Below are 141313 nucleotides of genomic sequence, written 5' to 3' on the forward strand. Positions count from 1 at the left end.
CCCCCCCCCCCCCACCCCCCCCCCCCCCCACCCCCCCCCCCCCCCACCCCCCCCCCCCCCCACCCCCCCCCCCCCCCACCCCCCCCCCCCCCCACCCCCCCCCCCCCCCACCCCCCCCCCCCCCCACCCCCCCCCCCCCCCACCCCCCCCCCCCCCCACCCCCCCCCCCCCCCACCCCCCCCCCCCCCCACCCCCCCCCCCCCCCACCCCCCCCCCCCCCCACCCCCCCCCCCCCCCACCCCCCCCCCCCCCCACCCCCCCCCCCCCCCACCCCCCCCCCCCCCCACCCCCCCCCCCCCCCACCCCCCCCCCCCCCCACCCCCCCCCCCCCCCACCCCCCCCCCCCCCCACCCCCCCCCCCCCCCACCCCCCCCCCCCCCCACCCCCCCCCCCCCCCACCCCCCCCCCCCCCCACCCCCCCCCCCCCCCACCCCCCCCCCCCCCCACCCCCCCCCCCCCCCACCCCCCCCCCCCCCCACCCCCCCCCCCCCCCACCCCCCCCCCCCCCCACCCCCCCCCCCCCCCACCCCCCCCCCCCCCCACCCCCCCCCCCCCCCACCCCCCCCCCCCCCCACCCCCCCCCCCCCCCACCCCCCCCCCCCCCCACCCCCCCCCCCCCCCACCCCCCCCCCCCCCCACCCCCCCCCCCCCCCACCCCCCCCCCCCCCCACCCCCCCCCCCCCCCACCCCCCCCCCCCCCCACCCCCCCCCCCCCCCACCCCCCCCCCCCCCCACCCCCCCCCCCCCCCACCCCCCCCCCCCCCCACCCCCCCCCCCCCCCACCCCCCCCCCCCCCCACCCCCCCCCCCCCCCACCCCCCCCCCCCCCCACCCCCCCCCCCCCCCACCCCCCCCCCCCCCCACCCCCCCCCCCCCCCACCCCCCCCCCCCCCCACCCCCCCCCCCCCCCACCCCCCCCCCCCCCCACCCCCCCCCCCCCCCACCCCCCCCCCCCCCCACCCCCCCCCCCCCCCACCCCCCCCCCCCCCCACCCCCCCCCCCCCCCACCCCCCCCCCCCCCCACCCCCCCCCCCCCCCACCCCCCCCCCCCCCCACCCCCCCCCCCCCCCACCCCCCCCCCCCCCCACCCCCCCCCCCCCCCACCCCCCCCCCCCCCCACCCCCCCCCCCCCCCACCCCCCCCCCCCCCCACCCCCCCCCCCCCCCACCCCCCCCCCCCCCCACCCCCCCCCCCCCCCACCCCCCCCCCCCCCCACCCCCCCCCCCCCCCACCCCCCCCCCCCCCCACCCCCCCCCCCCCCCACCCCCCCCCCCCCCCACCCCCCCCCCCCCCCACCCCCCCCCCCCCCCACCCCCCCCCCCCCCCACCCCCCCCCCCCCCCACCCCCCCCCCCCCCCACCCCCCCCCCCCCCCACCCCCCCCCCCCCCCACCCCCCCCCCCCCCCACCCCCCCCCCCCCCCACCCCCCCCCCCCCCCACCCCCCCCCCCCCCCACCCCCCCCCCCCCCCACCCCCCCCCCCCCCCACCCCCCCCCCCCCCCACCCCCCCCCCCCCCCACCCCCCCCCCCCCCCACCCCCCCCCCCCCCCACCCCCCCCCCCCCCCACCCCCCCCCCCCCCCACCCCCCCCCCCCCCCACCCCCCCCCCCCCCCACCCCCCCCCCCCCCCACCCCCCCCCCCCCCCACCCCCCCCCCCCCCCACCCCCCCCCCCCCCCACCCCCCCCCCCCCCCACCCCCCCCCCCCCCCACCCCCCCCCCCCCCCACCCCCCCCCCCCCCCACCCCCCCCCCCCCCCACCCCCCCCCCCCCCCACCCCCCCCCCCCCCCACCCCCCCCCCCCCCCACCCCCCCCCCCCCCCACCCCCCCCCCCCCCCACCCCCCCCCCCCCCCACCCCCCCCCCCCCCCACCCCCCCCCCCCCCCACCCCCCCCCCCCCCCACCCCCCCCCCCCCCCACCCCCCCCCCCCCCCACCCCCCCCCCCCCCCACCCCCCCCCCCCCCCACCCCCCCCCCCCCCCACCCCCCCCCCCCCCCACCCCCCCCCCCCCCCACCCCCCCCCCCCCCCACCCCCCCCCCCCCCCACCCCCCCCCCCCCCCACCCCCCCCCCCCCCCACCCCCCCCCCCCCCCACCCCCCCCCCCCCCCACCCCCCCCCCCCCCCACCCCCCCCCCCCCCCACCCCCCCCCCCCCCCACCCCCCCCCCCCCCCACCCCCCCCCCCCCCCACCCCCCCCCCCCCCCACCCCCCCCCCCCCCCACCCCCCCCCCCCCCCACCCCCCCCCCCCCCCACCCCCCCCCCCCCCCACCCCCCCCCCCCCCCACCCCCCCCCCCCCCCACCCCCCCCCCCCCCCACCCCCCCCCCCCCCCACCCCCCCCCCCCCCCACCCCCCCCCCCCCCCACCCCCCCCCCCCCCCACCCCCCCCCCCCCCCACCCCCCCCCCCCCCCACCCCCCCCCCCCCCCACCCCCCCCCCCCCCCACCCCCCCCCCCCCCCACCCCCCCCCCCCCCCACCCCCCCCCCCCCCCACCCCCCCCCCCCCCCACCCCCCCCCCCCCCCACCCCCCCCCCCCCCCACCCCCCCCCCCCCCCACCCCCCCCCCCCCCCACCCCCCCCCCCCCCCACCCCCCCCCCCCCCCACCCCCCCCCCCCCCCACCCCCCCCCCCCCCCACCCCCCCCCCCCCCCACCCCCCCCCCCCCCCACCCCCCCCCCCCCCCACCCCCCCCCCCCCCCACCCCCCCCCCCCCCCACCCCCCCCCCCCCCCACCCCCCCCCCCCCCCACCCCCCCCCCCCCCCACCCCCCCCCCCCCCCACCCCCCCCCCCCCCCACCCCCCCCCCCCCCCACCCCCCCCCCCCCCCACCCCCCCCCCCCCCCACCCCCCCCCCCCCCCACCCCCCCCCCCCCCCACCCCCCCCCCCCCCCACCCCCCCCCCCCCCCACCCCCCCCCCCCCCCACCCCCCCCCCCCCCCACCCCCCCCCCCCCCCACCCCCCCCCCCCCCCACCCCCCCCCCCCCCCACCCCCCCCCCCCCCCACCCCCCCCCCCCCCCACCCCCCCCCCCCCCCACCCCCCCCCCCCCCCACCCCCCCCCCCCCCCACCCCCCCCCCCCCCCACCCCCCCCCCCCCCCACCCCCCCCCCCCCCCACCCCCCCCCCCCCCCACCCCCCCCCCCCCCCACCCCCCCCCCCCCCCACCCCCCCCCCCCCCCACCCCCCCCCCCCCCCACCCCCCCCCCCCCCCACCCCCCCCCCCCCCCACCCCCCCCCCCCCCCACCCCCCCCCCCCCCCACCCCCCCCCCCCCCCACCCCCCCCCCCCCCCACCCCCCCCCCCCCCCACCCCCCCCCCCCCCCACCCCCCCCCCCCCCCACCCCCCCCCCCCCCCACCCCCCCCCCCCCCCACCCCCCCCCCCCCCCACCCCCCCCCCCCCCCACCCCCCCCCCCCCCCACCCCCCCCCCCCCCCACCCCCCCCCCCCCCCACCCCCCCCCCCCCCCACCCCCCCCCCCCCCCACCCCCCCCCCCCCCCACCCCCCCCCCCCCCCACCCCCCCCCCCCCCCACCCCCCCCCCCCCCCACCCCCCCCCCCCCCCACCCCCCCCCCCCCCCACCCCCCCCCCCCCCCACCCCCCCCCCCCCCCACCCCCCCCCCCCCCCACCCCCCCCCCCCCCCACCCCCCCCCCCCCCCACCCCCCCCCCCCCCCACCCCCCCCCCCCCCCACCCCCCCCCCCCCCCACCCCCCCCCCCCCCCACCCCCCCCCCCCCCCACCCCCCCCCCCCCCCACCCCCCCCCCCCCCCACCCCCCCCCCCCCCCACCCCCCCCCCCCCCCACCCCCCCCCCCCCCCACCCCCCCCCCCCCCCACCCCCCCCCCCCCCCACCCCCCCCCCCCCCCACCCCCCCCCCCCCCCACCCCCCCCCCCCCCCACCCCCCCCCCCCCCCACCCCCCCCCCCCCCCACCCCCCCCCCCCCCCACCCCCCCCCCCCCCCACCCCCCCCCCCCCCCACCCCCCCCCCCCCCCACCCCCCCCCCCCCCCACCCCCCCCCCCCCCCACCCCCCCCCCCCCCCACCCCCCCCCCCCCCCACCCCCCCCCCCCCCCACCCCCCCCCCCCCCCACCCCCCCCCCCCCCCACCCCCCCCCCCCCCCACCCCCCCCCCCCCCCACCCCCCCCCCCCCCCACCCCCCCCCCCCCCCACCCCCCCCCCCCCCCACCCCCCCCCCCCCCCACCCCCCCCCCCCCCCACCCCCCCCCCCCCCCACCCCCCCCCCCCCCCACCCCCCCCCCCCCCCACCCCCCCCCCCCCCCACCCCCCCCCCCCCCCACCCCCCCCCCCCCCCACCCCCCCCCCCCCCCACCCCCCCCCCCCCCCACCCCCCCCCCCCCCCACCCCCCCCCCCCCCCACCCCCCCCCCCCCCCACCCCCCCCCCCCCCCAGCTGCTTCTCGAGGGTGGTGGAGTCTCTCCCTACTTTGGAGGGTTTTAGAAACAGAGGCCTGGAAGTGTAACCATCTGTCAGAAGTGCTCTGATTGTGTGTTCCTGCATGGCAGGGGGTTGGACTGGATGGCCCTTGGGGCTTCTTCCAACTCTATTATTGAATTTCCACATCAACATTGGGCGGGTTACTCAGTGCCTTAAATGCACATCAGATTCCTAACTCAAGAAAAGCAGAATTCTGAAACTCTTGTCTCTGAAGTTTGTGTCCATGATTCTTCGGTTCCTGGGCATAGAAAGGGCCAGAGAGGTATTGAGAACACTGCGGTCTCTTACCTCTGGGAATCTTGTTCAGTAGTTCTTGCATTCCTGCTTCTGAAGTGTCGCCAGGAACAATGCACAGATTTTCATCGGTGGAGCCTTTTGAACAGGAGAGCGGAGCTTTTCCTTTCTGTTTTAGATTGAAAACCGAGATTGGCGGCATTCTGGACTCCATTCCTGAGATAAGTTCATCACTTGCATAATGTGAGCTTGTGGAGGGCAGGCCGCTCGGCTGGGGGCCCAAGCAGGTTGACATGCTGGGTAGAAAACAGCGGTTCACAGAAGATGATAACCCTCTTTCTGTCCCTTGAGACTCCTTCCAGGAGCAGCAGTGGCGTAGGAGGTTAAGAGCTCATGTATCTAATCTGGAGAACCAGGTTTGATTCCCAGCTCTACCGCCTGAGCTGTGGAGGCTTATCTGGGGAATTCAGATTAGCCAGTGCACTCCCACACACGCCAACTGGGTGACCTTGGGCTAGTCACAGCTTCTCGGAGCTCTCTCAGTCCCACCTACCTCACAGGGTGTTTGTTGTGAGGGGGGAAGGGCAAGGAGATTGTAAGCCGCTTTGAGTCTCCTGCAGGAGAGAAAGGGGGGATATAAATCCAAACTCCTCCTCCTCCTCCTCCATTGAATGTTTGTTGTCGTGGTTTGCGAAGAAGAAGAAGAGTTGGATTTATATCCCCCCTTTCTCCTGTAAGGAGACTCAAAAGGGCTTACAAGCAGTGATGGGATCCAAAAATTTTAGTGATAGGTTCCCATGGTGGTGGGATTCAAACTGTGGCGTAGCGCCACTGGGGCTGGGCGGGGCACGATGGGGGCGTGGCCGGGCATTCCGGGGGTGGGGCATTCCTGGGCGGGGCTATGGCAAGGACGCAGCCGCTGCGCCGGTCCTTGGGCGTGAAACGAATGCACGCAGGCGCAGGCTGCCACGCACGCCCGTGCACCTCCTGCTAGTTCTGCGCGCTACTGCTGAGAGGAGGGGCGTAACTAAGGCCAAAATCACCCATTAGTAACCCCCTCTCGGCACACACAAATAATTAGTAACCTACTCTCGGGAACCTGTAAGAACCTTCTGGATCCCACCTCTGCTTACAAGCTCCTTTCCCCGTCCTCCCCCACAACAAACGCCCTGTGAGGTGGGTGGGGCTGAGACATTTCTGAAGAACTGTGACTAGCTCAAGGTCACCCAGCTGGCATGTGTTGGTGTGCACAAGCCAATCTAGTTCACTAGATAAGCCTCGACAGCTCAAGTGGCAGAGCAGGGAATCAAACCCAGTTCTCCAGATTAGAGTGCACCTGCTCTTAACCACCACGCCACGCTGGCAGTCCCAGAAATAGGCTCTGAGCCCCTTCTGGTGCAGAGTTTTTAGTTTTTCTGCAGTCTTATGCCAATTGCCTTTCTCTGCCTAGTGAGAAAGCAGCAGTTCGCAAACGGTGACTGTATACTGTGGGGCACCAGTATTCTTGTGCCACAGGAGAATGGCTAGTATGCTGTGAAGAAGGGGAAACCCTGCTAATGAAGGCACTGAATTAATTCCAGCCCCTTCCCACTGAGCGGTCTGGATCTCTGCATGGAGCCTATTCTTCGGCCCTAATTTCCCTCCTTTCAGCAGTCGGCGGGCAGGGGGAGGCTAATTTTGCAGTATCCTCTGCATTCCCTGGGATAAGAGACCTTCTGTGACTCCTGATGCAGAGATACAACAGAAGAACTCCACCCTTGGAGGAGAGGGGAGGTATGTTTCAGTGGCAGAATATCTGCTTGGCGTGCAGAAAATCCCAAGTTTGATTCTCTGGTGTCTCGAGTCAAAAGGATCAGGAAGTAGTAGGTGATGCAAAAGACCACAAAGATCAGTTCCATTGGAGAAAATGGCTGCTCTGGGGCATAGACTCTATGGCCGTGGTGGCGAACCTTTGGCACTCCAGGTTATGGACTACAATTCCCATCAGCCTCTGCCAGCATGGCCAATTGGCCATACTGGCAGGGGCTGATGGGAATTGTAGTCCGTAACATCTGGAGTGCCAAAGGTTCGCCACCACGGCTCTATGGTATTGTGCCCTCCTGAGGTCCTTCTCCTTCCCAGATGCCTCCCTCTTCTGGCTCTGCCCCCAAATGTCCAAGAAATTCCCCATTTTGGAGGGGGCAACCTTATCTAGCATCTTGCTTCTTCCAGTGGCCAGCCTGAACATCCCTGAGTACTCCTAAGCAAGGCATGTAGGCCTGGTTTCTTGTTTGTTTAAGCTCCGGTTTGTGCCTCTGAGCACAGAGATCCCAATTTGACTCCATGGACTCTCCCCTGAGACCTTTCCCTTTCCCCCCTTTCTCCTTCTAGGTGGCCATGGTGGAAGTCCAGTTGGATGCTGACCACGACTACCCTCAAGGGCTCCTGATCGCATTCAGCGCCTGCACGACGGTGCTGGTGGCCGTCCACCTCTTTGCCCTCATGGTCAGCACCTGCATCCTCCCCAACATCGAGGCCGTCAGCAACGTGCACAACCTGAACTCGGTCAAGGAGTCCCCCCACGAGCGCATGCACCGGCACATCGAGCTGGCCTGGGCCTTCTCCACGGTCATCGGGACTCTGCTGTTCCTGGCTGAGGTGGTTCTCCTCTGCTGGGTCAAGTTCCTCCCGCTGAAGAAGAAGTCCACAGGGGAAGCCAACAACAATTCGAGCATCACCCCCGGAGAGGCAGCTGCTATCGCTTCCACCTCCATCATGGTGCCCTTCGGGCTGATCTTCATCGTGTTTGCGGTCCACTTCTACAGGTCCCTGGTGAGCCACAAGACAGACCGGCAGTTCCAAGAACTGAACGAACTGGCCGAATTTGCCCGGCTTCAAGATCAGCTGGACCACAGAGGCGACGCCCTCCCGCCCGGCAGCCATTTCGCATAAAATGGCCGCTCGTTTTTTTTTTAAAGCAAATATTTGTATCTTATTCTCTTGACTCGCCCATGCATGAACTTGGCTAGACTTTGATGATTTGTTTGGAACGAGAGTGTAGAAGTACTGTCTTTTTAACCCTTTAGTGTCTGTTTTTTACTTATAACATCAGGAGGGCTAAATCCTAGGGGGCACAGATGTTAGCCAGGGCATCTGACCGAAATGATCTGGGGGGGCTCAGCACCTGCCCTATGAGGATCGGCTGAAACTCTGTTTAGCTTAGAAAAAAGTGGGTAAATGGAGACATGATAGAGGTCTCCAAAATTTTGCATGGGGTGGAGAGGATAGCTTTTCTCCCTCTCCTATAATACTAGAAACCAGGTCCATCCACTGAAGCTGAAGAGTGGGAGGCAAGAGGAGGTATTTCTTCACACAGTCCTTTGTTAAACTGTGGAACTCACTGCCACCGGATGTGGTGATGGTTGCCGGCCTGGAAGGCATGGACAAATTCATGGCGGATGGGGCTCTGAGTGGCTACTAGCCACAGTGGATATCTTTACTCTTTTTCTGTCTTGTGCCACTTGTGGGGCCTGGAAAATTGTGCAGCCAGGCCAGTGGTTGTGTTTAGTTGGGGTTGGGGAGGACTGCCCAGGTACCCAGCATTAAACAATAACATTTGGAAGCTTCTTCCTTTCAATAGCCACATTCAGGCCTTGTTGGTTGATCAGGTCAGTGTGATGTCACTTCCTGGCCGTCTGCGCTACAACGAACCACTGCAGAGCCAAAAGGGTCTGCCATTTTGTGAGTATGTTAAAAAGATAGATCCTGGCAAGAACTAGGATTTTTAAATGCTGTATTGGTTGGGAAGCTTTGGATTTTTTTAAACTGTAAGAAATTGACTTTCTTTTTAAAAAAATATCCAAATTCCCCTTGTCATTGGATGCATCAGATAGCTATTAGCTGTGGAACTGAGGTTCTGTTTTGGAAAAATTCTCATATTATGTCAGAGCGACCTTATGAGATAGAACGGGGACTCTGTTCTCATAAGAGCCCCTTTGTTACATGCACAAGTTCCCAGGTTCTGTTCCCAACAGGGGTGTCCAACTCTGGCCCTCCAGATGTTCATGGACTGCAATTCCCATCAGCCCCAGGGGCCTCAGCCGGCTCATGGCCTGATAAGCCTTCTCAAGATGCACACCCCATCCCACTGCGGGCTCGCCAGTCCAGGCGCCCCCCCAAAGCCATTCTGGGACAAGCCAAGGTTGCCATCCTCGGGCCCAGCCCTGGCCCAACCAAGTCCCGTTTATGTCACTTCTGGCCCTCGTAACAAATGAGTTTGACACTCCTGCCCTAGAGCAGTGGTGGCGAACCTTTGGCACTCCAGATGTTATGGACTACAATTCCCATCAGCCCCTTCCAGCATGGCCAATTGTTCATGCTGGCAGGGGCTGATGGGAATTGTAGTCCATAACATCTGGAGTGCCAAAGGTTCGCCACCACTGCCCTAGAGAATCAGGATTGCTGCAGGGTGTTCCATGGGCCGCCTTCGGTTGCCAGATGTCAGAGCTCTGTGCTCTTGGCATGCTATGTTTGTAGTGGAGAGACAGACAGATTGGTGAGTTTGGTTTACCCCTGATTTAATTGCTGGAATTACTACTGGATGTTGCCAGAGTGATGAGGGAGCTAAGCCAGGGGCACACACCCTGCGCCCACAACAAGCACCCCACCCCAGGCAGCCTCACCCCACAACTGTGCCTGCTGCCGAAGCGTCATGCTCCCCTTGTTAGCGCTACACCACTTTGGATGTTGCCCTCCTATCCAGGTCCTGAAGCTTGTTTGTTTGCACTTTGAAGCAGTAGTTTGGTAATTACATTATTGCTGGAGTAGCGTACTGCTGTTATGTCCAGGATACTTGAACGAAACGGTGTAGGTGGCGTAGAATAATTATGTCTTCCAGGTCATCCCTTCAAATGGTAGCAAGCGCTGTTTCTTTTGGGGTCTGAAAAGGTTGTCGCTTTTCCCCATACTGTGCTCAGAAGCAGGAATGGAATTGTCTTTCTGTAATAAAATAATTGAATTTGTCTCTTCTTTTAATACCGAACCATCTGATTGGTTTCACCCTTGCTGAGTTTCTGCACAACTCTAATGTCAGGGCCTGCTAAGCTGACATTTTAAGTTTTCTAGGACACCGAAACAAAACAGTGTAAGAGGACACCATTCCAACACAGATTAAATTGAAAAGAAGTGGGGGAATGAAATAACAACGGAGATCATAGCATATTATTTTGGAAAGCCTTGAAAACTAAGTTCTTTCCTGGGTTTTAAACACTGATAATTTTTTTGTACATTTAAGTACCATTTTAGTTTCGTTGTTCTTTCTCTATTTGTATTTTATTTGTAAGCCTGCCTTGAGCCCTGTTTTGAAAGTGGAAAGGCAGCGTAGAAATTGCCTAAATATGAATAGCCAGTAACATCCAAATAAAATAACATGTTTAAAAGATTCCCTTGAACTCTGCACCAGCCTCTTAAAGTTGGTTTGAAAACCTTGTGTGTTAGAAAAGAACTCTTGAATGAAAAGAACTAATCCTTCCTGCCAAAGAAACTATTATTTAATACAGTGTATACTTTTTATAGCTCGTAAACTGTGTGGTTGTATGAATGTCACGAATAATTCAGATGAGTTGGGGTTGGGTTCAAATTCTGATGCAAATAGCTGTGCTCTTTTCTCTAACAAGATCCCTTTTGTGCTTTCTCATAAGTTATACTCAAGACTTGTAAAGGAAATTATTTTGGGGACATTAGAAGAATGCCACTCAGCATGAAAGTGGTCCAGCAACTCATGTGTGGAGTTCCAATTTGGGCAGGAGTATGAAACAGAACAGTGGAGAAAACCCAGGCAGGCTTTCAATGGAGCCAGTGTGATGCAGTGGTTAAGAGCAGGTGCACTCTAATCTGGAGCACTGGGGTTGATTCCCCTCTCTGCCATTTGAGCTGTGGAGGCTTGTCAGGTGAACCAGATTAGCTTACGCACTCCAACACATGCCAGCTGGGTGACCTTGGGCTAGTCACAGTTCTTCGGATCTCTCTCAGCCTCCCCTACCTCACAGGATGTTTGTTGTGGGGGGGAAGGGAAAGGAGATTGTAGGCCCCTTTGAAGAAGAGTTTGGATTTATATCCCCCCTTTCTCTCCTGCAGGAGGCTCAAAGGGGCTTACAATCTCCTTGCCCTTCCCCCCTCACAACAAACACCCTGGGAGGTAGGTGGGGCTGAGAGAGCTCCGAGAAGCTGTGACTAGCCCAAGGTCACCCAGCTGGCGTGTGTGGGAGTGTACAGGCTAATCTGAATTCCCCAGATAAGCCTCCACAGCTCGGGCGGCAGAGCTGGGAATCAAACCCAGTTCCTCCAGATTAGATACACGAGCTCTTAACCTCCTACGCCACTGCTGCTCCAGTCTCCTTACAGGAGAGAAAGGCGGGATATAAATCCAACTCTTCTTTTATACGAGATCTTTGGAGTGCCCCACTGCGTGCCTATGCCGTGCTCTGTCTGGAAGTTATTTTGAATCTTCTAGAAACCAGAGCATGGCTTATTACTTTTAAATTCTGGCTTAGATTGTGTTTCAACTCTGATGTGAATAGCCTCACATATCTGGCTTTGCCAGAATTATTTGAATGGTGGTTGCTCATAAAATCTAAAATACAGTCACTGGGTTTCTCCCTCGATGCTCTTTATATGTTAACACCTAATGAGATCTTCCGCTCCTTAAAAAGAAGGCTTGTGGATCAGGAATACCAGTTGCTTTTGAGTCTGGTAAAAAAGTCTTTGCTCTCCTCTCCTTCATAACATGTCGCCTGTCCGTGGCCAGATGGCCAAATATCTTGACCTTCTGACCAAGCCCAGGCAGAGACGGGTCTTGTTGATAGCAAGATGTAATGTCTTTCCATCCGCTGTATCTCAGGGACTTTATATATCGATTCCTCTTCAAGACAGAAATTGTCCATATTGTCAAATGCAGGTTGAGACAATCAACCATATTTTTTGTATGCCCAAAATATGCAAATCATAGAGGTTATTTTTTTTGCAATTGGTTTCCACTAATTCCTATGATGGCCCAGATAATTTGAAAGCTACATTTCTTTTGAACGACGATGATGTCGAAGTACTCAAAAAGACTGCAAGTTTTCTTTTAAGAGTACTCGATTCCTGTGCTAACGCTACTTAGATACTTGCCGTGCATCCTTTTGTTCTCTGCCAATAATTGTACTTTTGCTTTTATATGCCTAATAAAGGTGTTCATTCATTCGAATGCCACTCGGCACATTTGAAGTCTTTTGGGTAGAAATATTTATTAATAGAAGTTTTAAATGGGTGAAGGTGTTTTTTGGGGGGGGAGAGGGGTTTCGCGTCATAATAGTAAAAAACAGTTTCTTCATTTCTGAGCTTGGCTACTGAAGTGTTAAGACTGTTTTGCATTCAGACCTGTTGTTGTGGGAGTCACTTTTGGAAGCTGAAAGATTCTGGGATGTAATTGGAGGGTGTTTCAAAGTTAGTCTCTGTGTGTATGTGTGCGTGTTGTAACAAGGAATTGTGCTTTGGAGGACGTTCTGGTTTCAACCCAGAACGAAAAAAGATGGTTTAGACCTCGCAGCCTTAAACTACTGTGTATTTGTACTGTGGAAGGTTTTCATGGCTAGAATCAACTGTCTGCTGCGGGTTTCCTGTGCTGTGTGGCTATGGTCTGGTAGTTTTTGCTCCTAACGTTTCACCTGCATCTACGGCTGGCATCTTCACTATCAGACCAAGGCCGCACGGTCTAGAAAGCCCGCAACAGCCAGTACTTGGCATTTGTTAGAATCCTCAAAATTTCAGGAAGTCTGTAATACCAAGCATCTGTATAGCCCAGTGGTGGCGAACCTATGGCACGGGTGCCAGAGGTGACACTCAGAGCCCACTCTGTGGGCACGCGTGCACAGAGTTCATCTTGTGATAATAGTATAATTATTTCAGGGAGATTATTAGCATCATACCTAAGACCGAGTTTTGGGGAAGCAGTGTAGGTAAACCCTGTTAAGCTCTGTTAAACCCCACTGATTTTCATGGGAAGAACTAAAGCGTGATCCTTTACCTGGGAGTAAGCTTGGTTGCTTCAAAGCAAAGCCATCAACTACCACCAAGCTTACTCCTGAGTAGCGCACGCCTTGGAGCCAACTGTTTTTTTCTCATACACTAAAACCTTCAAGTATTCAAGGTTAGAATTGCCATGTTGGTACTCATGCCTCAGAATAAATAAGTGGGTTTTGGGTTGCAGTTTGGGCGCTCGGTCTTGAAAAGGTTCACCATCACTGGTATAGCCCTTCCAGTATTCCAAGATCTTCATATGAATGACTTTGATCAGTTCCTCACAACAGTCCTATAAGGTAGGCCAGTATTATCGCGCCCCCCCCCCCCCCATATTGCAAATTGGGGTGAGGATTGAGGCAGAGAGAGGCTTCCTTAACTCATGGTAAGTTCATGGCAGAGATGAGAATTTAACTGAGAATCTTCTAGATCACATCTCATTCTCTGACCCACTATGTCTCAGCAGCTCCTGCCCTCATAATAATATGCACATTTTCCCATAAGCCCTGTTGTCACATACACACCTTTGAATAGGCAGTAACTGCGTCTTTTAAAATGTTGCCACAAGAGATGAAGAAGAGGCCCAAATGACATCGATGCTCTGCTGGCATTCAGGGCTGACAAAATACTTGAATTTGCTCAGTGTTGGAATCAAAAGGCTTGTTCAACGTTGTTGTTTTCCATTTTGGGGACAGCTTTTTTTGAAGAGGAATATTGAATTGCAAAGTGTTCAGGATCTGCTGTGTGGAAGGATGCTTTTTCAGGATACAGCTACAGAAGCAAGAGCATCGTCCAGCAAGGGTTTGCTGTAGACCCGGCTGCTCACAGGCGGAGTGATGCTAAGGCTGTTCCTAGAAAGCCATCCAGGTCCCCTTTGCAGAGAAGCATAAGCAGTTAAATAATAAGGCAGCCCTAGACTCTATGAGCGCACAGGATAAATTTCAGGGTGGTTGGTAAGAGGGAGGGGAAACACACACAAGTGCAGTCTTTTAATTAACTTTTTTTTAAATCTCATATCGGGGTGTGAATCGGCTGCCCTTTTTAATGCTTCCAGAGGCACTGCTGTTGCCAAACGATAAATACGTCTGAAATAATCCGGGCGCATTAAAAGGTAAATCAGATTCGACTTTTTATGATGGAATTATTTTATTGATGACTTTATAAAAATGACTGTTTGGCACAAGGCATGACTAACCTGCGGTGGGAGGTGAATTGTTTATCTATGCTGATTTTGACACAGCCAGAAGAGGGTTTTTCCCTCTCTTTTTTTAACAAGTGCAATGGGATCTTGTCAGTATCACGCCCCCCCCCCCAAAGAAAATATTTATTTCTGCTGTATCTTGGGAAGGATGAACTGTTGAAAACTGTGGTAAATAAACAGATGTGGTTCTTTAAGCAGGTTGGGTTGGGGTGGTTGTTGTTTTTTAATCACACTCCTTTGAAGAATTTGTATCTTCTCTTGTTTGAAAATAATTGCTGAGATGACTAAAATGAAACTAGAAAATTAAAATTATTTTTCCAGTTTACTTGGGGTGCATTTTGTCTGTTTTTCCTCTCATTCTGCCAAAGAGGGGCCCTGCGCCTCTCTCTAGGAGCAGCAGTGGCGTAGGAGGTTAAGAGCTCGTGTATCTAATCTGGAGGAACTGGGTTTGATTCCCAGCTCTGCCGCCTGAGCTGTGGAGGCTTATCTGGGGAATTCAGATTAGCCTGGGCACTCCCACACACGCCAGCTGGGTGACCTTGGGCTAGTCACAGCTTTCTGGAGCTCTCTCAGCCCCACTCACCTCACAGGGTGTTTGTTGTGAGGGGGGAAGGGCAAGGAGATTGTAAACCCCTTTGAGTCTCCTGCAGGAGAGAAAGGGGGGATATAAATCCAAACTCTTCTTCTTCTCCTGTCCCACTACCTGTTGGCAGTTGGTCACGCCTGCTTTAAGTGGACATTTGTTGGGAGACCCCCATGATACCGTTTCATTTCAGGATAGAATTCTGGATGAGTTTCAGTAACCCGGCCCTGTCAGAAGGATAAAGAGGTTAAGCGTGCAGCACTGGTGCAGATATACACATGGGCAACAATGGCACCTACATGTGGTGTGCGTTTGTGTGTGTGAAAACACAGTGGAAGCCAGCAGGTACACATCCACCACAAAGATGCACATGCAGGTCAGTGGTGGGATCCAAAAATTTTAGTAACAGGTTCCCTCGCCAGCCCCCCCTCAGCAAAGGGGGCAGAGGCTGCACCTAGCGGCCAGAGCCACAGAGCCCTGGGCAGGAAAAACCTGAGTTGGATGCCCCCCCACCCCCCCCCGCCCCCCCCGCCCCCCCCCCACCACCCCCCCACCCCACCCCCCCCCGCCCCCACCCCCACCCCCCCCCCCCCCCCCCCCCCCACCCCCCCCCCCCCCCCCCCCCCCCCCCCGCCCCCCCCCCCCCCCCCTCCCCACCCCCCCCCCCCCCCACCCCCCCCCCCCCCCACCCCCCCCCCCCCCCACCCCCCCCCCCCCCCACCCCCCCCCCCCCCCCCCCCCCCCCCCCCCCACCCCCCCCCCCCCCCACCCCCCCCCCCCCCCACCCCCCCCCCCCCCCACCCCCCCCCCCCCCCACCCCCCCCCCCCCCCACCCCCCCCCCCCCCCACCCCCCCCCCCCCCCACCCCCCCCCCCCCCCACCCCCCCCCCCCCCCACCCCCCCCCCCCCCCACCCCCCCCCCCCCCCACCCCCCCCCCCCCCCACCCCCCCCCCCCCCCACCCCCCCCCCCCCCCACCCCCCCCCCCCCCCACCCCCCCCCCCCCCCACCCCCCCCCCCCCCCACCCCCCCCCCCCCCCACCCCCCCCCCCCCCCACCCCCCCCCCCCCCCACCCCCCCCCCCCCCCACCCCCCCCCCCCCCCACCCCCCCCCCCCCCCACCCCCCCCCCCCCCCACCCCCCCCCCCCCCCACCCCCCCCCCCCCCCACCCCCCCCCCCCCCCACCCCCCCCCCCCCCCACCCCCCCCCCCCCCCACCCCCCCCCCCCCCCACCCCCCCCCCCCCCCACCCCCCCCCCCCCCCACCCCCCCCCCCCCCCACCCCCCCCCCCCCCCACCCCCCCCCCCCCCCACCCCCCCCCCCCCCCACCCCCCCCCCCCCCCACCCCCCCCCCCCCCCACCCCCCCCCCCCCCCACCCCCCCCCCCCCCCACCCCCCCCCCCCCCCACCCCCCCCCCCCCCCACCCCCCCCCCCCCCCACCCCCCCCCCCCCCCACCCCCCCCCCCCCCCACCCCCCCCCCCCCCCACCCCCCCCCCCCCCCACCCCCCCCCCCCCCCACCCCCCCCCCCCCCCACCCCCCCCCCCCCCCACCCCCCCCCCCCCCCACCCCCCCCCCCCCCCACCCCCCCCCCCCCCCACCCCCCCCCCCCCCCACCCCCCCCCCCCCCCACCCCCCCCCCCCCCCACCCCCCCCCCCCCCCACCCCCCCCCCCCCCCACCCCCCCCCCCCCCCACCCCCCCCCCCCCCCACCCCCCCCCCCCCCCACCCCCCCCCCCCCCCACCCCCCCCCCCCCCCACCCCCCCCCCCCCCCACCCCCCCCCCCCCCCACCCCCCCCCCCCCCCACCCCCCCCCCCCCCCACCCCCCCCCCCCCCCACCCCCCCCCCCCCCCACCCCCCCCCCCCCCCACCCCCCCCCCCCCCCACCCCCCCCCCCCCCCACCCCCCCCCCCCCCCACCCCCCCCCCCCCCCACCCCCCCCCCCCCCCACCCCCCCCCCCCCCCACCCCCCCCCCCCCCCACCCCCCCCCCCCCCCACCCCCCCCCCCCCCCACCCCCCCCCCCCCCCACCCCCCCCCCCCCCCACCCCCCCCCCCCCCCACCCCCCCCCCCCCCCACCCCCCCCCCCCCCCACCCCCCCCCCCCCCCACCCCCCCCCCCCCCCACCCCCCCCCCCCCCCACCCCCCCCCCCCCCCACCCCCCCCCCCCCCCACCCCCCCCCCCCCCCACCCCCCCCCCCCCCCACCCCCCCCCCCCCCCACCCCCCCCCCCCCCCACCCCCCCCCCCCCCCACCCCCCCCCCCCCCCACCCCCCCCCCCCCCCACCCCCCCCCCCCCCCACCCCCCCCCCCCCCCACCCCCCCCCCCCCCCACCCCCCCCCCCCCCCACCCCCCCCCCCCCCCACCCCCCCCCCCCCCCACCCCCCCCCCCCCCCACCCCCCCCCCCCCCCACCCCCCCCCCCCCCCACCCCCCCCCCCCCCCACCCCCCCCCCCCCCCACCCCCCCCCCCCCCCACCCCCCCCCCCCCCCACCCCCCCCCCCCCCCACCCCCCCCCCCCCCCACCCCCCCCCCCCCCCACCCCCCCCCCCCCCCACCCCCCCCCCCCCCCACCCCCCCCCCCCCCCACCCCCCCCCCCCCCCACCCCCCCCCCCCCCCACCCCCCCCCCCCCCCACCCCCCCCCCCCCCCACCCCCCCCCCCCCCCACCCCCCCCCCCCCCCACCCCCCCCCCCCCCCACCCCCCCCCCCCCCCACCCCCCCCCCCCCCCACCCCCCCCCCCCCCCACCCCCCCCCCCCCCCACCCCCCCCCCCCCCCACCCCCCCCCCCCCCCACCCCCCCCCCCCCCCACCCCCCCCCCCCCCCACCCCCCCCCCCCCCCACCCCCCCCCCCCCCCACCCCCCCCCCCCCCCACCCCCCCCCCCCCCCACCCCCCCCCCCCCCCACCCCCCCCCCCCCCCACCCCCCCCCCCCCCCACCCCCCCCCCCCCCCACCCCCCCCCCCCCCCACCCCCCCCCCCCCCCACCCCCCCCCCCCCCCACCCCCCCCCCCCCCCACCCCCCCCCCCCCCCACCCCCCCCCCCCCCCACCCCCCCCCCCCCCCACCCCCCCCCCCCCCCACCCCCCCCCCCCCCCACCCCCCCCCCCCCCCACCCCCCCCCCCCCCCACCCCCCCCCCCCCCCACCCCCCCCCCCCCCCACCCCCCCCCCCCCCCACCCCCCCCCCCCCCCACCCCCCCCCCCCCCCACCCCCCCCCCCCCCCACCCCCCCCCCCCCCCACCCCCCCCCCCCCCCACCCCCCCCCCCCCCCACCCCCCCCCCCCCCCACCCCCCCCCCCCCCCACCCCCCCCCCCCCCCACCCCCCCCCCCCCCCACCCCCCCCCCCCCCCACCCCCCCCCCCCCCCACCCCCCCCCCCCCCCACCCCCCCCCCCCCCCACCCCCCCCCCCCCCCACCCCCCCCCCCCCCCACCCCCCCCCCCCCCCACCCCCCCCCCCCCCCACCCCCCCCCCCCCCCACCCCCCCCCCCCCCCACCCCCCCCCCCCCCCACCCCCCCCCCCCCCCACCCCCCCCCCCCCCCACCCCCCCCCCCCCCCACCCCCCCCCCCCCCCACCCCCCCCCCCCCCCACCCCCCCCCCCCCCCACCCCCCCCCCCCCCCACCCCCCCCCCCCCCCACCCCCCCCCCCCCCCACCCCCCCCCCCCCCCACCCCCCCCCCCCCCCACCCCCCCCCCCCCCCACCCCCCCCCCCCCCCACCCCCCCCCCCCCCCACCCCCCCCCCCCCCCACCCCCCCCCCCCCCCACCCCCCCCCCCCCCCACCCCCCCCCCCCCCCACCCCCCCCCCCCCCCACCCCCCCCCCCCCCCACCCCCCCCCCCCCCCACCCCCCCCCCCCCCCACCCCCCCCCCCCCCCACCCCCCCCCCCCCCCACCCCCCCCCCCCCCCACCCCCCCCCCCCCCCACCCCCCCCCCCCCCCACCCCCCCCCCCCCCCACCCCCCCCCCCCCCCACCCCCCCCCCCCCCCACCCCCCCCCCCCCCCACCCCCCCCCCCCCCCACCCCCCCCCCCCCCCACCCCCCCCCCCCCCCACCCCCCCCCCCCCCCACCCCCCCCCCCCCCCACCCCCCCCCCCCCCCACCCCCCCCCCCCCCCACCCCCCCCCCCCCCCACCCCCCCCCCCCCCCACCCCCCCCCCCCCCCACCCCCCCCCCCCCCCACCCCCCCCCCCCCCCACCCCCCCCCCCCCCCACCCCCCCCCCCCCCCACCCCCCCCCCCCCCCACCCCCCCCCCCCCCCACCCCCCCCCCCCCCCACCCCCCCCCCCCCCCACCCCCCCCCCCCCCCACCCCCCCCCCCCCCCACCCCCCCCCCCCCCCACCCCCCCCCCCCCCCACCCCCCCCCCCCCCCACCCCCCCCCCCCCCCACCCCCCCCCCCCCCCACCCCCCCCCCCCCCCACCCCCCCCCCCCCCCACCCCCCCCCCCCCCCACCCCCCCCCCCCCCCACCCCCCCCCCCCCCCACCCCCCCCCCCCCCCACCCCCCCCCCCCCCCACCCCCCCCCCCCCCCACCCCCCCCCCCCCCCACCCCCCCCCCCCCCCACCCCCCCCCCCCCCCACCCCCCCCCCCCCCCACCCCCCCCCCCCCCCACCCCCCCCCCCCCCCACCCCCCCCCCCCCCCACCCCCCCCCCCCCCCACCCCCCCCCCCCCCCACCCCCCCCCCCCCCCACCCCCCCCCCCCCCCACCCCCCCCCCCCCCCACCCCCCCCCCCCCCCACCCCCCCCCCCCCCCACCCCCCCCCCCCCCCACCCCCCCCCCCCCCCACCCCCCCCCCCCCCCACCCCCCCCCCCCCCCACCCCCCCCCCCCCCCACCCCCCCCCCCCCCCACCCCCCCCCCCCCCCACCCCCCCCCCCCCCCACCCCCCCCCCCCCCCACCCCCCCCCCCCCCCACCCCCCCCCCCCCCCACCCCCCCCCCCCCCCACCCCCCCCCCCCCCCACCCCCCCCCCCCCCCACCCCCCCCCCCCCCCACCCCCCCCCCCCCCCACCCCCCCCCCCCCCCACCCCCCCCCCCCCCCACCCCCCCCCCCCCCCACCCCCCCCCCCCCCCACCCCCCCCCCCCCCCACCCCCCCCCCCCCCCACCCCCCCCCCCCCCCACCCCCCCCCCCCCCCACCCCCCCCCCCCCCCACCCCCCCCCCCCCCCACCCCCCCCCCCCCCCACCCCCCCCCCCCCCCACCCCCCCCCCCCCCCACCCCCCCCCCCCCCCACCCCCCCCCCCCCCCACCCCCCCCCCCCCCCACCCCCCCCCCCCCCCACCCCCCCCCCCCCCCACCCCCCCCCCCCCCCACCCCCCCCCCCCCCCACCCCCCCCCCCCCCCACCCCCCCCCCCCCCCACCCCCCCCCCCCCCCACCCCCCCCCCCCCCCACCCCCCCCCCCCCCCACCCCCCCCCCCCCCCACCCCCCCCCCCCCCCACCCCCCCCCCCCCCCACCCCCCCCCCCCCCCACCCCCCCCCCCCCCCACCCCCCCCCCCCCCCACCCCCCCCCCCCCCCACCCCCCCCCCCCCCCACCCCCCCCCCCCCCCACCCCCCCCCCCCCCCACCCCCCCCCCCCCCCACCCCCCCCCCCCCCCACCCCCCCCCCCCCCCACCCCCCCCCCCCCCCACCCCCCCCCCCCCCCACCCCCCCCCCCCCCCACCCCCCCCCCCCCCCACCCCCCCCCCCCCCCACCCCCCCCCCCCCCCACCCCCCCCCCCCCCCACCCCCCCCCCCCCCCACCCCCCCCCCCCCCCACCCCCCCCCCCCCCCACCCCCCCCCCCCCCCACCCCCCCCCCCCCCCACCCCCCCCCCCCCCCACCCCCCCCCCCCCCCACCCCCCCCCCCCCCCACCCCCCCCCCCCCCCACCCCCCCCCCCCCCCACCCCCCCCCCCCCCCACCCCCCCCCCCCCCCACCCCCCCCCCCCCCCACCCCCCCCCCCCCCCACCCCCCCCCCCCCCCACCCCCCCCCCCCCCCACCCCCCCCCCCCCCCACCCCCCCCCCCCCCCACCCCCCCCCCCCCCCACCCCCCCCCCCCCCCACCCCCCCCCCCCCCCACCCCCCCCCCCCCCCACCCCCCCCCCCCCCCACCCCCCCCCCCCCCCACCCCCCCCCCCCCCCACCCCCCCCCCCCCCCACCCCCCCCCCCCCCCACCCCCCCCCCCCCCCACCCCCCCCCCCCCCCACCCCCCCCCCCCCCCACCCCCCCCCCCCCCCACCCCCCCCCCCCCCCACCCCCCCCCCCCCCCACCCCCCCCCCCCCCCACCCCCCCCCCCCCCCACCCCCCCCCCCCCCCACCCCCCCCCCCCCCCACCCCCCCCCCCCCCCACCCCCCCCCCCCCCCACCCCCCCCCCCCCCCACCCCCCCCCCCCCCCACCCCCCCCCCCCCCCACCCCCCCCCCCCCCCACCCCCCCCCCCCCCCACCCCCCCCCCCCCCCACCCCCCCCCCCCCCCACCCCCCCCCCCCCCCACCCCCCCCCCCCCCCACCCCCCCCCCCCCCCACCCCCCCCCCCCCCCACCCCCCCCCCCCCCCACCCCCCCCCCCCCCCACCCCCCCCCCCCCCCACCCCCCCCCCCCCCCACCCCCCCCCCCCCCCACCCCCCCCCCCCCCCACCCCCCCCCCCCCCCACCCCCCCCCCCCCCCACCCCCCCCCCCCCCCACCCCCCCCCCCCCCCACCCCCCCCCCCCCCCACCCCCCCCCCCCCCCACCCCCCCCCCCCCCCACCCCCCCCCCCCCCCACCCCCCCCCCCCCCCACCCCCCCCCCCCCCCACCCCCCCCCCCCCCCACCCCCCCCCCCCCCCACCCCCCCCCCCCCCCACCCCCCCCCCCCCCCACCCCCCCCCCCCCCCACCCCCCCCCCCCCCCACCCCCCCCCCCCCCCACCCCCCCCCCCCCCCACCCCCCCCCCCCCCCACCCCCCCCCCCCCCCACCCCCCCCCCCCCCCACCCCCCCCCCCCCCCACCCCCCCCCCCCCCCACCCCCCCCCCCCCCCACCCCCCCCCCCCCCCACCCCCCCCCCCCCCCACCCCCCCCCCCCCCCACCCCCCCCCCCCCCCACCCCCCCCCCCCCCCACCCCCCCCCCCCCCCACCCCCCCCCCCCCCCACCCCCCCCCCCCCCCACCCCCCCCCCCCCCCACCCCCCCCCCCCCCCACCCCCCCCCCCCCCCACCCCCCCCCCCCCCCACCCCCCCCCCCCCCCACCCCCCCCCCCCCCCACCCCCCCCCCCCCCCACCCCCCCCCCCCCCCACCCCCCCCCCCCCCCACCCCCCCCCCCCCCCACCCCCCCCCCCCCCCACCCCCCCCCCCCCCCACCCCCCCCCCCCCCCACCCCCCCCCCCCCCCACCCCCCCCCCCCCCCACCCCCCCCCCCCCCCACCCCCCCCCCCCCCCACCCCCCCCCCCCCCCACCCCCCCCCCCCCCCACCCCCCCCCCCCCCCACCCCCCCCCCCCCCCACCCCCCCCCCCCCCCACCCCCCCCCCCCCCCACCCCCCCCCCCCCCCACCCCCCCCCCCCCCCACCCCCCCCCCCCCCCACCCCCCCCCCCCCCCACCCCCCCCCCCCCCCACCCCCCCCCCCCCCCACCCCCCCCCCCCCCCACCCCCCCCCCCCCCCACCCCCCCCCCCCCCCACCCCCCCCCCCCCCCACCCCCCCCCCCCCCCACCCCCCCCCCCCCCCACCCCCCCCCCCCCCCACCCCCCCCCCCCCCCACCCCCCCCCCCCCCCACCCCCCCCCCCCCCCACCCCCCCCCCCCCCCACCCCCCCCCCCCCCCACCCCCCCCCCCCCCCACCCCCCCCCCCCCCCACCCCCCCCCCCCCCCACCCCCCCCCCCCCCCACCCCCCCCCCCCCCCACCCCCCCCCCCCCCCACCCCCCCCCCCCCCCACCCCCCCCCCCCCCCACCCCCCCCCCCCCCCACCCCCCCCCCCCCCCACCCCCCCCCCCCCCCACCCCCCCCCCCCCCCACCCCCCCCCCCCCCCACCCCCCCCCCCCCCCACCCCCCCCCCCCCCCACCCCCCCCCCCCCCCACCCCCCCCCCCCCCCACCCCCCCCCCCCCCCACCCCCCCCCCCCCCCACCCCCCCCCCCCCCCACCCCCCCCCCCCCCCACCCCCCCCCCCCCCCACCCCCCCCCCCCCCCACCCCCCCCCCCCCCCACCCCCCCCCCCCCCCACCCCCCCCCCCCCCCACCCCCCCCCCCCCCCACCCCCCCCCCCCCCCACCCCCCCCCCCCCCCACCCCCCCCCCCCCCCACCCCCCCCCCCCCCCACCCCCCCCCCCCCCCACCCCCCCCCCCCCCCACCCCCCCCCCCCCCCACCCCCCCCCCCCCCCACCCCCCCCCCCCCCCACCCCCCCCCCCCCCCACCCCCCCCCCCCCCCACCCCCCCCCCCCCCCACCCCCCCCCCCCCCCACCCCCCCCCCCCCCCACCCCCCCCCCCCCCCACCCCCCCCCCCCCCCACCCCCCCCCCCCCCCACCCCCCCCCCCCCCCACCCCCCCCCCCCCCCACCCCCCCCCCCCCCCACCCCCCCCCCCCCCCACCCCCCCCCCCCCCCACCCCCCCCCCCCCCCACCCCCCCCCCCCCCCACCCCCCCCCCCCCCCACCCCCCCCCCCCCCCACCCCCCCCCCCCCCCACCCCCCCCCCCCCCCACCCCCCCCCCCCCCCACCCCCCCCCCCCCCCACCCCCCCCCCCCCCCACCCCCCCCCCCCCCCACCCCCCCCCCCCCCCACCCCCCCCCCCCCCCACCCCCCCCCCCCCCCACCCCCCCCCCCCCCCACCCCCCCCCCCCCCCACCCCCCCCCCCCCCCACCCCCCCCCCCCCCCACCCCCCCCCCCCCCCACCCCCCCCCCCCCCCACCCCCCCCCCCCCCCACCCCCCCCCCCCCCCACCCCCCCCCCCCCCCACCCCCCCCCCCCCCCACCCCCCCCCCCCCCCACCCCCCCCCCCCCCCACCCCCCCCCCCCCCCACCCCCCCCCCCCCCCACCCCCCCCCCCCCCCACCCCCCCCCCCCCCCACCCCCCCCCCCCCCCACCCCCCCCCCCCCCCACCCCCCCCCCCCCCCACCCCCCCCCCCCCCCACCCCCCCCCCCCCCCACCCCCCCCCCCCCCCACCCCCCCCCCCCCCCACCCCCCCCCCCCCCCACCCCCCCCCCCCCCCACCCCCCCCCCCCCCCACCCCCCCCCCCCCCCACCCCCCCCCCCCCCCACCCCCCCCCCCCCCCACCCCCCCCCCCCCCCACCCCCCCCCCCCCCCACCCCCCCCCCCCCCCACCCCCCCCCCCCCCCACCCCCCCCCCCCCCCACCCCCCCCCCCCCCCACCCCCCCCCCCCCCCACCCCCCCCCCCCCCCACCCCCCCCCCCCCCCACCCCCCCCCCCCCCCACCCCCCCCCCCCCCCACCCCCCCCCCCCCCCACCCCCCCCCCCCCCCACCCCCCCCCCCCCCCACCCCCCCCCCCCCCCACCCCCCCCCCCCCCCACCCCCCCCCCCCCCCACCCCCCCCCCCCCCCACCCCCCCCCCCCCCCACCCCCCCCCCCCCCCACCCCCCCCCCCCCCCACCCCCCCCCCCCCCCACCCCCCCCCCCCCCCACCCCCCCCCCCCCCCACCCCCCCCCCCCCCCACCCCCCCCCCCCCCCACCCCCCCCCCCCCCCACCCCCCCCCCCCCCCACCCCCCCCCCCCCCCACCCCCCCCCCCCCCCACCCCCCCCCCCCCCCACCCCCCCCCCCCCCCACCCCCCCCCCCCCCCACCCCCCCCCCCCCCCACCCCCCCCCCCCCCCACCCCCCCCCCCCCCCACCCCCCCCCCCCCCCACCCCCCCCCCCCCCCACCCCCCCCCCCCCCCACCCCCCCCCCCCCCCACCCCCCCCCCCCCCCACCCCCCCCCCCCCCCACCCCCCCCCCCCCCCACCCCCCCCCCCCCCCACCCCCCCCCCCCCCCACCCCCCCCCCCCCCCACCCCCCCCCCCCCCCACCCCCCCCCCCCCCCACCCCCCCCCCCCCCCACCCCCCCCCCCCCCCACCCCCCCCCCCCCCCACCCCCCCCCCCCCCCACCCCCCCCCCCCCCCACCCCCCCCCCCCCCCACCCCCCCCCCCCCCCACCCCCCCCCCCCCCCACCCCCCCCCCCCCCCACCCCCCCCCCCCCCCACCCCCCCCCCCCCCCACCCCCCCCCCCCCCCACCCCCCCCCCCCCCCACCCCCCCCCCCCCCCACCCCCCCCCCCCCCCACCCCCCCCCCCCCCCACCCCCCCCCCCCCCCACCCCCCCCCCCCCCCACCCCCCCCCCCCCCCACCCCCCCCCCCCCCCACCCCCCCCCCCCCCCACCCCCCCCCCCCCCCACCCCCCCCCCCCCCCACCCCCCCCCCCCCCCACCCCCCCCCCCCCCCACCCCCCCCCCCCCCCACCCCCCCCCCCCCCCACCCCCCCCCCCCCCCACCCCCCCCCCCCCCCACCCCCCCCCCCCCCCACCCCCCCCCCCCCCCACCCCCCCCCCCCCCCACCCCCCCCCCCCCCCACCCCCCCCCCCCCCCACCCCCCCCCCCCCCCACCCCCCCCCCCCCCCACCCCCCCCCCCCCCCACCCCCCCCCCCCCCCACCCCCCCCCCCCCCCACCCCCCCCCCCCCCCACCCCCCCCCCCCCCCACCCCCCCCCCCCCCCACCCCCCCCCCCCCCCACCCCCCCCCCCCCCCACCCCCCCCCCCCCCCACCCCCCCCCCCCCCCACCCCCCCCCCCCCCCACCCCCCCCCCCCCCCACCCCCCCCCCCCCCCACCCCCCCCCCCCCCCACCCCCCCCCCCCCCCACCCCCCCCCCCCCCCACCCCCCCCCCCCCCCACCCCCCCCCCCCCCCACCCCCCCCCCCCCCCACCCCCCCCCCCCCCCACCCCCCCCCCCCCCCACCCCCCCCCCCCCCCACCCCCCCCCCCCCCCACCCCCCCCCCCCCCCACCCCCCCCCCCCCCCACCCCCCCCCCCCCCCACCCCCCCCCCCCCCCACCCCCCCCCCCCCCCACCCCCCCCCCCCCCCACCCCCCCCCCCCCCCACCCCCCCCCCCCCCCACCCCCCCCCCCCCCCACCCCCCCCCCCCCCCACCCCCCCCCCCCCCCACCCCCCCCCCCCCCCACCCCCCCCCCCCCCCACCCCCCCCCCCCCCCACCCCCCCCCCCCCCCACCCCCCCCCCCCCCCACCCCCCCCCCCCCCCACCCCCCCCCCCCCCCACCCCCCCCCCCCCCCACCCCCCCCCCCCCCCACCCCCCCCCCCCCCCACCCCCCCCCCCCCCCACCCCCCCCCCCCCCCACCCCCCCCCCCCCCCACCCCCCCCCCCCCCCACCCCCCCCCCCCCCCACCCCCCCCCCCCCCCACCCCCCCCCCCCCCCACCCCCCCCCCCCCCCACCCCCCCCCCCCCCCACCCCCCCCCCCCCCCACCCCCCCCCCCCCCCACCCCCCCCCCCCCCCACCCCCCCCCCCCCCCACCCCCCCCCCCCCCCACCCCCCCCCCCCCCCACCCCCCCCCCCCCCCACCCCCCCCCCCCCCCACCCCCCCCCCCCCCCACCCCCCCCCCCCCCCACCCCCCCCCCCCCCCACCCCCCCCCCCCCCCACCCCCCCCCCCCCCCACCCCCCCCCCCCCCCACCCCCCCCCCCCCCCACCCCCCCCCCCCCCCACCCCCCCCCCCCCCCACCCCCCCCCCCCCCCACCCCCCCCCCCCCCCACCCCCCCCCCCCCCCACCCCCCCCCCCCCCCACCCCCCCCCCCCCCCACCCCCCCCCCCCCCCACCCCCCCCCCCCCCCACCCCCCCCCCCCCCCACCCCCCCCCCCCCCCACCCCCCCCCCCCCCCACCCCCCCCCCCCCCCACCCCCCCCCCCCCCCACCCCCCCCCCCCCCCACCCCCCCCCCCCCCCACCCCCCCCCCCCCCCACCCCCCCCCCCCCCCACCCCCCCCCCCCCCCACCCCCCCCCCCCCCCACCCCCCCCCCCCCCCACCCCCCCCCCCCCCCACCCCCCCCCCCCCCCACCCCCCCCCCCCCCCACCCCCCCCCCCCCCCACCCCCCCCCCCCCCCACCCCCCCCCCCCCCCACCCCCCCCCCCCCCCACCCCCCCCCCCCCCCACCCCCCCCCCCCCCCACCCCCCCCCCCCCCCACCCCCCCCCCCCCCCACCCCCCCCCCCCCCCACCCCCCCCCCCCCCCACCCCCCCCCCCCCCCACCCCCCCCCCCCCCCACCCCCCCCCCCCCCCACCCCCCCCCCCCCCCACCCCCCCCCCCCCCCACCCCCCCCCCCCCCCACCCCCCCCCCCCCCCACCCCCCCCCCCCCCCACCCCCCCCCCCCCCCACCCCCCCCCCCCCCCACCCCCCCCCCCCCCCACCCCCCCCCCCCCCCACCCCCCCCCCCCCCCACCCCCCCCCCCCCCCACCCCCCCCCCCCCCCACCCCCCCCCCCCCCCACCCCCCCCCCCCCCCACCCCCCCCCCCCCCCACCCCCCCCCCCCCCCACCCCCCCCCCCCCCCACCCCCCCCCCCCCCCACCCCCCCCCCCCCCCACCCCCCCCCCCCCCCACCCCCCCCCCCCCCCACCCCCCCCCCCCCCCACCCCCCCCCCCCCCCACCCCCCCCCCCCCCCACCCCCCCCCCCCCCCACCCCCCCCCCCCCCCACCCCCCCCCCCCCCCACCCCCCCCCCCCCCCACCCCCCCCCCCCCCCACCCCCCCCCCCCCCCACCCCCCCCCCCCCCCACCCCCCCCCCCCCCCACCCCCCCCCCCCCCCACCCCCCCCCCCCCCCACCCCCCCCCCCCCCCACCCCCCCCCCCCCCCACCCCCCCCCCCCCCCACCCCCCCCCCCCCCCACCCCCCCCCCCCCCCACCCCCCCCCCCCCCCACCCCCCCCCCCCCCCACCCCCCCCCCCCCCCACCCCCCCCCCCCCCCACCCCCCCCCCCCCCCACCCCCCCCCCCCCCCACCCCCCCCCCCCCCCACCCCCCCCCCCCCCCACCCCCCCCCCCCCCCACCCCCCCCCCCCCCCACCCCCCCCCCCCCCCACCCCCCCCCCCCCCCACCCCCCCCCCCCCCCACCCCCCCCCCCCCCCACCCCCCCCCCCCCCCACCCCCCCCCCCCCCCACCCCCCCCCCCCCCCACCCCCCCCCCCCCCCACCCCCCCCCCCCCCCACCCCCCCCCCCCCCCACCCCCCCCCCCCCCCACCCCCCCCCCCCCCCACCCCCCCCCCCCCCCACCCCCCCCCCCCCCCACCCCCCCCCCCCCCCACCCCCCCCCCCCCCCACCCCCCCCCCCCCCCACCCCCCCCCCCCCCCACCCCCCCCCCCCCCCACCCCCCCCCCCCCCCACCCCCCCCCCCCCCCACCCCCCCCCCCCCCCACCCCCCCCCCCCCCCACCCCCCCCCCCCCCCACCCCCCCCCCCCCCCACCCCCCCCCCCCCCCACCCCCCCCCCCCCCCACCCCCCCCCCCCCCCACCCCCCCCCCCCCCCACCCCCCCCCCCCCCCACCCCCCCCCCCCCCCACCCCCCCCCCCCCCCACCCCCCCCCCCCCCCACCCCCCCCCCCCCCCACCCCCCCCCCCCCCCACCCCCCCCCCCCCCCACCCCCCCCCCCCCCCACCCCCCCCCCCCCCCACCCCCCCCCCCCCCCACCCCCCCCCCCCCCCACCCCCCCCCCCCCCCACCCCCCCCCCCCCCCACCCCCCCCCCCCCCCACCCCCCCCCCCCCCCACCCCCCCCCCCCCCCACCCCCCCCCCCCCCCACCCCCCCCCCCCCCCACCCCCCCCCCCCCCCACCCCCCCCCCCCCCCACCCCCCCCCCCCCCCACCCCCCCCCCCCCCCACCCCCCCCCCCCCCCACCCCCCCCCCCCCCCACCCCCCCCCCCCCCCACCCCCCCCCCCCCCCACCCCCCCCCCCCCCCACCCCCCCCCCCCCCCACCCCCCCCCCCCCCCACCCCCCCCCCCCCCCACCCCCCCCCCCCCCCACCCCCCCCCCCCCCCACCCCCCCCCCCCCCCACCCCCCCCCCCCCCCACCCCCCCCCCCCCCCACCCCCCCCCCCCCCCACCCCCCCCCCCCCCCACCCCCCCCCCCCCCCACCCCCCCCCCCCCCCACCCCCCCCCCCCCCCACCCCCCCCCCCCCCCACCCCCCCCCCCCCCCACCCCCCCCCCCCCCCACCCCCCCCCCCCCCCACCCCCCCCCCCCCCCACCCCCCCCCCCCCCCACCCCCCCCCCCCCCCACCCCCCCCCCCCCCCACCCCCCCCCCCCCCCACCCCCCCCCCCCCCCACCCCCCCCCCCCCCCACCCCCCCCCCCCCCCACCCCCCCCCCCCCCCACCCCCCCCCCCCCCCACCCCCCCCCCCCCCCACCCCCCCCCCCCCCCACCCCCCCCCCCCCCCACCCCCCCCCCCCCCCACCCCCCCCCCCCCCCACCCCCCCCCCCCCCCACCCCCCCCCCCCCCCACCCCCCCCCCCCCCCACCCCCCCCCCCCCCCACCCCCCCCCCCCCCCACCCCCCCCCCCCCCCACCCCCCCCCCCCCCCACCCCCCCCCCCCCCCACCCCCCCCCCCCCCCACCCCCCCCCCCCCCCACCCCCCCCCCCCCCCACCCCCCCCCCCCCCCACCCCCCCCCCCCCCCACCCCCCCCCCCCCCCACCCCCCCCCCCCCCCACCCCCCCCCCCCCCCACCCCCCCCCCCCCCCACCCCCCCCCCCCCCCACCCCCCCCCCCCCCCACCCCCCCCCCCCCCCACCCCCCCCCCCCCCCACCCCCCCCCCCCCCCACCCCCCCCCCCCCCCACCCCCCCCCCCCCCCACCCCCCCCCCCCCCCACCCCCCCCCCCCCCCACCCCCCCCCCCCCCCACCCCCCCCCCCCCCCACCCCCCCCCCCCCCCACCCCCCCCCCCCCCCACCCCCCCCCCCCCCCACCCCCCCCCCCCCCCACCCCCCCCCCCCCCCACCCCCCCCCCCCCCCACCCCCCCCCCCCCCCACCCCCCCCCCCCCCCACCCCCCCCCCCCCCCACCCCCCCCCCCCCCCACCCCCCCCCCCCCCCACCCCCCCCCCCCCCCACCCCCCCCCCCCCCCACCCCCCCCCCCCCCCACCCCCCCCCCCCCCCACCCCCCCCCCCCCCCACCCCCCCCCCCCCCCACCCCCCCCCCCCCCCACCCCCCCCCCCCCCCACCCCCCCCCCCCCCCACCCCCCCCCCCCCCCACCCCCCCCCCCCCCCACCCCCCCCCCCCCCCACCCCCCCCCCCCCCCACCCCCCCCCCCCCCCACCCCCCCCCCCCCCCACCCCCCCCCCCCCCCACCCCCCCCCCCCCCCACCCCCCCCCCCCCCCACCCCCCCCCCCCCCCACCCCCCCCCCCCCCCACCCCCCCCCCCCCCCACCCCCCCCCCCCCCCACCCCCCCCCCCCCCCACCCCCCCCCCCCCCCACCCCCCCCCCCCCCCACCCCCCCCCCCCCCCACCCCCCCCCCCCCCCACCCCCCCCCCCCCCCACCCCCCCCCCCCCCCACCCCCCCCCCCCCCCACCCCCCCCCCCCCCCACCCCCCCCCCCCCCCACCCCCCCCCCCCCCCACCCCCCCCCCCCCCCACCCCCCCCCCCCCCCACCCCCCCCCCCCCCCACCCCCCCCCCCCCCCACCCCCCCCCCCCCCCACCCCCCCCCCCCCCCACCCCCCCCCCCCCCCACCCCCCCCCCCCCCCACCCCCCCCCCCCCCCACCCCCCCCCCCCCCCACCCCCCCCCCCCCCCACCCCCCCCCCCCCCCACCCCCCCCCCCCCCCACCCCCCCCCCCCCCCACCCCCCCCCCCCCCCACCCCCCCCCCCCCCCACCCCCCCCCCCCCCCACCCCCCCCCCCCCCCACCCCCCCCCCCCCCCACCCCCCCCCCCCCCCACCCCCCCCCCCCCCCACCCCCCCCCCCCCCCACCCCCCCCCCCCCCCACCCCCCCCCCCCCCCACCCCCCCCCCCCCCCACCCCCCCCCCCCCCCACCCCCCCCCCCCCCCACCCCCCCCCCCCCCCACCCCCCCCCCCCCCCACCCCCCCCCCCCCCCACCCCCCCCCCCCCCCACCCCCCCCCCCCCCCACCCCCCCCCCCCCCCACCCCCCCCCCCCCCCACCCCCCCCCCCCCCCACCCCCCCCCCCCCCCACCCCCCCCCCCCCCCACCCCCCCCCCCCCCCACCCCCCCCCCCCCCCACCCCCCCCCCCCCCCACCCCCCCCCCCCCCCACCCCCCCCCCCCCCCACCCCCCCCCCCCCCCACCCCCCCCCCCCCCCACCCCCCCCCCCCCCCACCCCCCCCCCCCCCCACCCCCCCCCCCCCCCACCCCCCCCCCCCCCCACCCCCCCCCCCCCCCACCCCCCCCCCCCCCCACCCCCCCCCCCCCCCACCCCCCCCCCCCCCCACCCCCCCCCCCCCCCACCCCCCCCCCCCCCCACCCCCCCCCCCCCCCACCCCCCCCCCCCCCCACCCCCCCCCCCCCCCACCCCCCCCCCCCCCCACCCCCCCCCCCCCCCACCCCCCCCCCCCCCCACCCCCCCCCCCCCCCACCCCCCCCCCCCCCCACCCCCCCCCCCCCCCACCCCCCCCCCCCCCCACCCCCCCCCCCCCCCACCCCCCCCCCCCCCCACCCCCCCCCCCCCCCACCCCCCCCCCCCCCCACCCCCCCCCCCCCCCACCCCCCCCCCCCCCCACCCCCCCCCCCCCCCACCCCCCCCCCCCCCCACCCCCCCCCCCCCCCACCCCCCCCCCCCCCCACCCCCCCCCCCCCCCACCCCCCCCCCCCCCCACCCCCCCCCCCCCCCACCCCCCCCCCCCCCCACCCCCCCCCCCCCCCACCCCCCCCCCCCCCCACCCCCCCCCCCCCCCACCCCCCCCCCCCCCCACCCCCCCCCCCCCCCACCCCCCCCCCCCCCCACCCCCCCCCCCCCCCACCCCCCCCCCCCCCCACCCCCCCCCCCCCCCACCCCCCCCCCCCCCCACCCCCCCCCCCCCCCACCCCCCCCCCCCCCCACCCCCCCCCCCCCCCACCCCCCCCCCCCCCCACCCCCCCCCCCCCCCACCCCCCCCCCCCCCCACCCCCCCCCCCCCCCACCCCCCCCCCCCCCCACCCCCCCCCCCCCCCACCCCCCCCCCCCCCCACCCCCCCCCCCCCCCACCCCCCCCCCCCCCCACCCCCCCCCCCCCCCACCCCCCCCCCCCCCCACCCCCCCCCCCCCCCACCCCCCCCCCCCCCCACCCCCCCCCCCCCCCACCCCCCCCCCCCCCCACCCCCCCCCCCCCCCACCCCCCCCCCCCCCCACCCCCCCCCCCCCCCACCCCCCCCCCCCCCCACCCCCCCCCCCCCCCACCCCCCCCCCCCCCCACCCCCCCCCCCCCCCACCCCCCCCCCCCCCCACCCCCCCCCCCCCCCACCCCCCCCCCCCCCCACCCCCCCCCCCCCCCACCCCCCCCCCCCCCCACCCCCCCCCCCCCCCACCCCCCCCCCCCCCCACCCCCCCCCCCCCCCACCCCCCCCCCCCCCCACCCCCCCCCCCCCCCACCCCCCCCCCCCCCCACCCCCCCCCCCCCCCACCCCCCCCCCCCCCCACCCCCCCCCCCCCCCACCCCCCCCCCCCCCCACCCCCCCCCCCCCCCACCCCCCCCCCCCCCCACCCCCCCCCCCCCCCACCCCCCCCCCCCCCCACCCCCCCCCCCCCCCACCCCCCCCCCCCCCCACCCCCCCCCCCCCCCACCCCCCCCCCCCCCCACCCCCCCCCCCCCCCACCCCCCCCCCCCCCCACCCCCCCCCCCCCCCACCCCCCCCCCCCCCCACCCCCCCCCCCCCCCACCCCCCCCCCCCCCCACCCCCCCCCCCCCCCACCCCCCCCCCCCCCCACCCCCCCCCCCCCCCACCCCCCCCCCCCCCCACCCCCCCCCCCCCCCACCCCCCCCCCCCCCCACCCCCCCCCCCCCCCACCCCCCCCCCCCCCCACCCCCCCCCCCCCCCACCCCCCCCCCCCCCCACCCCCCCCCCCCCCCACCCCCCCCCCCCCCCACCCCCCCCCCCCCCCACCCCCCCCCCCCCCCACCCCCCCCCCCCCCCACCCCCCCCCCCCCCCACCCCCCCCCCCCCCCACCCCCCCCCCCCCCCACCCCCCCCCCCCCCCACCCCCCCCCCCCCCCACCCCCCCCCCCCCCCACCCCCCCCCCCCCCCACCCCCCCCCCCCCCCACCCCCCCCCCCCCCCACCCCCCCCCCCCCCCACCCCCCCCCCCCCCCACCCCCCCCCCCCCCCACCCCCCCCCCCCCCCACCCCCCCCCCCCCCCACCCCCCCCCCCCCCCACCCCCCCCCCCCCCCACCCCCCCCCCCCCCCACCCCCCCCCCCCCCCACCCCCCCCCCCCCCCACCCCCCCCCCCCCCCACCCCCCCCCCCCCCCACCCCCCCCCCCCCCCACCCCCCCCCCCCCCCACCCCCCCCCCCCCCCACCCCCCCCCCCCCCCACCCCCCCCCCCCCCCACCCCCCCCCCCCCCCACCCCCCCCCCCCCCCACCCCCCCCCCCCCCCACCCCCCCCCCCCCCCACCCCCCCCCCCCCCCACCCCCCCCCCCCCCCACCCCCCCCCCCCCCCACCCCCCCCCCCCCCCACCCCCCCCCCCCCCCACCCCCCCCCCCCCCCACCCCCCCCCCCCCCCACCCCCCCCCCCCCCCACCCCCCCCCCCCCCCACCCCCCCCCCCCCCCACCCCCCCCCCCCCCCACCCCCCCCCCCCCCCACCCCCCCCCCCCCCCACCCCCCCCCCCCCCCACCCCCCCCCCCCCCCACCCCCCCCCCCCCCCACCCCCCCCCCCCCCCACCCCCCCCCCCCCCCACCCCCCCCCCCCCCCACCCCCCCCCCCCCCCACCCCCCCCCCCCCCCACCCCCCCCCCCCCCCACCCCCCCCCCCCCCCACCCCCCCCCCCCCCCACCCCCCCCCCCCCCCACCCCCCCCCCCCCCCACCCCCCCCCCCCCCCACCCCCCCCCCCCCCCACCCCCCCCCCCCCCCACCCCCCCCCCCCCCCACCCCCCCCCCCCCCCACCCCCCCCCCCCCCCACCCCCCCCCCCCCCCACCCCCCCCCCCCCCCACCCCCCCCCCCCCCCACCCCCCCCCCCCCCCACCCCCCCCCCCCCCCACCCCCCCCCCCCCCCACCCCCCCCCCCCCCCACCCCCCCCCCCCCCCACCCCCCCCCCCCCCCACCCCCCCCCCCCCCCACCCCCCCCCCCCCCCACCCCCCCCCCCCCCCACCCCCCCCCCCCCCCACCCCCCCCCCCCCCCACCCCCCCCCCCCCCCACCCCCCCCCCCCCCCACCCCCCCCCCCCCCCACCCCCCCCCCCCCCCACCCCCCCCCCCCCCCACCCCCCCCCCCCCCCACCCCCCCCCCCCCCCACCCCCCCCCCCCCCCACCCCCCCCCCCCCCCACCCCCCCCCCCCCCCACCCCCCCCCCCCCCCACCCCCCCCCCCCCCCACCCCCCCCCCCCCCCACCCCCCCCCCCCCCCACCCCCCCCCCCCCCCACCCCCCCCCCCCCCCACCCCCCCCCCCCCCCACCCCCCCCCCCCCCCACCCCCCCCCCCCCCCACCCCCCCCCCCCCCCACCCCCCCCCCCCCCCACCCCCCCCCCCCCCCACCCCCCCCCCCCCCCACCCCCCCCCCCCCCCACCCCCCCCCCCCCCCACCCCCCCCCCCCCCCACCCCCCCCCCCCCCCACCCCCCCCCCCCCCCACCCCCCCCCCCCCCCACCCCCCCCCCCCCCCACCCCCCCCCCCCCCCACCCCCCCCCCCCCCCACCCCCCCCCCCCCCCACCCCCCCCCCCCCCCACCCCCCCCCCCCCCCACCCCCCCCCCCCCCCACCCCCCCCCCCCCCCACCCCCCCCCCCCCCCACCCCCCCCCCCCCCCACCCCCCCCCCCCCCCACCCCCCCCCCCCCCCACCCCCCCCCCCCCCCACCCCCCCCCCCCCCCACCCCCCCCCCCCCCCACCCCCCCCCCCCCCCACCCCCCCCCCCCCCCACCCCCCCCCCCCCCCACCCCCCCCCCCCCCCACCCCCCCCCCCCCCCACCCCCCCCCCCCCCCACCCCCCCCCCCCCCCACCCCCCCCCCCCCCCACCCCCCCCCCCCCCCACCCCCCCCCCCCCCCACCCCCCCCCCCCCCCACCCCCCCCCCCCCCCACCCCCCCCCCCCCCCACCCCCCCCCCCCCCCACCCCCCCCCCCCCCCACCCCCCCCCCCCCCCACCCCCCCCCCCCCCCACCCCCCCCCCCCCCCACCCCCCCCCCCCCCCACCCCCCCCCCCCCCCACCCCCCCCCCCCCCCACCCCCCCCCCCCCCCACCCCCCCCCCCCCCCACCCCCCCCCCCCCCCACCCCCCCCCCCCCCCACCCCCCCCCCCCCCCACCCCCCCCCCCCCCCACCCCCCCCCCCACAGTGTATATTACATTTTTACCTTGCCCTTTCCTCCAATGAGTTCAGAGTGGCATCTGTAGTTCCTTTCCTCTCCGTTTTATCCTCACGACAACCCTGTTAGGTGGGTTAGACTGAGAGGTCACCCGTTGAGCTTTCCACAGCTTGAACCTGGGTCTTCCACATGTTTGGCCCTTTCTGCACAAACCTTTTACAATATTGTGAGGCAGGAATTGAAATGAGTCCTCCATGGAGTTCTGCACTGTTTTTACCTCCAAACGTTTCTTTTGCAGCCTCAAAGAGGTTTTCAATGAGTGTCCTTTTAAAATGATTATTTGGCTGAAATGTTTTGAAAGCATAAGCACAAGCATTTTATTGTCATTGTGCACGCACAACGAAATTCACAGCAGCATTCCTCGATGCACACAATTTCAGACTCATACCCCATCCTCACTTTCCCCTCCCTCCACCCATCCCTGCACAGCCCCAAACACATCAACACGAAGCCGCGGAGTTCAGCATCGCCCCAGCTCTAGAGTAGAAGCTGTCTCTAAGCCTCGTTGTCCTAGTTTTGATAGACCTGTATCGTTTGCTGGATGTCTTCAGTTGCCCGTGCAATCTCTTTAAGACATTTCCCACACCTCTGTGCTGTCCCCGAACTTCCTTCTTGGCGCCATATTCTGAGCTCACTCCATCCCCCCCCCCCACCTGTTTATTTGCATCATTTCTGGGTTTTTTAATTTGGCCAGCTAATCTTTGAAACTGCAAGTTTACGAGATGCAGAGAATCGCAGCACGAGGCTGAAAAGCACTGAAGCATCGATTCTACACATAGATTTTTAAAAAGGGGGGATAAATCATGTAAATGGGGACCAGGAAACATTTCGAGGGGGTGAGTGCAGACATACATCATGGCAAAAGGGGGGGGATCGAAAATGTTTCAGAAATGTTTTAGGTGGTTTGTGCGGAAAGGGTCTTTGTGTAACACTTTAACCACTGCAACACATTGGCACACAGAAGGAAGGTATTGTGTGTTGGAAAAAGGTGAATCACCTTGTCGACTCGTGTTTCTCTCTGAGAGCCAGTTTGGTGTAGTGGTTAAGAGCAGGTGCACTCTAATCTGGAGAACCGGGTTTGATTCCCCACTCGGCCACTTGAGTTGTGGAGGCTTATCTGGTGAACTAGATTAGCTTGTGCACTCCAACACATGCCAACTGGCTGACCTTGGACTAGTCACGGAGCTCTCCCAGCCCCACCTACCTCACGAGGTGTTTGCTGTGAAGGGGAAGGGAAAGGAGATTGTAAGCCCCTTTGAGCCTCCTTACAGGAGAGAAAAGGGGGATATAAATCCAACTCTCCTCCTCCTCCTCCTCATTCTGGGACTGGAAAGCAGGTGAGAGGGTCTGCTTGCCCCCTCTTATGCTCTTCTCTAGAGAGGCTGCGATCCTTGCAAACTGCAGGCCCCTGAATCAAACTCCTTCGGCTCCTAGTGCCAGCTCAGCTGTCTCCCAAAGTTGAGCGCCCCATGCTATCAAATTGCGGGATTTACTCGCAATTTAGGGCTGTTAGTATTTCAGGAGCATTTGTGTCTTCGCAGCTGGCCGTATTCATCTTTATGTGGGCAGCGGTCCAGGAATGGCCGCAGCTGGTGCCTGTTGAGAACTTTTGGGGTTGCTGGGAATTGTAGTTTCCTCAGCCTCCCAGTTCAGTTTGAGAAAGGGAAAAACTACAGCTCCCATCGGTTTGAGAAGAAGTCAGAGGACTTTTTGTTTAAACCCTCTGTTTAAAGAGCCGTTCCCCACTGGGGCTATTTCTCCCTTCCCCCTTGCAGAAAGTTAAAATTGTGGCTGGGGGAGAGAAGGGAAACCTCGAGAGAAATGGGGACCTGTGTGTTTTCATGCATGCATTTTGCAAACATCTGCTCTTAACCACTACACCACGCTGAGGTTCGGGAACTTAACACAGAAAGCAGTTCACCATTCAGTATCTGTATGGCCTTCGTGAAGCAGCAAGCAAAGGCCTCTCCCAGTTTATTCTCTGTTTGCTACCAGATGGCCAGAGGTGGGATCCAGCAGGTTCTCACAGGTTCCCGAGAGTAGGTTACTAATTATTTGTGTGTGCCGAGAGGGGGTTACTAATTGGTGGTTTTGCCACGTGATTTTTGCCTTAGTTGCGCCCCTCCTCTCAGCAGTAGCGCGCAGAACTTGAAGCAGTCCAGCAGGAGGTGCACCAGCATGCGTGGCAGCCTGCGCCTGCGTGCATTCGTTTCCTGCCCAAGGACCAGCACAGCGGTTGTGACCTTGCCACAGCCCCGCCCAGCAATACCCCGCCCCGGAATGCTCGGCCACACCCCCGTCATGCCTCGCCCAGCCCCATTGGCGCTACGCTACAGTTTGAATCCCACCACCATGGGAACCTGTTACTAAAATTTTTGGATCCCACCACTGCAGATGGCCATATCTGCTGGGTAGTCCCTACAAGGTGCCTGTAATTGGCCAGGACGAGCCAACTGCTCGGAGTCTTGATTTCTGGAGCTCAGGCAATCCTGAGCTGTGAGCCCAGTGTTCTCCCATTTGAAAACCATGCAAGGGAGGGGATTCCCGAGCGGTCCTCTGGCCTCGCCCCTGTCCCTCCCCCTCCCCCAACGCCATTCCCAATGCCATGTGCTTAGACCACGCACCTGTTGTTGAATGGCCTCCATCTTTCCATTTCTCCTCGATAGAACTAAGCAGCTGGACATCCACTGAATTCATGCTATGGGGCCAAGGAAGGAGACAGACATTTTGTTGATATTCTACAATTCTAAAATTCTGATAAGACCAGAGGTGGGATCCAGCAGGTTCTCACAGGTTCCCGAGAGTAGGTTACTAATTATTTGTGTGTGCCGAGAGTGGGTTTACTAATTGGTGATTTTGCCACGTGATTTTTGCCTTAGTGACGCCCCTCCTCTCAGCAGTAGCGCGCAGAACTCGAAGCAGTCTAGCAGGAGGTGCACCGACGTGCGTGGCAGCCTGCGCCTGGGTGCATTCATTTCCCGCCCAAGGACCGGCGCAGCAGCTGCGTCCTTGCCACAGCCCCGCCCAGGAATGCCCCGCCCCCAGAATGCCTGGCCACGCCCCTGTCATGCCCCACCATGCCCCATTGGCGCTATGCCACAGTTTGAATCCCACCACGATGGGAACCTGTTACTAAAATGTTTGGATCCCACCACTGGATAAGACCAATTTTTAAAAAGGTAGTCATCATCATAATATGTTTGTATGTACTAAGAGAGATAAGTGAAGCATGCACTGAAGGCCATGCGCTGCCTTTACTCCTGTGAATTCAGATCTGTCCAGCTTGCTCACGAGATCACAGTAAGTCACAGAGGATGGTTAGGGGAGGAAGAAGTCAAAGACCTGAGAGAGCGCCCACTCCAGAGTCAAAGGAAGCTCGGAGAAACGTGCCCTACGGAGCTGTTCTGGAATGGCAAATAGCAAATCTGCCCTCTGCACTCTTTTTTTTGAATTCATGATTGGAAATATGCCAAGTAATGATTAGACAGTCAAACCGGGAGGAACCTGGGTTCAGATTCTTCCTCCATGAAATTCATACAATGACCTTTAGCTAGCCACTCTCTTTCTCCTTGCCTACCTTACCAGGTTGCTGAGAGGATAAAATCAGGGAGAACCAGATGTACTTAAAGGAAACGGGCAATAAAAAACTGATAAACAATTGTTTGATGTATTGTTGAAGGCTTTAATGGCCAGAATCGGCTGGCTGTTTTGGATATTCTGAGCTGTTTGGCCGTGGTCTGGTACTTGTGGCTCCTTACTGTGAGATGCCTCTAAAGATAACAGCCATAGTTGCCGGCAAAATGTTAGGAACCACAACTATCAGATCATGGCCAAACAGCTTAGGAAACGCTGAACAATTGTTTCTTTGTCTTGTCGAAGGCTTTCGCAGCTGGAATCGCTAGGGTGCTGTGGGTTTTTCTGGGTTGTATGGCCGTGTTCCAGCAGCATTCTCTCCTGACCTTTTGCCTGCATCATGCCAGCCAGGAAAAAAGTAAGGGAAAAATGCTACTGGAACATGGCCATACAACCCGGAAAACCCACCCCACCCTAATTGTTTCTTTGGCTGGAGATGCCTGAAAAGGCATTAAAAAACATGTATTGCCAATTAAACTGCTGCTTCAACCATTACAATGCAACCCCCTCTCAAAATATTTGTTTTGTTTACCCTATTCTTGTGTTGCCATCCAGTCAAAATACTAATATCCAAATCAAAACCGCAATCTCACAAATACACCTTAGAATGGTGAAAGTCAGGTCTTGCTGGTAAACCACCACCACCCCTTCCTGGAAATCTTCCTGACCCTCCTGGAAATCTTCCAAGTGGATTGGGCCCGAAAGGAAGTCAATCTGAGTTGCAAGCAGCCCTCTTCACTTGATGGACATAATCAGAGACTGACCTGATAGCCAGCAATGCAGATCGGAGCAGCAAATATTTGCTAGGGGAAATCAGGAAAGAAGCATGGCTGAAATGCATCCAGGGGAAAGTTGCAAGTCTGTTGTGCTGCCCGGCATTCCCAGGGGAGCTGGCACTCACGCTGAGGTCGCCATAGCAACATTTGCAACAGACCAAGCTTGGAGCTCTGACCTGCTTGACGAGGGATCTTGGGCTGCCTAGTGTTGCTCACGGCCGTCAAAACCCCACCTGGAAGGGTTGTTCCTACCTTCTGGACGTCGGTGATACATATGTTTGAACCCAAAGGAAACAGTCAGCACACACACACACACCCCACCCCAGTTGAACTCCACTTAGAGGGAAGTTTTTCAATCTCCCAGACAGGGATGGTGGAGTCAAGTAGCTAGGGATGCCACCCCTCCAGGTGGGGCCTGAAGATGCCTGAACCTCATAGTTTTTGCTTGGGATCAATGGCCTCGGGCCTTTCTTTGAGGTTCACTTCTCCTAGACCTGTGGTGGTGAACCTTTGGCACTCCAGATGTTATGGACTACAATTGGCCAATTGGCCATGCTGGCAGGGGCTGATGGGAATTGCAGCCCATAACATCTGGAGTGCCAAAGGTTCACCACCACTGTCCTAGACTCACACTTGACTGCTCAAACATTGCAAAGGGGTGAATATTTGCTTTTTAAAATTTTCTGTTCAACTTGCTTTCCAGAGCCCAGAGAGCAATCTGGAGGATATCTGAGATGGTTTACGGTCTGCAACCTGTGGCTCTCCAGATGTTCATGGACTACAATTCCCATCAGCCCCTGCCAGCATGGCCAAGTGGCAGGACTGATGGGAATTGTAGTCCATTAACATCTGGTTGCAGATGGTGTCACAACCTATGGCGCTCCAGATGTTCACAGACTACAATTCCCATCACCCCCTGGCCAATAGGCCATGCTGGCAGGGGCTGATGAGAATTGTAGTCCATGAACATCTGGAGCGCCATAGGTTGGCCATCCCACTAGGGTCTGTGGAGAAGCAGATCTGGCCCCCAAAATGAGCTGAATGGGAGAATGGGAGTTAAGTATTGATCCTTTGTTGGAATATAGCATTTTGAAGTATTTGCACGACAGCTTTGTTTGTTTGTTGGGCTGGTGTTTATTGCGATGAGTTTTGAGCCAGGCACAGTAAGAAAACAAAATGGTATATTTTGCTTTTTGTTTCCATTACTTTCCATCAAGAATAGTGCTAGAAGAGGGCCCACAGATGGTTCTGACAGAGCAGCTATCGGAACTCAGAAGAGGTGATCGCTCACACCTGAAGGGGACTGGGGTGTGTATATATGAAGTAGTAGTTTCAAATTTGGGACAGGCAAACAGCGACTGCAGTCATTAGGAACTGAGCCACTCGCCCCTGTATTCTGGATACAGCCTCTGGCCCCTTCCGCACACGCAAAATAATGTATTTTCAAACCACTTTCACAACTATTTGCAAGTGGATTTTGCCATTCCGCACAGCTTCAAAGAGCATTGAAAGCAGTTTGAAAGTGCAGTATTCTGCATGTGCGGAATGAGCCTCTGGGTCATTCCGACCCTCAGGGGTCATTTATCCCTGGAACACGGGATTTATCTGACCCTCAGGGGTCATTTATCCCTGGAACACCGTGTTGCCAATCTCCAGGCTGGGCCTGGAGATCTCCTTCCTAGAATTACAATCGGCCACCAGACAACAAAGATCAGTTTCCCTGCAGACAACAATTGCTGCGGAAGGTGAAGTCTATAGCATTCTACCCTGTTGAACTCCTTCAACTCCCCAAACCCAGCCATCCCCAAGTTCTGCCCCCAAATCTCACGGAACTTCCCAGCTCAGAGTTGGCATCTGTTTTGGAGGGGGGGAGGGTGGTTTCTTCACCCCCAGGTCCAAAAGGAAAGCTTGCAGAGTGTGGATAGCACTGCCACCTGGTGGCCAGGAATAATACCTTCCTCTCCAGTGCCCACTGTAAAAAAATACCCGCACATGAATACTGTTATGTCAGGATACAAACCCTTGAAGTGCTCCCTTTCTGGGTGCTGCTGGTATGTTATGGAGCTGCACTTAACAGGCCAGATGTCAGCATTTTGAGAAGGGGGGGAGGCCAGCCCTCCTGCCGTGACCTGTTTTCTCTGCATCCATTTTCTCTGCCTCCCCCCTGAAGTGTGACAGGGCACGGAGGATCTCCTTTCCCTGGCATACCCCAGCCTTCATTTCCTGCAAGCAGCAGAGGGGATTAGCAGACAGGGAGGCCAGACTCCGGCTGCAGCCAGCTGGCAGTGGTGATTTCCGGCTGCCACGCTGAGGATAAACCTGAGGACATTTTGAGTTGCTCACATCCTTGCCTAAGCGGGGTCCCCAGCGTGGTGCCCAGGGGCACCAGGGCACCCACCAGCACCTTCCCTGGGGTCCACCAAGTGTTTTTAGGATGTGGTGGAGCCCAGTAGGGGTTCTGGGGGCCTACTGAAGATCTGATCAGCTGTGTGGATTAAAATAACCTTTCAGCGGCGGCGGCAGCCACCAAATTGTTGGTCTTATTCTCTCTCTGACTCTTCTTTCGCAGTGTATTTTAACCCCTCTTGTCCCCGGCAATTGGCCTTCCTCTGTGTGTGGTTGGCTTCACCTCCCATGGTGACCATGTTGAATTTTGGCTCATCGCTCTGTGTCAGAATTTCACAGGTGTCTGCGATCTCAAAAAGGTTGGAGACCCCTACCTTTAGGCCAGTGATGGCAAACCTTTTCGAGACCCGAGTTCAGCCCAAATTGCAACCCAAACCCCACTTATTTATCACAAAGTGCCAACACGGCCATTTAACCTGAATGCTGAGGTTTTCGTTTAGAAAAAAACGGTTGGCTCCCTCTTCCTCCACCCCACTCGCTCAAGCAGGGGCCAGCCTGCTGTAGCCTCCAGCAAGTCCCGCGTGCACCACTCTGTGCCTCTCTAGCATCTCTGCCTCCTCTGCGCCCCCCCCCCCCTCGGGCAGCAGCCACCCAGAGCACAGGCACCAGGCCCGCCAGCCAAGTCCTCCCTGCTCACCACGGTGTGTGCACGTCATGCTCAGTGACCCAGGCCAACCTAGATGTGTGTGTGGGGGGGTGATTTTCCGCCCCCCACATGACTAACTCTGTGTGCGCGTGCCCACAGAGAGGGCTCCGAGTGCCACGTCTGGCACCCATGCCATAGGTTCGCCATCAGTGCTTTAGGCGAAGCCAGGGTCCTCAGGTACGTGTTGGGAGAATCTGCCTGCGATGTCGAAGGCTTTCACAGCCGGAATTACTGGGGCGTTGTGAGGTTTCTGGGCTGTATGGCTGTGTTCCAGTGGCATTTTCTCCTGACGTGGCTGGCAAACTTGTTTGTTTTTGTTTGTTTGAACATCTCTGCCCTCCTTTATTTTCTTTCTGTAGGGGCCTCCGTTCCCAGCTTGGCCAGGGCCTGTCTGAAACATTGGGCCTCACGTGGTGGTGTGCCCCCGGGGTGAACCCAGCTGGCCTGTGACAAAAGGAAGGGCCATTTTCTTAAGGATTGTAAATCTCTCCTCCGTGGTTAGGAAATGGCCCCCATTGTGCGTGTCTGAAGAAACAGCAGGCGAGCATCACATTTGAAGGATGCTCCAGTCCCTGGGATCCGGCATAATCTGGGGCAGCCACTCGCTCTGTGGAGCACTGCCGGGGGTCCTCATGATAAACCACAATTCTCTGACGGTGCAGCTCAGAAGCTCATGTGTGAACACAGCCCAACAATCCATATGCTAGGATCCCTGCATGCGCATGTGTTTCGTTCTCATGAACCCACACAGGAACTGTTGGATTTATTTGGGAAGAGCCCTGCTGGATCACCCGAAGTCTCTGTGTCCTGTTTTCCTGAGCAGCCAATCAGATGCCACAGGGAAGTCCATAAAACAGCCCCCATGGTGTTGCTGCCTCCCAGACAACTGGCATGGATAGGCTGCCTTTGAATCTGGAGGTTCCATTTAGCTGTCATGGCTCATAGTCAGCGGCAGACCTTGAATTTGTCCAATCCCTTCTCTAAGCTGGTGTTTGAGGAACTTTTGGGTTTCTTGACCAGACTTGTTTTGAATCTGCATATTTACATTTGTTACAAACTGCTCCAGATTCTTTCTTTTACTCCACCCCCCTCCAGTCGATGCGTTGAGATTTAACACAAACATTCTATTTGCTTTTACGGAGCAGATTTTATCCATTCCACTCCATAGCCTTTATTGGCATCTCAAAAATACTAACAGCACACAGATCTCAAACAGGGTTACATGGTTTAAAATTCAGTTATAAAACTCCAAATACAATATTGTTTAAAAAGGGGGGAAGCCATCAAATTCTAGAATCACTACCAAAAAAAATCCTAGAATCACTAGACATTCTAGAATCTAGAATCACAGTTCCAGAATCACTAAAAAAAACATGGAACAAGAGAAACTGTACTGAGAAGTCCTATAGATTAACACCACAACGAAGATCTATTGCTCTGGATCAGAAGTGTTTACTAAACGCGATACCTTTACAATATCAGGAAGTCCAGGTCTATAGATCAAAATGGGGTTTAGATATTTCACATGGGTCACATCATATAAAGGACACTAAAAGACAATGTGAATTACTGTCACAACTAGTATCCCACAGAGCAGATTTTATGATCATTCAGCCTAGTGGCCAGCCACACCACACACACACAACACACACACACACAAGACACACGCACGGGCGCATGGGGGTTCTTAAAGCGAGCACAGGTGGGTGGCGACCTGTGCGTGCAGCTCTCGTCTCCAAATACACGCATCGGTCGCAGAGTCCTCGCATGATGCACATCAGCGACTCCCACCTGGCTTTGCCGCCCCCGCTCAGATCTTGCTGCCCGGGATTTGCAAACCTCCCGGCCAACGATCCGGGGAGGGTTAACTTCCGAGAGGTTTGGGGAGGGGGCCGAGGAGGGGGGCGGGGAACGGGGTTTCGGCTTCACCCAATTGCAGCGAGGAGGAGGAGGAGGAGGTGGCCCAGGGAGGCCGCGCGGGCGCAGTGGCTCTCTTCGCCTGGCTGCCCATGTTCATAAATATATCTGGTCCCGCTGGGTCTAGCCTTGGCCGGGGGGGGTGGGGTCCGGGTGGGCAGGGCGGCGTCCCGTGGAGAGGCCCGGCGGCGGGTCTGCTTCTTGCCCCGCTCCCGCGGGATGCGCGCACTTGCCCGGGGGTCGGCTGCTTGCAAAGCACCCCTCTGAGCTCCCCCCCGGCTCCAAAGTCCCTCCAGTCTCAAACCCAGGAGCCTTTCTTTTTTTGGGGGGGGGGGTGTCTGATGACGTCGGGTGCGCACGTGGCCCCGGGGGCGGCATCGGGGGGCTCGCACTGAGCGGCCGGCGGGATGGGGCCGCCCTTGGAGAAACGCCGGGGCGACTGGCAGGAGCTGGAGGAGGAGTTCCAGCAGCTGCAGGTAGGCTGGGCCGGGGGGGGGGGGCTTCTTGGGGGGGGGGGCTCCGCTGTCCCTCGCCCCCTCTGGGGTGGGTTCAGGGAAGGGGAAGAGAAGAGCGTGGAGAGCCGGTCCCGAGCGGGGCTTTGCTGCCCAGGGAGCGCGCAGCAGGAGCGCAAACCGCGCGCAAGGAGCCGGTGCGCCTCTGTGTCTGGCCCGGGGCCCCTTCCGACGCCAGGCTTGGAGCGTGCGAAACGGGGGCGCAACGTGCCGTCCCCTCTAAGCCTTGGCCATCGGATGGCGCAGCTTTGCGTGGGGGCCCACCTTGCAAGGTCCTTGGCTGTGCGTGCGAGAGGGAAGAGCCCTCCCCCCACCCCTCCCCGTGCGGTGCCCTCTTGGACTGGTACTTGAGATGGCCAAACCCGGCTGGGGGGGGGGGGCACCTCCTACCTCTACCTGGCCCTCCTTTCTGCAGGGGGGGATGCTTCCTGAGATCCAGTGGATTCCCCCTCTGCAAGGTCGCAGCGAGGCATTTGAGAGACCTTTTTTTTCGCTCAAGGAGACGGGCTCAGGTTTCGCCAGGCTGCCCAGGAGGACAGAGGCCGCGGGCATCTCCCTGCCTCCCTCTCTGCTGTTTTCTAGGCCCTGCAGCGGAGTTCATGAGATGTTTTAATCAACAACGCTAATATTGGCTGCTTGCAAAACAGTTTCCCTCCGAAGAACCTTCATGCTCATTGCCACCTTCTACCCACAAACCAGGGAGTGACCAGCTGTGGCCCTCCAGATGTTCACAGACTACAGTGCCCATCAGCCCCTGCCAGCATTTGAACATCTGGAGGAGCACAGTTGGACACCCCTGCTATAAACATTGGCCAAATCCAGCGCTTGGGTGTTCAGGGGAGTTAACAAGGTTTATCTGTTATTAACACTAACGCTTGGGCATCTGAAAGTTTCCGGGTGGTGTCGAGGCCTCTTTGTGTGTGCTGATTTGGTTTTAAATTGCTGACCGCCCATCTGTTTAGAAAAGCTCAAATGGACCAATGTTGAAGAAAATAGTTTTTAACATGGTAAAAGGAGGAAAAACAGGGAATGGGAGGGGAATCGGGGGTGTGAAAGGGTGAATGCATTTGTAGTCGAGACTTTTGAGAGAAATTATAAGACCAGAAACTCAACCTACCAGAAATAAAAACAGTCTGGCAGCATCTTCAAGACTAATGACAGTTTATTCCTGCATAATCTTTGGTGGAAAAGGACTAGTTTCTTAAGGACGGACGCTCTCTTTGCTAGTATGTCATTTCAAAGTGGGGAGAGCAAAGAGTTGTGGGGGGGGGTTGTTAAGGGAAGTGAACCGTGATTGTGTGCAATTCGGTTCTGAAGTGGAAAGGTTACAGCACCGATCTGTAATGGATATTTAGATAATCTCCTTGAAAGAGTGGGTGGTGCTTCAGAGACTAAGATAAAGGAAGCCGCTGAGGGGACGTTTCCTAGCTCTCTTGGCCATTTTCAATTGCTGTGATTTCCCGTAGATTTCTTAAGGTGACTTTATTCGATCAGGAAGACTTTAAATTTTGTTGGGACTACAGTCTGAGTATTAGCCATGGATGATACAAGCTCATGGTGAGGTCTGGGGGTTCTTAGGCAAGAGAGGGGAAGGGGGGGTATAAAAAGGGTTTTTGCAAAAATAGTAGGGGCAAAGGATGCCTTTCGATACAGGTGACAGCCTAGCCTAGCAGTGCAAGACCGTCTCTTAAGTCCAGTGTTATGCTGAGCCTGGGAGAAGCGGGGTAGCAGATTTCAACAAATAAATAGCGCCTTCTTAAGTTCGTTAATGTAACCGGCTGTGTTGTGTGATGTGAGAAATGTTTTCGCTGATGGGGGAGGAGGGCAGATCATGTCAGCGTTCCGCTTAGTGCCCCCCTGCCCTGCCCCGCACTACTGCCGGGATTATACCAGCTCATAACATCAACAGACGCATCCTAGTTCTACGTGTTTTTGTAAGCGGCAAGAATTCATGTGGTTTACTTGAAAGGTTTCCATGCTGCGCTCTTCGGAGTCTACCTAATGCGTAGGACTGGCAGCTGTGGGTTGGGAAATTTTTGGGGGTAGGCCCTGGAGAGGGCGGGCTTTGGGGAGGGACAGCAGCATGGTAAAATTCTATGGACTCCACCAAAGCAGCCATTTTCTCCAGGGGACATCTAGAGACCAGTCATAAATGGGGGAGATCACCAGGCCACACCTGGTAGTTGGCAACCATACTAATGGGGCTAGCAGCATAAAAGGAAACCATAGAAAATACAGTTTAATAGTATAGGTATAGACCAGGGCTGTCCAACTCTGGCACTTCAGATGTTCATGGACTACAATCCCCATCAGCCCCTGCTGGCATGGCCAATTGGCCATGCCAGCAGGGGCTGATGGGAATTGTAGTCTGTGAACATCTGAAGCCCCAGAGTTGGACACCCCCGGTACAGACAGTGAATTAAAACTCCAACACTAGAGGCCATCAGCTGAATTTGAAACCAGCAAGTTCTAAAAGCAGCATCTGTGCAGCCCGTAGTGTAGAGGCGAGGAATGAGCAGGATATTATAGGAATAAAAATGCAGGTAAAGGCCTGGGTGAATAAAATTCTTCTTCCTGGTTCCTAACAACTGAGTCACGTACATGCCAGAAGGGTTTCAAGGGATTGTTCTTGGTGAAGGCATGGGATTTGATATTGAATTTTTATTGACATATTAAAATGTGGGTTAGGACACTCCCAACGTAGCTGCTTCCTTGCGATGGGAGAGAAGAGAAGCTGGTTCTTCAGGGCTGTTGTGCAGTTTTTGAGGTGTGTTCAGCCTCTGCAATTTTCCTTAGATCTGTTCGTTACTTCTTGGGTTTCTGCCCTGACCAACTTGTGCAGCAAACTTTGGCATGCGAATAGAGCTGGACTTGAAGCTGAGAGTGTGTGTAATAAAGGCTGTGCTTTTGAACCAGTTGGAGCAGATTTGACGAGCCGTGCTCCCTTGTCTTGCCATAGCTGTGACCTTGCAGACCCTCTTCTCTTTCCTTTGCCCTCCATGAAGGCACAGATGGCTTCTGGATTGCTTAAACACATGAACACATGAACACTGAATCAGACACTAGGTCCATCAAGATCCAGTATTGCTTACACAGACTGGCAGCAGCTCTCTCAGGACTTCAGCCAGAGGTCTTTGAAATTGCCTCCCACCTGACCCTTTTAACTCAAGATGCTGAGAACTGAACCTGGGACCTTGTGCAGGCCAATCAGATGCCACAGCAAGAAATAGCTTGTCAGAATGTGGGTGGAGGGAAGGCCAGATTCTGGGCACCTGATGTCAGGTGGTTGTTCCCAGGTTTAAATCTTAGCACCTTTATTCAACACACACACACACACATTGCACCCTTATGCAATAAGATGAAACTTAGCAATGCCTTGAGACCAAGAGCTGAAAGGGAAGTATTTTTTCCTTTTCTTCCTTGGAACTTAGGTTGAAAAGTCTGTTTTGTAACTGCCACCACAGAACAAGCAGACGTTCCAAGGAAAAAGACTGCTGGACTTTATCTGTTCTGCTACTAGTGGTATCCATGCTTGAAAATGTGGCTCGCATTCAGTTCCGAAGTGACCCGCTCCTCCATCTCTGGCGCATGAAATGAGTAGCTTGGAAAATTCTACATTGCGGCTGGAACATACTTTTCTGTGTGAGAATGTAGCCCCATCTCTCAGCCAAGAACAGCTCCTCTCTTGAATTCACGACCTTTTGATAATGAGTAAATTTCTCAATTAAACATTTATTTCTTTATGGACTTTGAGTGTTTCAGCAATCCCCTGGTATGTGTCTTGCAAGGGAGACATTCACTCTTTGTGCATAAATGGTCAATTTTAGGGCAACGGGGAGCCAGAATGGTGTCTGGGCCGGGGGATGGGGGTTGGGTTACCTGAGAACTCTCAGTTTATTTTTTTTTTAAGTTTGGAAGTTGGCTTTCTTTCTAATGCAAGTGCAAATAGTGAAAAGTGCTGATTGCGAAGTGTAAGGGGAAAGGATTTCTGTTAATGTTTAATTTAGGCTTTTATTAAGCAACAGGTTTCCAGCCCTCCAGTTCGAGATTTTCTTCCAGGAGCCTCTAGCCCTGCTGAGCAGGCAAGGTTCGAAGGGCGTCTGTGGATAATCTCCCCGTTATCTCTGCTTGGGAAGAAACACGTTTGGGAATATGGGATGCAGAGGGAAGAAAACAAATCCCAGCTTTCTACCTGTTGTACAAAGCTCTGTAACTCCAGTACCCCAACTGGAAAGCGAGGGAGTTAGATTCAGGGCCGGTAGCAACTTACGGACCAACAAGATTTTCAGAGTGTGAGTTTTGAGGGTCAAATCTCTATGTGAGACTCTTGAAAAGTCATACCCTGAGAGGCGACTGGACTCTAATCTTAACTGTTCCACGGCAACCAACATGGCCACCCCAGTGGTGGGATCCAAAAATTTTAATAACAGGTTCCCATGGTGGTGGGATTCAAACTGTGGCGTAGCGCCAATGGGGCTGGGTGGGTTGCAGCCGGGGGGGCATGGCCGAGGCATTCCGAGGCGGGGGGCATTCCCTGAAGTGAGGGCTGGTAGCAGGGGCCTTGACCGCTGTGTGCCAGTCCTTAGGCGGAAGCGAATGCCTTGAAGCGCCAGGCTGCCTGCGTCAGTGCACCTCCTGCTAGACTGCTTCAAGTTCTGCGCGCTACTGCTGAGAGGAGGGGCGTAACTAAGGCAAAAATCACGTGGCAAAATCACCAATTAGTAACCCCCTCTCGGCACACACAAATAATTAGTAACCTACTCTCGGGAACCTGTGAGAACCTGCTGGATCACACCTCTGGGCCACCCTCTGAATCTATCTTGAAAGTTAGTGAGTCTTTCTCAGAAAGGGGTCTCAAAATGCAGGTGGTTCCATGCTGAAATTAATGGCCAAGCATCTTCTGGGCAGATGGCATGGTACCACTCATGCCATAGGGCAGAGGTGTCCAGCTGGCCATGCCAGCAGGGGCTGATGGGAATTGTAGTTCATGAACATCTAGAGCGCCAGAGTTGGACACCCCAGCCATAGGCCATTTGCACATGGGGGTCTGTGCAAATTTGTTTCCTATCCCTCACAGCAGATGCGGGGCTGGAAACTGGACCCGATCCGTGTGGGTTTAGATGCAGATGTGGATTTTTTCATCAGCCCGTCTTCCAAGTGCCTGAGTATGAACATGGCCTGTGAAGGAACTTGGTTATTCCCCATTTGGCGTACATTGAGTAAGGGGATTTTTTGAAACAAAAATTGCCTTCTAAAGGAATGGGATACTCAGAGCCAGCCATGAAGTTCCATGCCTGTCCCACAGTACGGTCAGCCACTCCACGGAAACAGCTGGTGAATGAAATGCAAGATTAGGGCATTGTGGTGGAGTCTGAGGCGTCGTGGGATGAATGCGGAAAGCTACTCATAGCTTCGTTCTGCAAGTGAAGATGTTTCCGTTTTCTTACAGTGGCCAAGTCTTTTTTAAAAAATATTTTTTATTGTATAGTTTGAACTAATCATTCTATTTACATCTTTCTGATATAATTTCCAAACAATACATTTTCCCTTTTTTCCCCTCCCACCCTCCCCTAATATTATGTTTTTTTTACTTTTCTTTAAGCAAACAGTAGCAGTAAGTTCATCTCGTTGTTTGTCTTCTTTATCCATATGTCTTCTCGACTCCTGTCTCTCTTCATCCAATTCTCACTTAATCTTGTCCATATCTGTCATTATTTCATTCTGCTTTCTGCCATGTTTTATTTCCTTTTGAGTAATATTTCAAAAAATGTCTACCGTCAATTGCTCCTATATATATTCCAACCATTTCTTGAATCGCCCATTTTTCTCTATCTTCCCATCCAAACGCTTATCACTGCATGTATTGCTCTTCCAATCAACGCTTTATTACATATTCTCTCTATTGTGTATCTATTTTTTTCTCATCATCAATTATTCCCACCGTAATAGATCATTTCTTTAAGCCTCCCTACTTTTATTTTTCACCAATTTCTCTATCCATAGCCATGCCTTTTCCCAGAATCTTTTTACTTCTTTGCATTCAATCCACATTTTAATGGGGTTGGTTTTAATATATATAGAGCCACTATTTAATGATTTATTTAAATCTCGCGATATTATTGATTTTTGTTGTGCCCTATCTATTTGTTTGTTCCATCACTCTGGGCCCTCCGGGAGGGCAGTTTACAACATAGTAACAACAATAACAACCTTATATAACAAGCAACAACAACAACAAATGTAATGTAATGTAATAATAATAATAATATGGCTAATAATAATAATACAATAATTAATAATAGCCAATAGCCAATAATAATATGCCAAACATAACGGTGGCCCAAGTCTTACAGGTGGCAGGGCAGGAAGACTCAAGGGCCCACCCCCTGGTTTTGCATTTATTGCTTGGGAGCAGTGTTTTTCTCCAACCTTTTGATGTCACGTACCCTTGACCCTCACTCTCTTCATATCTCGCGATAAGCCTCTGCCATCCTCCCCCCACCTTCCCTCCCAGTCTTCCCCTAGTTGTTACCCCCACTACCACCTTCCCTCCCAGGGTGAAGGGGGAAGCATGGAGGGTGGGGAGTGGGTGGGAAATGGCTGCTGACCACTGCAGCAGGTCCTGCCCCTGGAGCCAGCTCCATATCCTTGCTGAATTGCCAGTGTGGGAGCACCGCAAAAAGTGAGGGGGGGCGATGGCGTTGCAGCTGGGTACCTCTGGGACATGTCTCGAGCGGCACCCCAGGGTACTCCAACGGAACCCTGGTTGGGAATCACTGGCTTGGAGGAATATGCCTGCTGTGAATATGGAGCTTCCATGCAGTCAGCCCTGGATGAGCCTGTATGTGATCCAGCGCTCTGAAGACAGAGTCTTGTAAAAGAGGAGCCTCTTCTTTTACAAGACTGTTTATAATCCACTCCCCTCGCCAGTTTCACGTGCGTGCTTCTGCAGTGTAAGCTTCTCCGTCTGTGACACTTAATCCATGTTTTTCCTCTTGTTTCGGCAGGAAACGCACAAAATCTACAAGCAGAAACTGGAAGAGCTGAACAGCTTGCAGGCGGCATGCAGCAGCTCGATACAGAAGCAAAAGAGGGGCTTGCAGGACTTGACGGTAAGGCCAGTTTCCAAAGTGCACGTAGCAGTGGGGATGGTGGCCTGCCTAGATGCAGTGATTGGCGAACTCTATAGTGGCACGGGTGCCAGAGGTGGCACTTCAGGAGCCCTTTTCTAGGGGCAACCACGAGGCACACAGTTTGGCAAGGGGGGGGGCGGAAAATCACACCTCTACCACACACATATATCTAGAGCTGGCCCAGGAGCCGCGATCCTTTTTTACTCCTGGGAGTGGCTTCGGTTCCTGGCAGTGGGGTTTCTTTGTGAGTAAAACACTCCTAGGATGAAGTGATTCACCCATCTGAAGCGTTGCATGGTTGCTTCACCAAGCTTACTCCCGAGTAACGTGCGCCTCTGAGCCAACCGTTTTTTCTAACCCAAAACCTCAGTATTCAAGTTTAATTGCCATGTTGGCACTTTGCGATAAACAAGTGGGTTTTGGGTTGCAGTTTGGGCACTCGGTCTCGAAAAGGTTCGCCATCCCTGGCCTAGTGGCATTTCTTCTACTGAAAACATTTCTGTGCCACCTTTCTGCTCAAATAGTGGAACAACCAAACATTAAAAGACGCATCAGTAGACTCCTGTGTTTTATCGGGAATGGCTCATCATGCCCCATTCCTGGTTCAAAAGGTCCCCACTCAGTTGTAGAAACAATGGGAAGGGGTGAAATGTCTTAGAGAGCCAGCGTGGTGTAGTGGTTAAGAGCAGGTGGATTCTAATCTGGAGAACCAGGTTTGATTCCCCACTCCTCCACCTGAGTGGCAGAGGCTTATCTGGTGAACCAGATGTGTTTCTGCACTCCTACCTTCCTGCTGGGTGACCTTGGGCTAGTCACAGTTTTCTCAGAACTCTGTCAGCCCCACCTACCTGTTGCGGGGAGAGGAAGGGAAAGGAGCTTGTAAGCCACCATCAGTCTCCTTACAGGACAGAAAGGTGGGGTATAAATCCAAACTTCTTCTCTTCTTCTTCTTAAACCCTCGGCCTGAAAGGCAGGACTCTCAAGCATGAGAACCAGCACGGAATAATAGACTGCCAGTTGATTTCATTGGTGATCTCGTGTTAAAATTAATCACATCTTCACAGAATCCTGCTGGCCTTTGAATTAAGAGGAAGAAATACCGGATTTTCTGCCGTAGATGAACGTGGTGCTAGAATCTGTTAAATATCCACGCATTCATTTATCTCCCATCACCACCCTCCCAACTTCTTCACAGATGCAAACGCAATTGCAGCCACGAAGAATCGGAACTCATTCAGCAAATCAACAGCCAGATCAAAGAGCGGCACAATGCTTTCTTTGACATGGAAGCTTACCTGCCAAAGAAAAACGGGTATGTGTTTCCTTTAAAGAGGCACCCTTGGGCATGGAGTCTTTCTCGCGTGTGTGTTTGCCAGAGGGAACCCTCTTGAGATCAGTGCATGTTACTCTTGTTATTGGAATCTGCTGCCTGCACTTCTCTTGGGACTGTTGTTCTCTTAGCCGGGAGCAAGTGTTTGCCTGAAGGGCGCATTGTCGAGAAGTGGCACATGGGCTGGCAGGGCCTTGTGCATGCATAGTTTCCCACTTTAATCATGGTGAGCTGATACCTCTGGGGAGCAATCGCAGGGAAGCTATTATTAGACGAGCCTTGAGGGAGAGGAGGTCAGGGAGATGATTCGAGGGCTGAGGGCTCACATTCAAGCACATTCTTGAGAAGATGGTATTTGTAATTAAAGCTTTGTGCTTCTATGCAGAAGGCCCCAGTTATGGCGGTCTGTTCCCTTGGCAGTGAAGAGCTGCTGCTGCTGCTGACCTGAGCAGCCCCTGAGTGGGCTGGTTTGGCGTTGAGAAGCGTCCGATCTCCTTGATGCCAGTGGGTTTCTACAGAGGTGCAGTGGCTGGAGGCGACTGTCTCCAGCCCAGCTTGTGGAATTAATAATAATAATAATAATAATAATAATAATAATAATAATAATAATAATAATAATAATAATAATAATAGGCACACACAACACCCTGTAGACATAACAGAAAGTGGTAGAGAGAAAAAAACATGTTTGGATCATAGATGTTGCATGTGCCAGCTTGGACAGCAGGGTAGAGGACAAAGAGCTGGAAAAAGATCACAAAATACAAAAGGACCTACAAAGGGGTGAAGTTGAACGATTGTGGCAAAAGAACAACAGTAACCCCACTAGTAGTCATCGGTGCTCTAGGAGGAATCCCAAAGAAATCTTGGAAAACATCTGGAGAAAGCCTAAACTTGGACAGAACATCAGATCTCCACCTGCTGCAGGTAGAAAGCAGCACTTCTAGGAACTGCACATATTCATAACGAATTACATCTCTATCCTAGGTCCTTGGGAAGGACTCGATATTCAGAGATGAATTCCAGACACTTGTGCTGTGTTGTTATGTGTATAATAATAATAATAATAATAATAATAATAATAATAATAATAATAATAATAATAATAATAATAGATTAGATTTATAGGCTGCCTCACCCCCAAAGGGCTCGAGGCGGCTCACAATACAGCTGTTCCAATGTGCTGTTGCACATAAAATACATAACTAAAACTTAACCCCATTAAAACAAAGAGCAAGCAAAATTAAAGACAGGTGCCCGATCAAAAAGGCTGGGAGGGGAAAGGCAGGAGACCCAGATTGGAACCAAGGCCCCTGCCAGAGATGGAAACCAGCAGCCTCTCAGTGAAGTAGTAGATCTCTTGACCAGTTCCTCACCCAAAGGCCGGTGGAACAGCTCAGTTTGTCTTACAGGACTCACGAAAGGGACTCCACCAAGGTCCCTTGGAGAGGCCAGGATACACAGCTAAGAAGGAAGAGCTGTTACAGGCAGGGGTTAGGCCAGAGCCGTAGAGCCCTGGTCCCTGAATTGAGAATAGCCAGCAGCTATAAATAAATTCAATTGGTGCCAAGCTGCCTTTCTCCCCAATGGGGACCTTTACATCTCCCTTTCCCCTCTTGTTTGTTTGTTTTTATTTATTAAATTTTTTATACCACTCACCCCCAAAGGGCTCTGAGTGGTGTACAACAGAAACAACATACATAAGTGAACAAATAGAAACTCTCATAATATCAAATCTAAATATAGTATAAATATAGGCTCTATAGCAGGGGTAGGGAACCTGCGGCTCTCCAGATGTTCAGGAACTACAATTCCCATCAGCCTCTGTCAGCATGGCCAATTGGCCATGCTGGTAGGGGCTGATGGGAATTGTAGTTCCTGAACATCTGGAGAGCCGCAGGTTCCCTACCCCTGCTCTATAGCCTTAAAATAATGAAGACCAATTTAATACAGCATACCAAATATAGCGTCCAGACAATTGTTGAGTCTCCTCCTATTGGTCGTCTTATCGCTGAAGATTAATGGTGATTCCTGTTAGGTTCTGGACCAGGCCTCAATAAGTGGACTCTACGTTTTGAAGTCTTTATTGGGTTGGCAACAGGCACTCAGCTTCAGAAAGCTGGTTCTAAAGTTCCTGGCTTTTACAGTAGTATTCATCCCTTAAGGCCGTGGTGGCGAACCTATGGCACTCCAGATGTTCATAGACTGCAATTCCCATCAGCCCCTGCCAATTGGTAATGCTGGCAGGGGCTGATGGGAATTGCAGTCCAATTGGTCATGCTGGCAGGGGCTGATGGGAATTGCAGTCCATGAACATCTGAGTGCACCAGTAGGGTTCATACCACTGACCTTGGGGATTCTCTACAACTCTCCAACCCCCTCTCCCTCCAGTGCAGAGATTGTGGGAACAATGAAGTGTGAAAGACTTTGTTTTGGAAAGGGAGTCCTTTAAAGGCCCCAGTCTCCTGGTGGGCTGTGCCCCTGGCCTCCAGATCTCTCTCCTCCTGTCTGGAGCCAAGCAGGGATGCACTAGTTATCTACATTGCTAAGCACATTGACACAGAACAAAAGATCTATTAACATAAGACAGGTGTGATTACACAGAAGGTCAGCATTCACCCCAGCAGGACTGATTTCCCCTAGCCCAGATGTGCCTCCTGGTGCCTCCTGGTCTGAGGTCGGGCTTTTTAATGTTGATTTTAAATTGTGAATGAGTGGAGATCAAAGCTAGGACACCATCGTTTTAGTGAGGGTAAGCTCTAATATTTTAATAGGAGTGGCTGCATGTGTTTTATAATGTTTCTGTATCCATCACTGTGTATAATTGTCTTGTCAGCTGCCACAAGGTCTGGGCCTCCTTCCCGCAGGAAATGACGAATGACTAGGGAATCAGTTCAAATAAAAAGCTACATCATTCTCCTCTGGTCCACTTTATTTTCATAACCACCTTGTATGGTAGGCCAGGCTGAGAACATGTGACTGGCCCAAGGAGTTTCCATGACATGAGTTGGGATTCAAACCTGGGGCCTTCCAGATGTCAGGCACACATTCTTAACCTCTTAAATCATTAGAGAGCTAGCATGGTTTAGTGGTTAAGAGCAGGTGCAATCTGGAGAACTGGGTTTGATTCCCCGCTCTGCCACTTGAGGTGTGGCTAGTCACAGTTCTGATATTATAATAAGCTGCTCTCTACTTCCAGTAAACCAAGCAGAGAGATCACAAAAGTTCAAAACTGCCTGGAAAAAAAAGTGTATCATGCAAAAAATCTTGACCTAGTGGTTTTCAATCACTGATAAGCAACATCAATTAAAATTGCAGCAACCATACATGTCGTCTCTGACTTGGAAACGAAACAGGGCCTCAGCAGATGACAGGCAGATTCAAACTTTTAAAGGTATTTTGTCAGATTGAGATACATACTTATGTGTATGTATGCCAGCAATTATGTTTGTGCCAACATAAGAACATAAGAACTAGCCTGCTGGATTAGACCAGAGTCCATCTAGTCCAGCATTCTGCTACTTCATGGTGGCCCACCCAGATGCCTCCTTTTGGGAGCCTACATGTACGGGATGTAGAGAAGCAATGGCCTGCTGCTCGCTACTGCTCCTGAGCACCCTGAGCCTGCTAGGCATTTGGTTTGGCAATCTAGAGGATCAAGGGAGGGATCAAGATTGGTAGCCATAGATCTAATTCTCCTCCCATAAATCTGTCCAAGCCACTTTTTAAAGCTATCCAAGGTTAGTGGGCCATCACCACCTCCTGTGGCAGCATATTCCAAACACCAATCACACGTTGCGTGAAGAAGTGTTTCCTTTTATTAGTCCTAATTCTTCCCCCCAGCATTTTCAATGGATGCCCCCTGGTTCTACAACAAATCATTAGATGAATTAGTTGTTATGTCCTGCTTTTCTCTACCTTCAAGGTGTCCCAAAGCAGCTTATAATCACTTTCTCTTCCACTCCCCACAATAGACATTTTGTGAGGTAACTGAGGCTGAGAGAGTTCTGAGAGAACTGTGACTAGCCAGAGGTTACCTGACAGGCTTCATTTATGGAGCAAGGAAAACAAATCTGGTTCACCACATTAGTTTACCTATCTCACGCATGATGGTGGTGGGGAATCAAAACCTTTGGTTCTCCAGATTAGGGGAGTTTGCTGCTGCTCTAACCACTACCGCATACACTGGCTCTTCACCCGGACAGTTAATCAGTCACTAAAACAATTCCCTGCTCACTGTGAGAAAATGCCGTCTTTTGGCTCCCTGTATATGCTTAAAGTCCAAGTAGCCCCTCCTCTTGCCACTCGCGCAAGTGGTGTTGTTTCCAGATGTGTGTTGCGTGAAAGTCTAAACGCTGCCGGCTGCTATCCGAGGAGTCTGACGTGTGTGTTGGTGTTTTTTTTCTTTCAGTTTGTACTTAAACCTGGTGCTGGGAAATGTGAATGTAACGTTGCTAAGTAATCAGGCAAAGTAAGTGATTTCTCTTCTCTGGTCCTGCTTGTTATCTGTGGGAAGGAAGTCGGGCTGCCGAGGGCGGGGGGGCAGGCGGCACGAAATGGGCTGGGCCTAAGGTGGAGCCTTTGTCCACACCAATAGCGCATCATGAGCCCGGACCCCTTGGCTTATCCGGAAGGGTGGGTGGTCGGCGGTCAAGGAGTAAGGCGCGGCGATATAGCGCGGGCGGGCGGGTGGCGGCAGCGGCGATGGGCGGCATTCGGTGTGTTGTTGGAAATTACCTTTGTAATCTAAGTTTGGTGGATGTCCCAACTGCCTTTTTTTATGTTCCAGGTTTGCCTACAAAGATGAATAACTGGCGAAAATTCAGAGAGCTGTACTTTGACAATAATTTTACTCCTTCGGAGCAGTTGCTTACCGAGATGAGTTGTTCATTATCGAGGTAAAAGGCCGCGCAGCATTATTTGTTGAGAAAGCGGTTTTTAGGTAGGAGTCCCCTAACATGGTGCCTTTCCGTGGGCTGAAGTCTGGTCACTTTTCTGGCACCTTGAGATGTTTACTAGCAAAAGAGCAGGAACCCGCATAGGGCTTCTACTCATTGACTGCCAAGCGATCCGGTGGGCTGTGCGCAGTTGCTTGGCTGACAGCTACTGCCACGAAAGCGCCAAGGATCCTCATTGGTGTGACTGAAATTATATGCAAGGAAATGTTTTAAAATAACATTTTTTAAAAGTACGTTGTTAAACAGAGCTCCTGTTTTTCAATGTTGAAGAGCTGCTATTAGACTTATACAGAACCTCACTCCCTGACATTTTGTGGTTGGCTCCTCCTCTTGAGCAGCCATTTTGTAAACCAGAGGCGTAGCGCCAAGGGAGCGAGGGGTGTGTGTGTGACACACTGGGCGGGTGCCCCCGCGGAGGCATTCCAGGGGCTTGGAGGGGCACACCAGGCCTCTCGCTCCTTCCCTGCCACCACCCCATGTCATAATTCCATAGGTGCCCAGAGGCTCAAAATGGCTGGGGATTTTAAGCTTCATGCTACAGTGTATGTTGTAGCTGACAATCATATTTCAGTGAATAAAAAGATTCTGGATTTTTCTGATGACAGCCAAAGTTCATTTTATCAGGAGAGGCTCAACTGAAGAGAATATAGTTTCGTATGTTCTGCCCTCAAAGCATAAGAACATAGGAAGAAGCCTGCTGGATCAGACCAGAGTCCATCTAGTCCACAGCCACTCTGCTACTTGTGAGTGGCTCCACCAGGGTACCTTTGGGAGACTCCGCATGCAGTGGGATGTAGAAGCAATGGCCAACTCATAGGCTGTTGCTCCTGAGCACTTGGACTGTTAAGGCATTTGTCGGCATCTCTAGATCAAGGGAGGGATCAAGATTGGTAGCCATAGGATCAACTTCTCCTCCATAGAAATCTTGGGTCCAAGCCTTTTAAAAGCTACTATCCAGGTTAGTGGCCATCCACGCCCTCCTGTGGCAGCATATTCCAAACACCAATCACACTGCGTTGTGTGAAGAGAGTGTTCACGCGCACCCCAGTCCTAATTCTTCCCCCCCCCAGCATTTCCTTCCTTGGATGCCCCTGGTTCTAGTATTGTGAGAAGAGAGAAAAATTTCTCTCTGTCAACATTTTCTGTCCCATGCATAATTGTATAGACTTCAATCATATCCCCCCTCAGCCGTCTCCTCTCCAAACTAAAGCAGCTCTGGCTGTGTCCGTCTGCTGTGCTATCATAGCAGATTGTAGAAGCTTCATAAGGGTGCATGTTCTAGGGAACTCTCAAGGGCCACCAGAGCATCTCCCACAGTTCCGCATCGCAGGAGGTACTCAGCAGTTTTGGGAAAGAAAAAGAAGAGGAGTTTGGATTTATACCCCCCCCTTTTTTTTTTTCTTCTGTAGGAAGACTCAAAGGGGCTTACAAACTCCTTCCCTTCCTGACTAGCCCAAGGTCACCCAGAAGGAATGTAGGAGTGGGGAAACATATCTGGTTCACCAAATAAGACTCTGCTGCTCATGGGCAGAGGTGGGGAATCAAACCCAATTCTCCAGATTAGAGTCCACCTCTCTTAACCATAATTACCACTATACCACGCACACTCTCAGTATCCTTAATGGACATCTGCCTTTTCTCATCTTCTCAACGAGCAACCACAGTTAAACTTGCAAAGATTCCCTGAACACCGCTTTAGAGCTACCGCCGATTCATGAAGTCCTAGACATAGGTATATTGAGGGACTTCCCACAGATCTTTATGCGCACCTAATCTGATCGGGTGAGTCAGTATTGGTTTTCCAGTTGATTGGATTTATCCAGGTCTAATAGGATCCCCACACCGTATTAGTCCCGTAGTGCATTTGTAAATTGGATCATGCTCTGCTTGTCTGGCACACACGCCTCTTCAGAAGGAATTAGCATCACGTGGACAATCGTGCCTGCCTGCTTGGGGAGGTTATGCCACTTAGTCTGTGAGGAGTTATCTTGTCAGGACCATCGCGACTATCTCCCTTCCAAATTTTGGAGGAGCTCCCAAGACCCTGAGAGAGAATCCCACCTTTACTTCCTGAGGCTTTCTACTGCAGCAGACACTTTCGACTTTTCCAGGGCCTCTTAAGGAAGCTCCCATCTTAAGCAGAGTTTTCTTCCCTTCTACAGTCCATCGACGCTTGTAGGTATTAGAAATGCATACAAACTGCCCACAAGCGTTTGACTCTTAGATCCGATGGCGGTGAACCTTTGGCACTCCAGATGTTATGGACTACAGGGATATTCCTGACATCAGCCCCTGCCAGCATGGCCAATTGGCCATGCTGGCAGGGGCTGATGGGAATTGTAGTCCATAACATCTGGAGTGCCAAAGGTTCACCACCACTGCCTTAGATCCTCTATGGGAGCTGTTTTGTTCCCAGGGCTTGTGGATTGACTCCTATTAAAATTAAGAGTAATTCCAAATGTGTGGAAAAGATTACAATTATACTTTTTCGTTGTTGTTGATCCCTTCCTGTACTGCCAAAGGGAAATATTTGATGAAATATGTATTTTTTTCCCCTTCGCAGCTCATACCATACTCACTGAAACCCCAGAGGATTGTTATTATTTCTACAACTAATTTTGGGATCTTTTTGATTCCTGCATCAGATTGGTGGAATCCAGTTTTAGGTTTTTGGAAGGCTCGAAGTGGCAGGAAGGCCACAACATTGAAAACAACAAACACTGACATAAACACCTGGTGCCCGGACAGTTTTTTTAGAAGTGTTAGTTGCTGTCCGCAAGTGTTGGGACCAGCCCAAATAATATAGACTAATTTTGGTTTGTTTCTTGGGTCACTGGGGAAGTTCTGCAGACTGGAAGTTCGAGCCAAAGCTGGCAGCAGGCACTTGTGTTCAGATAATTCAGTGGTTCTCAACCTGGGGGTCGGGACCCCTTTGGGAGAGTCGAACAATGCTTTCACAGGGAGTGCGCCCTAAGACTCTCTGCATCCAGTGTTCTCCTCCATCATGTAAAATGGATAAAATAAGTTAGGGTTGGGGGGTCACCTACAACATGAGGAACTGTATGCTGTGGGATTTCTCCGTGACATTAGGGAAGGTTGAGAGCCACTTTAGATGATAATTCGGTGATAACCAAGGTGAGCTTAGGGAACAAGGCAAGGAAGTGTTTGAGGCAGCAAAGGGAACTCAGCAATTTGGCCACCTCGACAGCAGTTACTTCTGGTCTTCTGTTTGGGTGTGAAGAAAATGTTTCCAAATTGTGCACTGGACTTTATATTTAAATATTCATCTGCTCGGGGGGGGGGGGATTTTGCTCCTTCTCTTTCTTCAGGGTGACAGATGAAGTGTTCAACTTCCTCTTAGTTTGGTATTACTGCACGCTTGACAGTATAAGGGAAAGTGTCCTCATCAACAATGGATCAAAGTCACGGATCCCCTAAGATACAAGTACAGAAGGCTTTAACCCTCTTTATGAGACCAATCATACAGTTACCTTATCAGGTATTGGTTATAGGCTAGGCCAGGGTGTCGAACTGATTGGTTGCAAGGGCTGGATATGACATAAATGTGATTTGGTCAGACCAGGGTGAGGTGGTGGTAGCTCCCTTGGCTGACTCTAGAATGGCTCTCTGGAGGCAGTGGGGCGGCTTTTCTAGTCCTGAGGTTTAAAAGATTTAAAATACAAAAGATTGCTGCATCAGGCACTGTACAAAATGTACCAGAGGTTGGCAGCAAGAAAACTGGTGAGATCGCCAGAGCAGTAATAATATTCTAGGCGGAGTTCTTGTTTTGAAAGTTTCATGATGACCAGTTTTACAGGTAAAGTGATACCTATTTTTTTTTCTAGTAAGCTTGGCTGGTTTTTCTTCCTTCTTCCAAAGGCCAAACTTTTTGCCTTGTGTTTGCTTGGCTGAAGGGGTCGCGGTCCAAATAAAGTGCGGGGAGGGTTTGCATTTTTTAAAAGCTTGGTTTGTGTTTCAGCAGATTGCTTCATATGCAGCCTTCATAGGTATTTACAAAGCACCTTGGCTCCCAACTAAAAATGTACACTATGAATACAGGGAACACTTGCTTGCAAACGTGGGTATATATTTACATATACAATTGCAGCAATCTTTGCAAAAGCCCTGAGAGGTAGGCCAGTTTGATTATCTCCATGTTGTTGAGCGTATGGAGGAGCCAAGGCTGGAGTCTGTCTGAAAATTATATTTACCTGCTCAGGTCACCTAGGGAGTTGGCTGCTGGAATAAGATTCAAAGCGAATCCTCCTGAATCACAGCACATTTTTCTTAGACATTATGCTATGCCAACCGCATAATAAAGCAACAGATTTTTAAAAGTAGCCTTAATTGAATTGCAGCTCCTTCTCTACTGTACAGGCCTGTGTTTGCCGTGGCATAATCCATGAAATGTCCTCTTCCGTTGCAGGATTAAGGGATGGTGGGTGTCCCATCATTATGTCTCAACGTTTCTATCTGGTGTGATGTTAACATGGTAAGTCCTGCGCTTAATAAGTTAAAACAGAGTCTGAATCCAGCTTTGGAAACTCTAGAACTGGAAGCAGAAGATGGCCATGCCAGCAGGGGCTGATGGGAATTGTAGTCCATGAACACCTGAAGCACCAGGAGTTGGGACACATCTGCTCTAAAATGCACAATTTAGATCCATAGGTGTGCAGAGCTATGCGGCCCTCCAGATAGTTCATGACCACTACAATTCCTACCAGTACTTGCCAAGTATAGCCAATGCTCATGTTGGGAGGGACTGGTGGGAATTGTAGTTCATGAACATTTGGAGGGCTGAGAGTTTGACACCCCTGATTTAGACCATGGGGTGAGAACAATCTGTGGATGTAAGGCTACCCAAAGGGTTGGATCCAGACTAAACTGGCTATTCCCACCCATTCCCCTTTCCCACAAAAGAGCCTTCTCCTGTCATTACTCAGAGTCCCCCATCCTCAGGATCAGTACTTCATGGAGATCAGTGGGGGAGGATGTGGGGAGCAGGTTGCCAGCCCTGGATTGGGAAATACCTGGAGGTGGGGCGGGGACTGTGGTGGACTCTAAGGAGGACAGAGTTTAGCAAGAGGAGGGGCTTCACTGGGGCATAGCCTCCACCTTCCAAAGTGACAATTTTCTCCAGGCAAACTGATCTCTGTCCCCTTGAGATCTGTTGTAATCCCAGGAGATCTCTAGCTAGAAGTTGGCAAACTTGGCAGGGGAGGTGGCAGTAAAATTCTGTCCCACTGTTGTAAAATTTCATCGGGATCCAGTCCAAGAGACTGAATAGTGTGACTGAATTCCATTGGGGCATTTTGACAGGTCTTCTGTCCCGGGGTTAAAATTGAAGTCCTGATCAAGGTATTGGGGAGAGGTGTGTGTCCCCTCTCCCCTTTTGGTAGGGACTTCTGCCAATCAGCTTAGAGTATGCCACAATGGTAGGTCTTGCAAGAACAGATGGTGCAGTGGGATCTTAATAATTCTGAGGGCCCTGGGCAAAAGTCCAGGATGGGACCCCAGAATCACCACTTCCTCACCCCAAGCAAGGGGTGGCCTCTCCAGATGCCCAAAGTAGGGGGTGGGCAGCAGCAGCAGCAGCAGCCCTTGCCATGATGGACAGAGCTGCTACCGTTAAGGTAGGTAAGGAGAGTCCCACCTGGAGCAAGCAAGATGGGTAGGTGGCAGAATCAGCCAGTGCTCTGAGTCAGTGCGGTGGCCCCAGATCCTGCTCCTCTTCTTGCAATGGGCAGGCCTGGGGGGTGGCTCTTTCCAGGTCCATTTTTGGCCTCCTAGTTCACCCTGATCACGGAGTGCCACCCGCCAGGTCCTTGGGTCTTTTTTGGCTTTGGCATCATTTGCAAAGTCATATTATTCTGCATTCCTGGGGAGTCTCCTCTGAGTATTTAGAAACTCTTCTCTGATTACGGGTTGCCTAGTTTTGCTCCTGTAGTGATTGCCACAAGGTACTTTTCCTTTTAGGGCCAAATAAATTATTATGGGAAGCTGTCCAAACGGCTGCTTAAACCGAACAAGAATCTATGTTGCGTCTGTCACAGGGAGGGGGAGGAAGGGTAATACAAACACACTGGGAGGGTGGCTATTGTGATGCTTGGTTGGCGCAGCAGCTGTTTCAATATTGCATATTCGACTGCTCCTCCTGTGTAGCAAAACTCCCATTTTAGTCTCATGGTATTGCGATTAATAGCTGCAGAGGCTTCCTTTTTTCTCAGACTAGCCTTCTTCTTTTTTTTTTGGTTTTTTTAATAAGCTGGACTGTTGATTTTTAATATGCTGGACTGTTGACTGTCTCTCCGCTCCAGCAGTCTGTGGTGGTAAAGGTAGAAGGATGCTTACTTTGGTGAATTAGGGGAAATGAATTAAAGGGACCATGCTTATATGTTGGAAAGTACTGGAAAGGGGAAATGGGGTTAATTCCTGACAACATCAGATTGTGATACAGAAGGACACGGTGTGTGCCTGTTTACTCAGCCATCTTGTTTTGTTATTCTTCCAGGCCAGATGGTCTCATGTACCAAATGTTCCGCAACCAGTTTTTAGCATTCTCAATTTTTCAGAGTGAGTATGTTGTTTATTAACATTGGAGTTTTTCTCTTGATGCTGGAGGCTCGGTGGGGGAAATTCTTTGCAGGTTGTAAGAAGCAGTACAGATGTGCCTTGGAAGTCAGGCATGTGCATGGAAACAGCAGGAAAAAGTCATTAACTCGCAAACTTATACAAAGGCCAATTGGCCATCCTGGCAGGGGCTGATGGGAATTGTAGTCCATGAAAATTTGGAGCACCGTGGGTTAACCACTCCTGGCACATTCATCTCCCACCTTACTCTCCAAGGGGGACCAAAAGTAGTTTACAACATTGTCTCTCTTTCCTCCATTTTATCCTTGTAGGCAGGTTCAGCTGACAAACAACTCATGGTCATGCAGGAGAGTAGGAGTTTGAACCTGAGTTGAAATCCTAGTCTGACATCTCCTACACCACAGTTTATGGCAGAAAACTCCAACAGGGCTATTAGGAGGAGGAGGAGGGAGTAGTAGTAGTAGTAGTAGTAGTAGTAGTAGTAGTAGTAGTAGTAGTAGTAGTAGTTTGGATTTATATCCCCCCTTTCTCTCCTGTAGGAGACTCTCAGCAAGGGGCTGACAATCTCCTTGCCCTTATACCCCTCAGCAACAAACACCCTGTAGGAGGTGGGTGCAGGGCTGAGAAACTCAGAAGAGCCTGTGACCTTCTTAGCCCAAGGTCCCTTGCACACCTAGCGCGGTGTGTGGGAGATTACACAGGCTAATCAGAATTCCCCAGATCAGCCTCCACAGCTCAGGCGGCAGAGCTGGGAATCAAACCCGGTTCCTCCAGATTAGGGACAAGTTCAAATAAAAGACCTAGAAACTTTATAGAAACTCATAAATGGAGGACAGAAGAGCACTAAAATATTGGAGGTCCTTCCTCTCTTTTTCTTTCCTTTGACAGGGGAGACCTCTATACTAAAGTGACAAATCCTAACAAGAGGAGAGGGCTGTTTATTCATCAAGCGCACCTTTTTTTGTTAAATCTCAACCTTGGTTAGTTTGAATAATTCCATTACTTCCTCCTAGGTTGTGTCCAGTTTCTACAATACTACTATCAGAGTGGCTGCCTTTACAGACTTCGTGCCCTGGGGGAAAGAAACCACTTAGATCTTACAGTGGGTGAGTCTCACGAGAGGGAGGTGTCATTTTCTGAAGGCATTTATTCAGTCAGAATATCAGTGTCTTGTAGGGAGGGCAGAGGGAAATGCTTTGGCCTCTGTCCGTTGTGATAACACTGACCTACCTTACAGGGTAGTTGCAGGGATTGCATTCAGATCCTTGAAGCTTTTGAATGCCAGCAGTGCTGAACAAGTGCTACTGTGTTCCCTGCTTGAATCCCTTCTTGGAAAAACCTAGTTGCATTTCCTTTTCTAGGGTGAAAGCTTTTGCACACCTTCCTTCTAGCCTCTGTCCTATTTGATTAGGGTTCGACAGCTCTTCAAAAGTGCATTTCCAGACAAGAGGGTGATGATGCAGCTTTGTGATTTTTTCAGTTGGCAAGGTTCAGGGCAAAATGTGAGGCTCTTTTGGTGCAGACTAACTTGACTGTTGTCATTGTGGTCTTTTCACAGAGGGATTTCAGTCTTGGATGTGGCGAGGGCTGACCTTTCTGCTCCCCTTCTTGTTCTTTGGGCATGTAAGTTGGGCGGCCCTCCTCTAAGTGTTCCAGAAAGGTTTTTAAGCAGAAGGAGGTGGGAGACCATTATTGGTTTTAAAGCTTGCACTTCTGGCATTGTGGTGCAGGATTTCATGGTGTGGATGGGAGATCCTGGCTAGCCCAATTTTGTCAGATCTCAGAAGCTAAGTAGGGTCACTGTACTTTGGATAGGAGACCACCAAAGAAGCCCAGGGTCATAATGCAGAGACAGGAAGTGGTAAAGCACTTCTTAGAGCAGCCATTCTCAACCAGGGTTCCGGGGTACCCTGGGGTGCCGTGTCCCAAGGGTACCGCGGCAACACTACCCCATGGCCTGTGTGGTGTCTCCCACCCGAAGCCAGCAAGAAGGACATGGAGCACAGCCCATGGGGCAGGGCCTGCCACAGGTTAGCAGCCACCACCACCACCCCCAGTGCTTCCTTCACCCTGGGAGAGGGGAAGGTGGGAGTGTAATAGCTTTAGAGGGCAAATGGAGAGATTGTGAGGGGTAGAAACAGGGGTACTGTATGAGGATATGAAGAAGAGTGAGGTCAAGGCGTACCCCTGACCCTCATGAAGAGGTTGGGGAAACACTGTGTCTCTTAGAGAGTGTTGTGGAGTTTCGCCAGGCTGTATGGCCGTGTACCAGTAGCATTTTCTCCTGACGTTTCGCCTGCATCTGTGGCTGGGATTACTGTGGCACAGGGGGTGGAGGGGATCCTGCCTTCCCTCCCTCCCTGCCAGATTTCTTTTTTTTTTTTCTCAAAATCGCATTATCTTAGAGGCCGCATCACCCTATATATGTCCCTTACACGGCCATCCGACCGGTCAGTGAGGAGGCCAATTTACTCTAGTGGTCCCTGGCCCTTCAGCATGATAGGCTGCTGGTCTCTCACATCGGCTGCCAGGACCCAACTGCAGCTCCTGGCCAGTGGCCTGGTGGGGCAACTCTTCCTCCAGCTGTCCGGACCCTCTCACCCAGGGACCTTAGGGGGGAGTTCCATGGGAGCCTGTAAGAGGCAGACTGTTTCGCCCGGGCCTTTTGGAGGAACTCCAACCGCTTAATGGTGCCCCCTCCTTACGACCCTTGACAACAGCTGGGCCACCTATCACTCTAATCGCGAGAGTTAGGGAACCCTGCGGCTCTCAGATGTTCAGAACTACAGATTCCCATCAGCCCTACCAGCATGGCCAATTGTGCATGCTGACAGAAACTGATAGAGAATTGTAGTTCCTGAATTTATCTGAGAGAGCACGCAGGTTCTCCAATTCCCCGATCTAATGAGAGACTCAATGCCATGCCTCTCCCTTTCACAGGGGGGGGGAGGGATTTTTTATTACTGGAATGCTGGACGCCACTTTAATTTGCTGAGTTTTTAATATAATTTAGAACAGAGAACCCTGAAAATTTTTATCATTGCTTTTAAGTAGTTTACTTATTTTTATATTGTATTTTTTATGATGTTGTACACCTTGAGCCCTTAGGGGATGAAATCTTCGATGGGTATAAAAAAAGTCCTAATAAAGAATACAAGAATAAATAAATAAAATAAAAATGGTGCTGGGGGGTATGGGTTGGCCATTACAAGCTGGAAAAACCCTCTCCCCTGTGCTGCAGTGGTCTCAACTAGAATCGGGCATTCATGGTGCTCCTAGATGGCTTTCCATGATGCTACAAATACGAGGAAATTTATGTAATTTGGCCCCTTTGGCTCAGCAGAACAGTTGCATGTCACATGTCAAAAGCAATCTTGTACTAAAAGAGCCAGCAGTCCTGGGATCCACAATAGGATCTTCCTCGCATGAAAAGAAGTTACATACAGAGAATTTGGTGTTAGGGGTGCTATGTGGTTTCCGAGGGCTGTATGTATGTTCTAGCATTCTCTCTGTTTATACCATCTGTGATCTAGATGGCATCTTCAGATGCCAATACCGAATGCAGAGCTGAAGCGTACAGGGAAGAAATTGCTAGAACACTCCTTACAATGAACCCTACAGCACACCAATATTGATTCAAACCAGTGAGAAGCCCCTACTAGACTGTCCTAGAGAATTTTTATTGTTCATGTGTGTTTATGCTATATTTGTTTGTTGGGGTGATACGAAGTGGAGTTGGATCCAGGGACCACAGTTTGCCTAGCTTACAGTTTCAGGTACACAGATACTCTTCCAGAGGGAAAATGTGTGCAGTGGGATAATTAATTTGTAATTTGGGTCGGTTATTTAGATTTTTCTGCTTGGCTCTTCCAAGAATATAGTTCTGCTTTCTCAATTCTTTCTCCTTCCTTACCCCAACCCCTCCTTCAGTTCTGGCAGCTCTACAATGCTATCACACTTTTCGAATTGTCAAGACATAAGGAATGTAAAGAATGGCAGGTAAGCATTTGCTCTAGAAGGTCAGGCTTGAAGGGGTATTTAGGGGATATAGTAGAAGGTCAGTCTTGCTTTGTATTAGGGGATATAGTAGAAGAGGAGGAAGAAGAGGGGATCACTGTCTGTGTTCTATTACTGGTAGATATCTTATGTTACTATAAGTTGGATGCTCCTCTCTTGTCTCTTTGGGAGAGGGGCTGTGGCTCAGTTATAGAGATTCCCTTGGCATACAGAAGGTCCCCGGTTCAATCCACAGCAACTCCAGTTCAAGAGATTAGGTCAGGGGTGGGCAATTATTTTTTCCATGGGGCCGCATAAGAAACAGAAAATATTGTGGAGGGCCAGGCCAGGCGAAGGCAGTAGGCTAGCTTTTTAGAGAAGCCTCCTTGAAACCGGCATGCAAGACAACCCATTCTCACCCGAGGGCTTCAAGCATCTGGGGCAGCACTAGGCCTCAGCAGGGCTGAGCACTTTTCCGCAGAGAGCCCAGAGGCAGCCAAGGCAACCCGGCTTCTCGCAGGGCTTTCAAAGACGCCACCAGCTCCCAACCTTCTGGCTAAGGGGCCAGTCAGGGTCATCCAAGCGGGTCGGATAGTATGCTGGTCTGGCTAACGAATGTCCAGGTCTGGATTAGGTGGTAGGTGATGTGAGAGACCTTAAAACCACGGAGAGCGGCTGCCTGTCTGAGAAGTCTCTGTTGACCTAGAGGGGCAAATAGTCTGATTCCGTATCAGGCAGCTTCATGGAAAATTCTTAATGGGAGATCCGGGGTTTCCTGTATATAAGGTGGTAATTTCCTCATCAGTTGGAGTGTTTTTCTAAGCGTGTGTATAGCCAACACCAGGAAGTCAGCACTGTAAATTATAATCTTCACTGATCCTGTTTGCTGTGTGGACTTGGAATGGGGGTGGGAATGCACCAGGTAGAGATCAGCCCTTGCTGTGTCTGTGGGTGGATTGAAGAGATTGGATTTGCTAGAGGAGCTCTTGTTGTGGCCTGAAAAATACTAAATCCACTCAAGAGTGTTCTTGATTCTTTTTAAATATGAATGAAGGTTCCATTCAAGAAAAAGCAGATGAGGAAATGTTTTGTTTGTCCTCTTGCCTAATTTACAGTGGGTGAATCTCAGTTTGCTTATTGATTAGACGTAACAGTCTAAAATTATGCATGGCATAGAGAAAAATTAATCTCCCTTTCTCATTTATTATCAAGGAATTCCAGCAGAAAGGTGGGGGCAGGGGGTGAATTGGATGGTCAGTAAGTACCTGCTCATACAAGCCATTACTAACTTGTGGGATTTTTTCCCATAAGAAGCAGTGATACCCACTAGTTAAGATGATTTTAAAAGGGGGTGAGACAAATTTGTGGCGGAGAGACCTGTCAGCAGTTATTATCTAAGACTGCTAAAAGGCTGTTGAGAGGCTGTGTACTTCCAGATATCATTTGCTGGAGGTGACTTTGGGCTCAGTGTGGCCTTCTGGGGCATCTGCTTGGCTGCTGCAGAAAACAGGATGGTGAAATGGGTAGTCCTTAGTCTGTTACCATTGGGATTATATTAAACTCTGACATGATTAGTCAGTCAGCTGTTTGCTAAATGTTTTAACTTAATGTTTCCTTTTTTCCCTCTGTTTCTGCAATCTGCGGCTATTAAAACTATTATATTTGTTTGGTTTTTAACTGTATATTTGTCTGGTTTTTCCTTGTCCCTCCAGGTTTTTGTGCTTGCTCTCACATTTCTGGTGCTCTTCCTTGGAAACTTCCTCACAACTCTAAAAGTAGTGCACACCAAACTCCAGAAGAACAAAAGGAAGAAGCTGTGAAAACAGGATTGTGCTTCCGATGACTGGAATTTGGGGTTCGGTCCCTTTCTGCCTTCCCTTTGATTAGACTTGTATTTTGGACATGTTCCATGCTCGGCCTTTAACTGGCCCTACAGTATGCAAACCGTGGAGGAGCCTGCATCCTCTTTATGCTATGAAGTCTTCCCAGCTGACTTAATTTGCAAGTGCTTCTCTTTCCAGCTGGTAGCCACTTGTTTCTGTTTAACTTAATCCCACACCCATTTGACTTTCCTCGGAATACACCAGAGATTGATCCCTGCTAGGGAAAAGATGGGATTATCAAGAGAGAAAGGAAGCTTTACTACTCCGACATAAAGCAAGTGTTTGATTAAATGCTGGCTGAAATGCCAGCAGATATTGGAATCTTGGTGGCTGCTCCAAACTACTACATGGTTCCCCTTCCTGAGCTCTATGCATTTTGAGACTCCATCTTAGGAACAAACAGGGGCTGTGTGGGAACAGGGCTTGTGAACTTGAAGCTGCTAATGGCTCTTCTCCACTTGCAGACTAATTGGAAACACTGTCAGTGGCACATAAAACAGGTGGAGGGGATTCTTTGCCTCGTTACTGTAACTTAGACTTGCTTACAAACAAACAAAAAGCTATGTAGAAAGCCTCTTGAAACCCAGTGAATGATACGGTATAATGTGGTTTGTTCGCACAGAGGTTGAATGGGATGTTCCGTTTACAGGAACTCAAATTTTGTTGAGTCTTGATAGGGGATGGGGGAAGAAAAGATAGCAAATAAAAGTACTCCCTCCTCCAAGTCATTTTTTTAGCAGGTTTTATTTCACGTTGTCGTCAAACTTGAGGTTCCCTTTTAAAAAGTCATCTTGGAGGAAGTGGCTTTAAGGGTGGTGAAAATGTATGGCGAACAGGGCACACATTCAGAATTTTCCTGCCTGGGACTGAAGAGGCTACGGTGCCTGCCAAACCTGGGCACATCAGTAAAATGGAACTTGGATGTAAATGCTCCTCTCTGAAGCAGCGGTTTTGTTTCCTGGCTTGCCCAGTTGTCACCGGAGTGCTGTGTCCTCCGCTTAGGAACATTGCTGACCAGTTAGGAAGGATTCTGGGGAGAGCTATGAAGATGAGAAAGGGACTAGAACACTAGTTGCCTGGGGAAAGCCTGGAGAAGCCCTTTGTCCTGCAGGCAGATCGACAGGGATGTGTGTCAGAAGACTGATCTTGCAGGAGCGTCTGTATTTTTCCTATAACTGTTCCCCCCCACCCCTTTCGGTTTCAGCCTTTTGATTTCCAAAGCAGACTACAGCAGTCGGTTAAAACTGGACATTGAATGATATTGAATGATGTGCAATATAAAATAATATCAATAAAGGTGACCTGGGATAGGGTAACTATCCTCCTATTATTATTATTCCTACCCTCAGTGAATGGGAGAAGAAGCAAAAGGCTTAAACTACACACAAGGCAAGAAAATCTGTCAGCAGTTTGACAGTAGAGCAAGGTGAAACGAGGATCATAGAGTTGGAAGAGACCACCAGGGCCATCAAGTCCAACCCCTTGCAATGCAGGAACACACAATCAAAGCACCCCTGACAGACGGCCATCCAGCTTCTGTTTAGAAGTCTCCAAAGAAGGAGACTCCATAGTAGTGCATTCCTCTGTCAAACAGCCCTGACTGTCAGGAAGTTTTTCCTGATGTTTAGGTGGAATCTCTTTTCCGTCACCTTGAACCTATGACTCCTTGTCCTTGGAACGATTGGCTTGCTCTGTAGAGGCCAGCCATACAATTGTTAATACATGGCAAGATAGGTAGTAACGATTTAAATAACACAGTGGCATGTATCCTCTCTGTCTGCTTAGCAAAGTCCAGTAAGTGGAGGAAATGCCACTGAAGGCAGAAAAGGACTGCACACTTTGCTGAGTGGCATTGTAGGATGTGTAACAGTGGCTTTAGCGTTACCACAAATCTTAATGGAGTAGAAACTTTTCTTATGGGAACATTTTGGTCCTTTAAAAACTAAAGGTATTCCTCATTTTTCAAGAACAGGTTTTTTTTACTGCAAGAACACTTATTTAATCACGGCAAAGCTCTCGTCCTGCAGATCTTACCTTAGCTGCTGTGCTAGTAAGTTCCCACCCTCTTAGAAGTGCAAATGAAAGACTGACAAATTGTTGCTGGCCTCTGGAAATGGACCAGCTGTTCTCGTATTCGATCTTCAAATGAGAAGGCATGACTGGCAGAGACTGCTGTATGAAAACAAGTCAGTTTTCCAGGTAAAATTTCAAGGGGAACTGTCATTTTGAAAATCTAGAGATGTTTCCTTGCTAATTGCTGAAGGGAAGTCAGAAATGCTTTCTGTAGTCCTCTTCATTGTCTAGCTTGCTATCACAACAGGACACATGGCCTCGATTTCTTCTGCCGCTTGTTTCTTTTCATAGCGTTCAGTGCAATGCTTGCTGCTTCTCTAAATATGTCCTCAATGTTTTCACGGTACTTGGCTGAACACTCCAAGTAAGCGTCTGCATTCATCTGGCGACGAGCTTCTTCACCCTGGGGGAGGGGATCAAGGAAAGTTTTACAAAATGGAGTGAGGCCCAGGGCAGGCCACAAAGTCAAAATGGGGGGGCATTAAGTGGCTCCCTGTGAACTTTGTGTATATAAAGGGACACTTGGTGCTTGAGTATCTACTTCTCTCAGCAACTTTACAAATGTGTATGTGCTCGGATTTTTTAGGCTCCTCTTTTGCCAAATATGACTCTCTTTTTGGTGCTGTAAACATTAGGTTCATGTAAGAAGCGTAAAAACTGTTGTTGTAGAACATAGTTTCCAGAGACAATGATTGAGCATTCTTATGTAAGGCTGGGAAGGGGCTCTTGCTCAATGACATGTGCGTGGCATACCAGGTTCAATTCCCAGGGCGTCCTGGATTTTGGGCAGCAAGAGGAGGGGGTGGGGAAGTCTCTGCCTGAAACCTCAGAAGGCTTTGTCAGTCAAAGAATTTAATACCTGCCTAGATAAATCAACAATCTGACTGGGCATTCTCATATATTCATTGGGCAGTGCTTGGAAGAAGGCTTCTGTGGTCAACACAGGCCCAACAGTTCTTAATTACAGTTAGCCTTATGAAACCAAAAGCACTAGAAAGCTAGTGACTGAAATGTGTGTAAGATGTCCAAAGAACCGCCATCTGGCCTGCATCCTGTGCAGACAGGACAGAACTGCCCCACATAAATATCAAATCCCCCCTCCCCCACTGCAGCCATCTTTGCCTTTATGGACTCACGCACCCCCAAGAATATTATGGTGGTCAGAAGAGGGAATCTGCAAAAATTGCTATTTCACAAGTAGAAGGGGAGGCTAAGATCCAAACCTGTTTACCACAGTGGCCAACCACAATCCCCAGTAGCCCTCCATGCATGGTATGTGGGCCAAAGTCTCCCTGCAGTCTTGCCCTTTGCATGTGGAGCCTCTTTTTAGTTGTCATGACTCATAGCTCATAACTTCCATATACGAGCCAGTTCAGTCCTATGGGGTACCAAGTGTTTGCTGATAATGTTACAGTAGGAAAATCTAGTATCTGCCTTTTTAATTCACACAAAGGAGTCTGTGTGTGAAGATCGCGCTTTACGCATGATATAAAATATTTTACTAGGTATATACAGAGAAAGTTGGGGAGGTTGTCTTGTACGCCCAGTCGTCTTATATGCTGGAAAATACGGTAGATATATGGATCTAGTGTCCCGTTGCATTTACCTGGTTATAAGTGACTGGCTCCTGTTGAACTGAGCGGAGTTTCCGTAGGTATTCCTTGTCCTTTCGGAGATCTGTTTTGCAGCCAACAAGTACTGTGGGGATTCCTTGGCAGAAATGGCTCACTTCATGAGACCACTGGCAGAAAGAAGTTAAAGTGTTTAATTTACTGGTGTGCTTTTTGCAAGCAAGGTTTGGGGGGAGTGGGGAAGGTCTGGGTTTTTATTTTGAAACCTTATACTAATTTATTGTCATTCATGGCTGGAACCAACTGGTTTTCTCCAGACTACTTGATGATGGCGAGAAGTCTAGGAAGATGCCAGTCATGGGTGCAAGCAAAATGTTAGGAGCAAAAGCTATTAGACAACGGCTGCACATCTCGGAAAACCCACAACAGCCTTGCATAAATGCTTTTTTGCATTAGATCTGTCTGTACTTGTGCCACTATACAGACTCTCTTTTTTGCCATCAACGTAGCGGATGCTCTAGGGCAGAGGTGTCCAACTCTGGCGTTTCAGATGTTCATGGACTACAATTCCCATCAGCCCGTGCTGGCAGGGCCAATTGGGCTAGTCACAGTTCTTCCGAGCTCTCTCAGCCCCACCTACCTCACAGGGTGTTTGTTGTGAGGGGGAAGGGAAAGGAGTTTGTTAGCCCCTTTGAGTCTCCTATAGGAGAGAAAGGGGAGATATAAATCCAACTCTTCTTCTTTAGGGTTTTCAAGGTAAGAGATGTTCAGGGGTGATTTGCCACTGCCTGCCTCTGCACAGGAACTCTGGATTTCCGTGGCAGTCTCCTCATCCAAAATACTCAAAACTGGGCCAACCCTGTCTAGTTTCCAAGATCTGACAAGATCAGGCTATACAGGTCATGGGTGGACATTTATGAAGGCCCTATAAGTAACTAGTCTTTCTCTCCACATTGAAGAGGAAATGGATGTCTGCAAAGTCCTTCCGCAAATAAATTGACTTCCTTCAGAACCGTCTAATCTAATGTATATATTTCAAAGATGCAAGCCTTCTACGAAAGGTCTTTTACCTTAATTAATACATTATCGAAGCTGGTAGGATTCATGACGTCATAACAAACTAAAACCACACTGCTGTTCTGGTATGAAAGAGGTCGTAGCCGATCATAATCCTCCTGCCCTGGAAGAAAGGGAAGGGTGTTTAATTAAATGAAGTTTTTGTCCAGTGAAAGATCCTCTGAAGTAGGGATGGAAAAAAGCTTGTGCTTTCTATGTTTGTCTCTTCAAATCTGAGCACTAGCAAACACTAACTATAAGCTTCATATATAAGACTGTAATGACTCTCCCCCCCCCCCGCCCGAGTTCCACTAACTATAAGCTTAAGCCAGTAAGACTGTAATGACTCCCCCCCCTCCCCCCCGAGTTTCATTTGGGAGCAGTAAGGTGCAGGGATGGGCGGTATTTGAAGATCCCAAAGACAGCCAATCTGGAGTACTGGCTGAATTGTTGAGCTAGGACAGGGGTAGGGAACCTGCGGCTCTCCAGATGTTCAGGAACTACAATTCCCATCAGCCTCTGTCAGCATGGCCAATTGGCCATGCTGGTAGGAAGAGCTGATAAGAATTAGTCCCTGAATTTTATCTGGAAGCCTGAGGCCCCTCCCTGAACCAGGAACTTCAGAAGAACCAAGGTTCCAAAAATCCCCACATTCCACTATCACGGAGGTCCATCGGTGACGGTTGCCAATTACAGCATGCTGCCCTGTGCTGCTTGGAGGAAAGGCAAGGTAAAGATGGAGGGATGAATGGCTGTTTCCTGTTTCCAGGGTTTCTAAGGGAAACCATAGTAGTAAACTGGTGGAAAGTAGATTTATTTATATAGATCTTGTTACTTTCTCCAGGGGAGACCAAAAGCGGCTTACAATATAATTCGCTGCTTTATTTTCACAACTACCCTGTGAGGAAAGTCCGTATGACTGGTGCAAGGCTGCAGCAAGTTTCCATGGCAGAGTTGGGGTTCAATCCCATACCTCTCAGATCCTAGAGATCAATGCTCTAAGGAATCTAATCAATCACTTCATCACACTGTAGTTGTATACTCCACAAAACCAGGACTTAAAAAAGAATTCCTAACTTGATTAAAATGTTTTCTGAAGAACTCGATGTTCTTTCCTGGGGAAAATGGGAAACCTATTCCATGTCGAGATTCTAATACATCCAGCATGCTACATCACTATGATGTCACACATGGCAGGTAGCTTCTGTTGGTGAACCAGTGCCAGTAGCAAATCATCTGAGAAATCAAAAGGTCTCTGTTTCACCGGAAGCTGCCTTATCTGTTTGGGGAAGGGCGGGGGGGTCCAGAACACAAACGCACAAGCAACACCTGAATTGAAGGAGCAACCAAAACATTGCCAGGTATGTCATTACCTTTCCAAGAAGTTCTGAATTCCCGAGAAGTTAGACCACCACTCCCATTGTATACCTTTTGCTGGATACTTCTGTGGCACAAAACGCAGGCCAGGCTACCCTAGCGCCCCAATGGTAATTAGGTCGTAAAAACATATTTTCTGGAAATGTCACCTGCCCAGTGGCAGTTCTTAATCACCATAGGTCAGTGGTGGCGAACCTATGGCATGCGTGCCAGAGGTGGCATTCAGAGCCCTCTCTGTGGGCACGAGCACAAAGAGTTCATCATGTAGGGGGAGCGGAAAATCACGCCCCCCCGCCCCCCCCCCACATATATCTAGGCTGGTCTTGCTTCTGAGTAAACCCTCCTAGGGTCATGATTCACCCATTCGAAGCATTGCACGGTTGCTTCACCAAGCTTACTCCCAAGTAACACACACCTGGGAGCAAACTGTTTTTTCTAAACTAAGGCTCAGTATTCAGGTTAAATTGCCATGTTGGCACTTTGCGATAAATAAGTGGGTTTTGGGTTGCAATTTGGGCACTCGGTCTCGAGAAGGTTCGCCATCACTGCCATAGGTGAACAACAGTTTCCAAGACTTCCCAGTCTCGCTTGACCGACCAAGCCGGGGTCAGGGCCAAGGATGCCCTGGTTGAGGACAGCTGGGCTGTTTTAGGGTCAGGGACCACCAGCAGGTTGTCATTTGCTGAGTGCAGAGCTCTTTGGGGAACATATTGGGAAAGGTGATCTTGCCTTATTTATTTTTTTGGGAGGGGGAGAGATATTTCCAGCACTACAAGCCATTCAAAGCAAGGAGGCGTGTGCTAGTTAGTATCTAATTTGTGCAGGTTGGTTCACAAACGCTTCCAGTGCTGAATGGACACCAACTATCTCTTGTTTTCTGTTGGGGTTCAGCTTTGTCCTGTTCACTGCGCCAGGCTGTACTAGCTTATTCAGCAGGAAAGCATTTTGCAATGTCCAAAGGTCACATTACGTGCGTGCGTAATCTATGATGACACGAGTCCGAAGTAGTAGTACTTCTCTAGAGAGAGGAAGGTAGCATAGCCTTCATTGTGTTATGTGAAAGGAGAAGGTCGCGTCCATATTGGAGGGATTGGCCCAAATCATGAAAGCAGGCCGATGGTTTCCGCTCTATCCCCACAGTCAGCCGCCATTGCCTCTTGGGCCCGACAGCTGGTGCATCGCGCTTTTGGCAGCCTGGAATAAGCCGCTTTGAGCTTTCTGAGGATCAGCTACTTCCCTCGCACCAATGGCAGCGCTTTTCTAGCTTATAGGGCTGTTCAAGGATTTCTGATTTTTCTCAGCAATGACAGCACCAGCTCTCTACAAGACTCCTGTGTGCATCCTGGGCTGAGAACGAGCAAACAAGTGCATGAGAAGTCTGTGTCTGCAGCAGCACATACTGCTGCACTGAGTCCTCCACCCATGCCACAGAGATGAGATGCAAAGGTGTGAGGAGAGGCTTGACAGGTGGGGGCAAAAGGCTATGCCTGGTGGGCCCCCAGTGGAAGAAAAACGGCCTGGATGACTTGTGTTACATAAACGGTCAGATTAGATTATCGGTGGGAGGCAGGATTGGCTCATAGGTCAATGAACCAGTCAAATATTGTCAGTAGACCATCTGCTGTGTGACTCCCAAATATTTCCTGAGGGTAAAAATGCCACTGCGGAGGTGGCAGTTTACCTTTAAAAAAAAAATCTCATACTGTTCTCATTGGTTTAGCCAGGATCAAAATGAGGGCTGCTTTCCCCTCCAGCCCTGCAGTGGTCAGGGACAAACTTAGCAGAAGAGCAGAGTTTCTCCTCCAGATCACTTATTCTGACTGTAGGCATCCAAAATAATTAAACAGTTGCTTTATAGTTACTTGGCTTTATTTCTGGGTTATATGTTTTAAACTTGTAGATGGACCCTGGTGTTAATAGGCTAAAAGACAGGAGAAAGAACTGTTCAGTGAACTTTTTCAGTTTGTAATAATGGGGCATTCTTTAGGGCCCAAACATCACATGGAGCATCGGCCTCTCCCCTATTTAAGCTGAGAATGTGGACTCCACACAGAACTTCTCTGCACCTGCATCAGAATGAAGGCAGTAAAGTGATTAGAGTGTCAGGTTAGGACAGTGGTGGCGAACCTATGGCACAGGTGCCAGAGGTGGCACTCAGAGCCCTCTCTGTGGGCACACGCGCACAGAGTTTGTCATGTGGGGGGGAAATCGCCCCATCATACACACATCTAGGCTGGCCTAGGTCCCTGGACTTGATGTGCATGAACCTCAGTGAGCAGGGAGGACTCGGCTGGCGGGCCTGGTGCCTGTGATCCAGGTGGCTGCTGCCCGGGGGGGTGGGCAGAGGTGGCAGAGATGCTAGAGAGGCACAGTGGCGCATGTGGTACTTGCTGGAGGCTACAGCAGGCTGGCCCCTGCTTGAGAGGGTTATTCAGGTTAAATTGCCGCATTGGCACTTTGCAATAAATAAGTGGGTTTTGGGTTGCAATTTGGGCACTCGGTCTCAAAAAGGCTCGCCATCACTGGGTTAGGATCTGGAATTCCCAGGACTGAATCCCCCCTTCTGCCATAGGGAATTGCTGCAGTGACCTTGAGCCAGTCACACACACTCAGTCTAATCTATGTATGAAGGTGATTGTAAGGACACAAAATGAAGGAATGGCGACCAATGCAAGCTGCTTTGGGACAAAAGGCCAGGTATAAGTGAAGTTAAATAAATATTGCAGAGGAGGCTGGCAAATGTTAAAGAAGGTTCTCGGCCATTAGTCATCTGGCAAGCTTCTGATCAGCCCCGGGAAGCCAATGTTGTAAATGGTGCAAAAGTCATTTGCTGCTACTTAATTTTTTAACAATTCTAATATTATGCAGCTTGAGTCAAAGCCATACATCACCTACCCTGCCTGCAATCTCTTCCCAGCCACTGCAGGAAGTCTGAACACACTGCCGGTTTGTGTCTTTGTGTTTTTAGTAGTCTAAAAAATGGTGTCTTTGTTTTTAAAGCAAGATTACCTGCAGTGTCATACAAATGCAGGAGGACTTCTTTTTTGCCAACAGTAATGCTGCAGGTATATTTCTCAAATACTGAAGGAGCATATTCCTGTTTGAGAAGAGAAATGAAATGAGTTAATGTGTTATTAGAAAATACTGTTAAAGTCATGGTCAACAGCCCTGCTTCCCTCTGCCTCCAACTTGTAACTGCTTAGTTTTCTATGTATGATGCTTTAAGCTTAATCTTTGTTTCAACTGTATCTAGTAAATTTCAACCAAAAATTTAAGCTGCTCCAACTAAGTTTCCAAAAATAGGGTTGTTTTTAAAAACAGACCTTAAATGCAGCTTTTGAGAAGACTTGGTTCAGACCAAAGAACCTACATTCCTATAACCATGAGGTAGAGCAGGGGTGTTAAACATTTGGCCCTTCAGTGCACTTATCAGGCCTGAAGCCAGCTGAAGCACACACACACTCGCAACTCTTGATCTGACCTGGCAAGGCCAGGACGCCATCCCACCCCCTGCTGCAGGCTCACCAGTCCAGGCATCCCCCAGTGCCATTCTGGGGTCAGCCAAGACAGCCAACCCCCTTCCCCCCAGGGCCAGCCTGACCAAGTCACATTTATGCTATATCCAATCCTCGTAACAAATGACTCTGGCACCTCGAGTTAGAGATTCTTCCCAGCCCAAAATTCTGATGAGCATTATGGTGGTGTCTTCCTTGCCTCTCTGTAAGAGAGAGGGCAGAGAGAGAGAGCTTTGAAGAGAGTCAATGCACAACTTTCGAATGTGGGGCAAAAAAATAAGCCTTTTTAGGGAGGGAGGCTCTGAAAATTAAAACAGGCATGTGGAGAAAATGTAGGTGCTGCAGCCCACAGATGCCACCCAGTGGGTGCTCAATCTTCTGACATAACAACTTTCCTGACAGTCCCAAAAACAGTTGTGTTTCCTAAGGGAAAAGTCTGTAGTTTGGAAGCAACAAAACTACTAACCCAGGTTGTTGACAGAAGAGGAAGCTACTACAGTGGTTGTGTTTCTTTGGGCAAAGTTGTTCGACACAGTCACCGTTGTACTGTCTGCTCCGCCTAGGAAACTCTTAGCATCTCGACTGGCTATGGAAATTTACTTATCTACTGCAAAATCATCTACCTTTTCCAAAATACCAACATATCTTCATTACAAGGCAGGGTAAATGTGTAGCCCTTGCGGTTTTGATGTGAGAAAGCATAAATACAGTGGCTGCTGAAGATATAAGCCAGAAGTCTGCAAGGGGCTTTCAGGAGCTGGGATTTGTGTCCTGACACATTCAGTTTCCTCTTGCTCACACTTCGCTTCTTGCACTGCTTTGCTGCCCAAATTCAGCCACCCTGATGACTGTTACAAAATTCCAGTTCTGTACGGTCTAGGTTTTCCAGTCATGTAAGCCTTCTTTCTATGTTGCTGTGGGTTGGTGACATCTGCCTCCAGAATTATGCTTCAAAAACAATTAGCCTGATGCTAGTGAAGTGCATTGTGTTCCCTGCAACCTTTGTGTATATTTTGAGAGTGATACAGCCGAGCCTTCAGACAGGTTAGAAATGGCTGTCCTGGACTTCCTGGACCACTGCGAGTAGGTAGCAAAAGTAGAAGAAGAAGAAGAAGAAGAAGAAGAAGAAGAAGAAGAAGAAGAGTTTGGATTGATATCCCCCCTTTCTCTCCTGCAGAAGACTCAAAGGGGCTGACAATCTCCTTGCCCTTCCCCCCTCACAACAAACACCCTGTGAGGTAGGTGGGGCTGAGAGAGCTCCGAGAAGCTGTGACTAGCCCAAGGTCACCCAGCTGGCGTGTGTGGGAGTGTACAGGCTAATCTGAATTCCCCAGATAAGCCTCCACAGCTCAGGCGGCAGAGCGGGGAATCAAACCCGGTTCCTCCAGATTAGATACACGAGCTCTTAACCTCCTACGCCACTGCTGCTCAGGTAGCTTGCAAAGTGTCCTGGGGTAACCTGGGGAGCTGATATCATGCTGGAAATGACTTTTGACATCTGCAAATGTCTGCAACACAAGTGTGCAACCCTAACCCTCAAATTGGCTAACAGCTACAGCCTCTACAGGAAAACCATCATCAGCACATCCTGCTACTGTGTGGTTTAGATGCGAGCTGAAGGATTTCCTGAGAAACAGTTAGTATAAAAAGCCTTTGGTCCAAGTGATGAGATGGGCTTTCCAGGAAGTTCCATTTATACCCATACTACACCAAAGCCCCATTAAAAAAGTTGAAAGTGGCTCTGCCATGATGCTATTTCGGTAGTCCTAAAACAGGCAGCTTCCAAACCCAGCTCAACAAACTGTGTGTGGTGGAGAGAGATTTTACTTGTTGACCGTTGCCTGAATCTTATGAGGATACCTTGGACTTTTGGGAACTACTTTGTAAGGCTACCCCCCTGCCAATCCAAGTTCATAGCTTCCCAAGTACATGGAAAAAAAAGAGGAGGTTGAAGCCAACCAGTTTATTTTTATTTATTTATTTATTATTTCATTTTTATACCGCCCTCCCTATACCTATAAGTCATGTGGGTGGATTGTGTGGCAGGCTATGAAACTGCTGCTGAACTCAGCTGCTAATTGAGGTGTTCCTGTCACTCTGTGTGGGTATGTGGTGGACTGTTGTTTCGGAATTATCTGTTCCATCTGCTTCTAACAGTGGGGGGATTGCGCAGGGCAACCCTTTCTGAGGGTCTCTGAGGCAGTAGACTGGCTCTGTTGATGAGGGTAGTGTACCCTTGCTAGACTATGGAGTTCTCGGGGTGGGGGAAGTCTGTTCCATTGCTCTTCTGTGGGGCTGAATGGCTTGTCTACATTATCGTTGCTGTGATGTTAGGCACACATTAGTTCCACAGAACTGGATGAATTTATTCTACGGAGTTTCCTAAAAGTGTATGGACACCTCTAATCTATTTCAAGAGCCACATGGTCAGTGTTATTACTGTGACAGAATCTACCCTGTAGAATTGGGGATTGTTTCTTATAGAGCAGTGGTGGCGAACCTATGGCACGGGTGCCAGATGTGGCACTCAGAGCCCTCTCTGTGGGCATGTGCAAACAAAGTCGCCCCTCCTCCCCCACACATCTAGGCTGGCCTGGGCCGCTGGGATCGATTATTAGCATTAAACCTAAGACCTAGTTTTGGGGAAGCAGAGTAGTTAACCCTGTTAAGCGCTGTTAAACCCCACTGATTTTCATGTGAATAATTAAAGCATGATCCTTTACCTGAGAGTAAGATCGGTTGCTGGCAATGAGGCTTGCTTCTGAGTAAACCCTCCTAGGGTCATGATTCACCCGTTGGAAGAGTTGCACGGTTGTTTCAAAGCAAAGCCACCGACTACCACCAAGCTTACTCCCGAGTAACACACACCTCGGAGCCAACCATTTTTTCTAAACTAAAACCTCAGTATTCTGGTTAAATTGCCGTGTTGGCACTTTGCGATAAATAAGTGGGTTTTGGGTTGCAGTTTGGGCACTCGGTCTCGAAAAGGTTCACCATCACTGTTATAGAGGATTAATTAATTACTCAAGGGCTGTATTCTAGGCCCTGCCCTGTGGTCAGGTATATCCTAACTCAGGAGTTATGAGGGCATCTGGTTTATGTGAATATGGCACCTTACTCATAACTCAAGGTAAAACTAATGAAGGTAATGAATTAATCAGCCAATGGGGACCTAAAGCAGATTACATTGCTCTTCTCACAACTCCTGTGAGAAGGGTTAGGGTAAGAGTGTGTGACTAGCTCAAGGTTACCCAGAAGGTTTCCATACAACAGTAGGGATTACTAGTCCAGCACTCTTAATAGCTACACCACAGTGTATACACACTATACCTACTAGCCCATGAGCATTGAGCACAGGGCTAGGCCTTAAAATCATGACCTGGAACATTTTTCTCCCCATACTCCTTTTTTATTTTGTAACATTCTAGCCCGAGCAAGAGCTCTGGAGGACTCCAAAGCCTGCACAATTTTGTGTCATTTTGGTTGTTCCTATACATGGACCGTGGTTTGCACCTATCTAATGCTGGTCTCTGTAACATTGTATGTGAAATCTGGCAGACATGGATACAGGTGTACATGGGATAGCTTTCAAGTTTTTTTTCCGGTGTCCATAGGACTGAGTACATGTCAGATTCAAGATAAAATCACTTCATTTTTAAAATTTTTAAAAATGAGGAATGCGTCTATTCCTTGTACAGCTCTTAAAAGTTGTGGATGGCTTTCGGATGCTGATGGTCAACAGAGGACTTGTTTTTGCTGTTTTCTAAAGGTTGGATTTATTAACAAGACCCAACCTATATAATCTCCGTTGTATTAAGCAGATCTGGGTTAAAATCCCACCCATCCATGGAACACACCAGCTGCCCTTGAAGCACTAACAATTCTCACACTAGCCCTGCAAAGTAGGCTGAGAGTGTGTGACCGATCCAAGGTCCACCACGAGAGTGGAGATGTGAACTGTGCTTTCCCAGAGTTTGCACTGACACTTCTAACTGCTACACCGCACTACTGCACTCTCTCTGCTTAATCTGCCTCACAGGGTGGTCGTGAGGATAAAATGAAGGTTAGCTCTTTGACACTAGGGGGGCAATTTGAAAACTAGAACTGCTCTGAATTTTTCAGCCAAACTAAACCCAGCTAAACCCAGCCACTGCCTTGATCTGAGGAAAAAATTAAACCGGATTAAGCTAAACCCAGCCACTGCCTTGATCTGAGGGAAAAAATTAAACCGGATTAAGCTAAACCCAGCCACTGCCTTGATCTGAGGAAAAAATTAAACCAGATTAAGCTAAACCCAGCCACTGCCTTGATCTGAGGAAAAAATTAAACCGGATTAAGCTAAACCCAGCCACTGCCTTGATCTGAGGAAAAAATTAAACCGGATTAAGCTAAACCCAGCCACTGCCTTGGTCTGAGGAAAAAATTAAACCGGATTAAGCTAAACCCAGCCACTGCCTTGATCTAAGGAAAAAATTAAACCGGATTAAGCTAAACCCAGCCACTGCCTTGATCTGAGGAAAAAATTAAACCGGATTAAGCTAAACCCAGCCACTGCCTTGATCTGAGGAAAAAATTAAACCGGATTAAGCTAAACCCAGCCACTGCCTTGATCTGAGGAAAAAAATTAAACCGGATTAAGCTAAACCCAGCCACTGCCTTGATCTGAGGAAAAAATTAAACCGGATTAAGCTAAACCCAGCCACTGCCTTGATCTGAGGAAAAAATTAAACCGGATTAAGCTGAACCCAGCCACTGCCTTGATCTGAGGAAAAAATTAAACCGGATTAAGCTGAACCCAGCCACTGCCTTGATCTGAGGAAAAAATTAAACCGGATTAAGCTAAACCCAGACACTGCCTTGATCTGAGGAAAAAAATTAAACCGGATTAAGCTAAACCCAGCCACTGCCTTGATCTGAGGAAAAAAATTAAACCGGATTAAGCTAAACCCAGCCACTGCCTTGATCTGAGGAAAAAATTAAACCGGATTAAGCTGAACCCAGCCACTGCCTTGATCTGAGGAAAAAATTAAACCGGATTAAGCTAAACCCAGACACTGCCTTGATCTGAGGAAAAAAATTAAACCGGATTAAGCTAAACCCAGCCACTGCCTTGATCTGAGGAAAAAATTAAACCGGATTAAGCTGAACCCAGCCACTGCCTTGATCTGAGGAAAAAAATTAAACCGGATTAAGCTAAACCCAGCCACTGCCTTGATCTGAGGAAAAAATTAAACCGGATTAAGCTAAACCCAGCCACTGCCTTGATCTGAGGAAAAAATTAAACCGGATTAAGCTAAACCCAGCCACTGCCTTGATCTGAGGAAAAAATTAAACCGGATTAAGCTAAACCCAGCCACTGCCTTGATCTGAGGAAAAAATTAAACCGGATTAAGCTAAACCCAGCCACTGCCTTGATCTGAGGAAAAAGTTAAACCGGATTAAGCTAAACCGAGCCACTGCCTTGATCTGAGGGAAAATTAAACCGGATTGTTTAAACCAGCCACCGCCTTGATCTGAGGAAAAATTAAACCGGATTGCTGAACCCAGCCACTGCCTTGATCTGAGGAAAAAATTAAACCGGATTAAGCTAAACCCAGCCACTGCCTTGATCTGAGGAAAAAATTAAACCGGATTAAGCTAAACCCAGCCACTGCCTTGATCTGAGGAAAAATTAAACCGGATTAAGCTAAACCCAGCCACTGCCTTGATCTGAGGAAGAAAGAGTTAAACCGGATTAAGCTAAACCCAGCCACTGCCTTGATCTTGAAGAAAAAAAGATTAAACAGGATTAAAGCTTTCAAACCCAGCCACTGCCTTGATCTGAGGAAAAAATTAGAAGCGGATTAAGCTTAAACCCAGCCACTGCCTTGATCTGAGGGAAAAAAAGTTAAACCGGATTAAGCTAGAAACCCAGCCGCTGCCTTGATCTGAGGAAAAATTAAACTGATTAAGCTAAACCCAGCCATAGCTGCTCCAGTGATCTGAGGAAAAAATTTAAACCGGATTAAGCTAAAGCCCAGCCACCTGCCTTGATCTGAGGAAAAGTTAAACCCGGATTAAGCTAAACCCAGCCACTTGCTCTAGCAGTCTGAGGGAAAAAATTAAAGCCAGTTAAGATGAACCCAGCCACTGCCTTGATCTGGAGGAAAAAATTAAACCGGCAGTTAAGCTAAAGCCCAGCCACTGCCTTTGATCTGAGGAAAAAATTAGAAACCGGATTAAGCTAAACCCAAGCCACTGCCTTGATCTGAGGAAAAATTAAACCAGTTAAGCTAAACCCAGCCACTGCTCCAGATGCACGGGAAAAGTTAAACCGGATTAAGCTAAACCCAGCCACTGCCTTGATCTGAGGAAAAAATTAAACCGGATTAAGCTAAACCCAGCCACTGCCTTGATCTGAGGAAAAAGTTAAACCGGATTAAGCTAAACCCAGCCACTGCCTTGATCTGAGGAAAAAGTTAAACCGGATTAAGCTAAACCCAGCCACTGCCTTGATCTGAGGAAAAAATTAAACCAGATTAAGCTAAACCCAGCCACTGCCTTGATCTGAGGAAAAAAATTAAACCGGATTAAGCTAAACCCAGCCACTGCCTTGATCTGAGGAAAAAATTAAACCGATTGCTAAACCCAGCCACTGCCTTGATCTGAGGAAAAAATTAAACCGGATTAAGCTAAACCCAGCCACTGCCTTGATCTGAGGAAAAAAATTAAACCGGATTAAGCTAAACCCAGCCACTGCCTTGATCTGAGGAAAAAATTAAACCGGATTAAGCTAAACCCAGCCACTGCCTTGATCTGAGGAAAAAGTTAAACCGGATTAAGCTAAACCCAGCCACTGCCTTGATCTGAGGAAAAATTAAAACCGATTAAGCTAAAACCAGCCACTGCCTTGATCTGAGGAAAAAATTAAACCGGATTAAGCTAAACCCAGCCACTGCCTTGATCTGAGGAAAAAATTAAACCGGATTAAGCTAAACCCAGCCACTGCCTTGATCTGAGGAAAAAATTAAACCGGATTAAGCTGAACCCAGCCACTGCCTTGATCTGAGGAAAAAATTAAACCGGATTAAGCTAAACCCAGCCACTGCCTTGATCTGAGGAAAAAATTAAACCGGATTAAGCTAAACCCAGCCACTGCCTTGATCTGAGGAAAAAATTAAACCGGATTAAGCTAAACCCAGCCACTGCCTTGATCTGAGGAAAAAGTTAAACCGGATTAAGCTAAACCCAGCCACTGCCTTGATCTGAGGAAAAAATTAAACCGGATTAAGCTAAACCCAGCCACTGCCTTGATCTGAGGAAAAAATTAAACCGGATTAAGCTAAACCCAGCCACTGCCTTGATCTGAGGAAAAAGTTAAACCGGATTAAGCTAAACCCAGCCACTGCCTTGATCTGAGGAAACATTTAAGCCGGATTAAGCTAAACCCAGCCACTGCCTTGATCTGAGGAAAGTAAAACCGATTAAGCTAAACCCAGCCACTGCCTTGATCTGAGGAAAAAATTAAACCGGATTAAGCTAAACCCAGCCACTGCCTTGATCTGAGGAAAAAGTTAAACCGGATTAAGCTAAACCCAGCCACTGCCTTGATCTGAGGAAAATTTTTAACCGGATTAAGCTGAACCCAGCCACTGTCTTGATCTGAGGAAAGACTTAACCCGGATTAAGCTGAACCTAGTCACTGTCTTGATCTGAGGAAAAAATTAAGGCGGATTGTGCCAGAATGTGGTCTGAGGAGAGCCTGAGGGGAAAGTGTGGAGTTCTAGAAGTTTCTGACCCAGGCCTAAAATCGCCCATCTTTTTTTGGGGGGGGGGGGGCGCCAGCGCTGATTGGCTGAGAAGGGCTGAGTGGCTGCTGGGGCTATAAAAGAGGGACGCGGCTGCCCCTCACTCACCTCAGGGAAAGTCCCCCTCGCGTAGACCTGGAGGAGCGACGTCTTCCCGCAGCTCCCGTCGCCCACCACCACCACCTTCAGCGATTCCCGCTTCTTCTTCCCCTCGGGCGGGCAGGCAGGAGGCGAGGCGGCCGCCGCCGTCGGGCCAGCTTCTCCTTCGGCGGCCGGCGCTGCTGGGGCCGCCCCGTTGGCGACGGCCATGAGGAGAGGAGCCCTTTTTCTCCCCTCAGCCAGAAAGCGCGGGAAAGCAGCAGACGCCCGAGAGGCTGAGGGGAAGCGGTCTGGCGGGAAAGGAGGCTTTCCCCTCTCCTGGCTATTTACTATTATTCGGTGTTCTTATTGTATATGGCGGCTGCAGCCTCCTGCAGTCTTTTTTGTGGAGCCGACGGAGCCTTTCTGAGGAGGCGCGGGTGGCTCATCGGTCGAGGTTTCCCTTGCGGGAAGGCGGCCTCTTCCTCTTTGCTTCACACTTTTTTGAAGCATGTGGAAAATAGGTTTTGGACTGACGTCTTTTCACACGAAAGGGGGGCAGTGCATCATCTGCGTCAAATCATGCCTTACATGCTCGTGGTTTTTTACTTTTTGCAATACCAGCACATGGTCTTTCCCCCACTTTCACAACAACCCTGTAAGAAAAGTCCTCAGTTACCCAAGCCTCCCTGATGAGAGTCCTTTTACACTACGCTTGCATTCTTTGGCATCCTAGTGTGCTTTGTGTCACACCTTTCCAACAAGGAAGGGGAGGGTGCCCATTGTATTCCATTTTTACCCTCACAACAACCTTGTGAGGCAGGATAGACTGACAGCAATTACCACAAGTCCTTCCAAGTGAGTTTTGTGTCTGAGCAGGGGATTGGAACTGGCGTCTTCCTGAACTGGAGACCTTCATTGCCACTTGGGCCCGCCCAGCTGCTCGAAAAACCTCAACTGGCCGTTGTTTGGGGGCCTCTGCCACCGACCCCTCACACACCAAGCTCACCCTGGAATCGCAGAGGAGCCTCTCAGCTTGCCCGACCAAAGCCACACACACTGCAAGTCAGCAGCAGCAGGCAGACACAAAGGAGGTAGAAAAAGTTCATGTGCTACTCCATTCCCCTATAGTTCATCCCAAAAACCAGAGAGGCCACACTCCTGTAGTTCTCCAGCATGACTTCCCTGCAGAGAGCTGCAGCAGGGCCCACTCTGCTTCTGTGAAATATACAGCCACTTCCTCAAAGAGAACTGGAGACTGGACTGGCGGTGCAGTGGCTGTTTCCACAACACTGCATAGAGGATAGATCAATAATGTCTCTTCACTGCTATGAGAGAGGGCACCTGGAACATGCTCCTGGGACTGCGCCTGCTGCCCTTTCTCTGAACGAGCTCTTTTTGTCTCAGACAACTCAGCGGATGGGTCCCACATCTGCTCTGTCTGCCTCTTCTCCTCTGCCAGACTCAGGAGGAAACCTTCTGCCAGGGCCACCGCTTGCGAACTGGTCTCCAGCTCACATCCTCTGACCCAGCGCTGCATATCTTGGGGCAGGAACTGCTCCAGGATCTGCTTCCTGGAGTGCCTCTCCAGCTTCAGCCAGTGGTTGCAAATTTCATAGATCTGGCTGCAGACCTCTCAGGGTCTGTCAGCCTCCTAATAGCGGAACTGCGGGAAGCGACGGCAAAGTACTTCTGAGTTCAGAGGGTCCTGATCCCAGATCTCTGGCACAGCTGTCTCCCAGAAATCAACCCCACTCCCACCTTGATGCGATGGGGGCCTTTCTCTTCTCTCGCCAGGCCCTAGAAGTCCTTCTGGGTAGTGCTCTTCCATCTCCTTCCCCTTGTATTGGGTCACCTCTGACTGTGAAAAGATTTATTTATTTATTTATTTATTTATTTATTTATTATTTGATTTAGTATACCGCCCTATCCCCAAAGGGCGGTAGAATGAAGATGCCTTCATTCATCGAGCTGTGAAGAGAGGCTTCTCTCTGTAGGAATGCGGGGGCCAGGCAGAGACAGAGGGTAACATACTGGGAAGAAGCTGCTACTGCAGCTGCCCTCTGAGCTCATGCCACCATAGACTTTAGATCTGGAAGCCCTGCTCTGACAGATAGTCTAACTTAGTTATTGAGTGTGGTAAGAGTGCACTCCTATCATGTCCAGAGTAATAACATTATGAACTTTATTATCCCAGGCTCAGCAGTGGCCATATATGAGAAAACATTCATGGAGGACAGGGCAACCTACAGTCATTAGCCATCATTGAACCTCCAAACACAAAGGCAAGCCCTAGCATCTGGTATTCAAATGGAGGTTGTCGCCATGGTCTTGCTCATGGGGGCCGGGTCTCTTTGGCTACTAATGCGAAACATGCAAGGACTCCATGTCCCTCCCCCCAAATCTTTGCAAATGTTTTTTTTCCCATAAAGGGTCTTAGCTTCCTCCAAAATGTTAGTATTCTGACTCTAATCATTCTTAAGGATCATGACTGGCACTGAAATCCACAGAGTGGATCTCTTTGGAAACCACAGCCCCTAATACTGGCAATCTATAAAGCGTATTTCAAACATTTTGCTTGCCTGCTACTTTATGAAGTTTCCCAGGCTTGTACTAAAGCAAATACTCCAGAAAAGACCCTGGCCAGTGTTTAAAAACTGCTATTCAAACTTTTCTGTTCAAACTACTGGGAGTTATAAATCTTCCAGGTGTCATCATTAAACTAGGATCTGGGAAATCTTATCTACCATGGAAGCTTGCTGGATAACATTTAGACAGTCACTTGGACTAATCTATCTCACAGGGTTGTTGTGAGGGCAAAGAACAATTGAGCTTCTTTGGATCTGCATCAGGAAGAAAGGTGGGATATAAACAATGTATATAAACTGCTCTCTATAATTTGAGCTGCTTCAACATCCATAAGAAAACACACAGAACTCTTGGGTGAGGAGTCCTAAATACAAGAATGATCTAAGTTAATTCTACCCAAACCCCATGTGGATTTTCTTTCTGAAGGAATTTCTGATGTGATTTCTACCAGGTATGTTAACAGCTGAAGCAATTGTTTTTATCAGGTCACCTAATAGCAGAACTACATTGTTGCTTTACCCCTTTTTGCAATTTAGGTGCTCAAGTGGGCTGATGAAGCGGGACAAAATCCTCATGCTGCATAATGTGTTCTTTTTTTACATATCACGTGTTGTGGAGCAGCAGTGGCGTAGTGGCTAAGAGCAGTGGCTAAGAGTAGGTGCACTCTGATCTGGAGGAACTGGGTTTGATTCCCAGCTCTACCGCTTGAGTTGTGGAGGCTTATCTGGGGAATTCAGATTAGCCTTTACACTCCCACGCACTCCAGCTGGGTGACCTTGGGCTAGTCACAGCTTCTTGGAGCTCTCTCAGCTCCACCCACCTCACAGAGTGTTTGTTGTGAGGGGGGGGGGAAGGGCAAGGAGATTGTCAGCCCCTTTGAGTCTCCTGCAGGAGAGAAAGGGGGTATATAAATCCAAACTCTTCTTCTTCTTCTTGTTACAACAGTTGGACAAGGCTGTGTATATATGTAGATCATTTGGTTTATTCAACCTTTCTGAAACGGAAACTTGGTGCATTTTTAGATATCAGATTATATGAATGTGAGACTTGTAATATTTAGCCACACAAATGCATCGTTATTTGATCTTATACTCAAATATTGAACATGGAGGTATGAATACAAGCCAGCAGTATTGTCCACTCTCAATATCTGCCATTTGTAGATACAACAAGCAAGTTATTCCAGATGACTGCCAAGGATTTAATGAATTTCAATATATGGCATCCTAAATGTAAATTTAAAAACTTCTGTTTGTTACCCATTCATTAATCATTATATAAAGTGATATCTGATTCTTTATTTAGTGCATAAAATATTTAGAGGTTTGGTCATCCGTACAGGCAACCTGACACCCCTTGAAATCTGTATCACATCTCCTGACTTGACTTGCGGGTTTTAAGAGTTAAGGCCAAATGAAAAATCTCTTATAGATCCATGATTGGCACTTCTGCAGTCTCTCTCCTTTTTTAGAGAGATGGGGAAAAAGCTGCAATAAAAGGGATGTGGAAAGGGGCAGGCTCACTTTCATAACACACACACGTTTCCAAACTAGGTACTCTGGGCTGCAGTTATCCTTAATTACCTCTGAACTTCTTCTTGCCATGAAAACCCTATGGGCTGCTATATTTCAGCTGCAACCTGACACCAAAAACATTTTTTTAATGGAAGGATGTATTAACTGGCCATAATTTTGGGGCCATAGAGAGTAACCTGATAGGGGAAACCATATGGAGGATTAAAACTAAAAGACCCTTCTGCCCAGTCTGATTGAAGCTCACAGTAGGAGTGTATAACAAAGAAATATAGGAGTTGATTATCTTGTATTTTGACGTCTCTTCATATAGTCTTGCGTTTCCAGTACTTAGCTGTACCACTAGATGGCCATATAGATTTGAAAATTTAAAAAAGCATTACACTTGAAACCAACTGTAACGGCCACTAGGCTGCAGTAGTGTAAGGAAATGACCCTCCTAAATTGTGCCTATGTGCAATCGTTTCTTTAAAAAGAATCAGTACTCTCAAATGAGTCTCAGAGTTTGGGAGGGCTCAGAAAAACCCCCACCAGTACTCAGAACCAGTAGTGTCTCCCCCATTCCCCCCCCAATAAACCCTGTGTACGTGTCAGCAGAGATTGACTTGTGTTTCTTCAGTAACAACCATACCAAATCACTCCTGAAATTTGGAAAGCTTCACAGCTAGACTGCATAATCAGCAAATCCATTTGACACACACAATATTTAAGTACGTCATTAGGTCTCCCAGCCTTGGCGAACAAGAGACAGAACAACACTTTTGCAACTGAACAGTTTTAATTTTTCTTAATAGCAGCATGTGTTGCAGAAATTTGAAGCTTTTTCAGTACTACCAGCTTTACAATAAATGAAAAGGCATTGTTCAGTTCCAGCTTGACAGTGGTTGGTGTGCTTGGCCACAACATCCTGCTTCTCCTTAAACCAGTATCAGTGACATCTGCAGGCTCAGAATTCCCTAATGTGACCTTTGATAGAAAATCCATGCAAAATATGAATGCAGGTATGATTGGGCTTCTGCCCATCTTTAAAATCCTTGAAAATGGCATCTGTCATACTCCTCTGAAGTTAGTGCAGGGTTTATTTAATGGTCTTACAAAGCAACTATTTGTAAAGCACATAGTGAATCTGCAACACTTTTTATAGAACGTTAGGCAAGTCCAATTTGTAAGTCCAATTTACCTATTTGTAAAAAGTTTCCTACCAACCACTTTTCATATTGTAATTGTACAGCTCAGTCCTAGGTATGTTCGGAAGCAACATTCACTTATTCCCCACTTATGACTACAAACTGGAGTACAACGTTGGTTTCAACTTCTTTGGCATCCTCTGTAAAAAGAATAAATCAGGCCTAGAAATACAAAAAAAAATATCCTTGTTTGGCCTGTACTGTAGCTAGAACAGGTACTACATTTTTTTTACTTTGACACTTTCCATAGTAGCTATCTAAAAACATGAAAGTAGAAAGTTTGATGGAGCATTTTTATTAGAATTCAGCATATTCTGCTTCCTGTGTTCAGTACTAGAGCTGGAGTCTTCAATACTGTAAATGTTAATTTCACAAGACGAACGGTCCCCCATATTTACAGCAATGTAATTTCACAGAGTTTCATCAGTTTATACGTTATGTCATCCTGTGGGTTTGTTATAGATAACAATAGTCTATGTAAACGCAAGACAAAAGCAAGTCTCTTAATTTAAATCTTGAATGAGTTTAACTATAGACAGGAGCAATTCAAAAATCACACTTTCATTAAAATCTATCTTCTCTCCCCACCTTGACTGTTTTGAAGCACTTCCAAAGTACCAGTAACATGTTTTGGTCCAACGCTACACAGAGAAGTGGTAAGTACAGGCAAACTTTATCTTCTTTTTATAAATTAAACCCCCACTGCTACAATACTTGTAGATTTGATTACTATTTGCCAGGAAGTCCTGATGATCATATCAAATTGTACACTGTTCTCCCCTATATTATATATATCCAAAAAGTAATAGAAGTTGTTCAATAGATACAAAAAGATCCTCGTGACAATAGGCCAGTTGCAATAATCTGAGAGACGACTAGTTCTGGGCTACTGCTTATGGGGTTTATCCCACCCTGTTCTTTCAGCTTTTCCTCTTCAGGACAACTTGGTATGAATTGTGATGACTGGCGCTTTCAGCAGAAGTGAAAGTCCAGAATGCTGATCACCCCTTCATACAATTAGTGGAAATACATCATACAGTTAGCGGGAATAACAGCCTGTGTGAATCTTTAGAGTTATCTCCAATTAGCCACACAGAATATTAGAAAAAGGTAGGGGTAGAAAGAAAATTGAATGAGCCTGGGAAGTTATACTCCATTCAGTTTTACTTGCCAACTTATTGAAGGGCATCTGAGAGGCAGCCTGTCACAGCTGTTGCTCTGACCTCCATGTAGAACACAAACACTGATTCAATTATCAACCGTTAATGAACTTCCCCAGTAAGAAACACAGATACCAGACTTAGACTTAAGATCTTCCCTCTTCCTCAGAGTCCAAGGCTAGCTACAGACTGCAGGTTTTTTTTCTGTAATATTTTTTCTGGTACCTCACACATTTGTATTAGATGGATATTAGATTGTCAAAAGCTATGTCAAAAGTCTCTAGTTATGATGTTTTAGTTGTATTACTAAACCAGCATACTGAAAGAGATTAGATTATTTGTTTCTTCAACTGGCAGTCTCTGCTCTGAAACATGTGGCTCGATCTGGACACAAGTTAGGCAAGTGCTACTTCCACTATAAAACCTAAAACCCTTGAATGCTGAGAACCTTAACACTTAAAGCCAGACCTGAAAATGCAGTTGTACTCCACATACACCAATATGTCCATTTCAACGTCATGTCTGATCCACTTACTCCAGGGTAGTCCTAACAAAGCACAGTGAGGAAGTAGGCCAGGGCAATCATTAAGTGTATTTAAGAGCTTCCTTTGTGCCTGTAACAAACATTAAGCAATCTGGCATACATGACTTCCTCATTTATCTTCTACATGTCATAAGCAAACTGTTTTTACAGCAGTGTTAACAGCAAGCTGTTGTTTTCACTATTTCATAGCCTTACTAATACATAGAAGTTTATGCAAGATTTTCCACCATGCTTTTAACTTTTTGAAGGGCTTCTGGGTGGCAGTCTGTATTTAGGTAGCCAGTAATCTTCCAAGAGTAGTGTGGCCCAAATTATAACTGGTGTTCTTGTTAGTTACTGTGGAATAACTGCAATGTAGTCTTGAATATTTTGCATCCTGATCTGGATAGCTCAGACTAGCCAGGTTTTGTCAGATCTCAGAAACCTTCTCCATCACTGACAAGCTCCTTCTTGCCTCAACCCCCTTATCACTCCTGTCCGTTTCCTCAAGCCTCATCATTCTCCACCTCCAGAAAACTTCTTCCAGTTCGCTGATAGTTCCATATACAACTTTCAGGGCTCCTTTTTTTAGCTTGCTTGTCTCCTCAGATCTATTTGCAGTTTTACGTGATTTTAACCCAAGCCCTGTTGGGAAACTTCCCTTTCCCTTGCTGAAACTGGTTCATGAAGTCAGTGTTGCAAGCCATTATCAGCATCAGAAGTTTCATTGCTGCAAGTGTAATAAAATAGTGGTCTGACTCTGGGGGACCAGAACTCAACTTACTGCATGCCAGGTAAAGAAATTAGATCTGGAGGGAAACCTATCTGCTGTAGCCTACCTGGCAGGGGGTTTCCTCTGCAAAGGCAAGCAACAAAACAAAGTCAGTTTTCACTAAAGCACTACCTAAGTTACATTAAAAGAAAAACCAGCTGGCACTTCTCATAGACATGCAAGCAACTTAACCCACAATACCTGACATACAGGCCTGTGACTAGAAAATTGCCAGATTAGAGTACAACAGTTACCTACAAAAAATACACTATGCAAATGATTTCAGTGTAAAACACTTGGGCTTTTAAAGTTTACAGAAACAAACCCAGCTGCAGTGGGCAGGCACACCCAAAGAAAGTCTCAAGGCTCAGGCAAAACAGCATTTCTATTAAGATTTCAACCTCACAAATAAAGGGAGAACAGGACATATAGGAGTGGGAGAAATGGCTGGGCCGAGAAAGGCATGCTCTAACTACCTTCAATTTGCCATGGGATCCACTGGGGGCATTGTGCCCTGAATTGTGCCATATTTGTGACTGAAAACCTCAAATCACTTATTACGGAAAAGTTCCATTGGATCTGATGGCATTACTCACGTGCCTGAGCAATGCAGCTGAAGATGTGATAAGGTTCAGACTTGGAGTAAGCCCCAAAGTTTTTGAATACAGCTAATCAGTGGTGCAATTAAGCATTTATACTTTACAAAGTGATACTGAGGAAGCAAGTTTCTGGTTTAAGAGCACAAATTAAACAAAACTACCACATGGCTGCAGCATAAAGGGGATAAGCATCTGGACAGCAGCGCTGAAAAAGGGGAAGCCTAAAGAGCTCTAGTCAGTAACTAGCTACCTAAATATTCACTTTTTATAAACTGACACGGTTTGAAACATGGAAAAGTGTTAAATGCTGAAATTAAAGCTATTTACCACAGACATGATACATAAAGAGGATAGAATTCCTTCACTCTGTGACCTGGATAGCTCAGGCTAGCCCAATCTCATTAGATCTTGGAAACCAAGCAAGCTAGTTGGATGGGAGACCACCAAGGAATACCAGAATTGCTACACACAGCCAAGCAATGGCAAACCACCTCGGTTAGCCTCTTGCCTTGAAAACCCTACGGGGTCAGCACAGGTCAGGTGCAACCTGACTGGCAAAACAAAATATTAACAGACAAAAGTACCAAATTCTATTAGATTATCAAAGCGTGCAAGCCTCTTCCAAGAGAGTTTTTTAAATCTTAAAAGATTACCAGAAATTCAGTACAGTTAGAGCATCTTATTAGGAAAAAATTGGCTCCTTTAAACACATATTACATGGGTCCTTACTAAGAAACATTAACAGCAAATATACTGGAAGAGTCCAAAAAGATGTTTTTATTATATTACAGTGATTTTGCAGTATTTCACACTCAACTTCTGCATGTGACAGAGAGATTTCATTTCCTGCAGCTGAGAAGATTTCTGCCAGTTCATTTTATTGGCCTGTTCTCTCATTCTAAGCAGATCAACAGAAGGGCTGCTGAGTCTACGGCATAAGAGCTGGGAGCTTAGACGTTCAGTCTGAAGGCTGGAAAATCCCTATGCTGTTATGTGGCATACTATTCTCTCAGCTTCACACAGCTGCAATATGAAAACAGTATGTCTACTTTACAGGGCTTGTCTTCTAAAAAATATTGATCGCATAAAGTGCCCAAGCACCTACAGTTTTTTGATTTCTAGGAGGGGAAAATCTTGAACCCACAGAAGTCTTGACCAATGCAAGGCAGAGGAGGGTCAAAGTATTATATTATCCTGACTAGAAAAAGAACAGGGTGAGGAGGATATACACAGTGAACCGGGGAAGGTCAAAACAGCCTCCACTACAGCACCTGCTCTTGCCTCTTTTATACTCATTGAAAAGGAATGTAAGAGCATCAAACCAGCAAACAACCACAGAAGGACTGGCCCGACCGGGTGTGTTGCCACATCAGCTTCTTAAAGAGCAAAGTCTACAGGACGACATTTTCCAACAGGTCTTCTAAGTACTAGCAGCCTGGGCACTTAAAGAGAGAGAAAGCACATACACATACTTTTACACAATGTACACAACCAAGCCCCGATTCCAGAAGGTAATAATGGTAACTGAGGGATACGTTTGTTCATCGGAGTTTCAACATACCTAGCTCAGACTTCTTGCAAAACAGCCATTCTTCTCACATTATCTATGAAGGCTAGAGAAAATAATGTGCAATGTGATCATACGCTTATTTGCTCAAAAGCAACTCTGGCACACTTCAACAGAACTTCCTCGCCATAAACTGCGCTTCAGGTTCTATCCCCACTGCAAGTCATACGTCTCAGCAAGCTGCTTATTTAAGCAGCCATTTACCCCCTTTCCTCTGAGAGACCAGAGCATGACATTGTCCAACAGCTAACAGGCAATCAGTTCCTCGGCCAGTTTGGTTGACTCCTTGGATCTGCTGCTTAAAAACAGGTCTGACCGCCTGAACTAATGTTGGCATGTGGTGGCGGAATGGAATGCCTTCCCGCCCCGCACAGAGACAACACCCATGGCCTCATGCAGATTGTGTTGTTGTTTTGCAAGAAGCTAGCAACGAGGGGGGGGGGGGATGTACAAGCCAAACGTTTGGATGCCATCCATAATAGTGGCGAAGGGGACAGCAGCATCCAATAGCCATTCCTCCTTGATGCCTCTGCTCTCTAAGATCAAGACGTTCAACTCTTACCCCCCAAATAGGCAACACAGTGCTAGTTTCTAGTGCCAATCCCCACAGAGGTGAAAAGCTGTCAACCTCTCCAAGAGGCTGCATTGACGGAATCCTGAAAGGAGGTCAAGGCCAGAGGCGTCTCCAGCTCGCTTGTCTGCATTGCCTGAAGAGGCGGCCATTTCTATGCCCAGGATGGATAACAATGCAGTGAAGAAACTCAGGATCTACGGCCAGGGGTGTCAGCTCAAATCTGCAGGCACTCCAGAGCTGTGGCTGTCTGGGCTAAGCAACACCCACTCATTATGTTCCAGGGGGCTGCATTGCTGAGGAATCCTCCAGACAAAGAAAGGCATTGAAAACGAAATCGGGCGGGCTGGCGGGCTGGGCAGCCCTCCCTGCTGCAAAGAGGCCGAGAGACGCCATCAGAAAGCCCTCTCTCTTCCCAGAACAGGCCACGTACTCCCTTGTCAGCTCCTCCTCCTCCGCCATCAGCGCCGATCTCACCCTTCCTAAGGGTCACAGGGGAAAGAGGCTAATAGCGAGGCTGGGAGAGACCTGTTTTGAGGCACGTGGTAAAGAGACCTGTTCACAGGACCAGCACAGCAACCCTCCTTCTCCGTCAGCCAAAAGAGCCAGCCTCGCCAAGCTTGGAGTGGCACCTAGCATTTCCCCGGGGAGACTACACAGCTTGCACGGCAGGAAACCTTCCCCACTGCATTGACCAACTTTCGGGGCTCGGCAGGGTTTCCCCCACTGCCGGGGCGCGTGGTTGTGCTCCGCCAGCCGTCAGCTTTCCGTGCAAAAAGCAGTTTTGTTTCTAGACACAAAAGGCTGCAGCTGCATTATTCGGCTCTGCGCCTTTGTCTGCCTGCGTCCCTCCCTCCCCCCGCCCTCCCCGGCTCAGCTCCAGGAGTGCCCTGTGCCTTTAAGAGCAGGGCTGCTCGGCTACCCCCGGCCTCCCCTCCCCCCCTGCAGTCTCCAGCCCTCCCCCCACCCCCGGGAATGACTCGCGGAACAGCAGGCAAAAGTTGGAGCCCGGCCAAGGTCTCCTCTTACACGCGGCTGGAGCGTTTTTTCTTGCTCCCGCGAAAGCCCTCGCCTGAAACGGCAACCATCTTGCCCCTGCTCTCCTTCCACCTTCCCCCCCAGACAAAAACAATCCTCTTACTTCTGCTTTACTTTCCTCAAAACCTGCACAGACCGGGGGTGGAGGGGGGGGGGAAGGAGAGAGAGAGAAATAGAGAGAGGAGGAGCTGTTTTCTGCCTTGATCGAAAACAGAAAAGAGCCTTGGAGGAAACAAGTGTTGCTGCTGCTGCTGCCTCGAAAACAACAGCTCCCAGAGAAGACAGCCGCCATTATGGAGCGCGAGTCCAGGCACACAATATGGAGTAGAACGGCCAGTGCGTCCCCAAAAAATAAGCGAGCCACCCAGGGCACCGAGCCATTCTCAAGGGGGTGGAAGAGCTTAATTTCCCCCCTCTGCTCTCGTAATAAACGCAATTTTCTCTAAAGGGATCGGAAAGTAGCAACCTGAAAAAACCTGCTGTATACTACCAAACGCGTCACAATCCTTTTCAACAGTACAACTCAAAAAGACTTCAAAGTCTCTTCTGCAGAGAAGGGAACCTACTCCATTTTGGATTTATTGTTTCCAATTCTTCTTTAGGATTGCCTCTCAGGAGGACTTCGTTTTAGCCAGCCAGGATCTCTCCCCTGTCCAGATTGCTGCTGTTCTTAAGCTTCAATAGCTTAGAGAAGATATTTCGGCTGGTTCTCTCCGATTATTTCGTCTGCTTAAAACACACACACACCCCCTCTGCGGACAGATTGCCTTGAGAGGTGTAACTTAAAAGACGTATGTAATTCCAAGATTTGCAGAGAGAAAAGCTCATTAAATCAGCAAAGATGCAGCGAGGCAACTACTTTGTTACGAGGAAGAACAGAAAGAAGTATGGGGGGGGGGGGGGGAGAGATGGACTTTGTATAGTACTTAACTTACAACAAGAACATTTGCTATCTTTCCCCCCACAGAAAGTAACTCGGATATCCGCCCTGGACAAAAACATTTGTGGCATAGGCCTGCTCTATATGTTTCACTGCAAGGGCAAAAGGGTTTACTTACCTACAGACCATAGTTGAATGCAGTTCTGAAGGTGACGTTGAAGGGATTTTTTTAAAAAAGCTATTCCTAAATATAGATTTATGTTCTGTATCATCATTTCTCTATCTTGAGTTTACAAATCAAAATCTCATTAGACATTTAGAGTCACCTACGGCTTTGACCAGAGAAAGAAAAAGACTGTTAGAAAACATCCACTTCTTTTGACCTTAAGTCGTGAAATTTGTTTACTCCTAGGCATAAATCTAAATTCCTGTGATATTTACTCTGCATATAAAAAGGAGACCGGGTATTTCCACCCACCATACATGATCTCAAATATTTTTAAATCTGTACATGTTAGTGTGAATACACCTGGTTAATAGTTACTTTATGTAAACATTTTAAGCATCTCTTGCTAATTTTTAAAACTCTAAATAGTATTTCAGAAGCAACTGGTTTAGATAAACAAGACAAAAAATGACATGCAGATGAAGGCTGGAAATATATATATAAGGAGAACTCCAGTAACATTAACATGAAAACTACACTTATTAAAAAGGACAGAATGGATTGGGTACTTACAATGTAAAAAGAAAAAAAAGAAAAGCTTTATCCTAACAATTTTTACAAGAATTCACGTTTCCTACATCTATATTTAAAACATTACCTTCTTGGCACGAAAGGTTTTAACTTAAAAGATGGCCAGGTATTTTAGTGTTTCATACAGGAAACTATTTTTTAAAGAAAACCTGTATTGCTCAGGCAGATCAAGAAAAACCTTTAAAAATAAACACAACCCCTCTACAAAAAACAATGTATTTACTTTTTTTGCAACTCAAAATTGTTACTGCTGACTTAAGGGCGTGCCATGACCTAGTTATATACAAGGCAAAGATGGGTTCCAAATCAAAGGGAAAAATCCAGATCTTTTTTTAAAGTCTTCCTTCTTCCTTTGAGTCCTCTAAATGTTGTCAGACATTAACACAAACACTGAGAGCAGAGTCCTGAAATGGATGTTGTGGATTCATTCAAATCAAGTATCCCCTTTTGGAACAAAGGAAAACCCAGTTGGCCATTTAATTCCATTGCAGAAAAATGGCTGCCAGATCTGTTGGCCTCTCCTTTGCTGTCTGCTGAAGGATGTTTTTAGATCAGCGTCTAATAACTCAAGCCCAATGGAAGCTGCGCGCTGATTGGCTGCGGCGGCCTGGTGCCTTTAACCAGCCAATTACCTACCCACGGCCAAATTACAACCCAAAAGCACAAGACGAGCTAAAACAACACGGAGCCCCAGCAAAGGCGACCCGGGGGGGGGGGGAGGGGGGGAAAGAGAGGAGCCAAACGGGGGGGGACACACAATTCCGAGAGAGCTTTCTCCCTCGGACTTTCTTTTAACAGAGACAAAATGGAAGGTCCGATCTGATTGGCTGCTCAGGACCTTTAATAAGCAAAGCTGCTACTTTCCGCCCTCCTCCCGCCTTTGAAGTCGTGAAATTGACAAATTGTAACCAAACAGGGGCGCCCCGGGTTCAACCAAGCGATCCCTCGGAGGTGGAAACGTTGCGGCGGCGGCTTCTGGCAACGTTGTCCGCGGAAGCCCCCCGGAGCCGTCGCCGCCGCCTCCCCAGCCGGCCGTTCAGTTTTTTCCTCCCCGTCCAAAACTTGTCCCACCTATGTCCATCTTGTGTAGGAACAGTTTGGCGCTTAGGTAAATGTAGTCGGCAGATTCCAAGGGAATTTGGTCGCGCAATTAAAGCGGCGGGGAAGCCGCGCTGGGGCGCCAGTCGGCTGGGGAAAATGCATGGGCCTTTATTTGGGGCGGGGAGGCGCTACAGGGCGGCGGGGCCGGGGGCTTTGCAGCGCGTTGCAGCTGCCGTGAATGTGCATTCGGTTGAGGGCGGTTAGCCATTAGCCGAGCTCCATAGCGGTGAATTGTGGGATGCCTGAGAAGCAAGCAGAAAGCAGCACACACTCACACAATATGTGTTGGCTCGCGAAAAAAAGAGAGAGAGGAGGCAAGGAGGCTTTCAAAACCCATGTAATGTAACCAGCCAAATGTGAAAGGGCGCTCGCCATCCGCGGCAAGGAGACGATCGGCCACCGAATAACAATGTCGTTCAAAGAGATCAAGGCAGGCGAGAAAGCGAAGCACACAGAAGACCATGGCAAAAAACAGAGTTCAAGTGAGATTCAGTATTCCCCCCCCCCCTTGCTTTCTGTCTCTTTTCTTACTCTGAACGGGAAGGGGGTGTACGGTGGGGGACACCCGTTTTAGCGGCTGCCTGAACGTATGTTATTTTCCAGTTGAACGATACGGGGTGGGGGGGGGGGGGCAGCTCTGAAATCCTAATATCTCGGGCTTTTTTTTAACTTTGTTGGGGGGGTTTCTGCCTTCTCTCCTAGGCTGGATCAACGGAATGGAGAGCAGCTCCCAAGCTAGCACCTCAGCCGAGAAAAAAAATCACCATTGCAAAAGTTACAAGTTGATTATTGACCCAGCTTTGAAAAAAGGACAGCACAAACTCTATCGTTATGATGGGCAGCATTTTAACATTCCTGTAAGCGTTTGGATTTTTTAAAAGAAGGACATACTATCACATTCCTTGTCATTTCTCTCCCCCCCCCCCCATTTTATTCCCCAACCCACCTATCCATTTTGGGGCGGAAGGAAGGGAGGGGGATTTCTTAAAAGGTTGTTACAAAATGTGCAGAGAAATTTTGAAGTTACACCTCCTGATATAATTCAGTCTGTCAGAATGCAAAGGTAAAACCTGCAGCTGTGATTCCCAGCAGAGCTGCAGTTTGACATGTGTGTGGTTCCTCCACCCCCCCAGCACTCTTCTTAGTTTTTGTTGTCTTAAATGGTGTCAATCTACATTTCAAAGGTTGCTTTTGTTGTATCTCTGCTCCTCATGCCTCCTTTGCTGCTTCTTCTCAGAACTCTGGTCTTGCCCCAGTGGATTGTGTCAGAGATCCCAGGATAGGACGAATATGGACCAAAACCAAAGAGCTGGAGCTTTCTGTCCCTAAATTTAAGGTATACCTGATTTGATAATTCAGTGTAGGCTTAAGTCCCTGCTGCCACTTTATTGATAAAGTAATTTGGAAAGTTTAGTTAGCAATCCTATAAAAGTGGCAAAATGTTCTTTTTTAATAGCATCCTTCTGTTTGTCATAGTGTGTTTGACTAAAAACTCGATCTCTTTGAGTGTTAGTTTTTAAATTAACCGTTTGCAAATAAGTTATTAGGGATGTGGTAGCAAGTAACTTCACCATGAATTGCTGTGGTATTGAGGAAGGAAAATGTCTTTAAACTTGTATAGCTGCTTTTTAACTCCTTGTGCTCCAAGAGATGTCATTATCAACTGCTCACTCTCTGTCCTAATATTTTTTTCATTTTGACTTCCTGCTACGCACGCTTTGTGCAAAAAAATAAATCTTCAGATTGATGAATTTTATGTGGGGCCCGTGCCTCCCAAACAAGTCACATTTGCCAAGCTGAATGATAATATCCGTGAAAACTTCCTCATGGACATGTGCAAAAAATATGGTGAAGTGGAAGAAGTGGAGATCCTCTACAACCCCAAGAACAAAAAGCACCTTGGAATTGCCAAAGTGATCTTTGCCACAGTCAAAGGAGCCCGAGAAGCTGTACAGCACCTGCACAATACCTCTGTCATGGGCAACATCATCCACGTGGAACTGGATACGAAAGGTGGGAAAGCCATTTCTGAGCATCTGGTCCTCACCCCCTTCTCTTCTGTCCGGTGGGGGTGAGATGCATTTGCAGATTGGTCTGGGAGCAGGGACTAGTAATTAATAAAAAATACTATGAAATAGCTGTCGGTCAATCCCCCCCCTCATCTCTCTGCTTTTCTGTGGGCCTTTGATAGTCACGTGGAGCTGAATGTGTTGTCTGTTGCTAGGAGACAGTCCTGTAATTTACAAAATGCTACCATCCTCTCCATTTCACTCACTCATTCATGCTGACACTCGACTGGCCAAACTGTCCCATCACCTCCTTGCCAAAAAGCACCCCTTACTTTTATCTGATAACTTTAAACAAATTTTGATGGAATTTAGAAATGTTATTTTAGAAAAAAAACTTTAGAGAAAAAATGATTCAAAATTATCTCTAAAGTGTTAGCAGTGTTCTTTTTTATTTAGGAATCTGGTTGCTGCAATCTATGTCCAGGAGGCACTGAAAGGCTTTCTTTTTCTCCCTTTTGTCTCTTAAAGAGACAGTAACACACTTAAAGTCTACATTGCTAACAGTGTCAGGGAAAAATGAACAATACACCTGCAAATATGATAACCAGTACAACTTTGAATGCATTGATTATTTATATAGTTTGTGAAAAACATCCCAAGTGCTTCATTGTTTCCTGGGAGTAAGTCTCAGTGAATAAAATAGGAGTTACTTCTGAGTCGACCTGCTTAAGTGAATCACATTGGGGTTTTGCTGTACGCAGTCCTGTCCCCCCAGTTTTCTTTTTGGCCTGGGGGAATAAAGATGCAAATGTGCCTCCCTTAACTGCTAACAGAGCTAAGTTTTCTTTCCTGTTAATTGTTATAAGTACTGAAAGTATTTTTAACTTCTTAAGCAGATTGATTGAACAGCATGCCCAGAGTCAACTGAATGTAATAGAACAGTTTTGCCTTTCTGTCCCCATTGTTAAAAGGCACTTAAGTTTCGAATTGCATTTGGTATAGAGAACACCAAATACCTTTTTACCTTTATTGCTGGAGTTCAGTTTTGATTCTGAAGTATACCCATCTTCTGATTAAAGCTGAAATATGAGGAAATATATTTAGGTGACAGAGCTTGACTGAGATTATTTCAGAATAGGTAAATATTAGAAGATGTTGAGCAGATTTATTGTTCAGTCTGTTATCAATATATGTTTTGATTAACCAAAATATAATCTATCCAAAGAGAGGCATAGTCAGTGAATTACCCCACGTTATGTGATTTGAGCTTTACAGTTTGGAAGAACATGCAGCCTGATCCAAGTGTCAGTGTAACTGAAATATTTAGATTTGCAGCCCAATCCCATATCAGTTAACTTGAAAAAACTTTCACTGAATACAATTTATTTCCAAGTAAATGCACATGATCGCTTAAGCAATCTAACTGAAGTCAGTTATACTGAGTTTCCCGAACTCTCAGCCTAGCTTTGTAGTTCAGACTGTTACTGTATTAAAACCTGTTTGGGTTTTTGCTTTTTTCCGAATAGAGTAAGCTGTAAGCCCCCTGTAGGCAACTAACCAAGCCTTGTCTTCACTTCCTTTAACTCTTACTTGCAACATTTTGCAGTATTGTGACCTAACTAGATACAATGCATTCAGTTTTTACATGAGATACCAAAAATACTCAAACAAAATATATGCATGAACAATTATTTATTTTTAAATCCAATTATTTGCCAACTTACCTGTACTTTTAAATCATAGCAAAGTAGATAAAGGGAACACATTTCATTTCTAGTGTCTGTTTTAATAGTTATTTGATGAGCTCAGAGATCTACAGGTGTGTAGCACATGCACTCTGATTTGGACCCTAGAATGAACTCTGTAGCTTCCAGTGAGTCACTTAAGGTGAAAACCTGACTGAGTTTGGCTGTTGTGTCCTTTTTTCCCCTCACAGTAGGATCTGTTCTACCTTTGTCTCTGTCATCAGTAGCATTGTAATGTTCTGTGTTCTAGTTAAGTATTTTGGAGCTAATAGAGGCTGACCTCAAACCAGAAAGACTTTAGACTGAATTTTTGCCTCAGTAGGTGAACTTGACCAAACCATTTTCTCTCAGCTACAACTCCTGGTATGCAATATGGGGTATACAACACCGGGCTACTTTACTACAATGATATGAGCCTAACTGAGAAGATCCATATGGAGCACTTTAGTGGCATAAGCTGAAGAGAGTAGCCATGTTGGAGCACAGAGCTAGATTCAAGTCCAGTAGCACCTTAGGGACCATCAAGAAACTTGTTGACTATAAGGTGCTGCTGGATTTGAATTTAGCTTTTAGTGGTTTGAGCAATTCATAAATGCTGAAACATTGTTAGAGGAGGTAAGCTAATTCGTATCATATGAATTGGATGGTCGTGATTGCAACAGTGTGCCCCTGCAAGTAGATATTTATATCCTATTAATAAGAATAAAAGAGTATATATGTGAATTAATGTTCCCCTGCATACTGTGCCAGATGAATTGCATTAGCATAGTGATGCCATCTATAGTTTCTGCATCGGTACAACACCATTAATTAGAACATGGGACCAGAATCTTTGTTTTTCCCCATACACAGTAGACTATTAGAGATAATTACTGTTTGGGCTCCCAAGATTCTAGCTTCATGGACCTTCACAGGGCAACATGTTGTGCCACATGTTTTCTAAGCCATCCATCCTGGTCCTATTCATGTAGTATGTTAGTCAGTGAGCCACCCCATCAGCCTCTGTCAGCATAGCCAATTGGCCATGCTGGTAGGGGCTGATGGGAATTGTAGTTCCTGAACATCTGGAGAGCCGCAGGTTCCCTACCCCTGGTCCCACTAAATGGGTTGATTCCCAAACAAGTGTGCATAGAATTGGAATTTTAATGGTAAGTGAGAAATTGGTAACCTTTTGAATTAGTTTGAAAAAGAGTATACAGAGTACCTTTCTTGGGAAAACTGACCATGTCTGTGCCATTTGGATTTGTTAAACAACATATTTGGCATTTCCTGTATTTGAGCAGAGGCCAACAGGCAGTTGATTATTGCTTTTTTGTTACAAGTGAACCAGTCTCTACATATATTAAACTATTTAAGAGGAGAAATTTCCGTTCTTCAAAAGACTTGTCAATAAAGTAGATAAAGAATTAATCCTGTTAAGAACCAGTTTCATTTTGAAGAAACCCTCCTTGGTAAAAATGTACAGTGAAACTGGTGTTAACTTTGCCTTAATCATGTTTCTCTCAAATTGTGTTCTGTTACTAAGCCCAGCTGATCGCAAAGAGTGTTAAAACATCTGCCTCATTATGTTTGTGAAAAGCACAGTTGCTTGAGTTTTCTTTCCTCATTTGATCTGACAGGCAATATTGAATATTTCAGCAGATCCAGAAGTCCTGCTGTATGCTGGCAAACAGAATTAATAAAATGGGGGCTCTTAACGGAGGATTTGAGAGTTTTCCTTTATAGTTGCAATATGGTGTGTATTTAAATACAGATTTTGTTATTTGTCTAGGTGAAAAACGTCTGCATTTCTATGAGCTACTTGTAAATGGACTCTACACTCCTCAGACCCTTCCTGTAGAAAATGAGCCAGATGTTTCACCCACTATGAATGAAACACTGCAGGTATCTTTCACTTGGTTATTTTTAATAATTTGCCCTAAGTTTGATACAGTGTGTTCCAAGTTTATCTCCATTTATAATGAACAGTGGGTTGTCTCTTTAAGAAGATAGTTCTCTACATTCTTGTTCAGGCAGCTGAAAAACTCTAATGTCCTTTTTGTGGGTAATGGAAGGAATCCTGTTGAAGCTTCAGGTGAACCTGGAACTTTGATCCAATCCATAGAACTGAGCCAAGTAAGATTCTGATTATGACAATTACATGATACTTTGTGGTTAACCTGTGAATAGAAATTCACAGGGGCAAATTTATCCTTATCAGTCCTAGAAAGGTCTCCAGGTTTAATCCATTTGGAAGGTAGATTAATCCGACAAAGAATTAGGTGAGCAGTTGGTAGGGTTGCAAGTTTTTAAAGGCTATTTTAGTTCAGGTGTGTTGCTGTAGTAGGACTTAAATATAAAAATGAGCCTTTGGTAAAATGCACAAATTCATTTAAATCGATTCAGTTTAAAAGCAGATTATGGATGTATTGAAACGTTAATTGGTTGACAATTCTGTTAGATATTTTGGTGGAATTTGATACCATTAGTCAGGAAACGTCACATAAGTAGAGCTCCAGAATGATTTCAAGGCACAGTGTATCTGGTGAACTAGATTTGTTTCCTCGCTCCTACACATGAAGCCTGATGGGGTGACCCTGGGCTAATTACAGTTCTTCAGAATTCTCTCAGCCCCACTTAACACTGTTGTGAGGAAAGAAGGGAAAGAAATTTATAAACTGCTTTGAGACTCCTTACAGGAGAGAAAGGCGGGGAATAAATCCAAACTCTTCCTCTTCATCATCATCCTATACAATTTGTTAACACCCAGGTGCGAGGAGATGTCAGGGTTTTTGGGCAATATATTTTCTGTTACAAAATCCATATCTTTTTGCATCTGGCTTCTACACACCCAAAAGAGAGCTTCCTTCCCTCCCCATGTCCCATTTTAATTTCTGAGATAAAGGTTTATCCGTAATATTAAAGTAATAGTTAATAATTGAATTTTAAACTATGAATTCAGGGCTTTTTTGTGCCAAGTGTATGCATGTAATCACTGTATCACAATGCTTAAATTTGTTGCTGAGCAATTGTGTAGAATTTTACAGATTAATATCATAGTAAAATAACCAGCTTATGATTTTGTGTCTTGATGAAAGTGGTTGAATTAAATTTAGTCGCTAGCTATTTGGCTTGTCGTCTTGTATAGAATCCCCTAGGGGGCTGAAAGATTCTGTACTGTGTGATTCTGAGCAAGTTTATTTGGAACTCAGTCCCTGCGAAGTATGCATAGGATTGCCACCTTTCTAAGTGGTTTAATTTTTTTTCTTTTTAGTAGTGATTGAATACCTTGAAATATCTATTGCTTAGAAGTCAAAGAAAGCTGCTGTCTCCCAGAACTTTATATACCTCGCTGTTAACCTTTGGTCCTGTCTACTCAAACTTCCTCTGTATACTTAACCCCACACTTCAAAACAAGAAGCAAGCTGGTGTAGTGTTAAATAAATAAAATCTATTTCATAATTTTTGTTTCTGCCAAATGTGTTTTGTCAAGAGTAGGTAGTTTATGATTACTTCAAGGATCTAATTCTGCCGGGGCTGTGATCCTTCGCAGCGTAATCTCTGCCCCTGTTATCTCTGCTGTTCATGAACGGTTAGCATCTTCTTGGAGCTCCAATTTTACCATTTTTCTCTTTATACAGTGTTCATGAGAAGTAGCATGTTTGACTTTTTTTGTGACATAACTCAAAACTATAACAAGTTGTTCTGCATGCTTTTTACACCTGTGGACACCTGATATCTGAACTGTCTTATACTACTTCACTAAATTGTGTGAATTTTCATGATTTGCCTCACTACTTTTTAATCCTGTCTCAATCAGCACCCTTGCACTGGATTTATTTGTTCTAAAAATGTTCTAAAAGGAATGTTCTAAAAATCCATTCCTTGTGGCAACATCTTAAGTGAGTGGCTTAATCACTGGCATCCATTTCTTCAAGAATAAAGGAAGGGAATAAATCCCAAGTTTTCCGTTGAATCCCATAATTACTTGATGCCCTCTTTTCAGTGTTTGGTTTTGTGATCATGGATTGTTGTTGCTGTGCTAGCTTCAAGGTACATTCACACTTTAGACACATTAAAATTGGGGACGGATGTTTTTTATATGCATTAGTCAAACTTGCATTGGATACATTGTCAGCATTGTTCTGAAGATTTTTATTTTACCTTTCTGTGAATGTCAGACTCAAAAGTAGCTGGCGAAAGGCTGGTGAAGAGAACTTCAGAGTAAATTTTAACTGTGAGAAACAAGTTGTCTGTACTTGTGGTTCCTAAATATCCATATCTGGAATATTCTTGGTGGTTCTTGTATGTTTGTGTTCAAAGACAGCATTTTGATTTTACCATTCAGATGCCGCCTCTTCTAAGGCGAGTACATTTCAATAAGCCTTTTTTTCCCACCTTAATCAGAGTTTAAAATAATAATGTTGGTGGGTGAGATGAAAGGGTGGATTCAAGAAAGTTTTTCTCCTGTACTCAATCCTGAAAGGCTCAGACTGTAACTGAAATCTGTTGTTTGGATCTAGTTGAATCTATTTGGATCTAGGAAGTGTGTCTCTGTGTTAGTCTGTATTCTGTTAAATAATCTTTGCAGTTAGCCATTTACAGGGAGGGAGAACTTATTTTGCCAACTGCGCTGCTGAAACAACATGCAGGTGGGCTGATAAAATGGCATAATGAGAACTAATACTTTGATCTGCATGAGATGGTTTATTAATTCGGGTAGCTCAGTAGTTTGGGAGATTAATATCAGCTTTTATTCAGTAATGTCAGTTAGACGTTTTAATAGAAACTTACACTTTTTAATTTACTTAAAAATATTATGTTCATTTTTTCTTCTGAGCCACTCTGTACTCTGTGTGTGTTTATTACCATAGTAAGCCCTGGTAGCATCAGGATCATGCCAACAATAAAAAGTTCAGCTGAGGTTTTTTTTATTTACTTCATTTGTTTTCCTCTCTCCACCTTATCCTCTCAACAACCCTGTGAGGTAGATTAGTCTGAGAGTGTATGACTGTCACAAGTCCACTGTGGCCCCACCAGGATGCAGTGGGACATTGTAAGTGTCTTTCATGGTCAGCAGAGACTCACCCAGACTCAATCAGGTTCATTACAATTCCCTTTGTTGCAAAGAACCAAGTGCACAAGGGATCCACACAAATAAGCCTTTCTTCACCCAGCACATTGCCCCTTTAAAACATCAAGGGGTGGCTGAACTGCGCCTCTGCCATGGGGCAGTCCCATCAGGCCTTACCAGTTCTGGTTGCCTTGTCTCGGCCAGGGTCAAGGTTCCTCTTGCTCCCTTCTTTATGCCTTCTCAGCCTTTCCCAACCAGCCTGCCTTCATCTCCCTCCCCCCCCCCCCACCTACCTGTCTTGACATTTTCCTTTTTACCCCTGGAGTTCCAGCCATGTTGGCCAAGCCAATCACTTCTCTCTTCTCTGGGCCTTGTTCTTCTCTTACCTCCTTCCTTATCTTGTCCCACCCCCACTGGGTTTCCATAGGGCTAGCCAGAGACTTCTTGCTGCTATGTTCAGCAGCTGTTTTGGAGGGGAGACTCAACTGCAGGTGGCCCACCCCCATTCCTGCTGGTTCCCATCACACTTCTACCACCTTCCACAGAGGTGCCCCACCTTGTCCAGAAGCAGCTGCTATCTTTGGCCTAGCAGGCTTTGCAGTTACCCATTTACAGGGAGGGAGAACTTATTTTGCCAACTGTGCTGCTGGAATGACAGGCAGGCAGGTGGGCTGATAAAATGGCATATTTTATCCTTTATCCTCTGCTGCCACCTTTGTGCCACAGCCACTGTGCAAACCTCTGTGGCAGTGCAGGGGTTAAAAGCTGGGCCTCCCAGATCCATACTAAGACTGAAACTCAGCAATCAATATCATTAGACACAGTCATTTTAATTGCATAGCACAATCCTGACATCTAGTACAAGCCCGTTAAGCAAAAATTTCTGCTTAAGATTTAGGAAAAGATTCAGTAGCAGTGTATACATTTACATACTTTTATGGCCCTCAGACATCTCCAATCCCATTATGTTCTTCTTTTCTCATAAAAGAGTGCTGTGAGTAGGTGTGTGTGTGTTCTGGTAATAATTCTAGTAAATCTTGAGATGCATTTGTCTTTATTTTTCTTTTTTCCTTTTTTGCAGTTGGTTGATACCCTGAAACGTCTAAAAGACAACAGCCTTTCTTCCACGGGATCATCAACTACTCCAAACAGTAGCACCCCATTTTCCCATGATACGGCCTTTTCCAGTTGTCGGCAAGACACCCCAAACTCTTTCAGCCAATTTACCCCCCAGTCCCAGGGCACCCCTCTCACCCCACGCATGGGGACTCCATTTTCCCAAGACTCGGCATACTCTAGTCGTCAGACGACACCAGCTTACCATTTCAGGCAGGACTCTACCTATAAGCCCAGGAGACACGAAACAAAATTTACTGATGCCTACAATAGACGTCCAGGTCACCACTATGTTCACAATTGTGCAGGTGCTTTTCGAGGGTCAGAGCATCAGTTTAGTGCATTCAAACCCCATCAGCAAGAGACTGTGCAATATTCCCACACTCCCCCTTTGAGTCAGTCGGGGTCTTCAACTTACAAATCGGCCTTCTCTCCATACCAAGCCCCAACTACATATTCTCAGCCTGAAGAACCGCCCCTTCCCCCAGAGTCTAGAGAAGTCGAGTGCCAGCGACCTCCACTGCCTCCAACAGAGTCACCAGTTAAAAACAGCACGGCTGCCACCACTGATTTTGTCCCTGTGAAGGAAAAACCTGAGGATCCTCCGCCCCTCCCAGAGTCAAACAGTCTTAATGAACCAGCTGTGGTACCCTTCTCACAGACTCCTGAAAGGAGTGAGACTCCAGGCACCCCAACGATGGAAGCAGAAATTCAACGTAACAGTTTGGACTCCAGGATTGAGATGCTCTTGAAAGAGCAGAGAACAAAGATATGTTTTTTCAATGACCATGACTCAGACAATGAGATTCGAATGGAAGGAAGTCCAATTTCTTCCTCCTCCTCCCAGCTTTCCCCAATTCCAACATTTGGTTCCAGTTCTCAGCCCAGTCACAGGGCACAAACCCCATCCTCACGTCCCTCCAGCACTGGCTTGGAGGACATTAGCCCGACGCCATTACCAGATTCTGATGATGAAGAGCCAGTTCTTGGAATGGTTTCTCTCTGTCAGAATTCCAGAGGAATGTCAGATGCCAGCATGACTTCTGTTGACCAGCTGTGTAGGACGCCTAAAACCGAATCCTCTGAGACTAAAGAAATGCTGCCTGGTAACCAGAGTCCAGTATCAGAAAAAATGGAAGAGGTAAGCCATCCAGATCAACTGTGTGTGTCTGTCATCCGCAGTCAGTTTGCATGTATAGGGAAGGAAAATGCATCACCTGATGCATGATAACTACCCCTGAGAATTACTGTTTGGGAGTTGAATGAGGCCCACTGATCAACTGGCTTGGTTGAGTTTTGTTGGGAAAGGGTGGTTGGAAGGGCAATCTGTGTGCAGTTTTTATGCCTCCTGTGGGGAAACTATTTTTGGTCAGAGCATGCCTGTGCCACACACCTGGCTCTCAAGGCTGACAGAGATAGGTCTGCATGTATATAACGAACTAGCAGGGAGTGTGGAATATATGTAAGGGGTCAAATGGAAGAAGTGTATGATTGATCAGCAAAGGACACTGCCTTATCACCCCCTCCCCACAAATTATAAAGTGCGTTTTTTCATCTGTGCTTCATTCTGGCTTTCTCTTAATTTTGTTGAATGCTGATCTTGGCAAACCCCTGGTATATGTACAGTGCAGTTCAATTCAGTCAAATTCAGAAGCCTTGCTGTATGAAAACTTCTAACCTCCCTCTCCTGCAATGAATATAGTTAAGTTGCTGTTGATTATTTTATAATGTGTTAGCTTACTACTGACTGTGCACAGCAGAAGAGGGAGGAGACCAAAAGAGGTTCAGGAAGAAGCTCCTTGTGGCTCTGGAAATCCTTGAAGCTCCTTGTGGCTCTGCTGAGGGAAGGAGCACAGGCTGAATGGCTACCTCCAGACCTGTTGGGTTCACATGTGCAAAGGACTAGCCAGCCGGAGAAGCCCTCCTCCCATTGCCTATTTGTCTTCCAGTTTTGCTTTTTGAAGAATGTCAGTGTTCCAGATAAGTTTAGACAGACATGAAATATTCTAGTGCTAAATCAAAACATAAGAGATCATTAACGCTGCATTAGTTGGAATTAAGCCCCACCAGACGTGGCAGAACTTAGGTCCAGGTAAGGGTGTATAGTGACCTATAGCATGTTAGCAGTAAAAAGAGAGAGTCATATGGAATCCACATTTCTTTGATTTTTGTTTTGCATTCTCTTAGAACTTATACATCAGTGTGAGGAGGGTTTCTGTCATTTCTTGAGCTGTAATTATGTATGAATTATTAAAGACACCCCCCCCCAACATATACACACCTGTTTTAAGAGACGACGGCTGATTCAAGCTTCAGGGATTTTTATTTTTATTTTGAAGGGATGGAGCTGAAATAATGACTCTGGAAACCTGAGACGTAGCTTTTCCAGCTTGCAAATGAGATGGGAAGGAGTGCCAGGTTTTAGCCTATGAAAGGGTTGGGAGAAGAGGAGCTCATGTTTCAGCCTATTGTGAGGCTCCTGTTCCTGGCCAGTCTTTCAAAGAATTCCTCAGCAAGAGGAGGAAAGCTAGGATCTGGGAGTTCTAAAGCATTTGAGGCAGGAAAAGGGAAAAGGCTTTAAGTGCCTCTACCTCACTACCAAAATGAAATTCCGCGGGTGCCTTGCTTTCTTCATAATTCATATAATGCAGGCAGATGTATATTTTCTATAGGATATGTCTGTGGAGAGCAGTTTCTGTAGTTACATGTCTGCTGGCTGCGACATCTCAAATGTTTTTATAACCAAATTAATAATGATGGGGGTGACTTTTTCTGTGAAATATGGATGACCCATCACTAGCTATGCCAGAGCCTCAGTTCTATTTCCCCCAGTATCGAATGGGAACTTTGCCATTTTTCTGGAAGAAGCACTAAGGTGTATATCAAAATCACTGTTTTATTTTGATAGCCATGTTTGTTATTAATTGTTATATGTAATACTTTGCCCTTTTTGTTTATCCTTGCACAAGAGTCCTAACTAGTTTAAGATGATGAATAATAGTGTTCTCAAGGCCACCCAATGAACTTTCTGGTTAAAAGGAAATCAGACTCCCTACTCCCCCCTCCCAGACCATTGTATTCAGCAAGGGACTAAGGTGAGGTTCTAAGGCATGGGCTACACTGCTGGGGCAGTGTGTCTGGCCGAGTATAGTCCCTTGACTCTTCAAGCTCTTGACTCTTTGCAGTTTCCCACCCTTTTTCTCTGCTGACCCATCAGCATCTTCACAGGTAGATGATGCGAGTGTTTTGGCACTTGGAACCAAAAGGTTGCCCACTCCTAATGCGATGCCTCCTGTTTACAGTCCTTTCTTTGGCTGTGTCTCAGAGTTATGGTTCTGCCTTCCACAGGAAGCCTCACTAAACCTGCACACTGCTAACAGTGGGACCTACTTCTGCATGAATCAAGCAACAAGCCTGTCTTGGTTAAATATATTCAGCCTTGATGTGGTAAACGAAGTTGAAAGGGAAAATCTTTGCTGAAGAAACATAGAGAATCCATAGGATTTATGTAAAAAGGTGAGATGAGAACAAAGGAAGGAAAAAGGAGGACACAGGAAGATAACTGAACATAAATCTAGATAAATGAATGTGAAATCATTGTCCGCTGTGCACCTCCAACAAGAAACATAATAGAATCACCACAGTGCACAAAGAAGTGTGCTTTGTTGACAGGACCTTACCCATCTCTCTCTTCAAACGGCAGTAAGATCTGGATATCAAAGAGTTAGGGACCTTATAAAATAAAGGCTGCTCAGAAGTATTAGTGAAGCAGGGAAATCTTTCTATGGCTTGCTTGCTTTTGAATTTCAGCACCGTTGATTTTGGTTGTGTGTGTTGGGGGCAGAGGGTATTAGATTACACAGTGTAGTTATCTCTCTCCTGTATGGTGCTGCTGTACAGTGGTGTAGCGCCAACGGGGGCCAGGGAACACGATGCCCCGGGTGCGTGCCGCTGCTCTGTATCTCCTCTCCTACTGTAGCATTCATTCAAGTCCACCCTTCTCCCTCCAATAGACAACAGTTGTAGTGTTTAGCACTTAACAAATTCTGATAAATTCCACATCCTATGCTTATACAGAACTTTTCAGATAGTCTGTTACTAAACTATATTGTGATACAAAGTCTTTCTTCCTGTTGCATCTCTGATTTTCACCTCTCCCCAAATAATGGATACTATACTCATATGTGGAAAGAGTCCGACATGATAAGCAGAATAGTCCTGATCGCTGAATTTCCTGTGTGTGTTACAATGTATTTGGAAGTGTCCCTCCTGCATCTACTGTTGGAAGAAATCAACATAGCAATATTGCATTTATCTCTTTCTTTCTGCTTTCCTGACGTCCCTTTCTGCTTCCAACTGCATGCAATATTCTCGTTCTGCCTCCTGTTGTTCAAGGGTTGTTCCATTGCGTGCTGTATAACTGATTAAGCAATTCTGCCTTAAAACTGTTTTAATAGTTAAGACACTAGATTACTATATTTATACGGGCTTAAATTCTTTATTATTGTTATCCAGTGGCGAAGCCACAAAGGGACGGAGGGTGCGTCGTGCACCAGGCGCATGCCTGGGGGGTGCAAAAATCGCCCCAGGCCTCTCCCCCTTCACCCCCCGCGGCGCCCCCCTTCCCAAACTTACCTTAGTTCCTTTTTCAGAACTTTTTCAGGCTTCAAAAGGCCTTGTTCTCCGTAAAAAGGGCCTGAGGAGCTACAGTTCCCAGGAGATCTTGGGGCTCACAAGGTCTCCTGGGAAGTATATCTCCCATCAGGCCTTTTTTTTTTTACTGAGAACAAGGCCTTTTGAAGCCTGAAAAAGTTCTGAAAAGGGAATTAAGGTAAGTGTGGAAAGGGGGGAAGAGGGCAGGGGGGGCACCGCGGTGGGTGGGGGCGGAAAATGTGGAATGCGCACCGGGCACATTTTGGCCCAGCTACGCCTCTGTTGTTATCTATTCTTTAGCTTGGTCCTTTTGGTATTAACTTGATTTCCTCACTGCCCCCCTCCAAGTGGGTGCTCTCAAGTGGGTGCTCGCCAGTTTGTACTTGGTGGGGGATTCAAGCATTGACTGTCTCCCAACAGGCTTTTAAGCCTTAGCTGCGGGGAGGAGGGGGCAAGGGAGAAACAGGTCAAAAGACATGTATGCTTGTTCTTTTTACTGACTGAAGAAGAAACTCTGGGCTTGGGGAATGTTAGATACCATCTAAGATCTGTGTTCCTTTGGGCTAATGCAGTGATGGCGAACCTTTTTGAGACCGAGTGCCCAAACGGCAACCCAAAACCTACTTATTTATCGCAAAGTGCCAACGCGGCAATTTAACCTGAATAATCCCCTTGAGCAGGGTCCAGCCTGCTCAGCCTCCAGCAAGTCCCACATGCGCCACTCTGCGCTTCTCTAGCATCTCTGCTGCCTCGCCCCCCCCCCCCCCCCCCGGGCAGCAGCCACCTGGAGCACAGGCACCAGGCCCGCCAGCCAAGTCCTCCCTGCTCGCTGAGGTGCACAAACATCAAGTCCAGTGGCCCAGGCCATCCTAGATGTACGTGGGGGGGGGGATCTCATGACGAACTCTGTGCGTGCGTGCCCACAGAAAGGGCTCAGAGTGCCACCTCTGGCACCCGTGCCATAGGTTCGGCACCACTGGGCTAATGCATAAGGCCGTGGTAGCGACCTATGGCACTCCAGATATTCATGGACTACAATTCCCATCAGCCCCTGTCAGCATGAGCAATGGGCCATGCTGGCAGGGGCTGATGGGAATTGTAGTCCATGGACATCTGGAGTGCTATAGGTTCGCCACCACTGGCATAAGGTCTTTTTCACAAATTCAGAAGATAATTTGAATACTGTTTGCTAATTCTGAAAACCAAGGGTATTAATTGGTGCATTATCTACCAGTTGCTTTGATCTTGTTTAACTAGTACAAAAAAGATGGAGAAGGATCATGGGAAACATCTAACATCTTAACTGGAGGCTTTGCCTCGGTTCAATTAATCTACAAGTTGAAGTTCCTGTGTAAGAGACTCTCATTCGTTTTTCTCCCAAGAGTTGAATCACTGAGTGTTAAATACTAAAAACTTACTCTCCTTAGCATTTAACTTTAGTAGAAATGGAAAATCCTCATAGTCAGCTGAAATATGATTTAGACTTCTATTCTGTGTACAGCCATCTCATATTGGTTTTAGTGGTGCTTCCATTAAATTCACTGTCAATGAATCGCAACCTTAAAACTGTTCTAGGAGATGTTACCAACTCCCTGGGAGATGTTACCAAATTTGGCTCCTTTTGACTTGCTCATTCACCTTCTAAAGTTACTTCAGAATTTTGAAATTATAAATCTTATTTTGTGTTTCTGTCTCTCTCAACCTTACTGACAAAGTTGAGGAAGGAGTTGATGCCCAGTGCCCTTTCATAATTTTGGAAGGGAGATTCTTCGTTTTGATTACATCAGCTTTGCATTTTGGAATAATTTGGAGATTCAAGCAGGCATGAGATATTTTTCATTAAAATTACTTACTTTTAGAAGCCAGCTAAAGCCTAAAGAAGCAGGAAACACAGACAGACTATCAATTGGTGTTGCAGGCCCTCCAGCAAGAGGGAAGCAAAGCATTTTGCTTTATTTTATTCTCCTAAGTTCTCAAGTGGGTGCCAGCCAAACTAAGTCTGGAAACTAAGGCAGAAGCACAAGCACATAGAGTAAGAACTGAAGCCCATACAAAACAAGGCAAAGTAACAGTAGCTTGAACAAAATCTGGTAACTTATCACCACACTGTCCAAGAATTGACCCAGGAAGTATAGAACAAGAGAGCATTCAAAGAGTTCTGTTGGATGGCCAGAACATATTGTCTTGCCCAAGGCCAACCAGTGAATCCAAGTGTGAAGAGGGATTTAAATCATGCCCTTCTAAGACAAAGTCTATTACTCTCATCATTGCAACAGGTTGACCATAAACATATCTCCCTTTGAGATTAGTATCAGAAGGCAGAATAGAAACAGTTTAATAAACAAAAATAGTTGGAGCCATTTCCTTTTGTTATTCCCTCCTGTTACACTTCAGTGGGCCTATCGCAAGATAGAGTAGAGTTGGCCATCTTATTTGTACTTGGGATTTATGTAGATGAGTAGTGAATGAGTAGTCATCGTCCGTAAAACTCCCATCTGAACTCCATCAAAGACATTACACAACATTTGGCTGTCCATCTGTAGGACTATTTCTTAGGGATAAATCCCAGCTTGATTTCTTTCTGATTTGGCAGAACTCCTTCAAGGGGACGTTTTGCTTTTGATCCAGTGACATGTTGACACAGAATCCCTGCAAGATGACAGACTTTTTAGAGAGCTGTAATTAATCTGCTTAAGGACTTAGTAGTATTGTAGTACTGCGGGCACTCCCAATGAAATCGATAGGGAAATGGGGTCTTTTATGTTGAATAACCAGTGAGATGAAACAGAATGTTCAGGATACTGAAGCAATAGAAAGCCAGTTGTGGTTGTGGGCTAGAGTATTCTTTGGCTCTCACGAGTCAAATTGAGGCTTTGAGGCTTTTGAATTTTGCATATTCATACAAAGTGGTGGGGCTGTATCTTCTTAGAAAGGGCGATGCCAGGTATCTCTTTGGCCCTTGCTGAAGCTGTTTATTTTGTATACTGGGGTGGGGTGGGGGGACACAATTAACTCTAACTAGCTGCAAGATTGCATCTGCTGTATTTGGTTGGGAGGTTGTTCTTAATGAGTTTTTAAAGGTGTTTTTATTTTGTATGGAATGTTAAGCAATTGATAGACTAGTTTCTTTCAGACCAGGGAATCTCCAGTTTGGACTGTGCATATGAGGGGAGCAGGGGGCATGCATGAGCTTGAGGAGCAGTCGGGTTTGGTTGGTGACATCCGAATCAATTCAATGGATTTTGCTTCTGAGTAAATTCATTTTGAAACCAGTGTGTTCTTGATACACTAGATGTGGGTTCACGCTCCCTAGCTAAATAAATTATAGGGTTAATGGAAGCCACATCCTTTGACCTGGAAACCCAACCCTCTAATCACTGATATGCTGCTGATGGTTTCTCAATACAGAGAGAAATACACTTAATACATGCGCCACCGCATGCTGCCTTCAGTTGCAGCATCAAGTATTTTGGAGCTGAGAACAGGTCATTCAGAACAGGTTCCAAGGCTGATCAGTGTCTGGGTGTACTGATATTCTCATAACAGGAAACTGCTTAATATGTTCAAGCAGAGTGTTCTTTACACCTGAACACACACGATTAAAATGCAGCAATAAAGCAAATGTTTTTCTCGTAGCAGACAAACTTGTTTTTGGAGGAACCAATTAATTACGGCTCACATCTCCTCCTCCCTACAAGTCAGAATGCGGTTGTTGTGCTGGGGATACATACATGTTGTCTCAGTTCAGTCAGAGCATCCCAGAGTGGGGAAAATAACAGGTGGTTTTAGCAGGCAGTAAATTCAGCATAACCCCACCCTATGAAATGCTTCAACTGCAGCTTGCTGGGCAAGGTGGCTCCTGCCCAACTCCGGTGGCTCCAAGTGCCCAAGAAGCAGTTAGAAGTGGACGTTGTTCTCAAGAATTCTTTCCGCAGATAAATGGAAGGCTCCACCTGAAGGATCCTTTGGAATTTAAGTTGCGAGTCCTCCTCCGAGCCTGAATGTTCTTTGCTTATCTGCTTGCTATCATTTTTCAAAACTGAATGAGATGCAGGAGCTAGAAACAAAGGAGCTAGCCTTTAAATCACACCGTTCAAGTCATTCCATATGATCTGACAGGGGATGTGTCTGCCTAGGCCAGGGGTCTGCAACCTGCGACTCTCCAGGTGTTCATGGACTACAATTCCTGCCGTTCTGGCAGGGGTTGATGGGAATTGTAGTCCATGAACATCTGGAGAGCCTCAGGTTGCAGACCCCTGGCCTAGGCAGTATAGGCAATAATAAGCAATAATAATAATAAAAACCTATCACATACAGTCATTGCAACTAGAACCAGAACTCTGTAACTATCGAATTTTTAATTTTTTCGTACTCTGTTTGCAAGCATATTCCCAGGGTGTCGGCTTTCAGGGATTGGAGAACTGGCTATGTTATAGTAGAGAAACAGGCATGGTCACTGGTCAAGATTTTTCTCAGGTGCTGTTCAAACATGGGCTTGAATAACCCCAGGAGTACTGCCATCTCATCTTGAGAATAGCAGGCATAGGTAAGAGTTGGACCACTCATGTCTGATGTTTCAGATACAAAACAAAGCAGATGTTTTTTGAATCCCTTATGAGACAGAAAAGCAGCTTCACTCTTTCCCAAAACTACCCCATTGTCATCAGCTGACATTCCCCGCTCCTGTTTTCTTTCTTGCTTTTTGTACCAGTTTTCTCTTGGTGTGAGGCAGTAGCTAATTAGGAAGCTGCACCTGAGCCTGCCACATTGTGCGGCACAAACACACACCATGGTGGCATTTCTTTCCCAACCAAGTAGTCCTAGGAGCGAGTTGCTGTTTTCAGGGGAATAGTTTCCTCCACCCCTGTGAGTCTTGAAGGATTAGCTTAAATTCCCCCCCTTGAGAATTTAAAAAAGCAGCATGAATTAGACCTGATATTGTTCAGTTTTCTTTCCTTCCAAGAAGGTGCCCGTTTGTATTTTAACCAATATCTGGGTAGGACTGCAGCTGTCGCCTGACCAGCTGTACGGCACTGTAGGTGACGGGGCAGGTGACAGGTGTCCAACAAAGGCCTTTTGCTCCCGAGGGCCAATAAGCTCCTGAGTGCAAGCAAATGCTGACGTAGACAAAGGACACTCTGTGTGGTGGCTGCTTTTTTGGAGAATAAACAGCTGAGACGTGATCCTGTATCTGCTGTGGACAAACTGTTGACCTTTGTCTCCCTGGTTCATTGGTTCTTACTACATTTTCTTTGTAATCAAAGCAGTGCTAAAAATATTTGCAAACCTTATTTGTTATTAAATCACACATATACACAGTGTCGAAGTCAAGTAATATATATTCATGAAACCATTGCACAAATATTCATAATCATGTTAGAGAGCGAGTTCGGTATATCGATTGGAGTGTTGGACCGGGATCTGGGAGATTTCAGGTTCAAATCCCAGTCTGCAGTGAAGTTGGCTCAGGAAGCAGCTCTCTTAAAAATTAAGTCTGATGTTGTCGAATGGAGCTTCCTCCCCAGAAAGTGCCGTTAGGGTTGCAGCCCGAGTGACCTTTTGCCAGTCACTTTCTCTCAGCCTCACCTGTATCACCAGGTGGTTGTGAGGATAAAATGGAGGCAAGCATTCCCGACAGGATTAAAAATATATATATAAATTACAAATTTGTCCATAGGATGCTCAATCAGTGGCCTCTATGAATTCACAACGTTTTTGTGCACTTTAGTAGTACTCTTTGACGTGCTGTTGATTTTTCCATATTAAACCTTTCCCGTGGCTTTTTAAAGTCTTATTGGTCCGCTCCTTTTCCCCCAATAGGGTTCTTCCAACTGTTAATTAATTAACAGAGTACCAGCTCTTAAATAGATGTTGGATTTGCTGCAATTCTGCAGGGCCTGTAAGTTGGAACTGTTCCACCAGACCCCCAGTTGAGGACAGCAACAGTTTTCCTCCCAGTGGGACTCCCTTCCCTTTTACTTTTCTTCCCCTCAACATGACTGATAAAGATAGTGGGTGGGGGATATCGGTTTGATTTCATTTCAAATTTAACACCATCAAGGTATCATTGGAATTTTATGGTGATTTTATGGTTTTTATTATGATATTATGTTATACATTCTTTTCTGTAAGCCACTCTGAGCCCACTTGGGGAAGGGCAGCCTAGGAGACAAACTCACACATAAATAAATCAGGGTTTTTTTTAGCAAAAGCAAAAAAAACCATCAAGGGATCTGATAACTGCTATTGGAAGATCTCATCCAGTACATTTGTTATAATTTTCCAGAATGTCTTCGCTCTGATGCATTTATCCCACAGGTGGGGAAAAAAATCTTTGTGGCACTGCCAGCAGTTATTACTTTACTACACTTACGTTGAAAGTGTTTTCCAGATGTCACATGCCAATTATGTCTGTAGTACTTTAGTCTTGAGCTGGAAATATCTGCATTCAGACTGCTCATGATGAAACGTATTAGATAACCATAGTTTAGTAATGCCGTCTCATGCTGTATCCTTTTCCACCAAAAGATCTAAGTGCAGTCAGTCGTGCTGTGGTGGAAGTAAAAGTAGCATTTTCCCACAGGTGAAAGTATGAATGTCTGCGAGCATTAAGGAATCATTTTTAAGCGCATTTTTAAGGTGTCCTGCAACGGGCCCATCACGGGACTTGCAAACCCCGCTGGCTCCCTCCCACTCTGAGCAGCAACCCCAGCCCAACTGCCCTGACGAGAGCTGACCTTGGCCAGCTGGGAGCAGGCAGCAGGACCACTGGCAGCGGGCAGGTGGAGGCACAATGAAGCCCAACATCAAAGGACTGCAACTAGCTGCCCCAGAATGGCAGAGAAGGATGGGAGGTCAAAAGCGTACCAGGTGCTGCGGATTCAGGCTGCTAGAGAGGAAAGCGGGTAGGGAGGCAGAGAAGGGAAAGGACACGACTCCAGTGAGCAGGGGAAGGGGCCGCCACCCCCAGGGGGAAGCAGCAGGGAAAGGTGTTAGGCTGGAGCCGCCACCCTGCAACCAGGCTTCGATATCTGTGTCAAGCAGCAGGGAGGGGCTGGAGGAAGGTTATTCGGGAGGCTGGGGGGGGGGAGCAGTTGGATGGCCAGGGAGCCACAGAAGCCCTGAAGGAAGGACCAGAACCCATCCCAGGGGTCCTGATGGTGGTGGTGGGGGGGTGATAAGGTCCAGGAAGCAGTAGTGGGTGAATTTAGAATTCTTTTTGGATTTTTGGTGGAAAAGGGTATAGTGTACCCTCATGGGGCAGCTGTCTGAGATATTGTTTGCACATTCACTTGTCCAAAGATTATTATTCTTTACATGTTTGTGTGCATAACCAAGAGTTTATTCAGAACACGTCTGGGGAAGCTCTGGGATACAGTGGCAATTCCTGTTTTTGTTTTGCTGTTGCAAATTAACAGGGCTATTCATTTGGGCTTAAAAGTAACAGACATGGACAATAAATTCTTACTGTACAGAATCTAAGCCCCTGATCTGTTCATTTTTTCTCCTTTATGGAAGCTGAATAGAATGGGATAGGATGCACTATCAGGAAAAGAGAAAAGAGCAGGAATGGACAGTGAGAGAGGGCTGATTCACACACATGTGTTCACTGACTGTAGCCAGCGATGGCCTTTATGGATGAAATTGGCATTGCAGGTTGATTGCAAGTTTGCCACAGCAAAGTTAAATAACGCTACAGTGTCTGCTCAAGCAAAACAGAAGGACAGTACCTTCTTCATCTGAGATTAGTCAAGTGTTAAGGACTTTCTTTTTTCCTTAAATCATATTTGTGCAGTTTTGAGATTGTATGCCATTTAGTTTTGCTTTGTACACTTGTCTACATTTTTAGATGTTTGACAAATAATAAATATTGAGGAACCAAGTTATATCAAATTGTGTGTGTGTAAGTACCATCAATTGCTTTATTCTTCAAAGACCTAATATCATGGCATTTTAAATCCTTTGGTGGAATCATCTCAGATAAGTAAAGAATTTTAGACCCTGAAGAATAAAGCAAACTTCCTGCGGCTTTATATACTTTGTTTTCCACTTTCCCCTCAAGTCTAGTCCATGTTTTCCACCTTGGCTACACCCTGCTGTCTCCTATTGTTCTTCGCCACCATCCATGAATCCTCTTAAATCTTGAATAAGTTATTCATCCTTTTGAAATTATTTTAATTGAACTGTGCTTAATTGAAAGCGTCCTTCTTCCTGTTGGCTTTCTTTTGATGTTTAGTATATTTCCTCATTTCTCTTTCCTCTCTTATCTGCCTGCCATTATATTTCCAGTCTATCACTTAGGATAAAACCTGGGTCACATAACTTGTTCATTCTATGAATGCAGGTCAGTTCCCAACTGTGAAGCTGTTGGAGGCTCAAGAATCTTTTGTAAATGTTCCTCAAGTTAAATTTCAGAAGAATTCAGTTATAGGTTTTCCTACCCTGCTAGCTCTTTAGCTTGCTTGTGACTTACATGTCATCCCATGCAAAAATATAGTTTACTCGCTGTCCATACATTTAAATACTTTCTAAAACACACCATGTGACCTTGGTAGGAGAAAATAATTATAGGCTATGAGTGGAAGGCCCTGGTAGCAAGAGCTGTCCTTGGGCTTGGGTTGGATTGGATAGGCCCCTTCCGCCCATGCAGAATAATGCACTTTCAATCCACTTTCACAATTGTTTGAAAGTGGATATTGCTATGCCGCACATTAAAATCCAACTGCAAAGTGCATTGAAAGTGCATTATTCTGCATGTGCACAAAGGGCCATAGAATGGCATGGGCGACCTCCAGCTAGGGTTGCATTTGCATGAGCGAAGGCAAGCCATGTTAGGTGTGCCTGCAGAGTACTGGTCTCCCAACTGCTGCTTTGTGATCTTGCCAATAGTGATGGTTGTATTGCAAAGATAATAGCGATGGCCTACAATCATCTGGGGGGAGGGAGGGAAAATCATGCACTGGAATCAAATTGAAAGTAGGTTCCCTGTGGCAGACTGGAGTGAAAGGTGGGTCCTGGATTTGAAAAGGCTGACGTTCACAATGGAACAGGAAGGATGGAATAAGGACCCTAATGAATCAGGCGAATGGTCTGTCTAGTTCAGCATCCTGTCTCACACAGGGGTCAGCCAGTAAGCCTGGAGGTCCAAGAACAGGGTCTAGAGGCAGAGGTCTTTCCCAGATGTTGCCTCCTGGTCCTGGGACTGCCTGCAGAGGTTGACAGCCTGTGAACACTGGAGGTACCTTTAGGTACCACGACTAGTAGCCATTGATAGACCTGTCCTCCATAGATTTGTCTAATCCCCTTATAAAGTTGCCTATGCCTGTGGCAGGAGTCTGCAACCTGCAACTCTCCAGATGTTCATGGACTACAAATCCCATCAGCCCCTGCCAGCATGGCAATGAACATCTGGAGAGCTGCAGGTTGCAGACCCCTGGCCTATGGCTATCACTATATCCTCTGGCAGCAAATTCCACCTGTTAATGTTCAGCAAGGTGCTGGATGGTTGTGATGTTCACACACTCTCAATGCATAGGAGCATTTTCTCCATGGAGGGTTGTTCACTTCCTACAAAGAACATCTCTTCCATTGAAGTTCTATGAGGGCATCTGTGAGGATGCTTTTCCCCTTTCACAGGGGGAGAAAGAAGGGTGGGAGAGGCCACATCTAGAATTTAATTTCGGGACTTCAGCAGTTCCCTATCACCGGCTCTTTTTGGCCACACACTAGATGTTGTGTTTGACCTTCCTTACAACTGCTGGATTATCACAAGATTTAGAGTAAGAGTTATGAGTGGTCCCAATGCCACAAACACTCTTTTCTGCTTCAGATACATTTTTATATTATGCAGAGGCAGGTAAACTACTTCTTGCTTAAACTCTACTGGTTTGCCATAAGTCAACTGCAATTTGATGGTACTTTATACACGCAGAGACACAGAGTCCTTTCATTGGAAGAGGTTATTGAGATTACATCTGTTAATTCTCTGCTGAGTGTCAACCATTCCTTTAGATGCAGGCTTGCAAACAATGTACTGCAGCCTGCCGATTTTACTCTTTTGAAGCAGCTGCCCCCTAGTGGCAGCCTATTGGTCCAACTGTTTGAAGTCAGGTTAAAGATGCACCTGTGCTGAGATTTCTGAACTGCACTTAATTTTACATTGAGAACAGATGTTCCATAGTAAAAGGGAGTTCAGAAGCATCCAGCAGCAGGGTGCTAGCCTCAATAATCTTGCAGCAAAATAACACCATCTCTTCTTCTGTGCCCAGAGGCCTATGAAATTATACACTAGCCCAGCCAGCGTGGACAACTAAGAGGAGAGAAACTTGTCAAAGTCTCCTGATGAATGAAATATCTTAAAGAAACCTTCAGGGTTTTTTTTAATCTGAGTTCCCAAGATTTAGGATATTGTTTTTGTTCTTGAAATGGATTGTTGGGGTTTTTTTTAACTCATAAGAATACAACCTTGTCTAAACAGACTGTTTTTCTCACAGTGTCATCCATCTTCAGGCGAGGACATGGAGATCTCCGATGATGAAATGAACCCATCTCCCATCACAAGCACAGAATGTGCCAAAAACATTGTGGTGAATACCTCAGTCAGCAACTCTGGTGTGATGGCTCCCTCAATCCCCATGCCTCCACCCGGGTATCCTCCTCTGCCTCCACCACCTCCGCACCAGCCAGGCTTTCCGATGCCCCCACCTCTCCCCCCTCCACCACCTCCACCAACACACCCAACAGTCACCGTCCCGCCTCCCCCCCTTCCTGCCCCTCCTGGGGTCCCCCCGCCTCATATCTTGCCTCCCCTCCCTCCGTTCCATCCTGCCATGTTCCCCATCATGCAAATGGACATGATCAGCGTCTTAAGCAACCAGTGGGGTGGCATGTCCATGTCTTTTCAAATGCAAACCCAGATGTTGAGCCGCATGATGCAAGGGCATAACACGTACCAGTACCACCCTTTCATGGGAAACCGGATGCAGTTTGTGAATCTTCCTCCTTACCGACACTTCTCAATGGGTGCAACTATTGGCCGGGGGCAGCCCTGGCCACCTTTGCCCAAGTTTGACCCTTCTGTCCCCCCACCGGGTTATGAGCCCAAGAAGGAAGATCCGCACAAGGCCACTGTGGACGGTGTCCTATTGGTGATTGTGAAGGAATTAAAAGCAATCATGAAAAGGGATTTGAACCGGAAGATGGTGGAGGTGGTGGCCTTCCGGGCATTCGATGACTGGTGGGATAAGAAGGAACGTCTGGCAAAGGTAGGAGTCCAACAACAAGCATGGTTTCTAAAGAGGGGATGACCTTGCAGTGGGAGGAATGACAGGCAAACCCCCTGTGATGGGAGGTGCATCAAGTAACTTGAGACAGGAGCAATGCATGGCAAGCCACAATAGCAGCATTGGAGTTCACAGGTCTGAATGGGAAGAAGTCCATATGTATAGATGGCCCAAGGCTTAAGCCTGGGTCTTAACTTTTTGAAAAGGAATTTTAGAAAGAAGAAATCAGGAAACTCTTTTACCTAGTACAAGGGTCTGCAACCTGCGGCTCTCCAGATTTTTGTGGACTACAATTCCCATCATCCCCTCCCAGCTTGGCCAATAGGCCATACTGGCAGGGGCTGATGGGACTTGTACTCCATGAACATCTGGAGAGCCGCAGGTTGCAGACTCCTGACTAGTACCCTCAAGAATCACTGCTGGTTAATGTACCAGTAAACTGGTTCAATGTAAGATAGCTGTGTTCATGTTTTACTTCCTCGCAGCTGCATGTGGCTTGGAGTGTTGTATCAACGGTGTCTTTGCAGTCTTGTATCAACAGTGGTCACAGTGACTCTCTCCCCAGAGCTGTTCTGCAGCTATTTGCAAGCTTTTCTGGGGTCCTGGTTCTGCCAAAAGCCCAATAAGAGACTATTCTACAGCCTGAACTGGATATTTTTTTCAGCCCCAAACCAGACCACAGTCAAGGCTGCCCATGTGAGCTGTGTGTGCCTGTGTTGTATGTTCTGTTGAACTTCTTTTTTCTTGTACAGGCATCTCTTACTCCGGTAAAATCTGGAGAGAATAAAGATGAGGAAAAGCCAAAACCAAAGGATCGCATCACATCTTGTCTCCTGGAGAACTGGCATAAAGGAGAGGGTCTCGGCTATGAAGGGATTGGCCTGGGCATTGGCTTACGAGGAGCCATCCGGCTACCATCTTTCAAGGTTAGAACATCAGTTTTCAGAACACAAACCCTTCTTCCCTTTCGCCTGTCGTACTAGATAGTTGTTAGGAGTTAGTTTATCTGACAGTGGTTCTTCAAAATGCCCGCCGGTGTAAGAGTTTAAAATATCTTCTGGGTGGATCCCTCTGTGAAGGTTGGCAGTACCATACAGTCTTCAACAGAAGAGCAATTCAGATGCTTGGGATTGGGGCAGGATTGCAAACACGTAAAGTGGTTGGCAATCTCGGGGGAATTATTTTAATTTTTCCATGTTTGATAACTTTTAACATAGCTTTACGTGAAGGTTTTATCGTGCGTTAGGAAGCCCTTCAAAAGTGTTATAGATGGGGGTCTCATTAGAAATGTTCCGTTTCATTCTGACTTTTATCATTCAGATTTATGTTCAGCTTCATTTGTTTGAGGTTTAAAGTGCCTTCTGTCCACCCTGGTTGAATGGCTGCCAGTAGTATTAAATGACGTGGGGTAAAAGTTGTTGACTGGCTACATTGCTCTCATGGCTTCCTGTGTGTTTTGTGTTGCCTGTTTTTGAAAGGAATGTTTGCGTATGTCTACACAGATTACACCTCTTGAAATAGGCTTGCTCTCTCCATTTTGGCAGGTAAAACGAAAGGAGCCACCTGAAGCAGCCTCAGCAGGAGACCAGAAAAGAATCCGCCCCTCCCCGTCAGTCGATGATGAAGACGAAGGTTGGCAAAATCAATGCTTTTGCTCCAAACCGAACAGCTACTGAACATGTGAGATTTCCCAGCAGTGGACTGGATCTTGCGGATCCGTTTCACTAGGAACACTACCAAAGCAGGGATGACTCCTAGCATCAGGGGAAAGCATCACCATCAACAGAACAGATTTACAGGATCCATCCCCACGTGTTCTTGAGACGTAATTGCATTGCTTTGAGCATGGGCAATTACAGTGCAGCTCTCCGTCACTCAGCTTGCAAGAGATTTTTTTCCATTTCTCAACAAGCCAGCAGTGGTTTCTTGAAAGTTAAACCTTTTGTAAAGTGTCTACCCAAACATCAGGATAAATTGATTTGTTTGTCTGTCTGTGGTGTGCCTTTCTCACTGAAAATGGATTGTAGATAAATCAGCTGTATTTAGGCTTTTTATCTAAACTGAAGCTTTAGAAAGTCCACTTCCAGCAACCCATCTCACTGGGTCGCTGCCCCCTCTGCCCCCCCATCCCCCCCATTAATATATCTGCTATAATGGAATAGGGTACAACAATTTGCAACTCTTAAGTACTGGGCATTCTGGCACTTTTTCTTACAGAAAACAAAAGAGAGGGATACTTTTAAATTCTATTAATATGCCCCAAAGTACAATTGTATATGCTAGTTAAGGAATAAATTATGCATTTCATTCAATTAAATCAGCAAAAGCAGTTTGGGTTTGATAGGAAAATTAGTGCTGAATAGATATACATTTCCCCCAACATTTCTGGTGTTTCCAAGGCTTTGAATTTTCCAGAAAATTCACAATGCTAGGTCTGATTTTAAATGTTTGGGTTACCAGATTATGGAGCACCTTTAGCCCTCCCCCCTCCCCCCCACATTCCAACTGCAACCCAGACTGCCTCCTTTTAACCTTCTTCAAGATATAGAATGGCTGCCATTCTCTTCTATGGAGGAAGCGTAATGTGTTGCCTTTGGATTGAGACCAAAACCAGCCATCTATCCCTGAGACCTGGAGATCCTTGCAGTGAACAAGACCTTTCTTTACACAAATTTCCTGCCATAATGTCAAGCATTTTGCTCAGGTTATAATAATGCTAGGTAGCTTGAACTCTTCCAGCTTATAGTGTATTTCCAAGTTGCCTACTCCTTCTCTCTAAGATGGAGTTGGGGAGAGGGAACAGCCTTCCCCATATTTGGAACCTTGTGGCTGAGACGTTCCCTCTGTGTTTATTTTCACACTTCAGAATCTGAACGAGATCGAGACCTTCCAGATGCAACGTCTGACATCTCCAAGAAGGATGTAGATAGTGTTGGCCTCAGACGAAGACCTGCACGACCACTGGAGCTAGACAGTGAAGGAGAGGAGGAGGATTCAGGCAAAGAGGAGGAGGAAGAATCCTCTTCGGAAAAGGAGGCCGAGCAGGAGGAAGAGGAAGGAGTGATGAAATCAGTGTCAGTTAAGGTAGGTCCTACAGGTGACTGGAGTTGTTTTCTTGACCATATTTATATGAATTTCCAAGATCTCTTCTGGGTGTTCCTGGAGATGAGTGCCTTCTGGATGTTTCATTTACAGGAAACTGTTGCCTACTTCCCTCCACTTATAAAGAAGGTCTTGTTCAGTGATTTCATGAGCAGATAACCTGAGAGTGTCCTGCTTTCCATAGAGGAAGCAGTCATCCTCTCAGTGGTGAACTGAAGCACTCATGGGATTACAGTTAGTGCAGCACCTGCTCTGCTTGATTCTAACCATTGTGGGGTACATAGTCCTTAAAGAAGTGTTTGTACTTTGGCCCTTTCTTTGCCAGTGAAGAAAGGACAGAGTGGGAATACAAGAGCACTGTTAAGCTTTAAGCAGTTCTATACATATCCATGTGTCCCTCTACTGATGTCATTACGAGTAACATTTTGCCATTGCAGATTCCTGTCTTTTTTCAAAGTATAATAGGCTTAGTCCTCCACAAGCCTCTTTGAGAAACAGAGTTGCTTGGCTGCCTGTCTCACAAAGATGGGGAGCTGAGATGCAGAGAAGCTAATAGTGACAAGGCAATTTGTGGCAGAGGAGAAATGAATATTGTCTCTTTTCCCACAAAGATGAATGTTTCTTTATGATCTTTCTGTGTATTACTGTGATCACATCTAGTTGCAGTTGCTTGGATCTGTTCACACATTTTTGTACTTCTCCTGTGATCTTGTTTGTATTGGTGTGTTTTTTACTTTACTATTATCACTTTCTTTCTGCCAAGGGTGCCCCCTACTGCGTGCTTCAAACTAGTTGCTTGTCTTTTTACCTACCAAATGTTTCTACCAAATGTTCTATCAATCAGCCAGTGTAGTATAGCGGTTAGACTCAGACCTGGGGGATCTAAGTTTGGATTCATGCTCTCCTGTGAACCTACTGGGTGGTTCTTTAATGCCACCCTGAGTGTTTTGGAGAAACAGCAGTATAAAAATGTACGAAGTAGATAGTTGTGCCAAAGGTATTTGTGGGTTGTTTTGCTGGCTGTTGTGGATTTTCCAGGCTGTATGGCCATGGTGTAGCAGTCCTGGGGGTAAAATGTTAGCCGCTAAAACTACCAGATCATGGCTGCGCAGCCTGAAAACCTACAACAGCCAGTCAATTCCAACTGTGAAAGCCTTTGACAGTCATTGGATCTCTTTATAAGCACTCAGCTCATGTTTCCCCCTCTGAAAAACTGGGTGTTCGCTAAATTTGTAAAATTTATTGTTGCCCAAGGAGGAAGAAGAGGAGGAAGATGCTAATGAAGAGGAAGAAGAGGAGGAGGAAGAAGAAGAAGATGATGATGATGCTGAAGTAGAAACAAGTGAAAAGGAGGAAGAGCAGGATTCTGAAGAAGGTCTGAGATCTTTCTGGTAGCTGAATAAACCAATGATGTGCTCTTGGAGACACTTTTTTTCTTCAGCTTAATAGTTATTCACAACTCCTTGGGTTGGTTCAATTGTTGATAAGCATTAGTTGATCAGTCTGCAATTGATTATCATAACACATCCATGAAATTCAGTCATGCTCTGAGAGATATGAAAACTCCAACAGGTCTGATGGGCCTGTTCTCACATGCAAACCAACAGTGAACATGCATGTGTGAATCAGCCCCGTAGATGGTGCACAGCTGATTAAAGATGAGCTATCCATAAGCCTCTGTGTTGGGCACAGCAGATGACCAAGCAATGCTTCAAATCTTAGATGAAGAACACCACAGTGTCCTATTTAATTTTTTTTTACCTTGAAAAGTTTTAAATTTTCCCCTACCACCTTTGAAGACATCAACACAGGCCATATTTGAGCATAAGACTGAACAAACTTGGCTTATGTAAGTACCCAGGAGCACCTGAGAGGCCAGAATTAAATAAGTTGTAAATATCTCCTGGAGAGAGATTTTGCATTGCAATAGAATCTTCATGGGAAACATTGTGCTATGATTAAATTTACTTTTTATAAAAGTGTTAAAATAAATTGGCCAGCATTTTGTCATGATGGAATCCATTGTGTGCCTAAATTAAGAATATCCTGTTCTTGTTACACACACACACCCCTCAAAAAACTGCTGTAAAATTGTGGGGAAGAAATCCTGAGGAATTGGCTAAATGAAAAGGAGCAGTCAAACTTCTTTCTTACTAGGAAAGACTAAAGAATCTTTATAACAGAGGGAGAAAATATGACCAAGGGGTAGACCAAACTCTGAATGGTGAGGGGAGAATGAAGAAAGAAATTATTTGTGTCCCTGGCTGTAGACACGAAGTGTAAAAGTGGTGATCACAAGCAGCAGGGGCCAGCTAACAAAACTCACCTGCACTAGGTTTAGAATAAAAGGAAGCATTTAACACAAACATGTAATTAATTGCTTTGAGACATTGTAATGGCTACTAGCATAAGATAAATGAGCCAGCGTTGTGTAGTGGTTAGGATGTTGAACTAGACCCAGGGAGGGCCAGGTTCCAGTTTCCACCCAGCCTCAGTGAGGACTGGCCCATACTCCCTAGATACTTTAGATAACAGCTAACAACATTAACCTTTCACCTTCCTTGCAGAAGATATCGGAAGCCCTGCCTCCTCAAGGGCAGAGATTGAGTCATCCGATGAAAGTGACGAATCCTCGGAATTTGGAACAAGTTCTGATTCCGATGAAGATGAAGAGGAGGAAGATGATGATGAGGAGGAGGAGGAGGAGGATGACAATGCAGGGGTGTCTATGGAGCAAGAAAGAGAAGCTGTGCCCGTGGAAATAACAGTGGAGTCTATCGCGCAAGAGCCTGAGGATGACGACGATGAGAAGGAGACCATCCTGGAATTGTTTCCAGTAGAAGATGACGTGTACATGCAGGGGGCTCCCCTAGCACAGGTGGAACCTTCTATGCCGGAAGGAGAGGAACTCAAGGAAGAACCCCAACAAGTGGAAGAGGAAAGTGGTGAAGTCCCTGAGGAATCTCTTGCTGCCGAGGCGCTGATGGTGATGGAGCAAACTGAAGAGAAGATACAACAGTCCCCTGCATGTCTGCCAGGTATGGCTCCTCTTTAACAATCTGGGTATCTGTCCCTACCAGACTGGTTCTTTCCCGTTATTGATTGTGGGTTTCTAAAAGAGTATCTGCTCTGGTCTGTACCCTGTGCTCAGTTTTAATGAGGAAGGTGTGTTTTGGGAAGGAAATCATTCTAAGGTGAAACATAGGTACAGACAGGTTCATCAGTGGCTATTAGCCATGAAGGCCAAATGGAATTTCTATGTTCAGAGGTATTGTATCTCTGAATATCAGTTGCTGGTGGTCAACCTCAGTGGGAGAGGCTTTGGCCTCTTGTGGACCCTCTGGGGTACCTGGCTCGACACTGTGGGAATCAGGATGCTACTGGCCATTGGTCTGATCTAGCCAGTCTGCCCTTAAATTATTAACCAGGCATGACTGCAAAGTCTGTCACAAATGCCCGCTAGACAGGCCTGTGAATTACAGAGCAACTTCCACTGGACAACCAGATATTCTAACAAATATTTGTGAAGGTGTGGGAGTAATCTGCAGGATTAGTGTTATGACTGAGCAGTTATAACTTCGGAAGAAGGCTTAAAGTGTCCATTCATGTTCTGAAGCCTTCCAGTTTCTCTGTAGTTTGGCAGCAACTTGGTTTATAGGCCTTTCTTAAAAGTATTAGGTTAATTTTTATATTATAATTAGCAGAATTAAAAAACCCTCTCAGATTTGAAAAGCAATGGCTGCTTTTCATGCATCATGTTTAGCGAATAGCTGTGAAAGTAATTAAACTTCTTATCATCCTCTACTGATGTCAAACATATGTGTCTAATAACTGTTCAGGTGTCTCCTTCTTTAAAAAAAATAATGGTAATAACTGTGATGTACGCCCAGAAATGGTGCAGCCATGGCTGTACACTGAAATTAGCTTGAAATTAGACCAACAGCCAAACTCAGACACGTGCTGGTTTCACTACCACATGGTGGTTGCCAGCAACCTAAAGTCACTTTAGATAAGAGTCTGAAAAACTGTCAGCACTGGAGTGTTGTGTGGTTTCCGGGCTGAAAGCACTGTCTGTTGGAGACTTGGGCCAGATGGAACTTTGGGCAAAGCTACAAAGGTTTTGGATTTCCATGCTCTGCATGCATCCCTGTGTCCTCTTTTCCCTGCCACAACAGCTTATTCTCAGCACTCTCAATACATTCAGCATCCATTTATCTGTTAAAACATTTATATGCTGCACACTGCAGAATACTGAGGCAGTTTACAATTAAATCAATTTTTAAATAAGATACCACTAGCTAATCAGCCACATAAGACAATAATAAAACTTTAGACCCAGAGACAAAATCAAAATAATTTAAAATGGCAGCAGTTAAGTCCAGGCCTAAGTTATTGACAGCCGAACTTTAAAATGTGATAGCTGCTTAGGGTCTGTAATAAATGCACATTTCAGTAACTTTCAAAATAACCAGCAGCAAAAAAGTTGTGCCATTTAATCCAGAGCTAACACCCCCCTTAAAATTAAGTAAGTGTCTGGGTGAATTAAAAAAACCCACCAAATTTTAAAAACAAAACGTGACCAAATTTAGCCAGAAAATGCTTGTCCATGGCCATTCATCAAATCTGTGAGTAAGAGAGAGGACACAAATTGTAAGTCCCTTTGGGTCTCCTGCAGGAGAGAAAGTGAGGATATAAATCCAAACTCTTCTTCTTCTTCAAATCAGCGCCCCCACCAATGACATCTGAAGTCAGGAACAGTCTTTTCAGTTTTTCGTCGTTTACTGTACCAATCCTGTAATTTTCTAAAAGTTCCTAGAAGCAAATAAAGTATTGGGTTGCTGAGTACGCCCCAAACCCCTCACTTTTTGGAGCTGCATTTTGTTTTGTTTCACAATGAAAGCCATCAAAGAAACAGGCCAGTGGCCCACTGTAAATATAAAGCATTCTGGATCACAGTTGTCTACACAAGTGAAGAAATATAAAATTGTGTTTGCCTGCATTGATCAATGGGGGAGTTGCGGGTGGATGAAGGGCATATTTCTTGGGCAGGTGTGGCAGGGAGGAGTAAATGCCCTTTTAGACACCGAGCCATGAACTGTTTTTGTAACCATGGCGTGGCATATTCAAATGGAAACCTATAGCAATCAAGTAACTTCACTTAATGCTTTCTCTTTCCCAGTGGAGGAATCCGAACAAGATACTGAGCTGGAACATGAGGTGCTAGATAGTCCAAAGCCAGACTCTCAAGAGGAAGAAAACTTCCGTCCACCCACACCAGTAGGGCTCTTTGGAGGGGTCTTGTCTAGCAAAACCTCATTTTTTACCAAGTCTGATGATAGTAGTTTAGAAGCCCAAGCAAAAAGCAAACAGCGCTCTGCAGAGGAGGAAGAACAGCAGCATCCTCGAACTCCTGGACGGGATGTCCTGGCGCATATGGAGTCTTCTGCTCTTCCCGCTTATACGGTGCCACCCTCTTCACTTCCCCTCCCATCCATCGTGTCTGTGAAAGAGGAACCGTTGCTCCTTCCAGACAAGTTCCCCGAACAAGCAATTTTGACCAAACCATCAGTGGAGGAAGAGCTCCCACGGACTCCAGGGCGGGACATTTTAGCCAAGTGCTCCCACAGCCTCTCCAAGTCCCAGAGCACAGACACTGTCCCAGCCACACCTGGTAGTGATGCTCCTCTCACAGGAAGCAGCTTGACTTTAAGTTCCCCTCAAGTCCCAGGGAGCCCCTTTTCCTACCCATCCCAATCGCCGGGGGTCACCAGCGGCATCCCCCGGACTCCAGGCAGGGATTTCACTTTCACGCCTACCTTCCCAGAGCCTGGTGCTACTCACCCTTGCCTCTTGTCGGTCAAGAAACTTTCTGAGGATGAATCTGATGAGAAAATCTTTAAAGAGCCTCTTGGTGCTTCCTTATTGAACAGTGTCCCCTCCCCCATTCCCTTTGCTAACCCTCCTGTCCCCACTCTCCACACACATATTGACTTGTCTCCCAACCAGCAGTTGCCGCTTGCTGTTCGGCCTCATGTGTTCATGGAATCAAAGATGTCTTCAGAAGAGTCCAGTGCAGACAGAAGGGCCCTTTTGCCCTTCCCAGAAGCACCTGCTACATCCCCTCCTCTCAGTCCGCCACTTCCCCCTTCTTCATCCATCCTGCCCATCAGAAGGAAACCCGGTCGGCCCAAAAGATCATCTCCTCTAGGCCCTATGTTGGACGCCTATTCCAGCAAGCCCCTCGAGCCACCTCTTCTTCCAATCCCAGTTGCCTTGACTGAAAACGCTGTGAGCAAAGAGCTGTTAAGTGGCCACCCAGATGCATTCTATTCTCTGAAGGACCCAGAAGCTGTTACCCTGGACTTCAGGAATGAGGGCTTCCACGACAAGGTAGCACCAGACATTTTAGCTGAGAAGCTGCCCTTTAAGGAGCTGGAGAACCAGTGGAATGAGGACTACAAAGAGGAAGAAGCTCTCTTGAAGTCCAAAAGGCAGTGGAGGCGCCAGAAGAAGAGGCCAGAAGATGTCCCGACAGTCCCTTCTCCAGAATATTCCCCGCATCAGTATCACTTTAGACCCCGCTCCGAGTTTGAGGAGATGACTATTTTGTATGACATTTGGAATGGGGGCATAGACGACGAGGACATCCACTTCCTGTGTGTTACATACGATCACTTGTTGCAGCAAGACAATGGGATGGACTGGCTCAACGACACCCTTTGGGTATACCATCCTTATATCCTTTTCTGCTTTGTCACCAAAATGGACTTATCTTGGGAATGTATAATTTCAGTAGATTTATTGGGCACAGCTATGATAAGTATTTTGCTGTCATGGAATATAAGTATTGCTTGGGCCTGTTACGCAAGTTCACTTGAGCTTTGTGAGTTTAAGATCAGACTGTACAATTTCTAAAACTACCTGAGCACTTGGCAGTACAGCATTCGATTTCTACACACTTCTCCCAATTTCCGACATCCACAGAATTTCCACATACTATTCTGTGCAGGGCTGGTTGTTCAGGAGAAGGAAATGGCCCTGTGGGAAGACCCAGAAGCTCTGATTTGTTGCCATGATACCCTTGAGGTAGTATTCCTGTTCTCCTGCTGAAAGGAGTATGCAGAATTGATCAATGGAGCTTATAATGACAGTCTAAAACAGGGGTCCCCAAACTACGGCCCGGGGGCCAAATGTGGCCCCCTGAAGGCATTTATCCGGCCCGCCAGGCATGGCGGCGATGGCTCCATTCATGTGCAGTGGGGGCTCGAGGGAGAGGAGGAACTGGCCCCAATGGCTGTTGATTGCAATTACATGATGGCACCCCCAAATCTCCATGAATTTTCTGACCCAGAGTTGGAAACCTTACACATGGCAACTCCTGCTCCACCCTTCCCTCTCGGCTACTCCATGTGTTGCTCTCAGGCTTTCTGTTCCGCCCCACTCCCATTGGCATCAGCCAGGCTGGTGAATCGCTCGCTGGCTGCTAGGGAGGAAGAACCCAGGAAGATACCTGATCCTGGGTTAGATGGAATGCTTCATTGGGAAAGTTCTGCTTTTTTTTTTTACAGGGGAAGGTATTCCACAGCCTCCCCAACAATATTTGGAGCCCACCCTGTACTTGACATACTTTGGTCACTGTTCTAAAAATAGACCATGACAGAAAGGCTGAAAGGTGAAATCAAACATTTTACAATCATTTGTGCATAGGAATTTGTTCATAGTTTTTTTTTAGTCCGGCCCTCCACTGTCTGAGGGACAGTGAACTGGCCCCCTGTTTAAAAAGTTTGGGGACCCCTGGTCTAAAACAATGGTTCTCAACCTATGGGTCGGGACCCCTTTGGGGGTCAAACAACCCTTTCACAGGGGTCGCCTAAGACTCTTTGCATCAGTGTTCTCCATCTGTAAAATGGATAAATGTTAGGGTTGGGGGTCACCACAACATGAGGAACTATATTAAAGGGTCGCGGCATTAGGAAGGTTGAGAACCATTGGTCTAAAAACTGCACGTGGCTCTGACTTTTAAAAACAGCAGGTAATTTTTTGAAGGCTGTTTGATCCATACTTGAAAAACTTCTGCATACATTTTTTTTTTCTTTCTCAAAGGAAATTATGTGGATTGAGTCAAATGTAACCTTTTATTAAACCAAGGCGGGTTAGCAAGGGAGTATGTGAGCTTTTAACCTTCATAACACTCTTCATTTGCTTGATGAATATATCTGTGAATCACCCTCCTAATATAAGATACCACAACTGGGTATATAACTGCAGGCACATGATATTCCAGGCCTCTGTCCTAGCAGAGGGCCTGCAGTTCACCCATCCTCCAGTCCTTCTGGTGATGGATATTTCATAGTGGGAAGCATCTGTCAGCAGCAAGCCTTGGTGGGTTCGTAGCCTTGCCTAATTTCCTAAACATAGGACAGTTGCCACACTGGGAAATAGTGATCAGAAGAGCCGCAGAGTGTCATGTCCAAGAGCCGCATGTGTCTCCCAAGCCACTATCACTCTTCTAAATTAATGTTTTTGACCCTGCATACCGTTTTTTTGGTGTTTAATTTTTATTTTTAGAGCCAAACCCACACATGTTTTGTGGAGTAAGCCACGGGATTTGGGGGCCCACAAACTGCTAGGTTTCTCCTTAACACAGAGCCACCAACCAGCTTTTTGACCCCAAAGAAGAAGAAACGGGATGATGGGATGCGAGAACATATGACAGGCTGTGCCCGAAGCGAAGGCTATTATAAAATCGACAAGAAGGACAAGCTGAAATACCTCAACAACAGCCGAGCGTTTGCCGAGGAGCCTCCCGCTGACACGCAGGTAAGGGGACCTGCTTCTCTGCCGCTCTACCTTTCATGGCAAATCATTCATGCAGTCAGCTTATTACCTTGCTGCCTTTTCACACGTGGTGCACACGTAGGGACAGGGTTACCAGCATTCACACATCCTGACATTTCATGCTCCTTTCCACACACTGCCAGTGCAAAGCTACTTCCCGTCCCAAACTACAGGCATGTTGCCTCCAAGCGGTTATCACATATTTAACGTCCAGAAATTCCAGGTGCAGCGTTACCGTTCCTTGTTTCTTCCACCTCACGTGGAATTGGATTATTGTGTGCTCCCAAGTAAACCGAGTTCCCAGTCTGGCTAATGCAAAGGCAGACCTTTGCGGCAAAGGCTGCTAGTTCCTGAGGAGGTCCATGTTTAATTGCAGGGAATGAGCATCCCTGCCCAGCCACATGCTTCCACCCGGGCTGGCTCGGAGAGGAGGTCAGAGCAACGCAGGCTCCTGTCATCTTTCACCGGAAGCTGCGATAGCGATCTACTAAAATTCAACCAACTCAAAGTAAGTGATGCCTCTCCCATCTGGGCAAATGGGGATAGGCAGCGATTGCTTCTGAAAAGAGGTTTGAAAGGAGGGGAGGGAAGTGCCTTAATCCCAGCTGCAGCTAGGTGAGAACTCCCACGGTTGCCTTTGGCTCTGGATATTCATGTGAGTCACTGTGCTAAAATGTCACAGTCCATTGATATGTAAGCTGTGGGCACTCTATGTCATGTTCAAGTTCTAGCAAACAATTCACACAGTGTGGTGGTCTTTTTTCTTTTCCTTTCTCTTAAACCCTGGATAGTTCCGGAAGAAAAAGCTAAAATTCTGTAAGAGCCACATTCATGACTGGGGACTGTTTGCAATGGAGCCCATCGCTGCTGACGAGATGGTGATTGAGTACGTGGGCCAGAACATCCGGCAGGTAAACCTGGCGATGCTGCAGAGCTCTCTGGGAG

General features: G+C 54.0%; 4 protein-coding genes and 1 long non-coding RNA gene across 6 annotated transcripts in view; 3 read left to right on the plus strand and 2 right to left on the minus strand.

Annotated features, from left to right (window-relative positions):
• Positions 1-7022: 7022 nt before the first annotated feature.
• On the plus strand, positions 7023-8516 carry ORAI1 (ORAI calcium release-activated calcium modulator 1). The gene has a single exon (XM_048513671.1). The coding sequence runs from the start codon at positions 7071-7073 to the stop codon at positions 7623-7625; it is 555 nt and encodes a 184-aa protein (XP_048369628.1). The 5' UTR covers positions 7023-7070; the 3' UTR covers positions 7626-8516.
• Positions 8517-44707: 36191 nt separating this feature from the next.
• Positions 44708-71561, plus strand: TMEM120B (transmembrane protein 120B). Its single transcript, XM_048514534.1, is given in 12 exon segments — positions 44708-44910; positions 51954-52063; positions 53266-53391; positions 57821-57880; positions 58199-58219; positions 61616-61789; positions 62794-62859; positions 64879-64940; positions 65972-66064; positions 66517-66581; positions 68889-68957; positions 70667-71561. Coding segments are annotated over 12 exon segments (1023 nt in total). The 5' UTR covers positions 44708-44841; the 3' UTR covers positions 70775-71561.
• A 601-nt stretch (positions 71562-72162) lies between these two features.
• On the minus strand, positions 72163-88710 carry RHOF (ras homolog family member F, filopodia associated). The gene is made up of 5 exons (XM_048514533.1): positions 88325-88710; positions 79924-80011; positions 75552-75661; positions 74517-74651; positions 72163-73313 (listed from the first exon to the last, which is right to left on the minus strand). The coding sequence occupies exons 1-5, from the start codon at positions 88523-88525 to the stop codon at positions 73149-73151; spliced, it is 699 nt and encodes a 232-aa protein (XP_048370490.1). The 5' UTR covers positions 88526-88710; the 3' UTR covers positions 72163-73148.
• Positions 88711-93174: 4464 nt separating this feature from the next.
• LOC125442814 lies at positions 93175-102189 on the minus strand. Its single transcript, XR_007246036.1, has 2 exons — positions 100891-102189; positions 93175-99276 (listed from the first exon to the last, which is right to left on the minus strand). It is a non-coding gene; the product is annotated as an uncharacterized LOC125442814 (long non-coding RNA).
• A 32-nt stretch (positions 102190-102221) lies between these two features.
• The window catches only part of SETD1B (SET domain containing 1B, histone lysine methyltransferase), a 57024-nt gene continuing 17932 nt past the window's right edge, over positions 102222-141313 (plus strand). For both annotated transcript variants that reach the window (XR_007246035.1, XM_048514526.1), the window contains exons 1-16: positions 102222-103052; positions 103273-103427; positions 103808-103906; positions 104313-104583; positions 108096-108208; positions 112459-113634; positions 127640-128410; positions 129181-129354; positions 129973-130060; positions 131295-131512; positions 132785-132905; positions 134098-134568; positions 136710-138266; positions 140184-140350; positions 140745-140876; positions 141160-141279. Coding sequence is in view for 1 of the 2 variants with exons in the window: in XM_048514526.1 (XP_048370483.1) it covers positions 102980-103052; positions 103273-103427; positions 103808-103906; positions 104313-104583; positions 108096-108208; positions 112459-113634; positions 127640-128410; positions 129181-129354; positions 129973-130060; positions 131295-131512; positions 132785-132905; positions 134098-134568; positions 136710-138266; positions 140184-140350; positions 140745-140876; positions 141160-141279 (5706 nt within the window). In the remaining variant the exon portion in view is untranslated. The remainder of the gene's footprint in view (positions 103053-103272; positions 103428-103807; positions 103907-104312; positions 104584-108095; positions 108209-112458; positions 113635-127639; positions 128411-129180; positions 129355-129972; positions 130061-131294; positions 131513-132784; positions 132906-134097; positions 134569-136709; positions 138267-140183; positions 140351-140744; positions 140877-141159; positions 141280-141313) is intronic.

The sequence above is a fragment of the Sphaerodactylus townsendi genome, linkage group LG13, assembly GCF_021028975.2.
Source record: "Sphaerodactylus townsendi isolate TG3544 linkage group LG13, MPM_Stown_v2.3, whole genome shotgun sequence".
NCBI lineage: Eukaryota > Metazoa > Chordata > Lepidosauria > Squamata > Sphaerodactylidae > Sphaerodactylus > Sphaerodactylus townsendi.

Excerpts from the sequence above, each read along its gene's own strand:
- ORAI1 (XM_048513671.1), top strand. The coding sequence starts at position 7,071 with ATGGTGGAAGTCCAGTTGGATGCTGACCACGACTACCCTCAAGGGCTC.
- RHOF (XM_048514533.1), bottom strand. The coding sequence starts at position 88,525 with ATGGCCGTCGCCAACGGGGCGGCCCCAGCAGCGCCGGCCGCCGAAGGA. Across the intron at positions 75,662-79,923 it reads GCATTTGTATGACACTGCAG|GGCAGGAGGATTATGATCGG; the intron begins GTAATCTTGCTT and ends CCTTTCTTCCAG. Across the intron at positions 73,314-74,516 it reads AGCCAGTCACTTATAACCAG|GGTGAAGAAGCTCGTCGCCA; the intron begins GTAAATGCAACG and ends CCCCTCCCCCAG.